Source organism: Neophocaena asiaeorientalis, unplaced genomic scaffold (genome assembly GCF_003031525.2).
Source record: "Neophocaena asiaeorientalis asiaeorientalis breed wild unplaced genomic scaffold, Neophocaena_asiaeorientalis_V1.1 scaffold589, whole genome shotgun sequence".
Lineage (NCBI taxonomy): Eukaryota > Metazoa > Chordata > Mammalia > Artiodactyla > Phocoenidae > Neophocaena > Neophocaena asiaeorientalis.
Window position 1 is genome coordinate 1,116,902 of NW_020172683.1, and position 121,913 is coordinate 1,238,814.

Here is a 121,913-nt window from a genome sequence, read left to right on the forward strand (position 1 = left end):
CGCGGGCCTCTCACTGTTGTGGCCTCTCCCGTTGCGGAGCACAGGCTCCGGACGCACAGGCTCAGCGGCCATGGCTCACGGGCCCAGCCGCTCTGCGGCATGTGGGATCTTCCCGGACCGGGGCACGAACCCGTGTCCCCTGCATCGGCAGGCGGACTCTCAACCACTGTGCCACCAGGGAAGCCCTCCCCACCCATTTTTAAAACATTTATCTATATACCACTCATTTTAGGTTCAATGGCTTTATTGAGGTATAATTGATATACAAAAAATCTGCATATATTTGATGTATATAATCTAATGAGCTAGGACATATTCATACATCTGTGAAACCATCACCCCTCAAGGTAATAGACACATTCATTACCTCCAAAAGTTTCCTCATGCCCCTTTGTTTTTGGTAAGAATACTTGACATGAGATATACCCTCTTAATAAATTTTTAAAATGCACAAGATATTGTTAACTACTGGTACTACGTTGAACAGCAGATCTCTAGAATTTATTCATCTTGAATAACTGAAACTTTATATCCATTGAACAAGGACTCTCCCTTTCCCTCTCCCCCCAGTCTCTGGCAACCACCATTCTACTGTCTGCTTCTATGAGTGTAACAATTTTGAATACCTCATATAAATAGAATAATACAGATTTGTATTTTTGTGACTGTCTTATTTCACTTACAGTAATGTCTCTAGGTTCATCAATGTTGTCACCCATGGCAGGATTTCCTTTTTTTTTAAGGCTGAATGATATTTCATTGTATGTATGTAACACATTTTCTTTATTCATTCATCATGGACATTTAGGTTTTTTCCATATCTTGGTTATTGTCAATAATGCTGTGATGAACCTGGTAGTGCAAATATCTTCTTGAGATCCTGATTCAATTCTTTTGTACAAATACCCAGAAGTAGGATTGCTGGATGATATGGTAGTTCTAGTTTTAATTGAAAAAAAAATTTTATTTGCAGTATAGTTGATTTACAATGTTGTGTTAGTTTCAGGTGTACAGCAAAGTGAATCAGTTATATATATACATATATCCACTCTTTTTTTTAAAAGTTTCTTTTCCCATATAGGCCATTACAGAGTATTGAGTAGAGTTAGTTCCCTGTGCTATATACAGCAGGTTCTTATTATATATATAGTAGTGTGTATATGTCAGTCCCAATCTCCCAATTTATCACTCCCCCCCATCCCCTGGTAGCCATAGGTTTATTTTCTACATCCGTGACTCTACTTCTGTTTTGTAAATAAGTTCATTGGTACCCTTTTTTTAGATTCCACATATAAGCGATATCATATTCGTTTTAATTTTTTGAGGAACCTCCATACTATTTTCTACAGCAGCTGTACTATTTCACATTCCCACCAACAGAGTAGAAGGGTTCTAATTTCTTCATATCCTCTCTAATACTTATCTCTTATTTTGCTTTTGATAATAGCCATCTTAACAGGTGTGAGGTGATAATCTCATTGTGGTCTTGATTCACATTTCCTTCATAATTAGTGAAATTGAGTACTTTTTAGTATACCTGTTGGCCATTTGTATGTCTTCTTTAGCGAAATGGCCATTCAAGTTCTTTGCCCATTTTTAAATTGGGTTTTTTGTTTTTTGCTATTGAGTTGTAGGAGTCCCTTTTGTATTTTGGTTGTTAACCCCTAATCAGATGTATGGTTTGCAAACATTTTCCCTTTCTGTAGGTTGCCTTTTCATTCTGTTGTTTCCTTTGCTGTGCGGAAGCCTTTTAGTTTGATGAAATCCCACTTGTCTATTTTTGTTTATGTTGCCTATGCCTTTGGTGTCATATTCAAGAAATCATTGCTAAGAACAATGTCAAGGAACCTCCATACTGTTCTCCATAGTGGCTGTATCAATTTACATTCCCACCAACAGTGCAAGAGGGTTCCCTTTCCTCCACACCCTCTCCAGCATTTATTGTTTGTAGATTTTTTGTTGATGACCATTCAGACTGGTGTGAGGTGATATCTCATTGTAGTTTTGATTTGCATTTCTCTAATGATAAGTGATGTTGAGCATCCTTTCATGTGTTTGTTGGCAATCTGTATATCTTCTTTGGAGAAATGTCTGTTTAGGTCTTCTGCCCATTTTTGGATTGGGTTGTTCGTTTTTTTGATATTGAGCTGCATGAGCTGCTTAGAAAACTAAAAATAGAACTACCATATGACCCAGGAATCCCGCGACTGGGCATATACTCTGAGAAAACCATAATTCAAAAAGAGTCATGTACCACAATGTTCATTACAGCTCTATTTACAATAGCCAGAACATGGAAGCAACCTAAGTGTCCCTTGACAGATGAATGGATAAAGAAGATGTGGCACATATATACAATGGAATATTACTCAGCCATAGAAAGAAATGAAATTGAGTTATTTGTAGTGAGGTGGATGAACCTAGAGTCTGTCATACAGAGAGAAGTAAGTCAGAAAGAGAAAAACAAATACCTTATGCTAACACAAATATATGGAATCTAAAAAAAAAAAAAAGGTTCTGAAGAACCTAGGGGCAGTACAGGAATAAAGACACAGACAGAGAATGGACTTGAGGACACAGGGAGGGGGGAAGGGTAAGCTGGGACGAAGTCAGAGAGTGGCATGTACTTATATATACTACCAAATGTAAAATAGATAGCTAGTAGGAAGCAGCCGCATAGCACAGGGAGATCAGCTTGGTGCTTTGTGACCACCTAGAAGGGTGGGATAGGGAGGGTGGGAGGGAGGGAGATGCAAGAGGGAGGAGATATGGGGATATATGTATATGTACAGGTGATTCACTTTGTTATAAAGCAGAAACTAACACACCATTGTAAAGCAATTATACTCTAATAAAGATGTTAAAAAAATTAAGCTGATTTTAAGGAACCGATTTCAAGTTGCATTCTCCTAACAGGACATTTTAAACATTATTTTCTTCCCTAATTTAACAAGGTTAGCATTAAAAGCAGGTGAAAAAAAAAAAGAACAATGTCAAAAAGCTTTTCCAATATGTTATTTCTTGGGAGTTTTATAGTTGCAGTTCTTAAATTTAAGACTTTAATATATTTTGAGTTGATTTTTTGGCATGGTATAAGAGAAGGGTCCAGTTTTATTACTTTGCATGTGGATATCTGATTTTCCCAACACCATTTGTTGAAGAGACTCTCTTTACCCTCTTGTGTGATCTTGGCAGTTTTGTCAAATATCAACTGACTGTGTATGTGTGGGTTTATTTCTGGGCTGTCTATTCTGTTATATTGGTCTCTATGTCTGTCTTTATGCCAGTACCATACTGTTCTAAACACCATAGCTCTGTTTATTCGTTCTAATTTTGTTTTGTGTGTGGCATCTTTAAGGTTTTCTATATGTAAGTCATGTCATTTGCAAACAGATAATTTTACTTCTTCCTTTCTGATTTTAATACTTTCATTTCTTTTTGTAGCCTAATTACTCTGGCTAGAACTTTTAGTACTATATTGAATATAAGTAGCAAGAGTGAACATTCTTGTCTTGTTCCTCATCTTAGAGGAAAAACTTTCAGTGTTTCACAATTGAGTATGATGTTAGCTGTGGGCTTGCCATATATAACCTTTATTATGTTGAAGTAAATTCTACCTACATCTAGTTTGTTGAGAGTTTTAATCATGAAACTGTTGAATTTTGTCAAATGATTTTTCTGCATCTATTGAGATGATCATGTGATTTTTATCCTTTATTTTGTTAGTGTGGTGTATCACATTAATTGATTTGCATATATTGAACCACACGCCACTTTTTATGGTTATATTTCTCCTGATTAAAGAGCCAATCGAGGGACTTCCCTGGTGGTGCAGTGGTTAAGACTCTGCGCTTCCAATGCAGGGGGTCTGAGTTCGATCCCTGGTCAGGGAACTAGATCCCACATGAATGCTGCAACTAAAAGTTCACATGCCTCAACTAAGGAGCCAGTGGACCACAACTAAGAAGCCCACGTGTCACAACTAAGGAGCCCTCATGCTGCAACTAAGGAGCTGGTGAACCACAACTAAGAAGCCCGCAAGCCTCAACCTAGGAGCCCGCCTGCTGCAACTAAGACCCAGAGCAACTAACTAACTAACTAAACATTAAAAAATAGGCAATCAAAGTTTATAAATTGCATTTAGCTGTTAGGTCTCTTTAGTTTGTCCTATTCTGTGATAGTTTTCCAGCCTCCAAAGGGTCCTGTTTTAAGAATGATCAACATTATTGAGTTTACTACTGCTGGAACTAGTGTCCTGAAATAGCCTTTTAATTAGGTTTCTTACTTGCCTTTGCTCCCCTATAATCCATTCTCCAGAACTATCTTTCTAAATCTTAAATCAGTTCATGTTACTCTGATGTATAAAAGCGTTTGCTGAAAGAGATGTGTGGTTTGGGAGGGTTTTTAAAAAACAGGAATAATAAGGCATTTTTATGTACTGTGGAGAATGACCCAGTAGAAAGGGAAAACTCAACAATTTGGGAGAGAAGTTGGTGGAAATCTGTCAAAGTTATCTGCTAATTGCTACTATTTTCTCATCTGAGAGAGAGGTGAGAAGGAAATGGTAGAGGTTTGTAGTGAGAAGGGATGATATAGAATAGTCATCTTAGAGATGAGATTGAGGTGTGAAGGAAGTAGAAAAATCTAGCAGGATTTGTGGGGCAGTAGGGTAAGCATGAGTTGAAGAGTGATCAGTTAGCGTGCTGAGCATTTTTCCTCTACTTAAGGTTAAGTGCTCAGGTGGGGTTTGAAGTAGGTGGAGAGTTGGATTTTGGCTACAGTTGGAGTCCTGCCTTCCAAGTGTGAATGAATGGAGTTGAGAGTGTATGCAAATGTGATGTTACAAGATCATGAACTGTAAGCTGGGCAATGAGGGAGATGAGAAATAAAGGAAGGTGGGACAGTGAAAGATGATAGAGTGTTTGGATTGCAAGTCCCAGGAGTTTGAAGAGAATATTGCATTGGAAGAGTTATCTGGAAGAATATGATGATGTTGGTGGAGAGTAGGATGTTTGTAATTCAGATTGTGGAGAATTACACTTGTTGAGAATAACACAGTCAAGATCTGCACTGTCTAATGCAATAGCCACTAGCCATATGTAGCTTTTTAAAATTAGATTTAAATTACTTAGTGTTAAATAAAGTTAAAAATTCATTTCTTCTTTGGCACTAGCCACATTTCAAGTGCTTGACAGCCACACGTGGCTAGTGACTACTGCATTGGAGACTGAAGATCGGATGTTTCCATGATGGCAGAAGGTTCTATGGGGCAGCACTGGTCTAGCATATGAACGTAGTAGTAGGTGGATGAGACAGGTGGAGGATAAGATTGTTAGAGAGAGCGGGCTAAGGAGCTGAGAGGACACGGCATGGAAGGATTGTATAGTTGATTTTGAAATCACTGAGAATTGGGCTTCCCTGGTGACGCAGTGGTTAAGAATCTGCCTGCCAATGCAGCGGACACAGGTTCGAGCCCTGGTCCGGGAAGACCCCACATGCTGTGGAGCAACTAAGCCCGTGCGCCACCACTACTGAGAGCCTGCGAGCCACAACTACTGAAACCTGCATACCTAGAGCTTGTGCTCCACAACAAGAGAAGCCACCACAATGAGAAGCCGGTGCACCGCAACAAAGAGTAGCCCCCACTCGCCTCAACTAGGGAAAGCCTGGGTGCAGCAACGAAGACCCAATGCAGCCAAAAATAAATAAATAAAATTAAAAAATTAATAAAATCTATTTTAAAAAAAAAGAAACCATTGAGAATTATGACAGGAGTAATGGGGAAGAGAGAGAAATTGAGTTAGAGGTCGATTCATGCCTTCTCCATGCAGCTCTGAGCCTCTCAGAGACAGCTGACCCCACCCCCAGCTCCATGTGTGGGTCTTTTGGTCAAAGGAGAATCCCAACCCCCTAGCACATGATTGCCTTAGAAGCAGGCTTTGATTCAATTTATATATGAGGACTTGAGACACGAGGGGAGATTCACTGGAGATTTAAAGATATTTCTATTAGCGTAAAAGGGAAGCTGATGTGACAGAGACACCTAAGTACAGTGGAATAAATAAGACAAAATTTTATTTCTCTGTCATGCAACAATTTGACCACTCTAGGCTGGTAAGGAAGCTTTCTTGCCTGGGTCACTCAGAAAACCTTGTTCCTTCTATCTTGTTACTCTGTTATCTCTGAGGACTTTGTCCTTTGCATGGTTGAAGCTGGGTTGCTGCCATGAACACGATACAACTTGCAGAAAGGAGAAAGTGAGGAAATCCAGAGTAAGCAATTTCCTTTTAAGTAAATGAAGGAGGAATTACACATATTATTTCCATTCACTTTCCATTCGCAAGAAAGTGATCACGTGGCCACACCAGCTGCAGGAAAGACTGGGAAAGGTTGTCCCTAGCTAGGTGGCCATGTGACCAGGAAGATGGAGTAAACAGACTTTTTAAATACAGGTTGCTGTCTGCCATAATCTGCTTCTGGAAGAATTCTGGAAGTGATTCTTTTTCTACAGGTTGTAGCCTAGAATTGCAACAACTATTCTCTTCACAAGCTGAGGATGATGTTGGTCCCAGCAGAAGGGCAAATGCAAGGGAATTGTGGAGAAATGGCACTGAAGCCACTGGATTAGGCAACCCCGAAGCCCATCTTACCACTGGACTCCCAATTATATGAGCCACAATGTTTCCTTGTTATGCCAGTTAGTTGAGTCTCTGTTTCTTTTTTTTTTTTTTTTTTTTGCGGTACGCGGGCCTCTCACTGTTGTGGCCTCTCCCGTTGCGGAGCACAGGCTCCGGACGCACAGGCTCAGCAGCCATGGCTCATGGGCCCAGCCGCTCCACGGCATGTGGGATCTTCCCGGTCCGGGGCATGAACCCGTGTCCCCTGCATCGGCAGGCGGACTCTCAACCACTGCGCCACCAGGGAAGCCCATCTCTGTTTCTTAAAGTTAGGATGTTTCACAAATTATTTAACCATTCCACTACTAACACTATTTCCCTTTGTTGTTGTTGTAAGCAGTGCAATAGACAACTTTGTACACATAACTATTTCTATAGGATAGAGTCTAAGATGTATCCCTGCTGTGCCAGAAGATATGCGCATTTAACATTTTGGTGAACACCACCAAATTGCCCCAATCTGCGTTTAGTAACATTTTCCTTCTACAATCACCACCCTCCTTCTCTAATGTTCTGGAATGTCTCCCTTTGACTCCTTTTATGTCTTGATTTTGTAGAATAGCGTGTTGGTGACATGTGTTCTCCTCTGCTGACGTTGAGGCTTAGTTTCTTTCTCCATCCACATGTTGCCCTTGCTCCTTCTCTGTTTACTAACCTGGCCATAACCAATCACAGTCACACTCTTTATAAAGGCTGCTGGCACTTCCATGAAAACAGATGTCAGAAATAAAAACGTTGCGTAGTTAAATAGTATAACTTTTACTCTGTAGGAAAATGTGCTCAATAGTCTTAGCCTATTGATACAAGCTAATTGTCTCATTATATTTTTCCTTTTGGCTTAGAGTTTTTAGGTCTATTTTAAAATCACTAATCAAGATTTTCTTAAGAGAACAAACTAAGTGTAGACTTAAAAAAAAATCAAAATGTTCTGAAGTTAGAGACTGTTTGAAAATAATAATGTATCTTATCAAGGACAGGACAACCGTAAAGGGTGTTGTTTTTCTCGATTGTCTACAGCTTACACGTGAAACTTTCTAAACTGGGAAGCAGTGATTGGGAGTGAGCCCTAGGACTGGGAGAATATAGAAGCTCTTAAGCTTATCTCCTCTTACAATGACCACTACAGGGAATGGGAAGATCCTTACATTATTCTGTGGGGGAGGATGGAGAGGTGAGGGGAGATGGGGCCAGGGGGACAAGTGGAACAGGAATCAGTGACCTAGACAGGAAATGAAATGGGCCTGAACTAGCCAGTGAGGAAGGGGGGAGGGTAAGAGACAGACAAGTCTGTGAGATTTAATAATAGTTACCTTTAGGTGAGTATTTACTGTACACTAGGTACTGGGCTAAATGCTTTACAGGCAGTTCCCCGTGATCCCTTCTCTGAACTAGAGACACACTTGATCGAATTGTTGACTGTTAGATGTGGGGTGTGAGGGTCAGAGCGTCAAGGTGACTTTTGTGTTTCAGTGGAAAACTGTGGATGAATAGTATTGTTATTCCTTGAGAGAGGTATTAAAAGATAATTTTCAGAGGAGGCAAAATCATGCCTCTTATACAAATATAAAGTGAACACAGTTTAAAGATTTTATTTAACTTGCTGTTAAAGAGGGAATTGGTAAGATGTTACCACTAGTTCAAAAGAAGCTCACATTTACAGATCAGGAATATTAAAATGAACATGCGAATGAAGGCAAAACTAATGTTTTTCACAGTGGGGAATGCCACTTAAACCTCTATTGGATATAATTTACATGTCTATAGACAAGAATTATTTTGCATTGCTATTTATTGTCTATAATTTACAGTTTCAAAATAGCTCTCAGAATCAAAATAAGATAACCCCGAAAGGAGTGCTCTCAACAATGCTTGTTTATTTATTTATTTGACTGTGAAAGAAGGAAACAAATATTTATTAAGTACCATTTATTTTTAAACTGTGCAATTTTACATAATTACTTATTGAAACACATTTTTTTCCCTGCAGAGGATAAGGAGGATGATATCAGGGACTGAGTAAGGGAGCTTTTGGGGAAGATAATGAGGTTAACTTTGTACATACTGCATTTGAGAAGCTCATGGCATATTCTGTTTGAAATGTCCATTGAGGCGCTAGGTCTGTGGCTCAGAAAAAATAAGGCAAGCAATAAAATGTGCATCCTGCTTAGGTAATAATAGTAATAATAGCTGTCAGTTATTAAATACTTACTAGGAATTATGCTAAGTACTTTATGTGGATTACACTATTTAATCCTTAGAACACCCTACGAGGTAGGATGTGTTATAATTTCTATGCAGTAGAAAAGAAAACTGTAGCTTTGGAAAAGTACGTAACTTGCTGAAGTTCACACAGCTAGTAAGTGGCAGAACTTCTGCACTGGTTTCAGTTCTCTATGCAACCCCCCCAGGGGGGCATGTTGAAAGACCTGGAGTGTTGGACTGTAAAAAAAGTTAGGCCCAGTAGGTGGTACTATTTGTATACACTAAAAAGAATTTCTGAAAATGTAAAATTACTCAAGTTGAAATGCCTTAGAAGTCCTTCTGATTTAAAGGATGAGCAAGAGGCCGAAGTGTGTAATAAGTTTTCCCTTTTGCTAGGTTTCTGGGACATAACTAAATTCATTTATCTTTATGAATGGGACAAAACTGTTTCCCAGTATGATTTATGGAATAATTCCAAGGTGAGGAATGAGAGCCCCTTTTTTTCTATTGAATCTGTTCTACACTATGGCCATAGAGTACATCTGGAATAGTCATGGTCAGAGAAGAGGGAGGGATAAACATGGAAAAAGATGCATGTGGAGATTCAGAAACTAGTGGTCTACATGATGGAAAAGAGTTTCAAAATCCCAGACAAAGCAGGAAAGATGTGTGTGGATAGAGAGGCAGGTCCATACACACTCATAGGGTGAGAAAGAGAGACACGGATGCTTTCATGGAGCAATATCCTTGCAATATGACTTTCACGATATCACTGTTAAGACTTCTGAAGCCATTTATTTGAACATTGGAAACCACAGGCTTAAATGGTGAAGTTAAGAGCCCTGGATGTATGTTCTGCAGACCTATGTCCTGACTCGGCCACTTATGAGCTCTTTTACTTTGGACTAATCAATTGATGTTTCCTTGCCTGTTTCTTATTTGTTAAATTTGTAGTACAGCCTTCCCCATGAAGACACAGCATGCTATAGCAAGAAACTCAGCTACCATCACTAGCATTTGGCAGAGATTTAAAGGCAGGCAGAGGAGTTTTTTTTAAGAGTGAAAAAAGGGGAATGATTCACTCTTATTGGAGGTTGTCGGCATGGGGAAGGTGGAGGCGGGCTAACGAGAAGCAAGTCATCACATGTGACTGGTTTGGGGAGTATATTTGATTTTCTTTGTTGGTCCTGGGTTGGAGTGGGGACCACAGTTAGAGAAGCTGGCACTCATTGACCACGTGCTGGTCCTGAGTGTTCTAATCTGATTGCTGCAGAAGTTGCGGGTCAGAGTTCTATTGTTGTGGATGGTTTGGCCATAGTCTGTATGTTTAGTCTCTTGGCACAATGTATTCAGTACTTGAGATTAGGTTCAGGCTCCAGCTTGAGTCCTCGTGGTTTGCCCCTGTGGCTGCCTGGGTAGTTTACCTTGCCATGTTCCACCCTGGGCACTGAACCTCCCCAGCCAGCTTCATGAGGAACGCTAAAGTGTCAACTCTGCTTCACGGGAGAGAAAAGCATTTCAAGAAGTCATTCAGATTATATTCAGTGGAGCAGTTTTTCCTTATGAGTTCCTACGTTAAGTGTTCTCCCAATTCCAGCGTGTGTGTGGGCTTTCCCCCCACACTGTCGAGCAGTTCTTGGAGACCAGCAGGGTGTCCTACAGTTGAACTCAATTCTGATACTAACTACCCAGAGATGGCATCAGATTCCACAAGTTAAGGGCTCGGTCCTACAAGACTGCCTTCCCTCTCAATTCAGTTGTCAATTGTGAGCCCAGTTTGTCACCTGTGCTTCTGAGAACCAGCTATAGATCAGAAGTTCCAATGTTCCCCCTTCTTGGGTTCAATTAATTTGCTAAAATAATCAGTAGCTTTGTGAACTAATTTGGCTCACAGAACTCAGAGAAGCATTTTATTTACTAGATTACTAGTTTATTATAAAAGGATGATATCACTCAGGAAGAGCCAGATGGAAGAGATGCACAGGGCAAGGTAGGTGGGAAGGGAGTGGAGTTTCCATGTCCTTTCCGAGGGCACCATTCTTCCTGAGCCTTTATGTGTTCACCAACTGGGAAGCTCTCTGAACCCCATCCTTTCCTTCTGTTTTTACAGAAGTTTCATTACATAGACATGATTGATTAAATCATTGGCCATTGGTGATTGATTCAACAGACCTGAGTGGATGAGTCGTTACCTGCATCTCTACTTACCTATAGAGCTCACTCTCTCCTGATTCCATAGTTTTTGAATCCCCTCCATTATGCAAATCATGGACCTCTCTGTGAGGTGAAGTTTCCCATCAAAGCCCAGCAGTGAGGTGAAGTGAAGGCAAAACCTTTTCTGGCTGAGTCACATCCTCACATGTGCAACTGTGAGAGAGAATCCAGGGTTGGTGTAGTTTGGTCAAAAACTGCTTCTGACATGATGTTTGCTTTTGCTCTTCATTTTCTGTCTTTTCTTTCTTATTATCTCTCTATTAAAGACTTCTTAGCTGTGTCTTTTCTGTAATGAATTCCAGTTGGATTTCATTGACTCTTAGAAGAGGCAGCTGTTTGCCTCTTTAAGCAAAGTTGTAAAGGTGCATGTGAGCAGGAGGTGTTTTTCCTTTGGGTGCTGGAGGCCGGCTCCAAGAGCAGGTGGAGGTGGGTGTTTTCTGTGGAGTAGATCTGATTGTGGTTGTTATTACACCAGCTGGAGGCCTTGTTTTGTTGCAGAGTGCATTCTAGGGGAATGAGTACTCCCAGGCAAGTACATTCCTTTACAAACACTCCAACAAAGTCATCGAACCCTCCCATCCTTTTATGGCCTTTATTAATAGGCTCCTTATCCCCTTCTCTCTTTCCCCCAATTCTTAAAAAGAGAATAAAAGACCACTTGAAATAATTCTAGGCTGTTTCTTTTTATTTTTAATCAGCTGATATCATAAGAGCACCATTTTAGTACAACCAAATCTTTTGTGAAATAGGGAGTTTTAGTTGAGATCTATGAAAATAGAAAAGAGGTCTAAATGCTCAGAGTGCTGTCTGGGACAACTCTGTCTTCTAAAATGAAACTTGAACCTTCCAGCAGCCTTCAAATGCACAGAAACCTTGGTTATCTTCCTCTAGCATTAGAAGCAGGTGGAGTTGGGAGACACTCAGGAATACCAGCGGTGGCCCTCCAGCCAGCCAGGGAAGGGCAGGGGGTGGCCTTCACTACTCAGATATGGTTTATAGCTGTGAAGGCAATGCTGTTGCAATGGGGGAACCAAAGCACTGTCCATCTACGCTGTGCATTTGACAATCCATTTAGGTAATCTTTTATTTATAGGAAAATCAGGAAAATGGCCAAAAGCAAAGCTAGAAAGCTGAAGAGTTTAAGTAAGCTTATAAAGGGAGAAGGGGATTCTTGTACAACTCTAGTTTTTGTGACCTTGAATGTTTGGTTCCACAGGGTCATGATAGCATTTCTGGCTCCTTCCCATTTCCCTGAGCCAGTCAAATGGAACTGGTATGGTGTGCATGGGCCGAAGAAGATGGTCAAAGCCAGGCGTGGATCTGTCAGGAGCAGAGAGAACAGGTTGGGCTTTGCATCGATATAGGTCAGGAGTTCATCTATGCATGGGATATAATGGGATTGTAAAGCTTTGCAGTAACACAAGCCAAACCTTTATAAAAGGAAGATTGGGATAAAGGGGAAGACAAAAAGATTAAATAATGATAACCTTAGAGCAAGTAAAAGTGCCAGAAGTAAACAATGATGGTACAAAATTTGGACTGGCTTCTATATTCTTCCCGCCATGCCCATAGCTGTCTAATGGTCTTACAGTATTATTTAAATACAAGGTGGATTCCTTGAAAATATACTCTGTACATATGGTGCTCCAAATGCTGATAATGGATCTCATATTACTTTAGTTCTGTTGTCAAATGATTAGCAATTTCTAGAAAAAAAGATTTTATATGATTTTACTATTCCTAAATCTTTCTAGAACTCAATTATTGCTTGATTTGTATAATGTGAAAACCCACAAAAATCTTAGGGTGGAATTCCCTGTAATGCTGGTATTAATCCCTAATATCATTGACTGACCTATGTGACAGAAGCTTTTACATCACATAGTTCTAATTAATGATTTATGTTATACTGGAATTCCATAATGGATATCAGGTCGTATCCCAGGTTGAGGATGAAGAAGAGACCCCTAAAGTGCTTTTGGTATTTAGCACTTTGACAAGGGTAGAACAACACTGAAATTTGGAAATACATATGAATGAGAAAAGTGATGTTTCTTAAATGCAGTGATTTTAAAACTTTTTTATTCTGCCGCAGAGACCCTTTTTTTAAAAGTGAAAATTTATATCAAAGTCTGAAACAGATAAACGGTAAAACAGATAAAACCAGAGATGTTTTAGGATTAGGAGTCGGGAAGGGGCAAGTCTCCCTCTTCGCTGGCCATCTCCCTTCCATTATCCCTGGCCCTTGGTGGTAGCCAAAGAGCAGAGCACAAGTGGAGACCTCTCCTCTAGAGAAGGTGTCAACAAGCTTATTATGCAAAAGGTTCTAGATGGTAAATACTTAAGGCTTTGAGGGCCATATTAGGGTCTCTACCTCAACTATTCAACTCTGCTGTTGTAATGCGAAAGCAGCCTTAGACAATTTGTAAATTAATGAGTGTGGCTGTGTTCTAATAATACTTTACTTATGTCACCGTGATTTGAATTTCATATAATTTCAAAATATCAAAAAATCTTCTTTCCAATGATTTAAAATTGTAAACGAGAAAAATAGATGGTCCTGCACTAGAGTAGTCATCTGAATAAAAACAATAGAGCTGAACACAGATTTTTTGAAATGAATGAATGAGCAGAACTTTCTGGTGTCAGAGCGGATAAACACAACAGCTTGCCTGCTGATTATGGATAAAGGTATAAAATAGTATCTGGTAGATGAGGATTAATTATATTTTGGTTTAGAATCTAAACTCCACGTGGTGCTAGATGACCATGGTCTAAAGTGATAGTCTGGGACATTAAAACCTCAATTTCCCTTTCTCTTCTCTTTCCTTACTCCTTAAACAGGCCTAGTTTTTTTTCTTCTCTAAATCTCAGGTGCTTCTTTTTTCTCCAATGTAACTCTCACCTTTCTTTGCTATTGCATTACCAGTTTTCGTTATGATTCAAAAAGAATGCATAGTACTTAGCTTACCCACTGGGCTTGTTTTTTTTTTCTTGCATTAACTTCCTCTATCATGACGCTCGATGGTGGTAATTTATTAACACCTGTAAAGCAAAACAAGTAAAAAGTGCAATTTAACTTCAGGTTTCAGTGGTTACTTAGCAGGTAAAGATACTTTACCACGGATCATATTTTATTTTTAGTACCCAGCTAGTCATCTGTTCTTCTGGCAGAAATACTAGCAGCCTAAGTGGATGGCTGTGGTGATAAAGCCATCAGCTGAAGAGATAAGTGTCAGAACATCTCACTACTCATTTGACGTGACAGACCCTCACAACTGGCTTGACTGGATTTTGTCATTCAATTGATTGAACTTTTTAATTTTAATTGAACCAGTTGATTCAGGCAAAATAACAGGTAGACACAGCTGATATTTTTTGATCCATGATTTATCTTTTGTGCTGGTCACGACACAAATTCACTGTGATAGTGTAATTTGGTGAACAATAGATGACTTTGCGTTGTTTTAGATAGAACCTGGGGAAGGCCTCGAAATTTCCAGTATCCAAAATAACATGGCAAACTGAACATATACATCCTGCTATTGCTCATGCACTTGCCTTTCAGGACCTGAACAGCCCATCGAGCTTGCATTTCCCCTGTGGTTATCATGGAACCCAAGGGTTTGATGAGGCCAATAACAGCCAAGGTTGGCTTTTGCAGATGTGCAGGGAAGATGTACTTGTACAGTGATGCTTGGCCATCTTCAACTTTCACCACAGTCTCATGGAGGAAGGGGAAAGCAAAGGTGTATCCAGTGGCAAAGACAGTGATATCAATGGGCTCTTCCTTTGGGGTGTTGTTAAATACAACAGAGTTTTCCTTCACCTCCTTTACGCTTGCCTTGATGAGCACTTTCCCAGTGATGATACGGCCTGGGAGCTCATTACTTAGCACAGGCTCTCTTAGTTGTGTCCTAGACATAAACACGGATGGGGAAGAGACCTGCCAGGGACCAGTCAGCCAGCCCTCTCTCCTCCTTCCCTTCTTCTCATTCTGGGACTCTCCCCTCCATTAGGCAGGAGGTGCCAGTCTTGGGAGAAGTTATCTCTGTGGGATCATGAATGACCAAGAAGGATGATGGGATATGCTTACCATTTATTAGAGTTTAGAAGCCTGAGGAGAAAGCGACCAGAGCTTTCTCTAGCTCCTGCTTCTCTTATTGAATTTCAGCATTCAGCTATCACTGTCACTTTAGAGAGAGCTGAATGCTGAAGGACCACAAGGGAGACTGGGGACTTCTATATCTGCTGAGAACTGCCGGAAACTCTCTCCTCCTAGGAAGCAACTATACAAGGGAAACATGCATGTGTTTAAAAGGAATAAGGGCAGAATTATCTTTTTCTGCCTATGCTTTTGGAATCACAAAACAAACACTTAGCAAGATGATTTTAAGTAAGCCGAGCCATTTTTGGCTTATGGTGAAGAATGCACAGAAAGAGACAATATGAGAAAATGGAAGGAGCTTTGGAGCAGGAGGTAGTAAGGGTGGCCTTGTGTCCAAATGTTTATACTTAGAGCTTGGGAAAGTCATTGGGTCCCTGTAGGCTTTCTTTTATGCGTCTGTAAAATAGGGACACTAACATTTGCCATCCTTAGTTCATTGGGTGGGATGAAGAACATATGAAATAGTATATATTTTAGAACTTCGGAAATGATAAAAGATTAGCTAAATCTGAGAGAGAAGAGATTACAATTCCTCAGGCTCCTTTTATATATTCTAGGGTTTATGGGATTAAATAAAATTCTTTATAGCTGCCATTCAGGCTGTCATTCTAAAACTTATGGTAGAAAAAGCTCTGGTGAAAAGAGTTAAACCCCTAAGAGGCCTGGAGTTAAGAAATAGAAGAGGGTAGAAATAAAAAAGGAAGGAAAAAATGCAGGGAGAGAGCAAGGTATACGAGAGAAAGATGAAGAGAACCAGAGGAATGAAGTACATGTAGTAGGAAGGGGGCTGCCTGCATATCACTTGTGGCTTGGGTACCACCTGATCCCTGCTGGTGCAGAGTGGAATCTGGAGGAAGATCAGACAGGATCTCCAGGCTGTGGTGCCACCCTGGTAATGGAATGTCATTGTACAGATTCAATGAATGAGAAAGTAAAACCGTTGGTTCTTGTTAATGGGATAAGTCATAGGTTGTAACTGAAAGGACAAGACTGAAACCAAGGTCATCTTGACAAGGAGAAGGCACTGCCCTTAGAGAGACATGGGGAAGGATTCAATTTTTCCAACACAGGCAAGTGTTTTGCTTTTGTCAGAAGAGTCATAGACAAATTATTCCCTTTTGATTGCTGCAGCTGAGGTTTATGTAACTTGCCAAGGTCACAGAGCCCACTTAGTACTAAATGAGCTCCGGCAAGTGACTGAACTTCCCTAAGCCTTAGCATACCCACCATGAAAGGGAGATTATACTACTTACTTTAAAGGGCTGTTGACAATTGTGTATTACATAATTTCACTTACCAAGCAGTCAAAAACAGTTAGCTGTTATGATTAAGTAATTTGTATGAAATTTTCCTTCACCTTCAGTCATGTTGTCACATTATTGCCTGGTTTGGATATGCCACTGGAAAGATCGAGGCCCCTTCTCCCTAATAGCTCTCAGCAGACACTCCATATTTACCTGTCTTCTGGTATTAAGCCATAATTTTCACGATTGAACCAGCTGTTCATCCTTCTTGCTATCAACCCATTCACAACTGGAGTTGGGAGAGCATTTCTGAACATGTTCTGAAATCACATCACGAGCACCATGTCCCATGGGTAGCCTGAGTCAAAGACCTGGCTGATCACCCACGCCCAGGGGTGTTCAGTAACTCTAGTAAATGGTAAGCATATCCCATCATCCTTCTTGGTCATTCATGATCCCACAGAAGTAACTTCTCCCAAGACTGGCACCTCCTCCCTAATGGAGGGGAGAGTCCCAGAATGAAAAGAAGGGAAGGAGGAGGGAGGGCTGGCTGACTGGTCCCTGGTGCTGAGGAACACCTGGAAGCAATCAAACAGGTCACCCAGTTTGACACAGTGAACAGGGCTGGCTCTGTCAGAGATTCGAGAAGTTTTGTGAATTGACAGGCACCGAAAAGTCGGCCACCCTCAAAATACATCCCTGACAAGACATTTTTTGCTCCTCTAACCCCCACTTTAAAGTTATTCTTTTGAGATAATGGTTTGAATATCTAAGGTATTAAAATGCCTTAGAACATATTATTGAGCACTTTTTATCTGTCAGGCTCAGTGCTAGACACCATGGTGAATTGTGTATTGACGTTGGCAGTAGTGAGTTTAGAATCTCATGTGAGAAGACAGTGAACAGGTGATAACAACTTTGTATGCTAATAATTGTAAACGAGAACAGGGCATGGATGGAATTGAAAGTTGCCTGCAAAGGGTTTTGACACAAACCATTGTTAGAACTGACAGTAAAATTCAGTAATACAACTAGTTTTGGTGGGTTTTTTTGTTTGTTTTTGTTCTTTTGACAGATTATCTGGCTACTTGAGTTTACCTGCTGACCGAGTTCACTAAGCTAATAGTTCTGGTACCTATACAATAAGGAGTTGTCTGTATAACTGTTCAAAAATAAAAAAAAAATTAGTCAAAAATCTGTTGCTTTGCAGATACAAAACAACTGATTTAATATGTGGTTTTTCTCCCAACAAACTGGGGCATCCACAGCTGTGGGGTGACCACAGCTGCAGTGTTAGTGTTTTTTTTGTTGTTGTTGTTGTTTGTTTTTTTGCGGTACACGGGCCTCTCACTGTTGTGGCCTCTCCCCCATTGCGGAGCACAGGCTCCGCACGCACAGGCTCAGCGGCCATGGCTCACGGGCCCAGCCGCTCTGTGGCATGTGGGATCTTCCCGGACTGGGGCACGAACCCGTGTCCCCTGCATCAGCAGGCGGATTCTCAACCACTGCGCCACCAGCAAAGCCCCAGTGTTAGTGTTTTTATTATACATCTGTTTGACCTTATAACATGATGGAGCAGTATGGTGGCAAGAACTATGAGCACATCAATGATTCTGACATTAGACATATCTGCACCTTCCTCTCTTTGTCATGATGCAGAATCGGATATGGCATTTCGGTAGATATGAATTATATCCTGAAGCAAGGGGAGTTTCTTTGTCGATATAGAAATGATGTGTGCCGAAGCATGTTTTCAGATTGAAGAAATTTCCAGTGGTTAGAGAAATAGAAATAGTAATATGTTACCCACATGTGGTGGTCATCATGGATAGGCCTGTGTTAATTTTTGCTTCAGAACTTCCTTTCACTTCCTTGAGGATAACTCCACCAAACTGCTGTCTTTTCAAGTCAATCAATTAGTCAATCAATCAATCAATCGAGTTCCTTTTTGAAAATTCCAGAAGGGAACACACTCCCAATTCTTTTTCTTCAGAGCTATTTCTACTCTTGCAATTATTGATCTAATGATTTATATTTCTTTATTTGATATCTGTTTTCCCCATGAGTATATGCTCTGTGATAGAGGGAATTTTTTTTGATTGTTCTGTTTTCCAGTGTATCCCCCATGCCTGGCATAACATTCGGTATAGTGGAATTCAACAACTAATATTGATTTGTTGGCTGAGTGGCTCTCAATGAGTTTATAGCATAGCTGGAAAGAAAATACATACCATAAAAGGTAATTAGCAATACTAAGAATTAAAAGTGCTGACCAAGGAGTGTAAATTACAATTATTACATAAATTCATACTAGCGAGATACTGGGTTGAGGTATCTGGGAATGTAAATTAAATTGTAATAAAAGAGAAAAGGGCACTGCAGAAGGGAGGGGTATGGTGTGAACAAGGAGGAAATTAGAGACTTGGGAACTGGAAAGGGCACAGAGTAGACCTGTCAGCGTGCAGTTGATGATCATGTGGGAAAATAGTGTGGGATAAAGTTAAAATGGAAGATTTGGACCAGATTATGGAGACCCCTATAATGCAGGGCTGATACATCTGCAAATTGTAATTTTTATTTTTTTAGGTAAGAGGGAGTTTTTTTTAACATGAGTGTCATAATGAGAGCAGTCTTTTCAGAGGATTTGCTTGGTGGTGGTTGGGGGGTCTGGATGGATTGTCATGTGTAGGGGGATGGACTGGGGTAGGAGTGCAGGGACTCGGTAGAATTAGGAGCTGGGGCTTTGAATGGAAGAGACTAGGATTTGAGGACTGGCTCTGCCACCTGCTGGTAGTATGCCTTTAGGTGGGTTATTTAACTTCTCTAAGTCTCAGTTTCTTCATCTGTAGTCAAGGATACTAGTACCTACTTTGTGGCTTGTTTTGATAATTGGTTGAGGTAATGCAGTGAAGTATTTAGTGCCATTTTGGGCACAGAGTAAGCAAGCCCAATAAATATTGACTATTTCCATAATTATTATTAGGAGGACAACGCAATAGACTCAGTGGGAGGTGGTATGGACCTGATGAGGGTGGTGGCAATCAATAAGGAAAGGAAGGAGCAAATGGGAGATCTTAGCAAGAAAAATTGCCAGAATTTTCTGACCTATGGGACTGAGTAAGAAACAGATGTCCCCTGTAGCTCTTTTTGACTGGGAAAATGACAAAAATAGGAAGTCAGAGAAGTTGGATTTGGAAGAAAAATGACACCTGGAATTCACAGTAACATTTATGAACATTCAAGAAAAAAATACCTAAAAAAATATGTTTAGTGTATGTGTGTGTGTTTTAGGAATTTTTTTCCTTTCATCAGTTATCATGGTGTCAAATACTGTTTGCCTGAGGCATGTGTCTTAAGATAAAGCTCCTCATTAGGTAACATCAAGAATGATACCTTCTTTGCCACATGGCTGGCCTCCATAGCAATGTCTGTGCCAGAATTCCCCATTCCAATCACAAGAACTCTCTTGTCTCTAAATATATCTGGATGTTTATACTCTCAGCTAAGAAAATACTGGCCTTTAACAGTATTTATACCTATAGAAAAACAAAGAAGTCAAATAGAAAATTTATAAGACTAGTGAATGAAACATACATGTTATTCAGTTAATAACATCCTTTTGACAGATGATTTAGGTTGTTTTCATAGCATACTCAATTTTAAGAAAATCTGAAACATGAATACATAATTATACAAGGTACAGAAATTAATGGGTGATTATTTATTTAAAGGAAGTACTTCATCTCACTAGATAGGCCTCTAGTTTTACTTACTAGATGATTACTAAGTTAAAATATCATGGCACTATAAAAAAATTTTCCCCCCAAACCATTGTGGAGTTCAAGGTTTTGGAGCATAAGCCGCCCATTATCCTTGCTTTGCCCTGCAATAAACCTTTCTCTAATTAAAAAAAAAAAATCATGGCATAAAGACTTATTAAGCTAAAGTGTAAGAAGTCATTACCTTTCAAAGTTTGACAAATAAATGGGACAGAAATATTCTATTTACTAATATTTGATCTATATAGAACTTTTCACAAGCAAGGAGCAAGAGCAGAGAAGTTAAAGGGAACTATGAGTCAGTGCTTCTACTCTATTCAGCAAGCTTTCTTGGATACCTGTTATGTTCCTGTCACTGTGCTAGATGACCTGGGAAATAAATAAAAATATGGTCCCTATTCGAAAAGATCCTTGTGGGTTCATCTTGGTGACTGACAGTAACTCAAGCTGGGTTTGCTGAGTCAGCCAGAGTTGGCTCAGAGAAAAAGGGATTCTGTTAGTTACACTGGGATTAGAGCTGCTGTTCCAGCTAGATATCTCAAACAGTTGATGCCAAATCTCATTGAAACATCAGATGTTTGGAGAGTTTTGGAAAATACTCAAGGTTGTGTAACACAATCAAAAGTAATATGTCTTGTACAAAGAAACTTTTTTTTTTTTTTTAAGAAAATGTGATAAGACATCTAGATTCTCAGGGGGTGAGTATGGATGCTGTGGCACATAGCCTTACCAAGGCCTAGTAGCTCTTTACTTCATCTTAAATCATTAGAAATCTAACATGAATCTCAGTTAGAACCCAACCACAATCTAGATCATTTAGAATTTATAAATGACGCAACCAAGTTTAAATATTAACTCAGCACAGGGACCCAATCTGGATCCAAGAACTGCCAGGAAGGGAGAGCCGGACAAGTTTAATGAGAATAATAGAATTATCCCTGAATGTTAGATTATCTTAGATTCTCAGTGGATCAGGCTGTTTTGGACCACAAATGGAAAAAATGAGACTCTGTAGCTGAGTCTTCTACCAGGCTAATACTTTCCCCACTTATATTACAGGAGAACAGAGCAAGAACTTTTATTAGGTGAAGTGGCTGTGTTAGTAAACACAGCTGAATGTATATGGTATCTGAATTAATAAAATTAGTTACCTTGGGAAGTTATATATTTATTCCAGCTGTAATACCTATTATTTTTACTAAGACATTTTGGAACACCTTTTATGGAATTGCCTCCAGAACTCATGACATGTACTTTCGAATAACTTAAATGAATTTAATTTTTGTAATGGTTAACAACTACCCTAGGGAGTATGTACAGACCAAGCAAGTCTGCTGTGGGGCAGAGAGGGAGATGGTGAGATTTGGAGGACTCCATTTCAAGTCTAAAGTCATGAAATTTTAGTGCTCAGAGGCTCCTTAACAATAATTTAGCCACGGATTTTAAGTGAGCAATTGGTAGTGGCTGGTAAGATGGATATCGAGAAGGACGGCAAGTACTGTAGAGTTCTTTTTGCTTGATTTGTGATGTATGCTAAAGGCTCCTTAACAATAATTTAACTACGGATTTTAAGTGAGCAATTGGTAGTGGCTGGTAAGATGGATATCGAGAAGGACGGCAAGTACTGTAGAGTTCTTTTTGCTTGATTTGTGATGTATGCTATTGGGTAATGTGGTCCAAACCCCTCAGTTTCTAGGAAAGAAAACCGAGGCTTAGAAAGGTTAAGTGGAAAGCCCAAGATTATATAGCTTGTTAATTGTATAGCCTAGAATGTATACCTCCAGGGTCCCAAGCTCATCCTATTTAAACTGAGTACGTTGACTCCATTGCTTTCAAGGTATGTTTTATCCTAATCTGACCTGACTTGAGTAACATCTGGGGGACAGATCCAGGATCACTGGAGGTACATGAGTTTGTTGTAAAATGAGTATTGCTATCACTCCAGGTCATATGTAGATGTGATTCCTTCACTGGACTCCTATAAAACCCTTTTCTTTCTTTTCATGCAGGCTATGTGTTGTCTTATCCGCCTCTGTATTCTTAGCGTCTTGTGCAATATACTGTAGGTGCCGAATGAATGCAGTATACTCTCTATGTCATGAAAGTTTCCGGATTCTTGGCGTGATCCTGTACCAGGTACTCCTTCCTGGGAGTCTGGAGTACCTTGCCTGCTCAGGGATTTTTCTCTGTAGGCAAGAAAAGGGTCAGGTGGTAAGAGTTCATTGTTGAATGTGTTCAAAAAGAGGCTGTTGAGTCTTTCTCAGGGACGGTGAAGAGTTTTCTGCACCAGGAAGAAGACTGAACTGCATTCCAATTCAATGATTATAGTCTATGGCAGTTTTCAGGACATGCTTTATTTTAACTTGACCTGACTTGAGTAACCTCTGGGGGCAGACAAAGGATCATCAGAGGTACGTGGGTTAACTGTGAACCAAGCCTTGGGGTCACCACAAGTCATATTTAGATGATTCAGAGAAAAATTTCCTAAAGTTTTAACTTTTTGAATCCTTTACTGCAGATGAAATAAACCAAACCATTGAATTTTCTATTCCCTCTGAGTTGTAATCCAATAGAAATTTGACATAGATTACCATGAATCATGTTACAAAAGCCAGATAAAGAAACTGAGACATAAAGATGTCTTAACTTGCCTTCTAAGGCTCATGCCCCTACTGACTATTAATCCAGTGCCATAAACCTCTGATCTAGGTAATTGCTATGACTCATAGAAACAAACAAAAATTAAGTTACTTTTTCCTTTATTCACTGATTGATCTCTGCGGCCTCTATACTCATCTTTGTCAATGCACCACTGCTGAGGCTCACAACTTGTCTAGGCCTCCCAAGTCTTAGAAGACTTTCTGAGTGCTGCCAGTCACTTAGGGAGGGACATTGAACTTTAGTGAAGCATAAAACTGCTTAGTAGTTATTCATTCTGCTCTTTGGTACTCATAAGTTGTTTGAAACAGATGAAAGCCAAAAACTGGCCAGATAGTGCTGGTTAGGGAAAAAACCCTCTTACCTCACAACTTAACTGTTTAATGGAGGAATCAATAGGAATTTATTTCCAGACCAATCCAGTGTAAGGATGGCTCTCATGAGACAAACTAAGGTCAGTTGCAGAAAAGCGTATACCTGGAAAGGAGTCCAGTGGCAAATATGGGTTAGTAAGAAAACTAGTGCAGACCATGACAGCGTCAAAGATGGCTGACTCTTGCTTCCCTTCATGCAGAGTGACTACCTCCCATTGGCCGGTAACAGAAAAATCTGGGCGTTTTGTTACACTGGAGACTTTAGTCTGAAAAAAGAATCATAGACATGGTTAATAGTTTTCAAGGTTCCAGTAAGGGCCGCTGGCTGACGTGCCAATTGACATTTCAAGTGTTCTAGAGAACAGATGAAACATAATTAGTAAGCATAACCCTAGAAATCAAATTGGACTATCAGATTGATCATAATTTCCCGGATGGAAGTATTCTAAGCTTTGAGTTGTAGAAGGGTATTTAAGAGGTGGTGTGGTCCAGAATTTTTAAGTGATTTCCTCAAATTCTCACAGTGAGTGATAGAACCAAGATTATGACTTAGGTCTTTCTATGTTTTAAAAATTATTTTTCTGTTATGTATAGTTCTCATACACAACAGTTCCTTTACAACAGCTCCTTTAATAGAAACATGGATAATATTGAATATATAATTGAAAATATAAATTTGGTCCCAAGTATCTTAGTTTATGAAAGGTCTTATAGACTATGATGTTGAAGTTTTCCCAGATCTAGAGAACTACTGAAAAGTGCTAACTTTATGGCTGAATTTGTTGGGAGTTGTCTAAATTTCAAATACAGTTGATTCTTGAACAATATGGGTTTGAACTGCGGAGGTCCACTTATATGTAGATTTTAAAAAATAGTAAATATTACAATACAACAGGATTTGTAATTGGTTGAATCTGTGGATGCGGAACTGTGGATACAGAGGCACCTGGGAAATGGAGGAAATGGGAATTTTCCACTGTACAGAGTTGGCGCCTCTAAACCCCCGTGTTGCTCCAGGGTCAACTGTGGTCTATTTTTGTTCTCATGGAGTACGTGTATATCCATGGGTACTAGATTCTGATTCAGAAAATATATAAAAGAAATTTACAAGTCAAGTTTAAAAGCATAAATGAGCCACTGACCAAGAGACTTTGCTGCCTTGCTTTCCTCTTCAGTTTTCAAAGAAGACAGACTTCTCAAGTCCCTCCTAATGGTTCACTGTCTCGTTTATAATATTTGAAGTGCTTCTTGGGTTCTACATTTGTATTAGCAATTGTCTTTTTAAAATATAAACTTTCAGTTAATTAAAAAATCTTTCAAAATAAATTTATTTTTATCTTGAAAATAATGTGTTCATCATTGAAAATTTGGAATGTATAGAGAGGAAGGAAAAACAAAACCTCTTACAGACAGCTGCTTGTGTGTACTTTCTTAAGACTGGTGAACATCTAGTTTTTTAAAGTTATTTTAAAACAGGCTTGGGAAACAGGTAGTAAAGGAAATGCTTCAGATTCAGAAATTCTGATGCATTAAATATATTTTTTGTGGACTATATCCATTGATTATGGTAGTGTTTTATTTTTATTCTGTCCCTTGGAAAATAAGGAAGTGGGGTGAAATATTCTTTGGACAACTGGAGTACTTTTATTTTTCTCCAGTTTTATTGAGATATAACTGACATATAACACCATATAAGTTTAAAGTGTACAACCTAATGATTTGACATATGTGTATATTGTAAAATGATTACCACAATAAGTTTAGTTAACATTCATCACTCCACATAGTTATCATTTTATTTTTTGTGATAAGAGCGTTTAAGATCTACTCTCTTAGCAACTTTCAAATATACAATACAGTACTGTTAACTATAGTTACTATAGTGTATATTACATCCCCAGAATTCATTTATCTTATAACTGGAAGTCTATTACTTTTGACTACCTTCACCCATTTCCCTTCGCCATCCTCCATCTACTTCAGGCAGCCATCAATCTGTTCTCTGTTTCTATGAGTTTGTTTGGTTTTTTTTTTTGATTCTACATATAAGTGAGATCATACAGAATTTGCCTTTCTCTGTCTGACTTATTCCACTTAGCATAATGCCCTCAAGGTTCATCCATGTGTTTGCAAGAGACAGGATTTTCTTCTTTATTTACCATGGCTGAATAATATTCCATTGTCCTATCTATCTATCTATCCATCATCTATCACATTTTCTTTATCCATTTATCCATCAGTTGTTTCCATGGCTTGGCCATTGTAAATAATGCTGTAATAAACATGGAGGTGCAGATATCTCTTCGAGATAGTGACTTCATTTTGATCAGGAGTACTTTTAAGGTTGTGAATGTGAATCTTATATGGTACTTGTTTTGGTCAATCTTTCCATTCATGTTACTTTCTCTGTGTAATTCTCCAAGAATTCCTTACTATCCCCATCTCTGATAGGGAGGGTAATAGAAGGGAAACACATGGATTTTCATGTGTTTCTTGCAGAGGAAGGAAAAAAGGAAGAAAGAAAGAGGAGAAAGAGGATATATTTTTTTGCCTTTGTCCTTCTATCTACCTCCTGTCTCTGTCCTCTGAAATGGGAAGGGAGGTGGGTATGGCCAATGAGAAAATATCAAAGATTTTTCTATTCCCTAAGATACCTAGAAAAGATTTCCTTCAAATAGTGACATTCTTTTGTGTATAGGCCAGTGCACCCATCCATTCATATAAAGGGATAGTAAAAAGAGAGTACCCAGGAGCTGACAGGAAGTTCTCAATGTCCCTGTGTATAGGCATTTGGCCCAAACTGAAAATCTGGTTTGACAATTTTAAGGTCCATTTGGATACTTGGTTGTAAGCATTGCAAACTAAAAGTTTATAACTGTGTATAGGCCAGTGCACCCATCCCATATAAAGGGATAGTAAAAAGAGAGTACCCAGGAGCTGACAGGAAGTTCTCAATGTCCCTGTGTATAGGCATTTGGCCCAAACTGAAAATCTGGTTTGACAATTTTAAGGTCCATTTGGATACTTGGTTGTAAGCATTGCAAACTAAAAGTTTATACATACAAATCCTTAGACAAAGCATCTCCAGATTTACTTAGGGTGATTGTAAGTAAAAGGGGAAAAGGAATCCAGCCTGGTGTCAGCAATCTTGCCAGTTCATTATCTGATCTACAGAACCTAGGGTAGAGAGAGATAATAGAAGATAGGTAGGAAACACTTCCTGACTACTAACTGATGTTTTGTGCCTTTCTTAACCTTGAATTGAATGCATTTCAGAAGGTTGAACTGGTTTGCATACATTTTGAGATATTCCAGGAATACAGAATTTGGCACATAGTTTGGATAATTTTCTGGGAATGGAAAGTCTGGGTAACAAGACATCTCCTTGCAGCTGTTGGAAACCACAGACTTGTAGAGGCTGGCTCTGCCTTCTTCAACATGTTCCTGTACAAACAGTGCATGCACATGAGTGTGTATGCATGTGTGCATGTGCATGCACACACATGAAATGGATGTTAATTTTTAGACGTTGAACCATACAATTTACATATGCTACCTGCTTTCTAATGGAATTTGCTATCCTTACTTGAAAGATGATGAATATTGGACCCCACTATGAATATCATAATCAGAATTACAATTTCATTTATTACATGCTAACAAACCTGGGATAAACTCACCTGTCCGGATTCACACAGCATCACTGCAAAATACAGGAGAATATGGAAATACACCAGAGCCAGGAAGTAGTATCTAGATGATGAACGATTGCTTTGGTTTCATGAGGTATTGTTGAAAGGATTATGGAGAAAGGGGGTTCAGATTATGAAGGATTTTGTATCTGAAGTCAAGGAATTTGAATTTCATAGAAATTCATGGAAGTGATTCATATTTAATTTTGAAAAGATAATTCTGGTTCTACAAATGATAACTTAGAGGGATCTGGAAAGGAAGGAAATGAGGCTAGTTAAGAACCTGAAACACAAATCCGTGCGATTGCCAATGAGAGCCTGAGCAAAGGCAGTGGCAGTTGAAACTGAGAGAGATGGGATTTGTTAGGTAGCAGAAAGGTAGAATGCATAGGATTGTGAAATTGTTTGGATTTAAGGTTTGGGAGAGGAAGCAGGTCAAAGGTTTCCAGATTGGACAACTGTGAGCATGGCAAAACACTAAACAATTTCCCACTCCAGTTTTGACTTGGGTAACTAGCAAATAGCAACATCTCAGACAACTACTACAAGGTTGAATAGTGGGCAGTTTTAGTTATTCATTTAGGTATGTACATTGCCTCTGTCTTTTAGATGTATTATAAAGAATTGTTCTAATTTCATTGGGAAAGTCCTTAGTATTTTAATATTGTTTACCATCTTGTATATGTATAGTTCTTTTTTCCTGTGAAACAAAAATTATTTTATTTGTGTGAACAAGTAGAAACGTGAACTTAAACCTCACATATGGAGAGGACTTTGTTCCCTCAAAAGGTTTGAGTCTAGATCTGCATGAAATATGTAGTGATAACAAAATAATATTATAAACATACCTTTGTAGTTTGAATTGATACCGATCTCATCAACTGATGAGTTCACCTTATCTTTCTTATTTGTGACTCCACATCTGACAGTCCCATTTATCCAGAATAAATCTAGAAAACTGGAATCTAAATGGCTTCTGAGAAAGATGACTATTTAAATCCTGATCTTTCATTCTGTAGGAAGATCTAAAGCAGTGTTACTCAAAGATGTAGGGACTTCCCTGGTGGCGCAGTGGTTAAGACTCTGAGCTCCCCATGCAGGGGGCCTCTGTTTGATCCCTGGTCAGGGAACTAGATCCCACATACATGCCACAACTACAACTAAGAGTTCACATGTCTCAACTAAGACCCAGCACAACCAAATTAAAAAAAAAGAAAAAAAGCAAAGATGTAGTCAGCAGAGCCAGACAAATATGAACTTTTTATAGAACCAGTCTATGACAATATAAGTACAGAAGGTGAGAGTAAGCATCTAGAAACTTTTATAGCTATAATTTGACATCGCTCAGTATCCAGGCATGTGGACTCCTTCATGATAAACGGGACATAGATCAGTCTTGGTTTTGTCTAAGTCATGTGATGAGTTGTGTGGGATTTGAACTGAGTACTAGTAATGTGGGTAAGACTACATTACAGCGTACGACTTTTTTAAAAAATTAATTTAAAAAAATTATTTATTTATTTATTTTTGGCTGTGTGGGTCTTCGTTGCTGCATGTGGCCTTTCTCTAGTTGCGGTGAGTGGGCTTCTCATTGTGGTGGTTTCTCTTGTTGCGGAACACGGGCTCTAGGTGCATGGGCTTCAGTAGTTGTGGCACATGGGCTCAGTAGTTGTGGCTCGTGGGCTCTAGAGCACAGGGTGAGCAGTTGTGATACATGGGCTTAGTTGCTCCGTGGCACGTGGGATCTTACGGACCAGGGCTCAAACCCATGTCCCCTGCATTGGCAGGCGGATTCTTAACCACTGCACCACCAGGGAAGTCCCCAATGTGTAACATTTTAAGGTTAGTTTGAAAACTGTTTTCCAAAAGTGCATAAAAGCTATAATTATTTTCTTTCATTGAAAGATAATTGATATTCGCTTATAATTTTACAGAATAAATGATCAGAACTGACTACTGATAAAGGACTGAAGTTAAATTTTTAAAATACAGCATTACTTGCTTCATTTTGGATAGCAGTTAAAAAAATGAATACCCTGAGCTTGCTGAGGTTTCTTTAAAATCTTTTCTTCCACTCCATTCTCATATTCTGTGAGCCTCATTTCTCTACTATGTGTGTTGTTAAGCAAAATTTAGAAACAGTTTAGATATATGTTATCTCTTGGGAGGAGTGCTCTTATCCATCCAGCCCAGATTAGATAAAATGACAAACAAGAAGCAAGCTTAATTATCACATTATAAACCTTAAGTATTAATATGTACAATGTGTAGTGAGTGTGCCTACGGGTGTTTAATATGGAGAACTGATACTTCACGCATATGGTTTTGTTTAGCAAAAAGCTACGAGTGTAATAGTGATTCTCTATAGTTATTGCCTTGTGCACACTTTCAAAGAAGTTTAAATTTATGTTTTGAAATTTTTCTTTGTTTCATTTTCACCTTTCTAATAGTTCATTTTATTATATTTTACAAATATGATTGTCTAATTTCTTGGAAATTAAAACAAACCTGATTCTTCTCCACAGTTTGAGAAGCACAGCTCTCTAGATTTGTCCTTCTAAATCTTGTTAAGAATTGCTCGGAGAATCTTATTAACATGTAGATGCTGACTTAGTAGGTCTGGGTGAGCCTGAGATTCTGTATTTCTCACAAGCTCCCATGCAGATGCTGCTGGGTCACGGACCACGCTTTGAATAACAAGACTTTAGAGCTGTCTTGCCGATAGGAATGTGATGCAGGCCACACATGCACTTAAAAAATTTCCAATAGCCACATTAAAAAAGGTAAAAAGGAACAGATGAAATTAATTTTAATGGTGTATTTTATTTTACTCAATATATCCAAAATTTTATAGTTTCAACGTGTAATCAATATAAAATTATTAATGACGTATTAAAACTTTTTTCTTATATTAAGTCTTCTAAATCTAGTATATATTTTACACATCTGAATCCAAATGCTAAATTTTCACTTGAAAAAGTGGATTTACATACCCAAATTGTTAACAAATACACTTAAAAATTCTCCAATAACTGAATTAAGTATTGGTTTTAAAATTAAAATGAATTAAAACTAAATTAAATAAAAAATTCAGTTCCTTAGTCATATCAACTGCATTCCACAGTTACATGTGGCTGGTGGCTACCTTATTGGACAACACAGATTTAGAACATCCTTAAACTTGAAGCCAGGTATTAGAACTAAATTTAGTGCTGGTTTGGTATAGTTAAAAGTGATCAAGTTTCCTCTGGGTTATAGGAAAAAGAGAATGGGAATAGCTCTAAAGAGCTGTAATATTGAGAAGTTGAGAGCAAACAGAAGGGGAAGAAACTATAGTAAAAGGAGAAAAACATCAGTTATAAACATTCTCCGGTCAGTTTGTGTATGACCAAAGCTCCCTCACTTTTCTCTGGCATCTGAGAGCATCACATTGTAAATAATACTTTGTTAAAAGCACCAATTTCTAGTTAACAACAATAAAAGGCTAAATTTGGAATACATACTGTTAGAAGGGGGGTAGAGATGTGCATAATATCATGTTGTAAAGATTTCCATAAAAGTAGTTCAAAAAAATTTAAAACATTTTATAATGGCATGTTTAAAAATCAAAGAGTAGTAGAGACTCATTGGAATTGGATAAGTCAGGGAACCATGGGGACCTTAAAACAAATGAACCCACAAACAAAAATAGAAAAGAAAAAAAACAACAACTCTGCTGTGCAAAATTTTGGAAAATAATTGTAAAGGCAGGAAGAAGAAAACCTTCCAGGAAACACTGAAGCCTAATGTGAAGTAATGTATCACAGATGCCAGCTGAGGAGAAACTGTAGCTTAGTATGGAAACCTGGCCTTTAGGATGGAATCCAACAGCACTTTGCTCTGTCTCTCTTTCCTCCCACTGATTGTGTCTCCTGGTAAAATACAAGGTCAGGAGTGTTTCAGATATATACAGAGAGTACGAGTCCATGCCACTCCTGAATGGGGTTTGCAGGTCCTAAGCCCTCCCCTCCAGTGTTTGCCTCAGTGAACAAACTGCCCCAGTGATTCTCAGGCCCTGCTGGGACCCCCGGCTGCAGGCACTCTTGTCATTGTCTCTGTGTGTGTGCCAATTACCCTCTCTGTGGCAGTCTGCATGTGGAAGCACATTTTTCCTGAGAATTGATGGGGGCACTTAGGGGAAAGGTTTTTGTCTTGAAGGTAAAACTGAATGAGAGGGGAAGGGAGATGGATTGTACAGAGGGGAAAAATAATAAAGGCAAGAATGGAGGGGTTTCTGCCTTCCTGGTCCACTTGGTCCTGCAATACAATGGGAAAGACGTCATATTCACTAGAATACTTCATGGGATTCCATGGACAGTCCAGGATTTGCCTGCCTTTATTCCTGAGCTGTGGCACAGACTCTAGAAATGCATGGAGTATAGTTCTTGTCAGCACAGACCACGGAGTCAGACAGCCTGGGTTCATATTCAAGCTCTACATTTTTAGCTGGGTGACCTTGGGAATTTTCTTAACCTCTCTGTGTCTCAGTTCCCTCTTCTATAAATAGGAATAACAATACTACATAACCCCTAGGATAAAATGAAATGATAGTTCTAATGCATTTAGAATAGTGCCTGGTAAGCTCTCAAAAAATGTTAACTGTTATTTGTAATATTCTTCTTCTAAAATTACCGTGGAAATTTACTTTCTCAAGCTTTGTGTCCTCCAGAGAGGATTATAGGCAACGGGAAGAAACCTTTGTCAGGTCAGAGGTTTCTCCTTTCTCATTTAAAAAATAGATAAAAAATGATAATAAAAGTCACTCCTATATAGATACATAGAGACATTCTCTCAATGCACTACATTCACAGCTCTTGTTCTTTTTTTTTTGGCTGCGTTGGGTCTTCGTTGCTGTGTGCAGGCTTTCTCTAGTTGTGGCGAGTGGGGACTACTTTTCATCGCGGTGCACGGGCTTCTCATTGTGGTGGCTTCCCTTGTTGTGGAGCCCGGGCTCTAGGCACGTGGGCTTCAGTAGTTGCAGCACGCAGGGCTTAGTAGTTGTGGCGCACGGGCTTTGTTGCTCCGTGGCATGTGGGATCTTCCTGGACCAGGGCTCGAACCCATGTCCCCTGCATTGGCAGGTGGATTCTTAGCCACTGTGCCACCAGGGAAGTTCAGCTCTTGTTCTTAAGAACAATTACTTCCTTCTTTTCTTCTCCTTTGAACAGCCGGAACACATTTTACTTTGTCACTTCCTCTCCCTATGGAGAGTCAGACTGTCTACAATCTGTCCAGAGTCTGTAGATCTGTTTTCAGATCTACAGCACAGGGGAACTGTGGAAACCTCAGAGGAGATTTGAGGAACCCCCAAGAGGTTAGGGGCCTGTCAGGTGTATCCCCTCCAAGATAATATGAATTCAATAAATGTTTGTTTAATATATGAATAAAAGGAAACCTACTAAGATTACTGAACTTTTAGAAATAAGACTTTTAAGAAGAAGTAAAATGGTACCCAATTAACAAATCATTTCAGCCCCTGTAAGAATCAGGCTTAACGTGCCTAAAGAAATAGCTGAAGAATTCCTTAGTGATTTAAGGGGGTGAAGTATTACACTTCATCATTGCCCTCACTGAATCTAAAAATATGTGGTGCATGAGGCGCATAGTAGGTGCTCAATAAATGTGGAATAAGTGAAAGGTTACATGTGCAGAAGAAAAGACCTCGATGCGCGTAAGGAAGCACGTCATTCCAGGGAGGGTTATTGTTACAGAGATGTGATGGGTGAAGCAGAATGTGTTTCTATCAGCGTAGTATAATTACTTCTAGAGGATGTCAGTGTGGTTCTACATTAAGGCTATTTCTCAAGGCTCCTTCCTATACTAAAATTCTCTAAGAGTAATATTAGTTATGAGTGACAGAACAATTCCTGACATTTTATTTCTTCAAGTATTCCTCTACAATCGAGATAATCAGCCAATATCATTACTGTTTGTTCTAAGCCTCCCTTTCCTCTCAAGAGCCTGAGAGAGTTGGTTGTGGAACAGATGTTCCACACTTAACCTCCTGCTGCCACTTGAGTTGGTGGTCACAGGTGGGTTCTTTATCAATGTATCTCTTTTCTTTTTAAACGATGCCAACCCCTCCCCCGCCCCAATGAAGGATGGACTTTCTTTTCCATTGCAACCTTTGTCTGCTTCCTCTCATTTTAAGACTGTGGTCTGGAAGAGGCCAGAGTTATGCCCGTGTGAGTATCGAATTAAGTGCAGTAGTTTATAATCTCTGTAATGTTGGGGGAATCTCTCTATTTGTAAATGGAAACCTTCTCTGTATGTGTTTTATTGGGTTTCTGCAGTTTGCCTGTCTATTTTTGCATGATGGCCCCTTTCACCCAGGACAGGCACTAAGGATCCCCCTTGTACATTTTCTGATAAGCACAGCCCTTGCCCGAGCAGACTCTGTAATTCTGCAGGTTTTGAATGGGCCACTTGCTTTGATTGCAAAGACACCTCTAACAGTCTTTCATGGTGTGTGTGTGCATGCGTGCATGTGTGTGTGTTTCTGTGTGTGTATCTGCTGGGGTAGAAGGGGGAAGGGATGTCTCTAGAAAGACCCAGGAGAGTCATAGCATTTTAGATCTGGAAGTCCCCTTTAAGGTCACTTAGTTTAGAGATTTTCAGTCAGGCTTTAGAGGAATCTCAGGGTAGTACAGAGGTGCCTTAAAGAGGCTGCTGTGTCAAGAGAGGGCTGCTGAATGAAGGTGGCGATGGTTTTCCCTACCTCCCAGGACCTAGTAATTTAGCTCTTATGTATTTTTTAAACTAACTCTGCGTTCTTACTTTACAGATGAGGTAATGGGGACTGAAACAAGTTGTTAACTGGGTACCATTTTACTTAGGCTACCGCTGGGTCACCCTCTTTCTCATCCTTTTGATGTCCTATCACGTGCCTCACAAGGGCCTCTATTTTTCTTTTTCCTTCCCCTTCTGTCTCTGAGAAAAGTGTGTCTCTCCACTTTTCCGAGGCAAATCCTTCCACTTGGGCCTGCAATTCCACTTCTTCCTTTTTTTGCCAGGATCTTGTCTCAATTTGGGCTTACATATTCAACCATTTCCTATCATCCAGATATTTTCTCTTTACCTGTAAACATATATGGGTCTTCCTATCATGCAAACAAAACAAACACAACAACAGAAAGACATCTTAACTCTGCTCATCATCCATTGCTTTCTAAATTGAGTACGAATCCCTTGCCCAAACATTCAGCCACTGTCCTCCCCTTTCATTATTTCTCTTACAAGCACCACACACACCAATAAGCTCTTTTTATTTTCCAAGCATGCCCAGTACTTTTTCTTTACGGTTTCTTCCCTGGCATCTCCCACTCAATCTCATTTGCCTGTTGAAATCCTTCAAAGTCCACCACACACCATCTCCTCCATGAAGCCTTTCTTGGCTTCCCTCAAGTGAATGTAATCCTGACCTCATTTAAATACCCATAGCATCGTTTCTGACTTACAAGATCCTGCCCTTTTCCCATCAGACTGACAGCTCCCTGAGGCAGGATGACTGTTTCTCATTTTTGTGTCCGTCACAGCTCTTTGTGCATAGGTGTTTGACCTGCCCAATCACACAGCCAGTTGGGCACAGCTGTATCTAGAACTTATTTCTCTTGATTCTTACATTAATAGTTTTTGTGTGTGTGTGTGTGTTAATAATTGGCTATCTGTGATTTATATTAGGAGCATTTTTGTCTGGTATGCCAAGGTCTCTGGGCTTACTTTTTGCTTTGATTGAGATTACTTTAACCAAGTAACTCTACTCTGGCAGTTTTATCCTGGAAGCTAACCCTCAACCCCAATGGAGTAGTAGTACTTATCTGGAATACTGTGTTAAGAAGGATTCTGAGGCTCATTAGGGGAAGGGTATAGTGTTTGATTAGCAATGTTTTCAATGGGCATGAGAGGCTAGAGTTATGGCATTTGTGTCAGGTTTCTGCTCCCCTTTCGGAATGTATGTGGTTTGAATCATGGGAACAGATGTTCTCTTTTCCCTAGGCCCCTTGGGGAGGACTCTGTGCATTGACGGTCACATTTGGTGGTTGGACACATTTCAAGATATGCAGTTCTTCTTTATGTGAGCTAAGCTGGTCTATGCTGGGACTGAACTAGGAACCTTGGCCTCTCTGGAGCTTTGCTCACTGACTTAGAAAATAATTACTTTATTCCTGTTCCAAGTTCTACCCTTCTATAATAAGGGAATGCTAAGTGTTGCTTTCTCTCAGTCTCTTAGGACTCTGAGGCCAGGATATCTGACACCTTGCTCCTTTTCATTCTTCCTGACTGCTTTCTCCTTAGCACATTTAAAGCTCACGGGATATGTTCCTGCTCTCCTGAGAAGAAGGGAAAATAGGAGGTTTGGGGAGATCTGATGCAAATGACTCCCTGGCTGAGCCGTGGAGCTCACAGGGTTTCAGTGGCCTCCAGCAGGGCCCCCGTGGTTTCCCTGGACCCCAGGCCAGTCAAGGGTGGTCTTTATAGTTGCCTTTCCTCCTACCTCACCCCTTTTCCCTCTCCAATGCATACTGTAGTCCTGAGAATATTATTATTTTTTTTGCTCAGGCAACAAAAAAGTCTCCAGACTCCTCACATCCTTCACTTCTGATTGTTCTTGACATGGATTGGAATTGCCTGGACAACAAGACCTTGAGTATAGGACTCATCCTATACTGAGTCTTGTGTCGCTTTACTTCAGATAGAGCAGAGCTGGAAAAAGAAGCATGTATAAGCAGCTCAGTCTTTCAGGCAGAGGCAGAAATTCCTGTGCTGTGTTTATACCATTGCCCCCAACACTCAAGTCTCTTGCTTCTGACCCCCAGGTTCTGCTCCTGCCCTGCTTGTCCTGAGTTTTCCTGGCTTGTCCCAGCCACTCCATCCTCTTCTACCCTTCATAGGCATCTTTATTCCTCTTGGCCCCGGATGAAGTTTGCAAGGTGGCTGATGCACCTCCCACCCAAATTCAGGCTATTCCCTGCTTATTTTTTAAAATCATTTTCAATGGCCCTTTCTGTCCTCCTGTTCAGCAGATGTTCTGGCGCCTATGGGTGCCAGCCCTTGTGGAAGAAATTCAATCTCTTTTTGCACCAGTCCAGCCCTTTTCCAACGGACACACAACAAAGCTGTCGAAGCCCCACTTACGGTGAATCTCCACAGCCCCCCAAGGTCGTCGCTCCTCTCGAAGCAGGTGGGCTCTAGTCCTTCTTCCCGACAGCGCTTGATGGAGGCCAGGCCACTGACCCCAGCTCCTACAGTTGCAACTCGCTTGGCCATGCTCTCCCGCATGGGGACAATGAAGCAGAACCTTTTATTCACAAGTGAAAGCCCCACCCCATCCTTGGCTGCTCTAGCAAATCAGGAAAAAGAATTTGAAAGATTAAGGGATTTGCTCCATTCGAATCCTCTGTAGCTGGTTTCTGGTGTTGTGAATGTGAGAAGAGAAGTGTTCAGGTCACTGGTTTAACCCTGTGCTTGGTATGTTCCCACCCCCTCACTCGGAGCTGGTTCTAAATTATAGTACGACTGTTGTCAAGACTGTAGCTTTTGGCAGAGTGGCTGAAATCGGATCCTTTAGTGGATGGAGTTTTGCATTCGGGACTGTGCTGCTACCTCTAGCCTCCCTCCACTCCCCGTAGAGTGGAACAGAGCAGCAGACCAGGAAATGATCACCTTGTCAAACATGGTGTTTCATAAACATATGAAGCTGAAGCTCAGATTGGTGTAGTGTCGTGACACAAGGCCTCACAGCAGCTGGTGGAGCGGAGTTGGGATGAGGAACGAAGACACCACGACCACCACAGGTGCTGCTGCAGCACTGCCCGGGCCAGTCCCAGCCCCTAGCATCCTGCCAGGGCTCCGGCTGTGCTGTCCATCCTTCTACCTGCTGCCAGTGCCTGGTCACCAGTGGAAGAGAGAGGGTGTGTGGTGGAAACGTAGGCATGGAGAATCATCCCTCCTCTCTCCATCGGATCCTGATTCACTTCTAGGAAGCCATTGTGTCATCATTGAGGGAGGATTGTCTGCTCCTGGCCATGAGTTAACATGAATTTGTGAGAATGCTGAGAGGCAATAGAGTGTATTGGTTAAGCGACCAGACTCTGGACCAGATTCCCTAGGTTAAAGCTCAGTTCTGTCAGTTACCTCTCTGTGATCTTGGGCAAGTTATTTAACTCCTCTGTGCATTATAAAAATGGAGAAAATAGTAGGAGTTTCCTTGCAGTGTTTTGTGAGAATCAAGTGAATCAACACATGACAGTTGGCTTAGCAGTGCTCCTGGCACTTAGAAAATGCTCAATAAATAGAAGCTATTGTTAACTATAAAAACATTTCCCCAAATTGGCTTCCTCTTCTGCCTTTCCCATCAATGAGCCTCTGATCTTTTAATTCCTGTAGCACTTAGGTCAATATGTACACCTTTAACACTATACCATGTGATTTTAGGTGGTGTTCTCAAATATTTTTTTTGTGAAAAATTTTCTCTCCCCAAGTTAGTAAGTTTTTAAACCACATGGGTCACAGAGTAGATGCAAAAGCTACCCCAAAGACATTTTTTCCCTGAACATTTGCATTTTCTTGTTTCACAGATGAGCTGTCTCCACAAAACTGAATATACATCTTTTGATTTTCAGGATTGGGAAACAGAGAAGTAGTTCGACTATAGAGACTTCATCTGCTTTGTTCTCTGCTGTGGCCCCAGTGTCTAGGGCTGCACTTGGAACATAATGTAACTGATGCTCAACACCCATAAATATTTCTTGAATGAAATGAAAAGGTTCATTTTTTTCAGGTGTCATGTAAAGGTGTTATAGAGTCAGGTGCTTCCCTGTGGCAACTGGATCTTACTTACTAGGGAAAAGCTAGTAGCCTCCCTTTGTGAGAAGTCATGCTCTGGATCCTGGTAGAATTGCCTTGGGCTCCTTTGTAAAAGAGGTTATCTGTACTGACTCTTACTCCAAAGGCCTGATGCAGTACCGTATATATTTGCCTTTAAACATTTGAAGAATCATCAGGGACAGAAAGATTAGAATTATGGCCAATCATGGAATCGAAGATGTTATATTCAGGCAAATTTTAAGTCAATTTAAGCACTTTCCAGCATTTCAAGCTCTGACATTTACAGGCAGAGTCTGTATGATGATTTTTTTGGAGATTTTGTAAGTAGGAAATTAACAGGTTATATAGAAAGGGGAATCAAATGCCCTATAGGGTCTTATCAAACCATATTCTGTGATTCATCTTCTGGTTAATTAGCCTTCAAACACCTAATGAAGGGCTTCTATGTTGCTAAGCCCTAGGCAAGGTAACAAGGGAACAAAAGATGAATTAGGCATGATGCCTTCTTTATGGTAGCTATCATTTGAGTGGGGAAGTAAGACTTGAAAATAGATAACAATATCCTGTGTCAAGTGCTAACACAGAGATATGTCTCATGTACACTTTGCAGTAAGAGCATGAAGAAAGAGGTGCTAATTCTGACATTGGGATGGTAGGAAGGCAACACAGAGGTATACTATTTGCTCCAGGTTTTTTTTTTTTTTTTTAAATCACTCATTTTATTTATTTATTTTAAATTAATTAATTATTTTATTTTTGGCTGCATTGGGTCTTTGTTGCTGCGTGTGGGCTTTCTCTAGTTGCGGTGAGAGGTGGCTGCTCTTTTTTTTTAAAAAAATCTTTATTGGAGTATAATTGCTTACAATGGTGTGTTAGTTTCTGCTGTATAACAAAGTGAATCAGTTATACATGTACACATATCCCCATATCTCTTCCCTCTTGCGTCTCCCTCCCTATCCCACCCTTCTAGCTGGTCACAAAGCACTGAGTTGATCTCCCTGTGCTATGCGAAGATTGGGTTGTTTGTTTTTTTGATATTGAGCTGCATGAGCTGCTTGTAAATTTTGGAGATTAATCCTTTGTCAGTTGCTTCATTTGCAAATATTTTCTCCCATTCTGAGGTTGTCTTTCATCTTGTTTATGGTTTCCTTTGCTGTGTGAAAGCTTTTAAGTTTCATTAGGTTCCATTTGTTTATTTTTGTTTTTATTTCCATTTCTCTAGGAGGTGGGTCAAAAAGGATCCTGCTGTGATTTATGTCATAGAGTGTTCTGGCCAGGCAGATTCTTAACCACTGCACCACGAGGGAAGTCCTTTGCTCCAGGTTTTGAAGGATGAAAAGAACTCCAGTGGGCAGAGGAGTGGTGGAAGTGCACTGGAAAGGGAGGAAACTGAGAGGGCCCTTATAAGGGCCAGAGATGGTCCATAGAGGCATCATGACAGCTTGACTCCACAGAGGGCTTGCTATTCTTTTGCCTCCTACAGAAAATAGCATGTTCCCCACATGAGGGGACTGCATTACAGTGTTGATTCACTGGATCGTATGACCTACATGTTTCCCCACAATAGGTCATTTTCTTTGACTTGTCTCTCATTTTCTCATAGCTCCTAGCTTCATGCTTGGACTGTACTAGCAATTGCATAAATATCTGGCAGAGGATTGATTTCCTGTTAGGTAAAATGAATTAATTAATCACCTTATGTCTTTTTAATTAAAAAAATAATTGAGCAAATATCTTCTGGGAGCTAATATCCTGGGTCAGAGAGTCCTTCCTCAAAATGACTTTCTATCAAATGTACAACAAATAGAAATTCTCTCCCTAGGTCACCACTGTTACTCAGTGTGGGCCGGATGCAGCCAGCCTTCTCTGAGAAGTAAACATCCCTGAGGCTTTTCATGGGACAGTGGGGTGGCTGCGAGTCAGAGACCTGAGTTTGAAGTTCAGTGTTGGCTAATTGCCCGAAGTATGATGTTACACAAGTAATTTGTTTCTGTGTCTCAGTTTCCTTCTCGCTAAAATGAAGCTAGAAGTAGAACCTGTTGTAAGAATCAACTAATGTATAAAAAGCATTTAACACAGTGCTTGGGACATTCTCATCTCCAAATAGATGTTGCTATGTTATTTTTACATCTTCATGAGATTTTTCTTTAATCTGATATTTTTGTGGCTATCTGCCCTGACAATTTTCTTTTTATTTACTTGGACTCAGAGTCATTGGGGCAACTAGACATGTATAGCTAAAGGTTGTCTTCTAGCAAGTGAAGGAAATGAGTAGGGAAATGTAAGAATGATGGTGAAAGGGAAAGAGAGAAAAAGAAAAAAGGAGAAAAATACGTTTCAAAGTCACGCTTAAGGACTTTTTCTTTATTTCTTTAAGTTTTTGCTTCAGATCTATTTGGTGTGTCACCATAGTCTCATTTGAATTGTTCCCATGTTTGGAAAAGCAAACATTAGAATACATGAGCACATATACACTCAAATACTGCCTTCGATGCTGATAAAAATTAATGCTTCCAATCACTCATTCAAGTATTGATAATTATATGAAACCAAAGTGATTAAAAAATTGATAAGTGCTTGCTAGAAAAAGTATTGTCTGCTTTTATTATTTCCTTTAACTAAAAATCATTTCCAGTCAGTGACTGCTGTACTTCAGACAGAGTGATTGAAAACATAGTAGGAACTTTTATTCGGGTGAAAAGTACACTAATGCCACTGATTATTGGAGTGCTATTTCACATGCTAATGCAAAACTAATATTAAAAATGCTATTGCTCCTTATGTGAATATTCAAAAAAAATGTGGCCATTCCTTTGTTGGAGGTTTTAAAAGCAGTGTAACATCATCATCATCACCATCATCATTATTTCAATGAAGAAAGCCTCCTCAAAGCTGACTAAATATGAAAGAAATAAGTAATAAAAATAAAAAATATGACTAAATTGGTAAAGTGTCACTGGATGAAAGTGAGTTTATAAAAAACATCAAGCAAAATAACTTCAGCAGCACAAAATTACTAAATGAGTTGAGAAATCACTGTCAGTTGCATCAAAGTTACCGATTTTTAACCATGGGGTTACAAACTACTGTTCTTTTCCTGGGCATTTAATATTGCTGCCTCTACTTCAAAGAAGTAAGATGCAAATATATACTGTACTGAAGTCAGATTGAGTGCCCACTTTGGTTTATTAGGATAATACAGGGGGTTAGAACATGAGGCTAGGGCTGTCATTCCCAAAATTGTGTGTAGAGGAACTGAGTTATTTAAAAAATTTGAGGAAAGCACAGTAATACTCCATGTCTGTTGAACACCAAACAAAGCATTCGCTGGACTTAGTTCACAATTTTTATATCAGATAAGGCTGTGTTCTATTTGATGATGCTACATGTTTGCAAAGCTGGGTTTTTGACCATTTCAATGTTAAAAAGCGAGTAGTGCACAAAAATTGGTTGAGGTAGAACAGGAAATGAAGTGACGATGTGCGATCTGATTCTAAGAGTTGAGCAGTGCAGTGCATAGCAGGCATATACACCTCATTATCAAGTAATTGTGGTTATTCAAGAATGAAATAAAAATACTATTTTCCTTTCAACTTGTGTATTATTTTTTCAAACAACTACAAGGTTATTTGAAAAAGAGCAAAAATACAAATACAGAGAACAGAAACACGTAAGTTGTTTGGACCTGACTACTTAATAAAAGGAACTACAGCTTGGAGGCCCCGAGAAAAAATTACTCACACTCTAAAGATTCCCTTGAACCTGGGAAGTTTGGGAACCTCTGGGTTATAGCCTTTCCTTCTGAGTATATTTTTAATTGATCAGGACACCTTATCTATTGGTGTCAGGAAATGCAAATTATCCTATATCTAGTCCAGCAGTGTATCGATTAACCAGTGCTTCCTGACTGTTTCTAGTGTGACTCATCTATGTATTTCAAAGGAAACCATCTTCACTGATGTGCTGTCAGGCTTGTATCCAGTCCTTTATTTGTACATTACCCACCCCTCTCTCTTCCTTTTTCTCTCTCTCTGTCTCTCTGTCCTATGTTCTCTGTGTCTCCCTTTCTCTGTCTCTCCCCCCCCCCCCCCCCCCAGGCACGGACTGCACAATGATACAATATCCTGAAGTGGGCTGTGCATTTCAGGAGTGATCAGAGATAGTAGATTTAGTTGAATGCAGTTAGGGGTGAATGAGGGTGCCCACTTAGCCCTTGGGAACAAACGAGCACAAACTGGTAAGAAACTCAGGTTAGAGCAGGGCCGTGCTCTGGGATTTCAATCCTCCAGCAGCCGTTCCCCACCTCCTCAAGCCTATTCCTAAACACACCACCTGATAAGAAAAATTCTGCCCGGCTCTGAATTCACCATACCAGTTACAAGGCCATAGATATTCCCTAGGCTGGAGGGGAAACTAGGAAATAACAAAGGACAGACTTAGTTTCTTCATCTGTAAATCAGATGGCATTCAACTGGATATCTACAAGAGATTTTTGAAACCCTTAAAGTTTATAATCTTGTGAATTCAGCTGTGAGCAGAATTAGCAAAAAGAACTGACAACAGTACGAGAATCAAGAAATTTTGTCATAATGCGTAGAATGGAGCACTTTTAACAACAGGAAAGAAGACAACATGCCAACACAAAGTAGTCAGATCTGAAAGTGTGGATTGCCTCTCTCTCCCAGTTTGTGTCAAATGCCATCATTTGGTAGACAAACCCCCAAAGCATTGTCAGACACCATGTCAGAAGCTATTAGTGGAAGCACTTAAGAAAAATGACTGATTTCCCTTTGCATTAGGAATCCAAGTTTCCCTTTTGATTAACCACTTAGTAGTCTGACCAGCAATGTACTTACCAGTGTACACAGAAGACTTGATAATATCTGACTTTACTGTCCCGTTACAAGTACTCAAGCATTTACCACTCTGTTTGTACCTTGGGGCAGGGAGTGGCTTTATAGCTCCTCCACAGACTGAGAGAGTAGCACTCTGGTGAGGTGATTCTGTCCTGAAACATAATAACAAAACAGGAAAAATCTGGCCCCCACCTCCCTAATCCAAAGGAATCAGAGATTATATCTTGTTATTTACTTTATGTACTTGAAATTCTTGGTGCCAAGTCCTGGCCACAGTTAGGACTCGAGCTTGCAGAAATCTAAATGGATAATCCTGAACCAGCGTTGGCCTAGGAGTCCCCAGTATACCGGATGAACCCTGTCTAGGAGATAAGGAATGTTATGCAGAATTTGGAACCTAAGGTTAGCCATTGTTTATATTTTAACTTGATTAATTGCAACAGTGACATGCTAAGAGAAACACTGGTGATATGTACTTTAGACTTACTCTTCTCACTGCAAAACAGAAATTATTTTAAGGAGTCACAGCAGCATCTTCATTATTCATAGATTTCATTCTTCAAAGGGGAGGGAATAAATAAAATAAAGCAATCATGACAACTGCTACACCAAAGATTCACTTTTAAGTGTTTTGATCCATTTCTCATTTAGAGACAATCATTATTATTTTAAAATCATACATCACCTACATTATTAAATTCAATTTTTTCTGTTTATTTTTATTCTTATTGTTTTTTAAAATTAATTTTTATTGGAGTATAGTTGATTTACAACGTTGTGTTAGTTTCTGCTGTACAGCAAAGTGAATCAGTTATACATATACATATATCAACTCCTTTTAAGATTCTTTTCCCATATAGGTCATTACAGAGTATTCAGTAGAGTTCCTTGTGCTATACAGTAGATCCCCATTAGTTATCTATTTTGCATATAGTAGCATGTACATATCAATCCCAATTTCCCAATTTTTAAAGCCTTCCTGAGCACAGATGATTGCCCAGGCACTTGGGAAATATGACAAATATATGGGAGGAGCATAGCCTTTGGAGTCACAAGACCTGAGTTTAAGTAATGTTTTCGCCAGTTACTTTTAATCTTGGGAAAATTATGTAACTTTTTAAAGCTTTAAGTTCCTCAATTTAAGATAAGCATAAGAATACTTGCCTCAGGTGATTGTGGTAGGGACTAGATGAGATAATCTATGTAGAGCGTCTTGTACATAGTACACACTCTGCAAGTGGCTGCGATGGCGATGATGGTGATGGTGATGACGATGATGAGGATGATGATGGTGATGCCATTGCCAGAACAGATAAGCTGTCTTGATTATTGAGTCATAATACTGAAATGACTCCCACAGGTGCAGAGAGTAAACTCCAAGACAGATTGGTAAGACCCAAGCAGGGGAAAGGTTCTAGAAGGATAAATCTTTTTTTTTCTTCCTGAATTTGGACATCGTATCACTACACCCTTTGGCCCTACATGCAGAGGGCCTTCTGTATCACTGTGTCTGTTGGTTGCTCGTTAGGCTCACCCTTTGCCTTCTTTCCCGTTTATTAAGGACTTGGCACAGAGACAGCATTGTTTGTTCTGTTGAGCTCAGCTGCCTTCCTGTAGCTATGAAGATGATAGTATTTGGATGATTTCAAAGCTTAATTTTTACCCAGAAATTAAGCCTTCAAGACTACTATTAGTTCAAGAGTGTTTTTAAAAATCAAAATATGTTTGACATTGAGTCATGGATACCTTGATGGCCAGGGCCACAATTAGTGTCCCAAACCGCAGTACTTAGGCACTTACACTGATTTGTACATGCACCCTCGGAGCACACAAAGGAGGTCCCAGGGCCTTGCCAGGCATGCTGTTAACATAAGTGGAAACAAAAACTGTATAGTGTTTGCTGAGCATAAACATGATCATGTATCATAGCATCTCATTTTCTATAATTAGCAAGAAACTTATAGTAATTAAAAATGAGAAGACTGGCCTTCAGTGGCACCTTCACTTTCTGCTATTTTTAGGGTTTATTGTCAATTGTACTTGAGGCCCTGGAATGGGGAAAGCTCTCCAGGCCCCTTTTTGAAGTGAACCTAGACCCTGAGAAATAAAATTGATAGACAATGATGCCCTTTAGGGAGTAATTTGGACTTTCTGTCCTTTGAGCACAGGGTCCCTTCTTGGTCCCTTAGTGGTTTGTTGGGAACACGTGACTAGTTCTGGTCAGTGAACTGTGAGCCAAAGTAACAAGTGTCTTTTCTGGGCTCAGAGGAGTTAATTGCCAGTGTGAGATCCCATAGCACTTTCTTTTCCTTCAATGTGTTAACCAGCAACTTTCAGCATGCCTGTTCCATTAGCCTGGATGCCTGAGTAACTATGATGAGCAGAGCCTACCTGCCGATGGATGCATAGCATGAAAGGGAAATAATTTTTGTTTTATTTCAATGTCTTGAGATTTGAGAATTAGTTGTTAATGCATCATACCTATCTTGTAAAGACTGTTGCACTAGAGGGGTGTTTCTTGTTCCTTCATTGTATTTCTAAGTCATCTTTTTTTTTTTTAATGAAATTGTTTATTTTTATTTATTTTTAAAATTTTACTGGGTTGAGTTCCTTTTTAAAAAAATAAATTTATTTATTATTTATTTTTGGCTGCATTGGGTCTTCGTTGCTGCACACGGGCTTTCTCTAGTTGCGGTGAGCAGGGGCTACTCTGTTGTAGTGCGCAGGCTTCCCATTGCGGTGGCTTCTCTTGTTGCGGAGCACGGGCGCTAGGCATATGGACTTCAGTAGCTTTGGCTTTCAGGGTCTAGAGTGCAGGCTCAGTAGTTGTGGCACATGGGCTTAGTTGCTCCATGGCGTGTGGGATCTTCCCTGACCAGGGCTCGAACCTGTGTCCCATGCATTGGCAGGTGGATTCGTAACCACTGTGCCACCAGGGAAGTCCCTTTAAATCATCTTCTGAAGTCTTACCTCCCTTCCTTTCTTCCCCTGCTCTGATTCATATTTAGAGCCATAGAATCTTAAAGTTGAAAGAGAGCATAGAATTTACTTCGTTTTAGTCACAGTTGTAAACTGGACCTACCCAGTGCAATTTTTTTCTTTCTCCCTCTAAAGAAAGTTAAAACAACCACAACTCCTTACCCTTAAACATGCCCCCCCCACCCAGAGCATCAAGAAGCTCCCTATGCCATTCTCAATAGATTTAAAAAAATATATACATCTTCTAAAGTGGGTTAATTCCCTAAGTCTCTTGCATGTTGAGGTTGTTCTTTTTCTTTTTGTGAGAATACGCCTGCAGCATAGTAGCACTGAAAGGAGAGGTAGAAATAGTACCATACCTACTTAAGGCCAATTACTTTGCTTGAAATGGGTCTTTTCTCTGTCAACAGTGGTGAATCAGTGACTCAAACCTCTACCATCTAAGGACTAGAGCAAATAGCAGCGACTTTAAGTTCCCTTAAATGTCTTTGTAGCTTGATGAGAATTTTGTGGGAAAATCTGCAACAGTGAGTTAGAAACTGACATATTACTTAAGGTGCTTTTTTTTTTTTCGGTACGCGGGCCTCTCACTGTTGTGGCCTTTCCCGTTGCGGAGCACAGGCTCCGGGCGCGCAGGCTCAGTGGCCATGGCTCACGGGCCCAGCCACTCCGCGGCATGTGGGATCCTCCCGGACTGGGGCACAAACCCGCGTCCCCTGCATCGGCAGGCAGACGCTCAACCACTGCACCACCAGGGAAGCCCTAAGGTGCTATTTTGTAACCGCCTAAGGAGTTTGTAATTAATGGGCAATACTTACATGGTGACATATCTAGAATAGCAGTGGTGGGGTGAAGCAGGAAGAGAACACTAGCAAGAAGTCAGGTTTCCTTAGTATTTGTCTCTGCAGAGTAGGATAATCATCCTTGTTTTGCCTAAAACACGAGGTTGTGGTGAGGATTAGGTGAGATAATAATTGTGGAAGTGCTTTGTAAATACTACAGAGCTCAACCTAAATCTTAAAAGTTTGCATCTGTTTTTTCTTGCTCATCTTGGTATTCCTAGGAATAGCCTGGTCTTCTCTGTATCTGCATTGGCCTCTGTGCTGTTGTTTTGTCTCAAAGCAATATAAGTGCAGGGCTTGGCTCCTTCTCTATTCCACAAAATGTCCACCTTCAACTCAGTATTTTTTGTGTTTAGTAACTTTACTGAGGAATCACAAGGAGAGTTTGCATTGCACCCTACCCAGCATTCTGCGATTCTGCTGGCTCTATTCTTTGTTTTTGTTCTTATTTTCTTTCCTTCCATCCTCTTTTAAATAACTTGAACCTTTCTTTTCTCCTGAAGAACCCTATTCTGCCCAAAACTCAAGTCTCTTCTCTTTTCCCCCCCGGCACTTGTGAGAATATTTTTTTTCAAACAAATGTGTTTCCCATTCTTATTTAGATACCTTAATACCTAAATTAATGTATTTAGTAATGTAGTCATTCATACAATTTTTTATTATTGTATTAGACACAAACATATTAAAACCATTTTTGAACCTTCTTTGACAACTTGTATTTCATCACCTTCTTAGTTCTCCTGGTGATTAGCTCCATTTTTGGTGTGTAGAGAGGGAATAAAATTGATTAACATATTTTACTTTGGATATAAGACAGACATTGGAAAGTGAAGAAATAATAAATGATTTTTTAAAAAATTGATTCATCATCCTGCACACCATCATCTAGCACAGGCTGCAGAGTCAGACAGTTCTGGCAGTAAAACCCAGCTGGGCTTACTTATAAGCCACATAACTTGGGAAAGCCATTTTACCACTGTCTCAATTTCCTGATGCATAAAATGGGTTATGAGGATTAAATATGGTGAAATAAAGTCAAATTCTTTATAATATCTAGAACATAATGATCAGTAAATGATGACTTTTTACTATTTTATCCAGTTTCCTTAGGTTGCTAGACTTGAAATAGTTCAACATTAAGAGATATTGATGATCTTAGAGAATCAGTTACTTTCTACTGGCCAGTAGCACAAAGTATAGGAATGTCTAACAATAAAACTCTGTTTAATGGTTATAATTGAAATTCCTCTCCCAGAATATGTAGCAGATGTAGATGGACATCTAGGTGTAAAAATACAAGTTTTAGATACTTCTCATCCACCAGGTAAAGCAGCCAATCCTTACTGCAGGTTGTTTGAACTGATAGTAGAAGCAATACCAGCTGGTATTCAGGAGAGATGACTAGCCATGTGGCCCTGGATGGTAACCCGACTTCTTTGAACCTCTGTTTTCTTATCTGAGAGCATTCTCTTTAGTCTCTCCCACCCCTAAAATGACCCAGTGACTTGCAGTGATCTTTTGATTCCAAAGTAAAATTCCTGTTATTGCTTCACTCTGAAGAGTGCCAAATTATCCTAATCTCTGTATTTTCTGGGAGCTGGATTTTGTGGCTCCTAGGCACAAAACTGTCACCTTTGCCATTAGTGCCAGTGAACATGATACAAAAGACATCCTATTTAACCATTATTAAGAAATTGACAGTTAAGGAATTATGATAAAGTCATAGAATATTATATCTGATGGGCCTTAGTGATTTTCTGACCCCCTCTTTTATGCTCAGATGAGAAAACTAAATCCCAGAAAGCAGAAGTGACTTCTTTAGGGACTACAAAAGTAACCTAATAGAAGGCAAGAGTGTAAACACTATTGCAGGATTAAAACAAAGTGGTTTGGTAATACAGAGGTGAAGGAGATGTATTTGGGCTGGAGGGACTGAGGAAAGCTTGATGGAGAGTAGTATTTGACCTAGCATGGCAGGAAGGATGGGATCTTAACTACGAGAGGCTGGGGAAGCAAGAGCAGATAGCATGAAGTAAGGGCAGCTAGTGAGGCAGTGTGGAGTGTGCTGGAGAGCAGGTGTGAGGGCATCACAGTGGGAGGAAGGCTGGGAAGGTAGGTTACAGCCAGTATGGAGGATCTTGAATGACAAAGGAAGGATGGGAAGCCACTGAAGGTTCTTGAGAAAAGGAGTCAAGTGTCAGCAGGAAAGGATTCCGTAGCTCCTCTCTGTTGGTGCTCTCATAAACGCCTTCAAGTCTGGCTTCTAGGGACTGGAAGTTTTGGAGCAAGGTGAGGGCGCGTGGAAGAGATGGCTATGGAAGCAACTGATGACGAACTAGGTAAACTAATTTAAAAACTATGATTCAATTAATTAAAGAATATAAAAATGATGTTATGAGCCTCTGGTAACCTTGAGAATGTGCTTTATGGATCTCTAACTATAGGGGGTATAATTAACCAAGGGTCTTAGCTGCTGTACTTGAGATGCATTGCTATGCTTGTGCTCGGGCCCCTTTTCCCATGAGCTGCTTTCAGTCAGTGATGACACGGCAGAGAGACTGAAGCAGATCATTCACAGGAGAGTTAGGGCTTCTCTGATGGCTTGAGGACTCCCCAGTGGCTCTGCCGAATCTTCTTTAGACTGCACAACAGTCTATAATGTTTCTATGTTTCTATCCACCCTTCTTCCCTCTCTCCTTCACTCAGGGTCAGACTTGCACTGTAGTTTGATAGCTGTTTCAGCCTTTTCCTGCACTCTCCCTCTTTTCCCTCATACAGTTATTTTCCTTAATAAAACCCTTGCATGTTTAATCTCATTCTGGCATCCCACCTGAATTAAGTAGAATCTAATCTCAGGAGCCTTTGTTTTAGCTTCTTTGATCCATGATCTGGTCATAAGGCAGATTGGACAAGAAAGTGAGGTATGTTCTATGTAAACACATTCTCCCTCCCAGGAAATAGCCAAACGCTCTTTACTGGGGGTTGCAGGTCAGTAGCCCCATCTTCCAGGATGAAAGACTACTTATAAGGAAGAATCTTCCTTTGCCATCCTCATTATAATGTGAATGCTGGATTCTACCTCAGTTAAGCTTTTAAAATCTTTATTACTTGAAATTTTGTTACACATCATGGTCCAAGAGTTTTATTTAAAAAAATCTTTATCTCTCTGCAAAGAACAAATGTGAAACATTTGGCTTTGGGAATAGAAAATCAAGGAGCTATCATCTAGAAAAGGATAGTTAAAATAAAATTTAGTGAAAGGGAACCATCACAGGGAGAAATTTTGCAAGAAGATGGTAGCTAGCTAAGAGCCTTGACAGGAGAAGAACAAACATTGTACAGCAAGAAACACTAAGGCTGAACCTAAGGAGGAATTTGGCCCTGAGGTGTGGAAAAAGTGATGGACTAATCTCTGAAAGCAGCAGGTTTTTTTTTTTTTTTTTTCCCAGAAGCCTCAAACCAATGGTTCCTAAATTTAATGTGCGCAAGAATCCTCCAGGGAAATTATCAAGACTATAGATTCCAGCAGAGGTTCTGATTCAGCAGCTCTGAATCATCATTACATCTTATTCGGGAATCTGCACTTCTCTGAACTCCCTGAGATATTCTGATGCAGAGAATATCTCTGTGGATCACAGTTTGGAACAAGCTATCCTAGATGGTTAGTCTAGGATAATTTCTTGTTTCAGGATGTATGGAGGCAAAGGAATAGACTTGAATGAGTCTTCCTTAGTCAATCTCAGGCTCTGGAAACGAACTATTTATGTTTTAAAAAGATATCAGAATACTTGGAATGATTTCAAGGGATCATGTCCTTTCTAAAACTTTTCAAGGATATAAATTTAGTAACCATTTTGTCCTAATGGTGCTAGTTTTTTCCCCACTGATTCAGCCTCAACCTGACAATTGATTCTCAATCTTCCACTGTAGAAATAGGATAGCAACCATAGTTATTTCACCAGGTAGTGGTAATGATGAATGAGTTATGAAAAAACAACTAGGACAATGCTTTGTACATTAGAAAGCAGGGATTGGCAAACTTTCCGTAAAGGGCCAGATAGTAAAAATTTTAGGCTTTGTTGAGCCATACTGTTTCTTTTGCAACTACTCAGTGCTGCCATTGTAGCTTGAAAGCAGCCACAGACAATGAAAGAATAGGTGTGGATGTGTTCCAGTAAAACTTTATTTACAGATATAGGTAGTGGGCTGGTTTTGACCTATAGGCAGTAGTTTGCCTACTTTTGCTATAAAGTCTTGATAAATTCTATTATTATTATTAATAATATAATGGCTTGCAAGTAATCTTTAATAATTAGAAAAGTAATCAGTTTTTAACCAATAACGAAGTATATATACCCTCTGCCATTTTTTTCAAAGGAATCTGCTTATAGGAGCAATGAAAAAAAAATCTTGTATTTAAATGCTGGTGTCATTTCAATGGCCTTTAAAGAGTTTCCACTGATAGGGATTGCCATCACATTGTTCTAGGCACTTGAGAGAGAAATCCAGGCCAATGTGAAGAGTGATGACCACAAAAGGCTTTGGAGGAATAAGAGGAGAAATTTGTCTAAATCTTGAGTCTCTGAGATTTTCCCTCTCTTTGAAGGTCTTGTTCTGGGCTTATGGCACAGTTTAATCTCCCAAAGCACAATTTGTGCAAAGAATGGCTGTAGCGATTGCTTTATAACCAGGTGTTTATTATGTTGCTCAATGTCTATTGATATTGAATTGCTTGTGACATTTTTAAAGTTCAGTTTTAAGCAAATGTTTGTCTCTCCTAACAAGCCAGCATGCTTTCTTTTATCAGATGACCAAGATTAAATATTGTTTTGCTTTTTGCCTTGGTTATTTGTATGGTTAGAGCTAAATACAAGGTCCAGTCATTACAATACTTTTCATCTACTTGGGAGATATACTTTTCTTCCTCGACACTTGTTTTTTGAAAATGTCAATGATTATCTTAAATGCTATTATATAGGTGTTTTTATTGTAAATTCCTTCAAACGAATTTTAGATCTAGCTGAAATGTAACCCAAATATTATAAATAAAACTAATCAGATCTTATTTGTAAGAAGAGTGCCGTATTCTATGTAAAGGTCCTCCAAAAGTAACGTATATGTGATCATAAATAAACTCTTATTAAGTACTTGATTAATAATGGAGGTTTTTGTAAAAATGTATATTATGGGGCAAGTCTTCATTTCTAAAGTCAAGCAAACCTGAGCTCCAATTCCAGCTCCATTTCAAGATCAGCTCTCTGGTCCAGGGCATGTTACCTAACTCTCTGAGTTTCAGTTTCATCATCTGTAAAATGGGTATAAGAGCTGCACCCATCTCACAGAATTGTCATGAGAATTAAATGAAATAATACATGTAATGTGCAAATTGTCTGGTCTATGATAAGTACTCTATATATTATAAACACATATATCTATCTCTTATGGCATGTTTTTTTTTTATTTTCACAGCAGTGTTTCTGTCAAAATATAAGACAAATATAAGAAATGTGGCTACTTGCTCAGCTTTCGATGTGAGGCCCTAAAAGTCTGTCTGAGCATTGCCATGTTCTAAGTCTATCCTCTCATTTTTTTCTCCAGTATTTTTGAGTGATTCTCCATGAAGCAAATGGCACATGACCTAACATCTGAGAACTTTGTTACCATATAGAGTCTGGCTAAGAAGACTATCAAAAACAACACACAGGAATTTTAATATTTTCCCACACTTAAAATTTTCCAGTGATTTAAACCATGGGTGCTTTTCGTTCTGTGTAATTCTACTATTTTTCCACATGACTCTTCTTTACCAGGGCTTGGCAGCACTGTTTAGCCAGTGTTATTTTATTGTCTTTTTTTGAGAGGCTAGTGAACTTGAGGGAAGGGTAGAAATGGCAAAGAAATTTCATGACACAATTTCAGTTTTACACATAGACCTAAGTCTGCTAACTCTCCACAGTTACCTCTCTCACTGTTTTCCTCAACTCTAAAATTTAGACTTTAGATTTAATATTTTTTCTTAGTCTTTTTTTTTTTTATCTCTTTAAGAGGTACTGACTGACATGAAAGCCAAAAGCATTATGCTGACATATTAGAACCACTGAAGTTGGAAAAAAAAAAGGCCACCACAACCGCAAGAAGCCCCAGGATTTTCAACAGGAAGGAAACTGGGAAATTAGATGAAGTTTTTAGAGCCCGTGTCTTTAAAGGCTTCAATATCCTTTGTTTCTGGGTGAAGATGGCACTCCTGGTTCCATTCCATTGCCCAGGTCCAACCAGGCGATACTTAGGAGTTGCAGGGCCCAAAATAAAGTTTCACAGCCAGGTTAGGCTCTTTTAGCAAGAGAGAGAGGAGGTCTGGCTTTGCACCTATCTCTAAGGCGAGCTCGTCCAAGTAGTCGATGTAACTGGTCTGCAGTATCTGGTTGTTGCTCTCTCCAAACCTTAATGAAGAAAGAATAAAGGACAGATTCACAAAATGTTCTAAGTTATATAAGAACATTAGATATTCATTAGCTATTGAAAGAATGAAGTAATGAATGAATGAATAAATGAGTTTTGAATAACTCTCCAAGTCTCCTGGCAAGTAAAACTAGTCAGGATTGCTGCAAAGATTCACAAGATAACACAGATGAAAGCATAGCTCAGTGTTTTGCCCAGAAGAGACACAATATTTGCTTGTTAAATTATTAAAGTACCTTGCACTCTGACTAGCATATAGTAGATGAATTAGAATTTGAATGTGAGATAACCTCTACACTATAAGGCCTCCAAGTCTACTTTCCAATGTACTTGATCTCTATTGAACTCCATTCCACTTCATCACAAAATGTAAATCCTTGACCTTCACTTCACACCAACTCCTTTTAATTTGCTTTGATGGGAGTTCCTCCAGCTAACTTTCCAGAGATACTTAGGCTACTGTCACCACCACTGCCCCCATCCCACTTCCTCTTTACCACAGAGTGTGAGAGGATACAGAATCTAACATGGGCAATATATAAAACAAATAAATTTAGGTCAAGGATAAATGTTCTTGTTTGGTGAAATTACTATTTTTAAGTAGTTGGATCTTAAAGTAGTATGTATAAGAATTTGCTTTTTTAGAAGCAGCTAGGTGGTTCTTGTGAGTAGTTAGATCACTATACTTGGAGAAACACTGTTCTATGTAAAGAATTTAAAAAAATTCTTACAAGTCAACTCTTTTTTTATTCCTCTTGATAATGTCTGCCATCATAGTTCTCTCCGAGGGCAAAGTACACAAGCCTAGAGAATAAAAGGTTGGTTGAGTAGTGGGTTTGATTCAATTTCATTGCTTTATCTAGATGATTGATTCCTACAATCAACTGTTCCTACAATCAGTTGATTCCTACAATTAAATTTTGGCCATTTACCCATGAGATATCGGTCAGCGCTGCTATGTTGTTGAACTCCAAGGTGCGCCACCCGCATTGAGTTCTATGTAATGTTGCCCAGGGATCACCAGGCTACAGCGTGGACTCTGGGGTGGGAGTGGGGGGTTAGAGAAGAAGGTGGAGAGGGAAGGTGAGCCTGAGAAGTTGGGAAGCCGTGCCAGATGGCTTGAGCTCCATTCTGAAAGTGGTGGGAAGCCATGGGGGACAAGATGAGATTCGCCTTTTGGAAAGATTCTTTGAGGTGCTGAATTTTGGGAAATGGGCTCCCGGCAGGTCAGTTTAAAGGCAGCAAGACAAGAGGCTGTTGAAGAAAACCAGGTGAGGGAAGGCGTGGCACAAACTGAGGTAGGGCAGTGGGGAGAGAGAAAGATTGATGTCAGTTATCACTGTGTGCTTGTGATTCCGTCCCCTGTCACAGGTGTCCCTGGAACTTCAGACATGCTGAAGAATGGTGAGCTTCCCTGGATATGGCTAGTCATCAGACATCTCAGATTCAATGAGTCCAAAACTGAGCTCATCACTGAAGTCCTACTGCTCAGACTTGCATCCTCTACCACACGCTCCCTCTAGCCCCAGCACTGCTCCCCACCCAGTTTCCACCACCTGAGGTCCGCCTTGATCAAGTCACCCTTGATTCTGCTCTTTTCCTAGAATTTTTCTACATGGAGCCAAGCATTACTTCCCGCTGGTTTGATTCTTAACTAGCTCTCTTCTCCACTTTGTCTCTTTGCCTGGCTGAGGTTGTATCACATTTTAGTATAGACGATTACAGTAGCCTTCTCACTGGTCTTTGAGACTCTATTCCTTTCGCCTTTCAAATCTGTCTTTCACACTAATGTTGAAATAATCTATGAAAAGTGAAAATCTGATAATGTCTGGTCCTTGCTTAACCTTTCATTGGGTCTTCTGGCAGAAGAGCTTTCTTAAATGGAGACACTAGGTCCTCAGGCCAGGGTCCCTAAGAGTCCCTCAGATGGTTTTTATGTGTAGCTAAATTTGGGAAGAGCTGATATACATTTTATATTCAAGCTCCTTAGCATGTCTTAAAAGGTTCCTGTGTCTTGGTCCCTTCCTCCCTAAGAATAATCTCTCACCCCTCTCTGCCTCACACCTCATGTTCTAGGAATTTCAAGTATCTTGTAATAATTCCTCATCTGCATCACACCTCTGTGCTCTGATTCCCTTTTCTGCACCTGGGAAACCCAGTTATCTAGGGAGTTTTCCTTGACCACATGCCCTTCCTTTATCCAAACTCTGCTGTCGCTAAGCACCCTTTCTCTTTTTCCAGACACTCCATGTAGTCCTCTGACAAAGCACATGTCTTATTATCTTAAAATGACCCATTTAAATTTCTCTGTATCCTACCAAGTTCCAGCACAGGGCTAAGTATTCAATAAGATTTTGTTGAGCTGAATTGAGCCCTGGATCAGGGAGATAGTAACAGCCTTCTGAGAAGTACAAAGTGCTACACAATGCTCAGAGAGAAATATTTTAATAATTTTATAGCTTTGTAGGGATCTGTGAGGTTGAGCTGCTTAGGTATTAAGAGTTAATTTGGAGTTAAGTATGGAGTAGGCCCTAGGTCTCTTGATTTGCACATATACTGAGGAATTTATAAACATAGGTAAAACTAGGAGTCATAGATGTCTTCCTTCCTTCTGTTCTCTCATTAGTCCAAGAAAAAATAATATTTACTCAACATTATGCCAACTGAAATTCTCTGAATTTTCTAATATTTTAAAGGAATGATTGCAGATATTTATTATTATCGTATCCCAGTATTGGTTATTTTGTGAATTTTCTAACTTTTTAGGATGTCAGTTTTGTGAGAGCAGCCAAGGTTGGCAACCTTCTTGTTGGCAACCTCCTTTTCTAAACTTGTTATTTAGCAAAATCCACCAGGTGTGAAACACTCAGCCATTCACTTGCCCACTCACTTACCTTTGAAAACTCTTATTACCCAACGAGCTTGAAGTTCAACAGTTGGGAAAATTGAACCTAGAGGCTGGATAAGACCAATGCATGCAAGGGTTGACTTCTCCAGGTGAGGAGGGAACATGTATTTGTACAGCAAGACCATATTATTGTCTACTTTAACAAGTGGATCTTCAAGGAAGGGAAAAGAGAAAGTATATCCTATGGCAAAGACAATGATGTCAATGTCCTCCTCCATTGTTCCATCCTCAAAGATGGCAGAAGTTTCTGTGAGCTCTTTCACTCTTGATTTCACCTTGATGGCTCCATAGAGTATATGACTTGGAAGATCATCACTTAGTATTGGCTATTTCATAAGGTATCTGAAACATGCAGAAGAAAACACTCAGAAAGAGTATTTCTTTTCTTTTTTCTTAATTTTTTATTTATTTTATTTTAATTTTAATTTTTGGCTGTGTTGGGTCTCCGTTGCTGTGCGCGGGCCTTCTCTAGTTGCGGTGAGCCGGGGCTTCTCTTCGTTGCGGTGTACGGGCTTCTCATTGTTGTGGCTTCTCTTGTTGCAGAGCACGGGCTCTAGGCGCGCAGGCTTCAGTAGTTGTGGCACGTGGGCTCAGTAGTTGTGGCTTGCGGGCTCTAGAGCTCAGGCTCAGTAGTTGTGGCGCATGGGCTGAGTTGCTCCGCGGCATGTGGGATCTTCCCGGGCCAGGGCTTGAATCCGTGTCCCTTGCATTGGCAGGCGGATTCTTAACCACTGTGCCACCAGGGAAGCCCCAGAAAGAGTATTTAATGAGGGGTTTTGAACTCTCTTGGTATTTTATGGGCTTGGCTCTGGTAATAAAGAGGTTTTTCAAATATCCATAAAACTTTCTAACTTGACTAGTTGGGCTACCCCAAGCCTTACTCTCTGACTTTATTCTCATGTCACATATCTCTTCCGTCAACAAATAAGCAAAAACATGTAGATGGTGTGGGCAAAACACATTTCAAAAAAGGAGGCATTCCTAAGGGCTTAGACAAAATGCCAGTGCCTGTGGTCAATTCCTGAGCATTCCAGTTGTTATTATCCCATTGGTAATTTCTGTTGTTTTATGTTATCTACCTTTAATTATCTTGATGTTCCATTTAATTTCTATCTGATCATAAGTAAGTAAGGAAAACTTAGTTAAATTCCCATTAGTTTTGAAACTTATTAAGGGATTAGTGTGAAAATTAATGCATAGAATCAAGTTTGGGGATATTTCTTGATCCCAAATATACGTGGAGTCTCTGTATGTATGTGATAGCATGAATAGTGGAGCAAAGTCTGGCTGTATTTCTGGAATTTCCTTTTTTGTAGATTTGAGAACCATTTTGTTAAAAAAATAAGGATACATGGTACATGTATCAGATCTCAGAAGATAGCAGCCACGTTGCATTTGTTGAAAGATTGCAAACCTCTTCTGTTTTTTTTTTTTAAGGGAAGGAGCCTGTTATCAAATAAAGAAAAATAAACATCCATATTTTTTGCTTGTGTTTATGATCAGTGATGTATAACAGATTAACAGGCAGTGAGTATGTTCTCGAAAGCTACCCACAGGAAGAACCCTTGTGGTGTACAGAGTTAGCAAAGTATGAATTAACAGATGTAGAATTTGGATCAGTTTTCCCACCCACCCTCTGAAAGGAAGGTCACAATCTCTTAAAACAGCCTTTTCCAATGTTGGACAGCTCTGGGTATTAGGAAGTCCTTCCCATGATCCTAGTTCTACTTTCTGGAGCAGCTCATAATATTTATACTTCATCTTCTTAAATATTTACTTTTTAAAAGGCATACAGAACAAATTTGGAATTCAAAATCCAGGAGCTACATGATACCCATATTGTTAGGTTGTAGTTTGAACTACCATGTTAGCAATTTAGCTCTTTGCAAAAAGAAACCCCTCTGACATCCTTGATTACCAATGAGTATACCATAAAAAAGCAAAGTAACTCTACTTGTTTTGAGGCATAAGTCCATAATTTTCATGGTTGAATCACCGATTCATCTGTTGTTCCATCACCCATTTTACAACTCTTCGTGGCAGGACATTTCGGAGCATGGAGCTAAAACGGGTGTGGAACACCATGTCCCAGGGATAGCCATCTTCAGAGATACGGCACATGACCCAGGAACCGTGTCTGGTGCTGATAAACACCTGGTGAGCAAAAAAGGATGCAGTTCAAACTAGGGCATCATCTCTTTTGGGAGGAACCCACTGTGTAGATAATACATGACATGTATGGACCCAGAATTTGCTGAAATGCTTTGTTTTAAAGATGATTGACCTCAAAGTGAAGTACCTTCCAGTTTTCACTGCTCTGGGGCAGCTTTATCATACATGTGGGAACGAGTAGTACTTATGCTGATAGAGGAAGACTACCATAGTCTTGAGAACTTCATGGAAATATGAGAAAATCTTTGGGCTAAACCAATCATAAAACCCACAAATTTTTGCCATGTTTGAAGTTGTGGTTCAATGCTCCTTCCCTCCTCTTCCCTTTTCCATCCACCACAAGTTGTTTTTATAGGGAAAGTATACAATTATAATCCTAGGAAATGTATGATTACAGCCTAATGTCTAGATAGGCACAAATATATGGATCTGTATATCCCCAGAGAGGGAATAACAAGGGAAATCAGCTTCTTCCCATACTTGAAAGAACATTGTTATATATTTTAAAAGTTAAAAATTCTGAACTTATACTGTGATTTCCGTTCTCTTCAAGTGCACTTCTGAATCCCCTCTCATATGTACTCTTTTTTTTTAAAAAAAATGTAGCATTATTTTATTAACTACTGCATAAATTCTAAAAGCATATATGTTATGATTCCTTCCATCAGTTTCTAGATCTTGATTGAGTTACCAGATTTTTAACTTTGAATTTATTTTAAAAATTCAGAGTTTAAAAATCTAACATTTACTATTCATAGATATTACTTTACATGGAAGTTAATATAGGAGATTCTTTTTCCATATAGGTTATTACAGAGTATTGAGTGGAGTTAGTTCCCTGTGCTATACAGTAGTTCCTTGTTGATTACCTATTTTATATATACTAGTGTGTATATGTCAGATGTATTCTTTACCTTGTATACTTATATTTCCCTAGTTTTCAAGGTGTGCATTTATATCTCTTTTCAAATATATATTTTACTTTGTTTACTGTTACTCCGCCATTGACCAAATGCATATTTGACTTGCGTCTTAAAATTTTATATGACAGTACTTTTACATGCCAGAACTCTGTGAGTTCTGCTGTACAAGGCTGTCCTTGATAAACACATAAGATTCACTTACAAGGAAACTGATTCACTTAGGAGTTTAAGATCATGCATTCTAGATCTAGGACTCTGGATCCAGACTGCCTGGGTTTGACTCTCAGCCCCACTACTTACAAGCTGTGTTGCCTTGGGTGAGTTACTTCAACCTCTCTGTGCCTCCATTTCTCTCTCTCTTTAAAATAGTACCTGCTTCATAGAATTATTGTGCAGATTAAATGAGATAATATATGTCAAGTACTGAAAATATTGCCTGGCAAGTGATAAGTACTGATAGGTATTATTATTTTGTAAAGTTAGCCTGGAGGAGAGGAGTTTCATATAGTGCCACATATCTGGAGTGAGCCAGAATTTGGAGACAAGTTCTGCTGGGGCCTCAACTCCTTAGCTTGTGAAGTAGCACTTACATAAAATGGTATAATGGTGTTGAATTGTTGGTCTGTGAGTGGTAATACCCTTATATCCTGATTTTCTCCTGCTGTTTCCCTTTTGTTGACTTGGCACTACTTTGGTTAGGTATTAGATAATACACTTCAAATATTTCCATGAATGTCTCTTTCCATTACTTATTGTCTGCCCTTCTTCCTTAGGGTCAATCCATGTTTCATACTGAAAGCTCTGCCTATTTTATTTATTCTCTTTCTGCTGTCACCATCTTTACAGCGGGGAGTCTAATCTGGCTAGCTGTACTAGCTGCAACAGTGTGATATGTCTCAGGATTTAGGATCAGGCTTCTTTCCCTGAGATGCATACTTCAGGCCAAGGGTCAGAGATCTGGTTTTTGGTGAGAAAGTGTGTGGATGGCTCAGCACCATCCCATAGTATTTTGAGTGGTGCTTTTGGACTGTGGTAGAGCATGCCATATACTTGTGAACATGAACCTCCTTTAACAGAAGCAGGGCACACTCAGGACTAAGGTGAGTTTAGCCTATAATTTTAAGCTTTGCAGATGCACCTGGTTCTATCCCTTACATACATAGCTCCTATGTATCTCTTCTCACAGAAGGGTTGAGAGTGCATTACTCTGTGTAAGACATTTCATCATAATTATCAATTATGTTATTAATCCAATAAATATTGAAAAGACATCCTATTTAAAGATTAATGAGGTGAAAGGCACACAAATATAGCAAAGGTGGTTTCTTAATATTGAATCTGGCATGACTGACAGGCTTTTACATGGCAAGGCCCATATAAGGAAATAGACTCTTGCAATCTAAGATTTGATATCTTTGGATCATCTGTTCTAAGTCCAAATCACTGACCTGTAACATGTAGTGGTCTAGTACACAGCTTTCCTTGGTTGGCAGCTAAGTCAGCTCCTTTTATCATACTCTCTTCCTCAAGCTTGGCAGGCATTCCCAACAGGAAAGAGACTGGACCTTTTGCCTCCCTACCTGAGTTGGCTCTTCTCCAAGACTTTACAGTTACTGCCTCCTCACTTGTTCTTCACACTGAGGTCTTTTTTTATGTCCATGCCACTCTCTCACTTTGTCCCAGCTTACCCTTCCCACTCCCCGTGTCCTCAAGTCCATTCTCTACGTCTGCATCTTTATTCCTGTCTCCTGCCCATAGGTTCTTCAGAACCACGTTTTTTTTTTTTTAGATTCTATATATATGTGTTAGCATACGGTATTTGTTTTTCTCTTTCTGACTTACTTCACTCTGTATGACAACTCTAGGTCCAGCCACCTCACACTGAGGTCTTAAAAGCTTTGGAAAGTGAAAAGTGGTTTCTTTTCACAAAAAAGGTGAGGACCTCCTGGGTCTAGTAAATCTCTTTCTGGTGTTAGTGACCTGCTCATCCCCAGGGTGGTAATTCTGACAGGTCCCAGTGGAACCCCCTTTCATCAACCTGCTGGGGAGGCACTATGTTCTTTTATCACATTTGCTACTGGGCATCTTGAGCCCTGACAGTGTGAGTCTCAGGACTGGACATTTTTGCTGGTTGTAGACATGGCTACTGCAACTCCTGTGTAGCCAGAAATTGCTGGGCTACATCAGAGTGATAGGGCCCTGTTGAGAGGGGATGCTTTGGGGAGAGGAACCTTAGCTATTTTCCCATCTTTGCCTAGCTCTGTCCTTGTAAAAGGGTTTTATTTTCTGCTATTCCCAACCACCTCTGTCAGCATTATCTGTACCTTGTAATGTTTGACTCTGGAAGCTAAGCTGTGTCATTCCTGAGCAGGTGCAAAGATAACAGTGGTTGGAAGGCCTCAGGGAGCACCTAAATATCTGTGATTATGGTTGGGAGTCTGTCTGTTTAATCTTTCCTTTAATGATTCTTGGAAGCTAAGGATTATTTACATTTCAAATAGAATTCAAATATGCACTAAATTTCTAAAAGGCACTCCTCCAAAGATGAACAGGTCAACTCATAAAGCCCCCTGGGTAGAAACAAGGCCTCCTGTGCTGAAAGTCATCTGATCCAAACTTAAGTGAGGGAACCATAGCCCACAGAAGTAAAATGACTGCCTCTAGGTTACAAGGCTGATTAGTGGCAAAGGTGGGAGATAAACTCTGGCTTCTTGATTTCCAGATTTTCTATGATACCACACTGGGCAACCAAACAACAAATCAGTTAATGAGTAATGGAGCCTTAGTTACATGGCTGGGATTTTCCTCTCCTCCATCGTACAAGGTAATCAGGGAACATCTTACCTGAGCAGCCTTCTTACTCAACTCAACTGCAATATCTGAGGCTGAGTTTCCTATTCCAATCACCAAAATGCGTTTTCTTTCAAATCCCTCTGGGTGCTTGTATTGGTGGCTATGGAAATACTGGCCTTTGAACTTCTGAATACCTTTAGGGGGAAGAAAAGAGAAATCCATGAACTATGTCAAGTTAAGTTCAATAAGACTGCACCATCAGCTTTTCCTTTCTGGGGAAAATCATTCGTTTTGTCTCTTCCCCTCTTAGGTATGTTACAGTATCAAGGCCAATTGGCAAACTCAAAGTATGAACCACGTAAGAAATGTTAGGTTAAGCATATGGTACAGGACCAAAAGAGTTGATTTCAGAGGCTGCAGCTTAGATATTTATTAGAGAACAAACAATTTTTTTTATTTTAGCAGCAAAGACATCTTTATAGTTTGTTTCTTTTTATCTTTATTAGAGTATAATTGCTTTACAATGGTGTCTTAGTTTCTGCTTTATAACAAAGTGAATCAGTTATATATATACATATGTTCCCATATCTCTTCCCTCTTGCGTCTCCCTCCCTCCCACCCTCCCTATCCCACCCCTCCAGGCAGTCACAAAGCACCGAGCTGATCACCCTGTGCTATGCGGCTGCTTCCCACTTGCTATCTAAGAAAGAAAGGAAGAAGGAAGGAAAGAAAGGAGGGAGGGAGGGAGGAAAGAAGGAAGTAAGGAGGGAAGGAAGGAAGAAAAGAAAGAAGATAAAGTAAATAAAATAAAGATTAAATATAATAAAGTTATTAGAATAAAAAATAATTATTACAAAAAAAAAAAAAAAAACTCCCAGCCCCGCCCTCCCAGGTGAGTGAGGAGACTAGCCTCTCGGTCTAGTGAGTGCCGCTCAGCACCGATCCTCTGTCCGGGAATTTCCCCGCTTTTCCCTCCGCACCCCTGTTGCTGTGCTCTCCTTCACGGCTCCGAAGCTTCCCCCCTCCGCCACCCGCAGTCTCCAACCGTGAAGGGCTTTCCAGTGTGTAGAAACCGTTCCTCCTCCCCAGTTCCCTCCCAGACGTGCAGGTCCCGTCCCTATTCTTTTGTCTCTGTTTATTCTTTTCTCTTTTGCCCTACCCAGGTACGTGGGGGGTTTCTTGCCTTTTGGGAGGTCTGAGGTCTTTTGCCAGCGTTCAGTAGGTGTTCTGTAGGAGTTGTTCCATGTGTAGATGTATTTCTGGTGTATCTGTGGAGAGGAAGGTGATCTCCGCGGCTTACTCCTCCACCATCTTCCCTTCATCCCAAAACAATTGGTTTTGATGAATAGAGCAGAGTCAGGTGTTGGTTTCCAGCTACCCATTATCCTATTTTGGACTGTACAATGATATTTTATTATCACATAGCATATATTCTTTTTTCTTTTGCGGTATGCGGGCCTCTCACTGTTGTGGCCTCTCCCGTTGAAGAGCACAGGCTCCAGATGCGCAGGCTCAGCGGCCATGGCTCACGGGCCCAGCTGCTCCGCGGCATGTGGAATCTTCCCGGACCGGGGCACGAACCTGTGTCCCCTGCATCGGCAGGCGGACTCTCAACCACTGCCCCACCAGGGAAGCCCTAGCATATATTCTTTTAAATGTTTCTTAAGCATATTATGAAGTACTATTATCGCAGTTGTGTAATAATTAGCATAACATTCATCATTCTTATTTTGCAAAAGCAAACAAAAACCAAAATAAGCTAAAAACATGGCACATTATAAGGTGAAGGATAGTTTCCACCTTGCAGTAAATCAGCAACTTACTGGACAAGCCCTTTTGAAGATCAGCATCTCTTTGTCTTTTCCCAGGAAACATGACTTTGTTAAACTATTTGTGTTTGATGGTGGGTTGCTTGAAAGAGCCTTTAGATCATTAGTTCTCAAAGTGTGGTCCCTTGGCCAGCAGTTTCAGCATCACCTGGGAACTTGTTAGAGAGGCAAATTCTCAGCCTCATACTAGACCTAAAGAGTTGGAAATGCTAGGGGTGGAAACTAGCAAGTTGTGGTTTTAAAAGCCCTCCAGGTGATTGTTTGAGATTTCCACTGCCTTAGGTCAGTAAGCCTCAATCCCAGCTGAATATTGAAATCACCTGAGTAGCCCTTAATTGACTGAGGCCTACCCTAGACCAATTGAATCTTTGAAGGTCTTTAGAACTTTAAAAGCTCCTCAGATGGTTTGAATAATGTGGGGTTTGGACTGAATCACCGTATCAGATGTTTTCGTGAAGACAGTGGGAAGGAGATACGCTCTCTGAGGGAAGGGCCTGGGAGGTACCATCTTCCCCTGTGCTCCCTGAAACATCACTGTCCTGTAGCAGCACTTATTTCCAGAAACTCTTCCCAGTAACCCTGGCTGTGGGCATGGCTCTGCAGAAGTCTCCAAAGATGTAGCAAAGTCACAGGTGTTTGGCAGGATAGAAAAAGGACAAGGTAAGCACATGGCTGAAAGGACCTCTCCAACAGAGAACCAATTTGGGTGAGAATTCTCTGAAATACTGAGTAATATTTAGTGACTTTAAGGGAGGCTGGCTGATAATGAAGACCCAAAGAGCTCAACAGAATCAGAGATGGTGTTTGGAGTCTCTCATCTTTCTAGTTTTATCCTGATCTTAATATTATGCCGAGTTGCAGTAGCTAGGTAATTTTGCCTGACAATCCAACCCGAATATAAAGTACCTGGACACCTACTCAGAAAAGCTGGGGATCTCCACAGGCCTCACCTGGAAATGACTCCAGTGGGAGGTGAGGGAGTGTGTAATGACCACTGCAGACTGTGACTGCGTCAAAGACAGCACTTTGCTCCTTGCTGTCGCTCTCGGTAACAACCACCCATTGGCTAGTGGTTGAGAAATCCGGGCGTTTTTTCACACTGAGGACGGTTGTCTTGAACGGAACACAGAGAAGGCATCATTGAGAATTACTCTGGCATAACAGGGGCCTTGTCCAGTGCCCTGGGAGTGGAGATGGGTAGAGTGCAATGTCTGATTCCATTTAGGTCCCGTCTGAATCCATTTCAAGCCACTTAAGGCAAAGACTGCTAAGTGCGCCCTGCTGCTTCTTCCTTGGCAGGTGCAACCAAGGATGTGCTTTGTGTGAGAAGCCTGACTCAGCAGTGGTTACCAGTGTTAAGAACTGAATAAGGACTTGAGAGAGACCCAGAAAAAGCAAGACAATGTCTGGGCAAGATACAAAATACATGTTCATCATTCAGGTGATTACACAATCAGTATTTATCAAGAAGCTTTAGAAGTGTTGACCTCTGTGTAGACTGTCTATTAGAGAAGATATTCCATGTGAAGCAGTTTGCATAGCACCTGGCACAGTGACATCACTCCATGAATGGTAAGTTCATATTTATTATTTTTAAAACATCATGCTAGCAATACACTTCATGATCTCATTTGGATGAAATAATTTATCAGTTCATGATTTTTTAGAATGCCGTTTTGCTCTCTGGAGGTTTATGAATTTCTAAAAGTGTACATAAATGTGTGTCTGCTGTATTTAAGAAGCAGTGTCAAAGGAAACAAAGCTTTTCTCACTTCTAGAGGAATGGCATGCTTCTCCTCTTGTTGGCAAGTGTTTGAGTCCCTTATACATGCATTTCAAATTTTCATATATTTTTCAAAATGCTGGGTTGGCAATGTTTGAAGCTGTTCCAATTAAAAAATGTATGTGGAATATTAGTATAAAGCTTATGAAAAGGCTATAAAATGTCTGGGCATTTTCAGTTGAAAGATTCAGATTTGAAGTTCCGGGTAGTATACTCTCTAAAGTACTGTGGATTCTTGCTATTTAAAATGTGGTTTGAGGACCAACCTTCAGTATCACTGATGAAGTTACTAGAAATGTGACTGACCTGAGCCAGTTCACCCCTCCTCAGGCAACCTGGTGGTTTTCCCCTCCTGGGAGGTCACCATATTAATACAGAACTCAGTGAGGACACCTCCTTTTATAGTTTGAGTTAGTTCCATCATCTTATGGCTGTAGTAACTCAGAGGCCAATAAACAGAAGTGAGTTTTCCTAAGCCCTATCCAACCTCCAGAAAACAACCTCAGTAAAATCATAAACAAGAGAAATGGAAACTGGGGAAAAACTACATTAGATAGAATGTGATATTTTAATGGTATTTACATATATTGATGTCTATCAAATCAATGATTACAAATTAATATACTACAAATCTGGAACAAAACTAAAGTTACTGAGAAAATGAGCTGTGTTAAAAAAACTAAGTTCCACTAACAGTTATTTATTCAAGGCTATAATTTAAATTTTATTTCCTAGGCACAGTTACTAGTTTTCAGAGTGTAGGTTACTGATAAAAATTCAGGATGTTTAATGAGAATATTGTTTTTTTATCTCATTGATTATTTGTTTTCAAGGAAACACAGGAAAGGTAGTTACAATTGTATTTCAAAATGGTCTGGTTATTCTTTTGTTGCTAAAGAATGCATCAAAAAAATAGCCAAAATGGTTTCTACAGGCTTCTGAGATGAATGGAGAGCTGTGAGTTTATTTAGTACATTTTTCTAAGAAATTTCATTTTTATGGAGACGGTAAGAAAATGAAATAACACTGTGGTATTTTTTTTCATATATCCTTTCAAAGGAAATGAGGCTAGGAGTCCTCAGTGGTTATAGGTATTAAATGCAGTTTCACCGTCAATATAATCATTCAAGTCATTAATTTTAACATTTTTTTCTTCTGTTAATGTATATAATCTATAATATCAGGGGTAATGACACTACTTTTTGGGTTTTCTACTGTGCTGTTGTTTTTCAGAAAATAATTGAATTAGAATGTTTTGTTTTATTCCCAATTTCTTTCATTATCAGAGTAACTTCTCTATTTAAATGTGAGCTAATATAGAGAAAACCATTCTTTCCCCAAAATACAATACCTGGAACTGAATATATTTTAGTAGATCAAACTTTTTGACAAAAATCCTGAAGTATTCCAGGAGCTTAGAATTGTGCAGGAAGTTTGGAAAATCTTCAGGCATTGGAAGGTCACTGAAACAGGACATTTCTTTGCTGGTGTTGGTGATGACAGATTGATAGATACTCGCTAGGCCATCTTCAGTATTTTCCTATTGAAATAAAAGAGCGATAATCCTGTATTAAAAAAAAAATCCCTTGGTTTCCTACTCTTCTTCCAAATCTAACCCCTGCGTGACATGAACCTCTTTCATTGCTGTAGCGTGATTGAAATGTCTGCCTGATGAGGTGCAGCATATGTGCTTCATCATCCTATGTGATATGACCTGGCTGGGGCCTTCCAGTGTTGCTCACTGGAGGGGCTATTGCCATTGGTGGGATCAGGAGTGGGGGCAGTCCTCCTTCTGACACATTGCAGGATATTTAGCATCCCAGAACTCTACCTGTTTAATGTCAATCATTGTGACAACCAGCCCTCTTCTGAAATTCCCCCTGGGGAGGAATTTGTTCCGCCTCGTTAGGAACCAATACACCCTGGGACACTGGTCAGAGACTACAATGGAGAATTTCAATTAAAATGAGTACTTTTGGGGGCAGGAAGTTTTTGCATCTTAATTTGAATCCTCCCCCGCCTTTATTTTATGCTTTATGTGAATCAACCTTCCTCAAGTGACACAGGTAAGTAGTATTAATGCCAATCAAATCTTAAACTTGATTCTAAATGTTATCGAGTATGCTTTGGTAAATCAGGAGGCAGCACATGCCATGGTTGAGTTTATAATTCCCTCTGCAAAAGTGCTCTGCGTAATGAGTTAATGTTAAATCATACAAGAGCCAAGTACGGTGATTCAGTGTCTGTGAAATCAGCATGTTATCAAAGGAAGTTTTATAAGAAATCTACATAATGTCGCCCAAGAACTCCTCAATAGATGCTTCTGCATTGCAGAGACTAAGCATAATCCAGGCACACAGTAGTTGCTGTTATGACTCAGTACTGGGGTAGGATATAAAGAAATGGAAAGGCTGTAGGAACTCATAAATTAATTGAAATAAATTCCTTAATCTTATATAAATGGCATTATGGCCTCTTTCACAGAATAGTAAGTAAAGGAAAGTAAATATTCAACTCTAATCCCACCACTGCAATAAATCAGTTGTATATGTTGTTTTCTCATCCTTATTCACAGAAAATCATTACTTTCCTGCCAAATCTTTAGATCAAGACTCCTTACATTTTTGCAACACTTGAAAGAGGCAGCCTGGACTAGCAGAAGGAGCCTGGTCTTTGAAGTTAGACACAGGTTTGAGTTCATCTCTTTCAAACTGAGTGAGCCTGGACCCGTCAGTACCCCTGAGCTTCAGTCCTCTCATCTGTAAACTAGGGAGGTGCTAGGTGCTCAAGAGTATTGTTTATTGTTACTGAGGAAGCGGTACGCTTCAGCAGAGCTGTCAGTTATACCTCACGGTTCACTACAGTAGAAGAAAGGCAACCAGGCAGCTGCTCTGACACCAAAGGAAGTGATACAAGTACACTCACTATCAAATCTGAGTTTTCTGATATTTCCTTTGCCAGAGGCTGTACTCAGTTTCAAAGAGTTAAAAAAGATTAAACTGTGGAATCTTGCTTCTGTTATCAGCAAAGCTCTTTATATGTATTGGGCTTCACTGTGTCCAAATTTCAGAGATTATCCGTACTAACATGAGTTACCACAGCTAAGATGATGCTTACTCTCAGATCATGCCATTTAAGAGCAATAAAAAGTCCAAGTTTGTAAAGATCCTTCCTCATACATTTCACACTCTCTCTTTCTTCCTCATTCATTCATCCATTCATTCCCTCGTGTCTACCGTAGGCCAGGAGTCAGATGCCTTTTTTCCATGAGCAAGGTGTTTAACCTTCCTAGTCCAGAATCAAGGCTTAGATGATAACTTTGTTACAGTTTTAAGTGGCTTGGTAAAAATTAGATTAGGGTACGCCAGCTTTCTGGGTGATTAATTTGGTGTGGTGTTATTATTAACTGTATGTACATATTCGAAGGCAAAGGGAGTTTGTATTCGAATCTGCAGTGCTTTCTGTCTCATATACAAGGATACAGTGATCTGAACTCTGGATGAATAAATCATGGTATTTTTATTTTCAAACACTAGCTTCAAATTGCATAATACAGTTGTCCCTTAATATTCACAGGGGATTAGTTCCAGGACCCCTTGTGGATACCCACATCCATGGATGCTCAAGTCCATTATATAAAATGGTGTAGTACTTGTACCTATGCAAGTTATGTAAGGCAGAATCCTCATTTTCTCCTGTAAAATGGGGTTCTTCAGTTGTTCCAACATTAAACAATCATTATGAGGCTTTGATGAGATTAAAGTGCTTAGCACAATGCCTGACTCTAAATAACTGCTCCATCCATGTTTGCCTCTATTGCCATTATTACCGGTCACTAGAGTTAGTCTTACTAAACCCGTCATAGTTTTAAAACAGCTAAACTAAGATCGACTGTTACACTAGAGCCAACATGTTAGTTTTTTCAAGTGCTTTAAATTGGCTTTAAAATGTGGTTGGCTCCTCTATCAGGTCAATCTTAAGGGGATTTCGAGTGAAGAGAACTGGTTTGATGTCTCAGCCCCTACGGTAATTTCAGAGCCAGGGCAAGGCTTTCCTTTGGGGATTTTACTTGTGTAATTTGACACAATTGATGATGACATCACAATTATTCTTCTGAAGATCAAGTAATAATCTTTATCATTGGGTTGATTGGTATACAGCTGTGAAAAAAAAAAGCTTTGTGCTCATGTGTGCTTCTTCCTGTGTTGGCTGAAGTAGATGTCTATATGTTTAGACAAATCTGGGTAAAATTGAGTTTGCCCAGGGTTATAAAGGGAAGATGATTCTTATTAATAAACAAATGTATATCAACTGTACCTCCTGTTCAGGCCCTGAGCTTGGAGTTAGGGATAAGATGTAACCAGGACACACAGCTTCTATCTTTATGGAGCTTACTGTTATATTGAATTAAAATCAATTTGGACTTTGAAGATGGAAAGTGGAGACAGAATAAGATGAGAGGCTTTGCTCAACCAAGTCAAGGACAGGAGACAGTTTTCAAAACAAATTTAACTCACATATTTACTTAAACTACAAGCACTGCCTAAAAATGTTAGTTAAGCACAAATACAGATAAATAGCCTGAATTTCCTAGCAAATAGAATTTGCTACAATTTGCTTGTTTGAGATAAATGGTCATATGATAAGCATTTTCTTAATATAAACTTTTCTGAAGGTCAGAAGACTATATAGCAAAACCAAGTTAGTTCAGACAGTACTGATTTGGAATTTATGATCTTTTGATTATAGGCTGGACTGAAGTTTATCTTTGACTGTATAAAAATAAAAAGCTGTAAAAACTAAATTAAGTTTAAGAAAGACTATAAGGCTAATATTTAATCTACTAGAGGGAGCAACTTACAAAGCAAAAATATATTCACTTATTATAAATGTAAATACAAAATCTTATAAACTAGTCTTTTTCATTATGAAACATAATTATATTGACCTCTACCAATCAGTAGTTTGTTCTCATGGCTAGTTACTCTAACCAGTTTGGAAATAAAATTTATTTCTTTGAAAATATTCTGTCATTCCATATTTTCACTCTTTCAGGTGGACTTTATAGCTCTCTGCTCCATTGTTTGTAATAAGTGTAACTGAAACTCTTTTTACTTCCTTGTCCTACAGTTAGAGGCAAAATTGTCATTCCCACATGCTAGTCCATGGACTAGTTGCATTAGAAGAATTCAGGGGAGATTTGAAAAATATAAAGTGTGAGTAGGTCTGGTTTGGGCCCAGGCATCTGTATTTTACAAGTGCTGCCCAGCTGATTCTTACGCACAATGAACATTGGGAAACACCATCTTTATTAGAGTGTCACTGCATTCTGCCATCTCTCCATTAGGCTGGTACTTCCCTGATCTCTGGCCTTGATCACTGACAGAGCCCCCTAATTAAACTCCCTGACTCAGATATTGCCCACTTTCTTCACTGACTTCAGGGTAAACAGTACACTCGTTGGCATGGGACACAAGGTCCTCACAATGAGACCCTGGCTATTCTCTCCAGCCTCATCAGTTATCACTCAGCCACTTTCATCCTTCTTTCCAGCCACATCACACGACTTTCTATTCTGTAAGTGTATCAGGTTTCACAAGCTTCCATACCTTTGCACATACCATTTGCTCTGCCTAGAACACTTTCTCCATATTCATGTACCTGATCTCTGAACATTGTCAAGACAAGTAAAAGCATCACATCCTTTAGGAAGCTTGCCCTATTCTCTGCTGAGTGAGATTCCGTGCTTTCCATAACATTTAGTGTATCAGCCCTTATACATTTGCACTCTGTAAATTTGCTTTAGTTCCACCCCACCAGCCCCCCACCGACACCCCACTGAAAAATGAGCCCATTGATGGCAGGGATGGTGCATTTGGGTCTTTTTAGTACCTAGTACATGCCTGGTGCGTAGTATGCAATCAGGTAATATGTTTGTTGAATGAGTGAAAGAAGTAATGTTAACTGGAAGCTTTTTTCCCTCATTGCAAACAGGACTTAATGATACTAAAATGGATGTTTAATAGTGTCATGGGAATAAGTAAATGGTTTTGCTGATAGTATGCTATAAACTTTGTTTTGTTTTATGCATGAAAATGTTATGATTTTGCTAATATTATGCTATAAACTTTATTGTGTTCATGCAAACATTACATCTTTAAAAATACTAGGGAAAACTAACCAAAGTATATCTTAAACAGCTGGAGAAGAGGCTTAAGAACCATGGTGTTTTGATTGTCTGGAGAGTTACAAATATCTAACATGTTAAATTTAGTTCTATTAAATGGGTAGCAGTGTACAGAAACTTATATTGAATTATGCTGTGATAGATTCTTTGGATAAATTTATCTAAGGGAACTTCTGAAAGTAAAACAAGGGTAAGGTAGTTATCTTTTCCGGGAAGGAAATGGCTCTTTGTTCTAAGCTAGTTCTATATGATGTTAAACTGAACATGCCAGTTGAAACAGAAGAAAGGCTGTGATGCATAGAAAAAAATAGATGAACTATATGTTAAGTCAGTGTGGAAATGGCACCATATGGGAAATTCTATTTGGTGATATCCCACGTGCCTGCTTCACAGTCTTATCTTTCTATTATCAACATTTAAATCAATGACTTTGATGGAGACAAATACAGGTGATCAAATTTGTATATACCCAAAGCATGGAGGCATAGAAACTTGACACAGGATTGAAACTTCAAATAAACGCTTAAAATGAAGTATAGTTGATTTGCAATATTATATTACTTTCTGGTGTACAACATAGTGATTGAATATTTTTATAGATTATACTCCATTTAAAGTTATTACAAAATAATGGCTATGTTTCCCTGTGCTGTACAGTATATCCTGTTGCTTATTTATTTTATACATGGTAGTTTGTGTCTCTTAGTCCCATACCCGTATCCTGTCCTTCCATGCTTCCTCTCCCCACTGGTAACAACTAGTTTGTTCTCTACATCTGTGAGTCTGTTTCTGTTTTGTTATATACATTTGTCTGTTTTATTTTTCAGAATCCACATATAAGTGATAACAGAGTATTTGTCTTTCTCTGATTTATTTCACTAAGCATAATACTACCCACGTCCATCCAGGTTGTTGCAAATGCCAGAATTTCATTCTTTTTAATGGCCAAATAGTATTCCATTATATATATATACCGCATCTTTATCCATTCATCTCTTGATGGGCACTTTGGTTGCTTCCATATTTTGGCTATTGTAAATAATGCTGCTATAGACATTGGGGTGCATGTATCTTTTTGAATTAGTGGTTTTGGTTTTTTTGAATATATACCCAGGAGTGTAATTGCTCAATCATATGGTAGTTTTATTTTTAATTTTTTGAGGAACCTCCATACTGTTTTCCACAGTGGCTGTACTAGTGTACATTCCCACCAGCACTATACAAGGGTTCCCTTTTTTCCGCATCCTTGCCAACATTTGTTATTTGTGTTCTTTTTGATAATAGCCATTCTGACTGGTGTGAGGTAATATCTCACTGTGGTTTTAATTTGCACTTCTCTGTAGATGAGCAATGTTAAGCATCTTTTCATGTGCCTGTTGACCATCTGTGTGTCTCCTTTGGAAAAATATTTATTCACGTCTTCTGCCCATTTTTTAATTGGGTTTTATTGAGTTGTATGAGCTGTTTATATATTTTGGATATTAACCCCTTATCAGTCATATCATTTGCAAGTATTTTCTCCCATTCAGTAGGTGTCTTTTTGTTTTGTTGATGGTTTCCTTTGCTGTGCAAAAGCTTTTACATTTTATTAGGTCCCATTTGTTTATTTTTGCTTTTGTTTCTTTTGCTTTAGGGGGCAGATCCAAAAAAAATATTGCTGTGATTCATGTCAAAGAGTGTTCTGCCTTATGTTCTTTTTCTAGGACTTTTATGGTTTCAGGTCTTACATCCATTTTGAGTTTATTTTTGTATATGGTGTAGGGAAGTTCTAATAATTCTTTTACATAGCAAACTTGACAGAAGATTGAAACTTCAAATAAACACTCTTTGACTAAAGATAAAACCAACTAAATAATGTTTAACATGCACAAATGTGAATTCCTACAAATAGGATTAAAGAATTAGTTTCACAAAGATAGTGACCCAAGTCATCAATGATTCAAATGAAAAACACCAAGGGGTTTTAAATGATCCCAAGCTTTGTATAAATCATTAGAATTATGTGAGACAAAGCGTGATGGTAAACCAACATAAGTTTAATCTCACTATTTTGGCTGGTTCTAAGACCTACCATCTACCACTTATTAGTCACTATAGGCAAACCACTTACCTTTGGCTTTCTCAGTTTTCAGTTGGAATTAATAATAACTAATGTAGGAGAGTATTGTGAGTATAGAATGAGATAATTCATATGAAAATAATTATATAAATGATAGCTTTAATTTTGTGGATTCTGAAAAAGCTGGTGCAACAGTAAACTGTTTTAGTAGAGGTGTAGCATTCAAACCAAGGGAAGCATAAACTATAGTTTATAGTGGGAATGTGTCAAACGAATTGATTATAAAGTTTTTGAGAGCAGTGATTATGTCTGATTCACTCTGCATTGTCTAAAGCACTGCTAAACACTCTTTGGTTCTGAAAAAAGTATATGTTGTGGAGATAAACTGGCTTGGAACATTGGATCTTGGGGGAGTAACATTTTAAGACAGAAAGTGATATTTTAGATTGAATCTAGAGGAAGGAAACCAAGATGAAGAGACGTTTAGAGACTATTACACGAGGAGTAATTAAAATAATTGAATATATGTAGCTGGGATAAAGACATATTTATATCCAAATGTAAAAAGGAAAGAAAAAACAATGTATATCGGTAAGTTCTGTATGAGCATAGGTACCAGGAACAGTAAAGGAGGCAGAGCAGGTTCGAGGCTGAAGGAAGAACATGCTTTCCTCTCTCAATACCTCAGTAAGGTTATTAATTGTGAGGGCTCAGAAATCCTACAGACCTTCACTTTTATTCTTTTTTCCACTACCTATGTTCCCTTGTGCAAGTTGTTTATCCCAAACGTTAGTTTTGTCTTCATATGTAAGTGAGGATAATCATAACACCTACGTCCTAGGAGTATTGTGAAGGAAACTGAGATGAAGCATGGCAAGTGCTTCCCATTGCTGGAGAAAGTGCTAAAATATATGTTAATTACCCACCCTTCCCATGTTCCAAAGCGGCCACTAGGGGGTGCCAGAGAACTGGTAACCACTAGTTTGTTCTCTAAATCTGTGAGTCTTATTTCTTTTTTGTTATATCCACTAGTTTGTTTTGTTTTTTAGATTCCATGTATAAGTGATATAATACAGTATTTGTTTTTCTCTCTCTGACTAATTTCACTTAGCACAATACTCGCCAAGTCCATCCATATTTTTGCAAATGGCAAAATTTCATTCTATTTTTATGGCTGAATAGTATTCCATTGTATACATATACCACTTCTTTTTTATCCATTCATCTGTTGGTGGATACTTAGGTTGCTTCCATATCTTGGCAATTGTAAATAATGCTGCTATGAACATTGGGGTGCATGTATCTTTAATGAATTAGTGTTTTTGATTTTTTTCAGATAAATACCTGGGAATGGAATTGCTGGATTATATGGTAGTTCTAGTTTTAGTTTCTTGAGAAACATTCCTACTGTTTTTCATAGTGGCTGCACCAATTTACATTCCCACTAACAGTGTACGAGGGTTCCCTTTTCTCCACATCCTCGCTAACATTTGTTATTTGTGCGTGTGTGTCTGTGTCTGTGTGTGTTTAATGATAAACATTCTGACAGATGTCTGTATCCTTCCCCAGGTTAGGGTAGTTTATAGCCATTATTTCTTATTTATATTATTATTTTTTAATATTAGATTTTTAAAACATCTTTATTGGAGTATAATTGCTTTACAATGGCGTGTTAGTTTCTGCTTTATAACAAAGTGAAACAGCTATACATGTACATGTATCCCCTTATCTCTTCCCTCTTGCATCTCTCCCCTACCCTCCTTATCCCACCCCTCTAGGTGGACACAAAGCACCTAACTAATCTCCCTGTGCTATGTGGCTGCTTCCCACTAGCTATCTATTTTATATTTGGTAGTGTATATATGTCCATGCCACTCTCTCACTTCATCCCAGCTTACCGTTCCTCCTCCCCCTGTCCTCAAGTCCATTCTCTGCGTCTGGGTCTTTATTCCTGTCTCCTGCCCCTAGGTTCTTCAGAAGAATTTTTTCTTTTTTTTTCTTAGATTCCATATATATGTGTTAGCATATGGTATTTGTTTTTCTCTTTCTGACTTACTTCACTCTGTATGACAGTCTCTAGGTCCATCCCCCTCACTAAAAATAACTCAATTTCATTTCTTTTTATGGCTGAGTAATATTCCATTGAATATATGTGCCACATCTTCTTTATGCATTCATCTGTCGATGGACACTTAGGTTGCTTCAGTGTCCTGGCTATTGTAAATAGAGCTGCAGTGAACATTGTGCTACATGACGCTTTTTGAATTATGGTTTTCTCAGGGAATATGCCCAGTAGTGGGATTGCTGGGTCATATGGTAGTTCTATTTTTAGTTTTTTAAGGAACCTCCATACTGTTCTCCATAGCGGCTGAATCAATTTACATTTCCACCAACAGTGCAAGAGGGTTCCCTTTTCTACTCACCCTCTCCAGCATGTATTGTTTGTAGATTTTTTGATAATGGCCATTCTGACTGGTGTGAGGTGATAACTCATTGTAGTTTTGATTTGCATTTCTCTAATAATTAGTGATGTTGAGCATCCTTTCCTGTGTTTGTTGCCATCTGTATATCTTCTTTGGAGAAATGTCTGTTTAGGTCTACTTTGCATTTTTGGATTGGGTTGTTTATTTTTTTGATATTGAGCTGCATGAGCTGCTTGTATATTTTGGAGATTAATCCTTTGTCAGTTGCTTCATTTGCAAATAGGTTCTCCCATTCTGAGGGTTGTCTTTTCATCTTGTTTATGGTTTCCTTTGCTGTGCAAAAGCTTTGACGTTTCATTAGGTCCCATTTGTTTATTTTTGTTTTTATTTCCATTTCTCTAGGAGGTGGGTCAAAAAGGATCTTGCTGTGATTTATGTCATGGAGTATTCTGCCTACGTTTTCCTCTAACAGTTTTATAGTGTCTGGATTTTCATTTAGGTCTTTAATCCATTTTGAGCTTATTTTTGTGTATGGTGTTAGGGAGTGTTCTAATTTCATTCTTTTATGTGTAGCTGTCCAGTTTTCCCAGCACCACTTATTGAAGAGGCTGTCTTTTCTCCATTGTATATTCTTGCCTCCTTTATGAAAGGTAAGGTGACCATATGTGTGTGGGCTTATCTCTGGGTTTTATAACTTGTTCCATTGATCTATCTTTCTGTTTTTGTGCCAGTACCATACTGCCTTGACTACTGTAGCTTTGTAGCATAGTCTGAAGTCAGGGAGCCTCATGCCTCCAGCTCCGTTTTTCTTTCTCAAGACTTCTTTGGCTATTCAGGATCTTTGGCGTTTCCATACAAATTTTGAAATTTTTTATTCTAGTTCTGTGAAAAATACCATTAGTAGTTTGATAGGGATTGCATTGAATCTGTAGATTGTTTTGGGTACTATAGTCATTTTCACAATGCTGCTTCTTCCAACCCAAGAACATGGTATATCTCTCCATCTGTTTGTATCATCTTTAATTTCTTTCATCAGTGTCTTACAGTTTTCTGCATACAGGTCTTTTTGTCTCCCTAGGTAGGTATATTCCTAGGTATTTTATTCTTTTTGTTGCAATGGTAAATGGGAGTGTTTCCTTAATTTCTCTTGCAGATTTTTCATCATTAGAGTATAGGAATGTAAGAGATTCCTGTGCATTAATTTTGTATGCTGCTACTTTACCAAATTCATTGATTAGGTCTTGTAGTTTTCTGGTAGCATCTTTAGGTTTCTCTATGTATAGTATCATGTCATCTGAAAACAGTGACACTTTTACTTCTTCTTTTCTAATTTAGATTCTTTTTACTTCTTTTTCTTCTCTGATTGCTGTGCCGAAAACTTCCAAAACTATGCTGAATAAGAGAGGTAAGAGTGGGCAACCTTGTCTTCTTCCTGATCTTAGTGGAAACGGTTTCAGTTTTTCACCATTGAGACCGATGTTGGCTGTGGGCTTGTCATATATGGCCTTTATTATGTTGAGGAAACATCTCTCTATGCATACTTTCTGGAGGGTTTTTATCATAAATGGGTGTTGAATTTTGTTGAAAGCTGTATCTATTGAGATGATCATATGGTTTTTCTCCTTCAGTTTGTTAATATGGTTTATCACATTGATTGATTTTTGTGTGTTGAAGAATCCTTGCATTCCTGGGATAAATGTTTCCCAGTTGATCATCGTTTATGATCCTTTTAATGCGTTGTTGGATTCTGTTTGCTAGTATTTTGTTAAGGATTTTTGTATGTATGTTCATCAGTGATATTGGCCTGTAGTTTTCTTTTTTTGTGACATCTTTGTCTGGTTTTGGTATCAGGGTGATGGTGGCCTTGTAGAATGAGTTTGGAAATGTTCCTCCCTCTGCTATATTTGGAAGAGTTTGAAAAGAATAGGTGTTAGCTCTTCTCTAAATGTTTCATTGAATTTGCCTGTGAAACCTTCTGGTCCTGGGCTTTTGTTTGTTGGAAGATTTTTAATCTCAGTCTGAATTTCAGTGCTTGTGATTGGTCTGTTTATACTTTCTATTTCTTTCTCATTCAGTCTGGGAAGGTTGTGCATTTCTAAGAAATTGTCCATTTCTTCCAGGTTGTCCATTTTATTGGCATATAGTTGCTTGTAGTAATCTCTCATGATCCTTTGTATTTCTGCAGTATCAGTTGTTAGTTCTTTTTCATTTCTAATTGTATTGATTTGAATCTTCTCCCTTTTTTTCCTGATGAGTCTGGGTAATGGTTTATCAATTTTGTTTATCTTCTCAAAGAACTAGCTTTTAGTTTTATTGATCTTTGCCATCGTTTCCTTCATTTCTTTTTTGTTTATTTTTGATCTGATCTTTATGATTTCTTTCCTTCTGCTAACTTCGGGGTTTTTTTGTTCTTCTTTCTCTAATTGCTTTAGGTGTAAGGTTAGGTTGTTTATTGGAGACAGTTCTTGTTTCTTGAGGTTGGATTGTACTGCTATAAACTTCTCTCCTAGAACTGCTTTTGCTGCCTCCCATGGGTTTTGGATAATCATGTTTTCATTGTCATTTGTTTGTAGGTATTTTTTTTAATTTCATCTTTGATTTCTTCAGTGATCCTTTGGTAATTTAACAGTGTATTGTTTAGCCTCCATGTGTTTGTATTTTTTACAGATTTTTCCTGTAATTGATATCTAGTCTCATAGCGTTGTGGTCAGAAAAGATAGTTGATATGATTTCAAATTTCAGATTTACCAAGGCTTGATTTATGACCCAAGATATGATCTGTCTTGGAGAATATTCCATGAACACTTGAGAAGGAAGTGTATTCTGTTGTTTTTGGATGGAATATCCTATAAATATCAATTAAGTCCATTTTGTTTAATGTATCATTTAAAGCTTTTGTTTCCTTATTTATTTTCATTTTGGATGATCTGTCCATTGGTGAATATTGGGTGTTAAAGTCCCCTACTATGATTGTGTTACTGTCGTTTTCCCCTTTTAAGGCTGTTAGCATTTACCTTATGTATTGAGGTGCTCCTGTGTTGGGTGCATAAATATTTACAATTGTTATATCTTCTTCTTGGATTGATCCCTTGATCATTATGTAGTGTCCTTCTTTGTCTCTTGTAATAGTCTTTAAAGTGTATTTTGTCTGATATGAGAATTGCTACTCCAGCTTTCTTTTGATTTCCATTTACATGGAATATCTTTTATCTGTCTCCTCCCTTTCAGTCTGTAAGTGTCTCTAGGTCTGAAGTGGGTCTGTTGTAGACAGCATATATATGGGTCTTGTTTTTGTATTCATTTAACAAGCCTGTGTCTTTTGGTTGGAGCATTTAATCCAGTCACCTTTAAGGGAATTATCCATATGTATTTCCTATTACCATTTTCTTAATTGTCTTGGATTTGTTTTTGTAGGTTGTTTTCTTCTCTTGTGTTTCCCACTTAGAGAAATTCCTTTACTATCTTTGGTAGAGCTGGTTTGGTGGTGCTGAATTCACTTAGCTTTTGCTTGTCTGTAAAACTTTGATTTCTCTGTGAAGTCTGAATGAGATCCTTGCCAGGTAGAATAATCTTTGTTGTAGGTTCGTCTCTTTCATCACTTTTAATATATTGTGCCATTCCCTTCTGGCTTGTAGAATTTCTGCTGAGAAATCAGCTGTTAACCTTATGGGAGTTCCATTGTATGTTATTTGTTGTTTTTCCCTTGTTGCTTTTAGTAATTTTTCTTTGTCTTTAATTTTTGTCAATTTGATTACTATGTGTCTCGGCGTGTTTCTCCTTGGGTTTATCCTGCCTGGGACTCTCTGCACTTCCTGGACTTGGGTGGTTATTTCCTTTCCCATGTTAGGGAAGTTTTTGACTATAATCTCTTCAAATATTTTCTCTGGTCATTCCTTTCTCTCTTCTCTTTCTGGGACCGGTATAATGCGTATGTTGGTGCGTTTAATGTTGTCCCAAAGGTCTCTTAGGCTGTCTTCTTTTCTTTTCATTCTTTTCTCTTTATTCTGTTCTGCAGCGGTGAATTCCACCATTCTGTCTTCCAGGTCACTGATCTGTTCTTCTGCCTCAGTTATTCTGCTATTGATTCCTCCTAGTGTAGTTTTCATTTCAGTTATTGTATTGTTCATCTCTGTTAGTTTGTTCTTTAAGTCTTCTAGGTTCTTTAATTCTTCTAGGTCTTTGTTAAACATCTCTTGCATCTTCTCAATCTTTGCATCCATTCTTTTCCTGAGGTCCTGGATCATCTTCACTATCATTATTCTGAGTTCATTTTCTGGAAGGTTGCCAATCTCCACTTCATTTATTTGTCTTTTGGGAGTTTTATCTTGTTCCATCATCTGGTACACAGTCTTCTGCCTTTTCATTTTGTCTGTCTTTCTGTGAATGTGGTTTTCATTTCACTGGCTGCAGGATGGTAGTTCTTGTTTCTGCTATCTGCCCTCTGTTAAGCTGTCTAAGAGGCTTGTGCAACCTTCCTGATGGGAGGGACTGGTGGTGGATTGACCTGGGTGTTGCTCTGGTGGGCAGAGCTCAGTAAAACTTTAATCCAGTTGTCTGCTGATGGTTGGGGCTGAGTTCCCTACTTGTTGGTTGTTTGCCTGAGGAGACCCAGCATTGGAGCCTACAGGTTCTTTGGTGGGACTAATGGCAGACTCTAGGAAGGCTCTCGCCAAGGAGAACTTCCCAGAACTTCTGCTGCCAGTGTCCTTGTCCCCACTATGAGCCACAGCCACCCTCCACCTCTGCAGGAAACCCTCCAACACTAGCAGGTAGGTCTGGTTCAGTCTCCTGTGGGGTCACTGCTCCTTCCCCCTGGGTCCTGGTGCACACACTAGTTTGTGCGTGTTCCTTCCAAGAGTGGAGTCTCTGTTTCCCGTAGTCCTGTCAAACTCCTGCAATCAAGTCTCACTAGCCTTCAAAGTCTGATTCTCTGGGAATACCTCTTTCCGTTGCTGGACCCCCAGGTTGGGAAGCCTGACGTGGGGCTCAGAACCTTCACTCCAGTGGGTGGACTTCTGTGGTAGAAGTGTTCTCCCGTTTTTGAGTCACCCACCCAGCAGTTATGGGATTTGATTTTATTGTGACTGTGCCCCTCCTACCATCTCATTGTGGCTTCACCTTTGTCTTTGGATGTGAGGTATTTTTTTGGTTAGTTCCAGTGTCTTCCTATTGATGATTGTTCAGCAGTTCAAGGGGGTATTTTTAAAGAGATAAGGGATATGTGTATTTATGTAGTAAATATTTATTGAGTACATAGTATTTGCCAAATATTACACATACTTGAACTACTGCACAAATTGTTGCCCAGTCAAAGTCTTTCAGGAACATACTTTCAAAAATAAATAATCATTTAAAACTAGAACATTAGTCATGAGGACATGATAGCTTCCAATGTATTTAAGATATTTTGTACTCTGTAATAGTTTAAGTTTTCTCTTACAATTTTGTTTATAGTATTAACTGTTCATGAAACTTCCCTTTCATAGATTAAATAAAGGGGTACTTTAGCCACATCATTATTGAAATTATCACATCTTCTGAATTATTGAAATAAATCCTGGATTGTTACAGTGGGCTTCTAACCAGTCTTCTTGTTTCTACCCTTGCCCACTTACAATACATTCTCCACCCTGAAGCCAGATAAATTTCTTATATTGTTAATTTAATTTATGCTACTTCTCTGCTTAAAACCTCATTTGGTTTCCCATTTAAAAAGTTTTTGAGTCTTAGCGTATGTTATAGATATTTTAGACCAGTTACATTTTGTTGTGTGTAACAAATGTACAAAACAAAAAATTGCAAATATATATGAATGAAATGATGAATGTAATCAACACCGAACTCTGTCACAGCCAGTATTTTAAAAAACGCACAAACCTGTTAGTCAGAAAGAGATGTGGAGAAAATCCCCCAATTTTAGAACAAAATCCATAATCATCGTCTTGGCTCTAAACTCCCGACAAAGCAAAGTCACTACCATTTTTCTTCTTTCTATACTATTCCTCTAGTTGTAGGATGCTTCTTTGTGTCTTCTTTAAGCTTTCAAGGCTGGCCTTGATTTTTCTGTGACTGGACAAACAATTATGACACATGGGAAAAAGCAGAAATGTAGTTGATATGGATAATTCTCAGCATTTTCAAAGGAGCATCCTTTGTTGACTGAGGTGATTGGAGAAGCCAGAGAGAATGGAATTGTTGTAATAAGAAAGGAGTGGAAGATTAGTGAGGAGAAGGTAGAGGAGGCAGTTCATTTGGAACTGGAGGATGGAGCAGCAGTAGGGAGAAAGGTTTGAGAAGATTGTGGGGATGACATGATATCAAAGAGAAACTTTGAGAGAAATCAGAGACATCTGATAAGGAGTTTTTCAATTAAGTTTTGCCTTATGGTGTCAGATGTATCCTTTGTCTTCCCACAGAAATGTATGAATTGTTTGCTAACATTTCATAGAATTTGATTTATTTAAGGGAATAGTGAAAACAAGAACAGAGGTTGCCAACAGGATTAATTTATTTACTTTAAGGACAATGTACTCCACAATCCAATTTGTGTGTGTGTAGAGGGAGGAGTGCAGGAAGAATGTGGATGTGTTGGGTTTTACCTTTTCTGTTCCCAGGGATGGCTCTATTTTCAGGACCTGATGGCTTACTAGCTATAAATAGCAAAGGAGAGAGGGACAATAAAGATTATTTGTAAGATTTTGAGCCTTGTAGACCATCATATATTAGGAACAAGAGCCTTCCTGGTGTAGCCTATTTGGAATCAGTTTTAGAAGTGGTGCTAGGATGTCTAAGAGGTAGCAGAATATCTGGGCCTGAGCAATAGCTAGAGTGAGGGTTAAAGATAGACTTGGAGGTATAAGACCAGAGTTGGGAGAAAACTCACAGAAGAACGAGCATGTGAACACTCTAAGGTTGGAGTTAGGAGACAGCCCTCTCAGGACTTGATTCAGGAGTGGTGGGAAGGCTCTGGTCAGCTAAGTGCCTCTCTATCTGCTGATTGATGCTTGAAGTCCCACTCTTGGGTCTTTATCCATTTCATTCAGAGGAAGCCTTTGATACTTCTGTTTGCTTCCCGCAGCATAAGCATAACTTACCAAGTAGTTGCTAAATTGATAAAATTCAGATACCCTGGGGTTAGTGTTTCTAGGTGAAATACAAATAGTGCATAGGCTGCCCTTACAGTAAAACATTATTTGTTGTTTACCTGAAATTTAAAATCAACTGGGTGTTCTGTATTTTTATTTGCTAAATCTGGCAACCTTCTCTGGAAGGGCTCAACAATGTTAGCAGATGGTCAGTCATTGAAAACTGAGTGTAAGTTAATTTGTCAGATTTCTTTTTTTTAACTGAAAGACTTTTTATGAGGAGAGGTAAGTCTAAGAACCAACTGGGGGCAAAGGAAGGGTCAGGACAATGGCCTGTAGGAACAGCCACTATGGAGAAAGAATAAATAACAAAAGAGCAGAAGCTATCCAAGGGGGCAGTGGTGGAGATGAGTGTGGGGTCATGGAGGGTAGCAAGGGGAACAGCATGAACTGAGGCAAAGGCGTGCGAGTTATTATGGCATGAGTTTAGGAAATATGACCAGTCCAATATCACCAGAGTATAACAAGGGAAGCAGGGAGAAGTAAGAACAAGGTAGACTAGGGCCAGATAATGGATCTTGTATGTTATCAACCTTGGATATTATCCAAAATGTGATGGGAAACTTTGGAAGGGTTTTGAGGATGGGCTTGCCATGCCATACTTGTTGCAGTGTGGAGGATGGATTGGAGTACCAGGGCATTATCAACACCTATTGTTTTTCAGCTCTCACCATTTGTCTGGATGATTTATTATGAAGCATCGTTTATATCAGTTACCTGGAGACTTTAACAATGTCATTTTTCTTACCTCTCTCTTATTTACAGGGCAAAGTATATTGCTATTGGCCTGGGATCCTCTGACCCCAGAGTATTTATCCATAGGCTGGGCATTGTGAGTTTGTCCCCAGTCTTGCCTAACCTTTTGTTAACCCATCTATGACTGTTTACTTCAATGAAGTGCATTCCAATAGTGAGTACAAAATTCACTAATTACAGCCCTCTCAGGTAGAATTACAATAAACATTGTTATATAATGGATAAAACTCAGTCATCTGAACACAGGGAATGGTAATATGACACACAAGAGAAAGCAGTGTCACTGAGAAAGCAGGAAGATTAATTTGCAGTTGAGGCTGGAATTCATATATACAAAATCTTTCATTTCCTCTTGTCTTCATGAGGTTAACCAGACATCTTGTAGGTGCTTTCTAGGCTAAATGATACCTCTTAAAAATTTTATAAAAGCCATATACGAACATATTCTCATTGAAAACACATACATTTACATACATTTACATAGATGAGAAAATATTGCATGTATTATTTTGTTACTAGCTTTTTTCATTAAGCAGTATGTTTTGCAGAGAGTTCCATGTCAGTTGATTTCATATGTTTTACAGTACATTATTTTACACTGTGGTGGGTATTTGAGTGGTTTCTAGTTTTTCATGATTATAAACAAAGCTGCATTGAATGTCCTTGTTCATCCATCTTTGGGCATTTATACAAACGTTTGTATAGGACAGATTATGGGAAGTCCTGCCTTTTTCAATATTCAATTAAGTTATTAAAACCATAGTTTGGAATGAATTCAGTGCTTCATTTTTGGTTGTTGAGCAAGTAGAACATGACTCCTGCATTTGAATCTGGCACTTACAGACTTATCACAGGGCTAGTATCCACCACTGTGATTGAATAGTGGTCACACTGGATATATGCCAGAGGCAGTCAGTGATCTGAAGTCTGCTCCAGAGGGTAACAAATGAACTATATGTCTAAATAGGTGTGAAAGAGGAGACTGGGTATTGTGGAGAAAACACAAACATCTATCGAGGGTTGAATTAGGAGATCTATAAAATCCTTTTGAACTTTAAAATGGTGATTATATGAAGACAATATCCATTGTTTCAAGGAAGGCAAGAAAGAGATCTTAAACTGGAAGTCCCTGAAAACTGTGCTCACTCAAGTTTTATCTGACCTGTCCAAGGCTTAAAAATCTTAATAAAAAAGTTGCTAAACATTAAAAATCCAGAAAATAACAGATATAGATATCAATACAAAGCTTTCTAAAAGTTTTAGAAAATCTGGTTGTGCTGGGCCTGCATTTTTTCCTCTTCAGTTTATTGGAATTTGGAATTATTGAGAAGGATCAGTGTTAACTCATTATATTTATTTATTTATTTGCCATGCCATACAGCTTGTGAAATCTCAGTTCCCCAATCAGGGATTGAACCCGGGCCATGGCAGTGAAAGTACCGAGTCCTAACCATCCTAACCACTGGACCACCAGGGAATTCGGTTGTTAACTCTTATTGAAATGTTTGGTAGAATTCAGCTGAAGCCACCTGGTCCTGGACTGTTGTTTGTTGGGAATTTTTAAATTACTGATTCAATTTCAAGACTGGCAACTGGTCTGTTTATATCTTCTATTTCTTCCTGATTTAGTCTTGGGAGATTGAACATTTCTAGGAATTTATTCATTTCTTCTAAGTTGTCCATTTTATTGGCGTAAATTGTTTGTAGTACTCTCTTAAGGATCTTTTGTATTTCTGTGGTGTCAGTTGTGACTCCTCCTCTTTCATTTTTTAATTTGGGCCCTCTCTCTTTTTTTCTTGATGAATCTGGCTAAAGTTTTATCAATTTTGTTTATCTTTTCAAAGAACCAACTCTTAGTTTCACTGATCTTTTAAATTGTTTTTTTAGTCTATTTCATTTATTTCTGATCTGCTCTTTATCATTTCTTTCCTTCTATTATACTAACTTTGCGTTTTGTTTGTTCTTCTTTTCTATTTCCTTTAGGTGTAAGGTTAGAGTGTTTATTTGAGATGTTTCTTGTTTCCTGAGGCAGACTTGTATCACTATAAACTTTCCTCTTAGAACTGTTTTTGCTGCATCACATAGATTTTGGATTGTTGTATTTTCTTTTTCATTTGTCTTCAGGTATTTTTTGATCTCCTCTTTGATTTCCTCAGTGACTCATTGATTGTGTAGTAGCATATTGTTTAACCTCTGTGTGTTTGTGGTTTTTGCAGTTTTTTTCTTGTAGTTGATTACTAATTTCATACTGGCGTAGTTGGAAAACATGCTTGATATTGTTTCAGTCTTCTTAAATTTCTTGAGACTTGTTTTGTGGCTTAACAAGTGATCTATCCCAGAGAATGTTTCATGTGTGCTTCAAAAGAATGTGTATTCTACTGCTTTCGGATCAGTGTTCTACATATATGTATTAACTCTGTATGGTTTAATGCGTCATTTCAGGCCAGTGATTCCTTACTGATTTTCTTTCTGGATGATCTGCCCGTTGATGTAAGTGAGGTGTTAAAGTCCACAACTGTTACTGTGTTGCTGTCAATTTTTCCCTTTATGTTTGTTAATATATGCTTTATGTGTTTATGTGCTCTTATCTTGGGTGCATATATATTTACAATTATTATATTTTCTTGTTGGACTTGTTGTCAAACCCAAGCTTATGTGCCCAATGCAGAGTGGGGCCAAACAAACAGAAGTGGGGTTTGAAGCAGAGGAAGTTTTATTGCAAGGGTCAAGCAAGGAGAACAGGTGGTTCATGCTCAAAAGACTTGTATTTCCAGATGGTTTTTGGGGGAGAGTTTTTAAAGGCAATATTTGGGGTGATGGCTGCATGATGTATGACTTTCTTCTGATTGATTGGTGGTGAGGTAACAGGGTGGTGTTCCTGGAATCTTGTGTTTAGCCTGAAGTTACCATCCTCCACCTCACTTCCCTAATTGGACAGTTTGAATCTGCCTTTTGGAACTCAGAGATGGTTTAGGAGGCTGAAACCTTTTTCCTATAAACAGGAAATGGGGAAAACAAAGGATTTTGTAACCATGAGGGCCCCACAGGGTCCTGCTCTTTCAATCCCCCCTTTTCTTTGATACTCCTCAATCTTGAGGGTTAACAGGTGTGGGACTGTAAGCAGATAGGTTAGGGGGTCCCCAGAGAAAGAAAACCAAGAATGGCTTTCTTGACATAGAGAAGCCATTTTGGCCTAAGACATTATGTGATCTAAGCCTGGCTACAATGCTTACCCTTGAACAGATCTCAGTATTTAATGATCTTAAGGGAAGTAAGAGAATGCAGAACAAAGGAAAAGCAGGCAAGAAACAATAGTTCAGCAATAAAACTGAGTCCTAGTTCCTCCTCAAAGGATATTCATGACAATCTGATCAGTCTTTCAGTACTGTAGGAACTAAGGCTCCCACTCAGGTGGAGGATGGAATCATGATGTTGACCCTCCTGACTTCAGTCAACTAAAGCTTGGACTCTGTCTGCCTTTTCCCCAATTCTATGCTGAATTCTCCCCTACTCAAACCCCTTCATGAATATGCATGTACCCTTAGCTTAAAACTTCCCCGGTATTGCTGTTTGAGGAGACACTGCTTTGGGAAAGATCCCTGGTGTTTTCCTTACTTGCTGTAAGTAATAACAAGTCATTCCTTCTCCTGACCTTTGGCATGGTTGTGTCTTTTGGCTTGGCACCCACCCAGAGGCAAATCCAGTTTTTGGGTAACAGGACAAGGAGGGGATAAAGTTTTGAATAGGGAGGTTAATCATAAACTCAGCAGAGGAGCTAGGTTTTAGGGGGAGTTGGTTTCAGTCCCCACTCCTGTTTCAACCTTCACTCAGTCTTTGAGGGAACGGGGTGCTGACTGTTCTGGCTACATCCTGCTGAAACAGGATGCAGTTCTGCCTCAATTTGTGGAATGGACACCAAGGAGTTGGAAATATTCATGAATTCCATGTCTTGGATCTGAGTCTTGTGATTAAGATCTCAGTCCCTTGGTCTGCCATTTTGTAGCTACAGAGCCAATTAGACATGGGAGGAGAGGTGACAACCTGAGCTTTAATAAACTTTGGAAAATAAATCTTATTCCCTGAGGGATTCAGGAAAATAACCCTGAAAACCATCTGGACTTAGCACTTTGAGGTAGACTTGTTGTAGCCAACAAAAATTTTCTCCTGAGAATTCATGTATTCCTGGTCCATTTTTTGTGATCCATTAATCTGTGTATTCATTTGAAATAATATATACTTATAATATTGTATCTTTATACTATATTTAAACACCTGCCAGAGCAATTTCCCTCCCAGATTTGTCTTCATCAAAATTTTCTAGACTGTTCTTTTTTATGAATTATTTCAGATTGATTTTGGAATTGTCACATTAATGAGCAATTTGTTGGGTTTACAAACATCTCAAAACTCCTTTCTTTGTATTTCAGCATGTTACTTGTTCCTGGTTTCCACTCCTGTCTTTCTAATTATTTCTTTTTAGTTTCCTTCTTTTACTTTGCCAACTAGGGCTGTCTTCTTATTTTCTTTTGATTCTACATCTTTTCCCTGGCTGATTTCACTCATGTCTTTGGCTTCAACAACTATTTTTACCCATGCTAATCTTTTTTTTTTTTTTGATTGGAGTATAGTTGCTTTACAATGTTGCATTAGTTTCTACTGTACAGCAAAGTGAATCAGCTATATGTATACATATCCATGCTAATCTTAAGCCTCTTACTTTTGCCTTGTAGATCCATACTTCCAATCGCCTTTGGGACATTTTCACAAGCATTTCAAATTTAGCTCACCCTAGCTTATCATCACTGTTTTCTAATCCAGATCTGGTCCTTTGGGATTAATTTAGTTCAAGTGGAAGAGTTAATATCCCTTAGGTTCCCAGTGGAAATTGTAATGTCATCTCTGACTGTAGCTTTCCATTTACTCAACACATATAGGTAGACACTAATTCCAACAGTTCCACTTTGAATTTAGCCTCTCATCTCCAATATCACCACCACTGCATCAGTTTAGGTTAGGGGATTACCATCTTTGGTTTGGACAACTGAACAGACTCCTAACTATGAGCCTTCCTACCAATATTTTCTTTGGTGAGGACATCCTCCATACTACTGCCAATGTTCTTTTCCTAAAAAATTCAGGTCATTGAAACCATAAAACTCTTAGAAGAAAACATAGGCAGTACTCTTTGACATTGGTCTTAGCAATATCTTTCTAGATATGTCTCTTCAGGCAAGGGAAACAAAAGCAAAAACAAACAAATGGGATTATATCAAGCTAAAAAGCTTCTGCACAGCAAAGGAAACCATTAATAAAGTGAAAAGACAACATACTGAATGGGAGAATATATTTGTAAATAACATATCTGATAAGGAGTTATATCTTTGTCATATATATAATATATAAAGAACCAATACAATTCAACAACAAACAAAGAATGCAATTAAAAAATGGGCAGAGTAATATTCCATTGTATATATGTGCCACATCTTCTGTATCCATTCATCTGTCAATGGACACTTAGGTCACTTCTATGTTCTGGCTATTGTAAATAGAGCTGCAATGAACACTGTGGTACATGACTCTTTTTGAATTATAGTTTTCTCAGGGTATATGCCCAGTCATGGGATTGCTGGGTGTATGGTAGTTCTATTTTTAGTTTTTTAAGGAACCTCCATATTATTCTCCATAGTGGCTGTATCAATTTACATTCCCACCAACAGTGCAAGAGGGTTCCCTTTTCTCCACACTCTCTCCAGCACTTATTGTTTGTAGATTTTTTGCTGATGGCCATTCTGACCTGTGTGAGATGATATCTCATTGTAGTTTTGATTTGCATTTCTCTAATGATTAATGATGTTGAGCATTCTTTCATGTGTTTGTTGGCTACCTGTATATCTTCTTTGGAGAAATGTCTATTTAGGTCTTCTGCCCACTTTTGGATTGGGTTGTTTGTTTTTTTGATATTGAGCTGTATGAGCTGCTGGTAAATTTTGGAGATTAATCCTTTGTCAGTTGCTTCATTTGCAAATATTTTCTCCCGTTCTGAGGGTTGTCTTTTCGTCTTATTTATGGTTTTCTTTGCTGTGCAAAAGCATTTAAGTTTCAGAGTCTGTCATACAGAGTGAATTAAGTCAGAAAGAGAAAAACAAATACCGTATGCTGACACATATATATGGAATCTAAAAAAAAAAAAGGTCATTAGGAACCTAGAGGGAGGATGGGAATAAAGACACAGACCTACTAGAGAATGGACTTGAGGACATGGGGAGGGGGAAGGGTAAGCTGGGACAAAGTGAGAGAGTGGCATGGACATATATACACTAACAAATGTAGAACCGATAGCTAGTGGGAAGCAGCTGCACAGCACAGGGAGATCAGCTCGGTGCTTTGTGACCACCTAGAGGGGTGGGATAGGAAAGGTGGGAGGGAGGGAGATGCAAGAAGGAAGAGATATGGGGATATATGTATATGTATAGCTGATTCACTTTGTTGTAAAGCAGAAACTGACACACCATTGTAAAGCAATTATACTCCAATAACGATGTTTAAAATTAAATAAATAAATAAATAATTAATTAATTAAATGGTAGACCTAAAAAAAGAAAAAATGGGCAGAGGAGCTGAAGAGGCATTTTTCCATATAAGACATACAGATGGTCAACAGGCATGTGAAAAGATGTTCAAGATTACTAATTATTAGGGAAATGCAAGTCAAAAGCACAATGAGATATTCATGCTTGTTAGATTGGCTATTATCAAAAAGACAAGAAATAACGAGGGTTAAAGAAAAGGGAACAATCATACGCTGTTGGTGGGAATGGAAATTGGTGCAGCCACTCTGAAAGACAGTATGTAGATTCCACAAAATATTAAGAACAGAACTATCATATGATCCAAGTATCCCACTTTTGGGTATTTATCCAAAGACTATAAAAAAGCACTAATTGAAAAGATATATCCACCCCTATATTCATTGCAGCATTATTTGCAATAGCCAAGATATGGAAACAACTTAAGTGGCCATCAGTGGATGGATGGATAAAGAAGATGTGGTATATATATATAATGTAATACTACTCAGCCATAAAAAGATGAAATCTTGCCATTTGTGATAATACAGATTGACCTTGAAGGTGTTATGCTAAGTGAAATAAGTCAGACAGAGAAAGGCAAATACCATAGGATTTCACTCATATGTGAAATATAGCAAAATAAATGAACAAACCAAACAAAAAAGCCCCAACCATGTAGATACAGAGAACAGAGCAGTGGTTGTCAGAGGGGGAGGAATGCGGGGGGAAGACAAAATGGGTAAAAGGGATCAACTGTATGGTGATGCATGGAAACGAAATTTTTGGTGGTGGGCACGCTGTAGAGTATACAGAAGTAGAGATATAATGTACACGTGAAAAAATAAATAAATTGAGGTTAATTTTGACCTCCTAATATCTCAAAAAATTCAGATCGTATCATCTGCCTTTTCCTCTATTGGCTCTCTGCAGTAGACATTATAGGGGAGGAAAATTAATTTTCCCTCTATCCTTCTGAGTTCCTGGCTAAGACCCTTGTAATAAAACACAGATTAACAAGAGAAAAAAACAGAAGTTTGTTAACACGTATACCTCATGTGTACATGGGAAATGCCCAGAGAAAAATGAGTAGCTCCCTAAGGTGGGGTGGAATTCCAGTTTATATAGCATTTTCGACAAAGAATAATAAATTTGTGGAGAAAGGACAGGACAAAATAAAGCAGATTTATGCTTCCAAGGGTGAAGGTAAACACTATTTAGTAAAGTTTGTTATGTAGATTCTTCTGGTGCCTTTTCCAGGCTGATAGGGTCTAAAGTTGTCTCCAGGTATTAACATTTGTTCTTTCTGGTAGAGAGAGGATGAGGGCTTTGTGAATTTATGTCCTGCTTTTAGGCAAGTAGGAGGAAGGTAGAGAGCTTTTCTTGTGTCTGATTCTCAATTGGCTTCTTCTCAAGATAATCCTTATGCCATCGTGGCATATTTTGTGGTGGCATAATGTGCTACTCTTCAGTGTCATAAATTCTAAACTCCTTAGCACAAAATGTAAGACTGTATCTAATTTGGCCCTACCTTCCTGTTCTTCCTTATTTTCTATCACTTGCCTTTTTATACCCTTTACTCCTATCACTTAACTTGAATTTGTTTTATTCATGGCTTCAATGATTCCATTCCTTCTTATTAGAATACTCTTTTCCATCTTCTCCTGCATATTATTCACAGTCCAGATCAAATGACACCTCCTTTGGGAAGCTTTTCTAGAGATGCCCAGGAAATATTTCTGTTTCCTACACTACTTCCTTCACATTGCCTTTTTAATCTTGATCACATTTTTACTATGTAATATATATGTAAACACACGTATAATATATTCTCATAATATTCATATATTCTTCAGAAATCTGATTAAATGCATTATGCCATATTTATACATACACATATACACACATGTATATACATATGTATTTATAGATACATGTACACATGTATTATATAAACAAACACACACACACATATGTATATACATGTATATATATAAAATGTACACAATGCATTTAATCATGTTCCTGAAGAGTACTACCATATATGAAGAATATTACATGGGTGGTGATATAAATATGTCCTTTTTGTTCTCAATGCCCTCATGTACTATTTAGACAAAATGATAGGAACTAGTCAAATAGCTCTTGGAATGAACTCTGAAATAGGGAGCAAGAGGCTTAACTCCTTAGTTCTGCCCTCAATCCCCATGTTACCTCAAAGTTTCTACATCCTCATTGTAAAATAGGGCAAGGTGATGATAATAGTTAGAGGCAATGCCATAAGATTAATGAACTACTCTCAAACATGAAAGAGAATCAACATTAAAAAGTTCCTGTGATTGAAGCACTAAATATATTATCTCAATTTAGTTTATTACTTTATGCTAGAATTTTAGGGGTAAGGAGAACATTAAAAAATAGTTTGTTTTGTATCTGATGACACGAAACCAAGCAGTCTCTTAACTGTTAGCCTTTCTCCCTGTTGTAAAAAATCAGTGATTATCATTGCTAATGAACTGATAAAAATGGTTTTGTTTATTCAATTTGTTAATGAGCTTGCCTGCTATAGTCCTTACACTGGATTCAGTCACAAACATATCCACGTGCCTACATATACACATTTACATACACACAAACACAAATTTCACTGACAATCCAGCTAAGTACCCAATCAGAAGAATAAAATGCCCTTGAGTTACCTTGTTCTCTAGACCTCTGTTGCTTCTCAGTGTTCCTTTGTTCTCACCTTATTTTGCATAACTGGTAAAGCTGTTGGGAAGATACATGCTTATGTCTATTTACTACACAGGACAAAGTACATAGAGGTTGTAAGTAGCATTCCATCAAATTTAGGTTGATGAAAATTAATCTTGTCCTTTTGATTGAATAAGATACCAACGACTCCAATTTCCCAACTAAATTTCCAGTTGGCTTAAATATTCTAAGTCTGAAGAGTCAACACTATAGTTAGCCACACTTCCACCAGAATCTTGGTTGGGGAAAACAACCCTCCAGTACTGGGTCTGGATGGGGAGGAGACTCTCACACCCTGAAACATGTTCCTGAAACATAGACACCTCCACTCAAAATATCACTTTTCTTGTTCTCCTCAAGTGTCTGTATAAGTTTCCACATCACTGTTTTTTCATATCGTGTAAATATCCAATTGTTCCAGTACCATTTGTTGAAAAGACTGTCTTGTAGCTATTGAATTACCTTAGATAAAGTGAACAAATTGCTTGAAATACATATACTGCCAAAGCTCTCTCAAGAAGAAACACATAACCTGAGTAACACTACATCTACTAAAGAACACAAATTTGTAGTTTAAAATTTTTCCTGCAAAGAACTTCAGGTTAAAGATGGCTTCATTGGTGAATTCTATCAAATATTTAAGAAAGCAGTAATTCCAATTATATACAACTCTGCCAGAAAATTAAAGAGGACAGAATACTCCCCAACCCATTCTATGAGGCCATCCTTACACTGTTACAAAAACCAGACAAAAATATTATAAAAATTAAAGACAGATTAATATCCCTCACAAATGTTACCAAATATAATTCTACTGCATAAAAAATGGATAATATATCATGATAAAGTGGGTTTTATTTCAGGAAAGCAAGATTGGTTTAATAGTCAGTGGAATTCACCATATTTATAAAGTAAAAATTAAACATAAGATCATATCAATAGATGCAGAAGAAAGCAGCTGAAAAAAGACAACATCCATTCTGATGAAAATTGTCAGCAAACTAGGAATAGAAGGAATGTTATTCAACTTAATGAAGGGAATTTATGAAAAATCTAGAGCTAATATCATACTTAATGGTAAAAGACTGAATGCCTTAATCCTAAGATCAGGAAGGGATATCTGATCTCCCCATTTCTATCCAAAATACTGGAGTTTCTAGCCAGTGCAATAAGGCAAGAAAAAGAAACATAATACATTCAAATTTAATGGGAGAAGTAAACTGTATTTTCAGACAACATGATTGTCTATATAGAAATTATGGAATCTACATAAAGTTCCTAGAACAAATAAGTGCACTTGTTAGCAAGAAACAATAAGAAATTAAACAAAATTAAACTACTATTTATAATATTCAAAAATATGTAATACTTAGGACAAATCTGACATAACCTGGGTAAGACACTAAAAACTACAAAACACTGCTGAGAGAAAGGAGATCTAATCAAATGGAGAACTATACTGTGTCATGGGTTAGAAGACTCAACATTGTTGTGATGTAAATTCTCCCCATGACAAAACACACGTTAAAAAGTTGATTAAACTTTGTTCAGCCAGCAAATCTGTGCTCACTCCCATTTATCGCCCCATCTTTACCCTTATCTTGAGTATCTCCAAACTTGCCAATTTAGATTCTTACCTAAGAGAGATGCTGTTATCCATTTTATTTAGACTTTAGTCAAATGGGCTAGGATTCATTTTAAGTCTGCAGGAAGGGAAAGAGCAGCTATGACATTTAATATCTGTATATGCATATTTGCAATCGAACTTCTGGGCTGAACTCTGAAACCCAAAGAACTTTCCCATTAATAAAATGCAAGTAAAACAGCCAGAAGAAGCACTGGGAATAAAAGTGTTTTAAGCAAATTGTAAAACGGTTGGGGTCTCTTAGATTCACTGACAGTTCTTGTTCTGGTTGGCTTTACTGTCCTGTCTCATTGGGTCAGGATGGCATTTCTGGCTCCATCCCACTTTTCTGGTCCCATCAGTCGAAGCTGGTATGGGCTACAAGGATGAAAGTGCACCTCCAGGGCCAGCTGGGGATCAGTCAGGAAGAGCCATGGTATGTTAGGCTTGGCCCTTATGAAGGAGCCCAACTCATCCATGTATGTGATGTAATCTGACTGCAAAGTCTGGCTCTGGCCAAACCTGGGGAGAGAAAAGAACACATTGGAATGAGTGCCACAGTTGTAAACAGAAGCACAAATTTCTTAACTTTTTACTCTCAGAAAAGTAACATTTTAGTCAGCACCTCCAGTAATACCCCCACGCCTCCCTTTTTCCACAGCATAGAATTTATCATTTGTTCTTTGACTGTGAGCTGTTTTTTTTCCTCTCCTTCCTAACCTCTATTCAAGTGTGATATCATTTTGGGCTTTTGTCTCTAGCCATGAAACCTGGAATGAACTGACCCTAGGGTCTCAAGGTGACTGATTAACTTAGTTTACTCTTTGATACATGATTATTCTTTATATGACATTGCTTAGGATCTCCCCTAATGTTAGATTTTTATATCAGTGTGTTTAAAATTGGGTTTATATATAGTTTTAGTATTGTTGCAATTTACTAATATAAATTGTTTCATACGTTTAGTTGGAGTGTGATCTCATTTGCTTTTAGAAACCCTTATTTAAGCAATAAGATTGACATTGAGGCTGCTCTTTTTCCTCCTCATTATTCCTATTGGCCTGTAACATAAAGGGTAATAAGTAGAAAATACAAGGGCAGGTGAACTCAATTTAATTCTTCATTTGGTTTTCTTGTTACATCACTGCCACTGCTCAGTTTCCAGCTAGCTAGTTTGCTGACAGAACCATGGCTGGTGGGAAAGGAGCTGTTGGGGAAAGAGTCAGAGTCATTTCTCATCCTCAGCACTATTGGCATTTTGAGATGGATAATTCTTTGTTTAGGTGGACTGTTCTCTGCACTGTAGGATATTTAGCAGCATCCCTGGTTTCGACCCAGTAGATGCTAGTAGCATGCCCTCTTCACTTGCAATGACCAAAAATGTTTCCAGATTTTGCCAAATATCCCCTGGGGGACAGAATCACCCATCTGAGAACCTGTGCTCTAGAGTTACACAGGAGAAGTGTAATGACAATTATTTGCCCATCGAATACTGCTTGATTATAGCAAGTGTGTAAAAAATGTGAACTTTGACTAGTGACAAGATTATAGAATCTATTAATGTTTTCCTACACATATAGGCAAATTTTAGGATTTGTTTATTAGCAAGTACCATCTCTTACCATTTGAGTTTCCTCCCCATTTTCTCATCAATATCATCCATCATTTCATTTGTAGTTGGCAGGGTGCATGAGTCTAAAAAAGAAATGAAGACAAATATTGAGAAAGACAAAAAAAATTAAGAAATATGTAATTATACATAATTAATTTCATTCAGTGTTTATGAACTATGTCCCTAAAAGATTTTGTATCAAGAGGAGCTATCTTTAGTATGTTTAGCAGAATAACAATTCACAGAAACAAAGATCTGAGAAGCCAATGAACCTGCTCTGGGAATGGCAAAGCTGGCCTACAATGAAATAGTGACAGTGGAAAAGTTTTTAGCTTCAAGTCACCCTATCTTACATTTCTGATGACATTATGGAGGGTCAATCCTCAACATGCCTCATGCATATAATACCTTACCAGTTTCATCATTTCTTTCTGCATCCTCTTACTAAGAATTCTCTCAAGAAATAGTCTGGTAAAATAATTCAGTCTAAGATCTATGGCAATTAAAATGGGACAATGGAAGGAAACCTGGGTTTTCCAGCATCAGCCTGCAGCCAAGGAAGATGTTTTAAGGAGCAGCAGAAAATTTTTATTTTTTTAATAAATTTCACTATATTAGTGGAGGCCTCTTTTAATTGCTAACTGTAGCTCATTTGCCTTTGTAATAATGGCAGGAGAAGTTATGGCATTCCCATGAATACTTCCCAGTCATTATTAGCATCTCACCTCAGCCTGCTGGTACCCTGTGGTCAGATACTTGCTGTGCCCCTGCTGGAAAGTAAGGGACCAGAATTTTGGTCATTTTGTTTGATGTTGTATCTTAAGTGCCAAGACGGAGCCTGGCACATAGCAGGTGCTCAGTAAATATTTGCTGGATGAATAAATGATGCCCATTGTTTTATGTAAATTTCTTGGGTTTATGAACTATGTCTGATTTTTCCATAAAACCTCAGATGCTTGGTACTGTTTCGCTTTTCAAGAGAAAAAGACAATAGAATCATTTTATAAGTGAGCACGCTTACAAAAGATTTCATAATGGGTTTTTTATTTATTTTTTTTTTAACATCTTTATTGGGGTATAATTGCTTTACAATGGTGTGTGAGTTTCTGCTCTACAACAAAGCATAATGGGTTTTAAAAATAACAATCTTTCATGGTACATTTGAAAGAGAAGCTTACTTATCCACAACATTTTAAGAAAACATACACATATACTCTATGATTTTAACTTTTTCTTCATTACTTGTAGTCTAAGTTTTTATGGACGGTATGTTAGGTAAGGTACACCTATATTGGCCAAGATTCTCAAACCGTTGAGTAAAAGGACACTTTCAATAATAGTGGTGATCAATATGATTGAAGTAAATTAAATTGATATTTGAGATATTGCCTTTCTCTCATATCCTTGATTTGCCCACACAAACGTACTTGTAGTCCCTGAAGCCCATGGGGTCCAGGGGGAGGAAGGGGGAGAAGATTATCAACAGAGTAGGAGTGGCCCAACACTGTTATTCTGACACAGTTGACACCAGTAATGCCTCCAGCATGTCCTGACACCCACCAGGGTCCTTTCAACCTTTCCAATGTACCTTGACATTGCAGTGATCCACTGCTGTCCTTCTCTTGCCTTTATAGCCTTGCAAAGTCCTACCAATTCCCCTATGAGAAGTCTAAGCTCTTTAACACAGGTTATAAGGCCCTCCATGCTCTGGTTCCTTCCTCTATTTCTTGCTGCTGCCTGCCTCTGCTTTATATTTCCTTACACCAAAATGTTTCTGGTTCCTCACACACTCCATGCTGTACTTTACCTTTATATCTTTCCTCATGCTGTTCCATTTTTGTGGAATAATTCACTACTCAACTCCCCTCACCAGAACACTGTAGAACTTTCCCTATTGCAGCATTCCCCCCACCTTATTTTAAGCTCTGTGAGGTCAAGCATCATGTCTATCTTATTCCCTTTATATCCCTAGCACCTAGCACAGTGCTTGGTGTATAGTATGTGCTCAGTAAATATTTGTTGACTAAATGAATGAAAGGCAGAATGGCCCACTTACTTGCAAACACTTTAACTGTCCAGTAGGTCTGCAGGTCAGCTGTGGGGATGGCAGCCCCAAGGGACCGGACAAGGTCAATCATAGCCAAGGTTGGCTTCTCCATCAGCAAGGGGAAGATGCCTTTAAACAGGGTGACCTCATTGTTTCTGCTTTTGATGATGGAGTCATCAAGGAAGGGGTAGGCATACCCATAACCTGTTGCAAAGATGACAACGTCAATGGCCTCAAACATTGTCCCATCCTCAAACATGGCTGAGGTCTCTGTGAACTCCTTCACACTGGGCTTGATGGACACAGTGCCACATAGCATGTGGGATGGTGGTTCGTCATTGAACACAGGCTCTTTCCTCAGGGTGCTATGGAGAAACAAGAGAAAAAGTCCCTTGCTCTAAAGCACCTCATTTCCAAAAAGTATTTGCAACAGTCCATAGCACTGAACAAATTTCAGGGTAAGCAGTTAATCGTCAGCATGAAGACAACTAAACTTTCTTCTTTTGGGAAAGTCCTTTCCTGTTGCTAGTAACAATCCTTAGGAATATCCGTCTGACATCCAGATGGCGAACAAGCACATGAAAAGATGTTCAGCATTGCTAATTATTAGAGAAATGCAAATCAAAACTACAATGAGGTACCCCCTCATACCAGTCAGAATGGCCATCATCAAAAAGTCTACAAATAATAATTTGGGACTAACAGATACACATTACTATATATAAAACAGATAAACAATAAAGGCCTACTGTGTAGCACAGGGAACTATATTCAGTATTTTGTAATAACCTATAATGTAAAAGAATCTGAAAAAGAATATGTATATATTTAACTGAATCACTTTGCTGTATACCTGAAACATTGTAAGTCAACTATACTTCAATAAAAAATTCTATAAATAATAAATGCTGGAGAGGGTGTGGAGAAAAGGGAATCCTTCTATACTGTTGCTGGGAGTATAAATTGGTACAGCCACTCTGGAAAACAGTATGGAGTTTCCTTAAAAAACTAAAAACAGAGTTACCATATGATCCAGCAATCCCACTCCTGGACGCGTATCTGGAGAAAACCATGATTTGAAAGGATACATGCACCCCAATGTTCATTGTAGTGCTATTTACAATAGCCAAGACATGGACACAGTCTAAATGTCCATCGACAGATGAATGGATAAAGAAGGTTTGGTATGTATATACAATGGAATATTAGCCATAAAAAGAAACGAAATTGAGTTATTTGTAGTGAGGTGGATGGACCTAGAGTCTGTCATAGAGAGCGAAGTAAGTCAGAAAGAGGAGAACAAATACGGTATGCTAATGCACATATATGGAATCTGAAAAAAAAAAAAAAAGGTTCTTAAGAACCTAGGGGCAGGACAGGAATACAGTCGCAGATGTAGAGAATAGACTTGAGGACACAGGGAGGGGGAAGGGTAAGCTGGGATGAAGTGAAAGAGTGGCATGGACAAATGTACAATAGATAGCTAGTGGGAAGCAGCTGCATAGCACAGGGAGATCAGCTTGGTGCTTTGTGACCACCTAGAGGGGTAGGATAGGGAGGGTGGGACAGAGGGGATATGGGGATATATGTATACGTATAGCTGATTCACTTTGTGATACAGCAGAAACTAACACACCACTGTAAAGCAATTATACTCCAATAAAGATGCTAAAAAGAACCCAAAAACCTCTGTGTAACTGAAAAGTGGTTTCTTTTGAGGAGCAGTTGAAGGCTAACTTCAAAATAAACATTTCCTCTCTGTTTCAAGAACAGGATAAAAATTCACACAATGTGCTGCCTTGAAAGTACATCTGAAAGCTGGCAGCCTCTCTTTCCCCATATTCTGAAGGAACTTTCATGAAATGAAGGAAAAGTACGGAATGTTATATTGCTCCTGGATTCAAGACATCTATTTCCCTCCAGCCCAACAACCCCAAATGAAAGGATTGTGTCTCTGATGGGCTGCCTCAGGCCTCACTGTTTCCTCTTACATGACAAAAGCGTCCTCTACTCATGGTTGCTGTATTTCTCATAATGGCGAAGCTCAGAGATTTAAAATTTTTTAAAACCTCACTTGGAAATTTCTGCTAAGGTCAGAAAAAGGGTGAAGGCTCACGCTTGGAAGGTTCTCATGTTTGAATCTGTACCGTTCACGTGTAGCTGGTAACTTTTGTTGATGGTTGTGAGAAGGAGCTTTCTCAGCTGCCCACTGAAAGGAGGGCTGAGCTGCAGGTTGCGGACTGGTTAAAAAACATGTAAGATTCTGCTCCGGGAAACAAAGGTGATAAGACCTCACATTATTTCCATGTTGATGAATCCCTGCTCTTCCGTTCCTGGACTCCAGCCAATTGTAACATGAGGAGAGAAGAGTACCTGCCCTACAGCTCCTTGGAATTTTCCCTAAAAGGATGTTCTCCAAACAAAGGAAAACAGAAGTATTATATAACAACAGACAGTTGCTCCAGAGAGCTCACATTTTCATTATTTCAATATGTGGGCCGTTTGAGCCAGTAAGGAGGAAATTAAGCTCAGACTCTACCTCTGGATGAGAGAGCTTGTCCTAGACCTAGATGCCAAGCAGCTCTGGGGCACATTATCACTGTCTGTCTTGGGTTATAACTGTGTCCATCTCCCATCACCCCCACTAGAACATAAGGCACTTGAGGGCAAGGTCAGAGGCTAATTCAAGACTATTGTGCATGCATTTTAGCAGTCTGCCTCGGTGGTCTTTGATATTCCATCTCTGCTTATCAAGTCCTATTTTTGCTTGTCTAGATATACCCTCAATGTCCAGCTTAAAAGCTGTCTCCCTTCTCATGTCTTTGCTTGTCTTCCCTCCCACCAATTGGAAGTCATTCCACCAAGCTCTAATTGTCTTTACTGCCCTAATCATACTCTGTCCTATTCATTTATATTATGATCATTCTAATACTTCTTTTCTCTCTGCTTTTAGAATACTGTCTGCCTGCTGTACTTCTTATATGCAGCTATGCCTAACATAGTACCCTATGCATAATGAACTCAAATATTTTCTGAATGAATAAATGAATGAATGAGTGAAACAAAAGTTCAGATAGTTCTGGTTCTATTATTTTCCCCTTTGCAATCAAAGTGATACTGACCTATTGTACATGGCTTGTTGAGCAACCTCTTGTTACAGCAACGATAAAATCTTTAGAGGTCATGAGGTCCTATATTGGAGTACATTAAACCTAAGACATGCTCACTCACATTCAGCGTGCTAATATTTAAACTCCATTTGGTTTTCATTTTACAGAAAAAGCACACTGTGAAGAGTTCAGAATTATCAGGTTTCTCTCTTCTGGATTACCTTCTGCCTAACAGGACTTGCAAGATGAAAACTTATGTAACACATTTTTCAAAAATTCCTCTCTGATCATGCAGCGTACCAAGCAACTTTTCTTAGAAAATAAGGAAGGGGTGGGGTGTATGGAGAGGGCTAACGTTTAGAATATTTGTATATGTTTACATCCCCGCAGGGCTTTGGAGTATAATTCTGCTTATGCACAGGGACTTTATGGAAAAGAGACATTCCCCTCTTGTGGATAACCCAGAGTCTGACTTCGCATCTTATTGATCTATCATCTAATGCTTCTTCAAATAAATGTTCTGATCTGGCTGCACTGGTTGACTCACAGATTCCTGGATACACCATGTTCATTGCCTCCTTCTGTGGATTGCTGGTCACCCCTATCTAGAAGGGTGACCAGCAACCCCTTTTTCCCACCTGATACTGGCACACTGTTGTGTTCTGCACTGTTGAGAATGCCACTCTCTGGAGTTGTGTCACATAATGGTTCTCTACTTTTCTTGTCTGAGAACATCTTTCAAGTCTCAGCTAAGTGCTATCCCTGTAGGAAGTTTCCTTTGACTTGCTAATATTCTAGTAGTCCAGCCTCCTCTAAATCTCAAGGCACTTGTTTATTTAGTTCACAGTCACCAAGGGCTGTCTTGTTGTAAAGTTCTATAATCTTTTTTTTTTGGGGGGGTGGGGTCATGAAATTAAATTTTTATTTTTTTAGTTTTTTTTCGTTGTGGTTTCTGTATTTTAGATGAATATATTCTTACTTGAACATTTTTTGAAATACAGCATTCTTAAATATGGTGCATAAGTTTATAGGTTGATAAATTTTTCACAAATGAAACATGTCTATGTAATCAGCACCGAAATCAATGAACAAAGCATTACTAGTTCTCCTGCCCCTATTTCTGTGCCATTCCCTTTCAAGGATAACAACCATTATGGCTACTAAGAGCATAGATTAACTTCAATTTTGTACTTTGTTAGAGGTGAAATCTTAAAATATCTCCTTTTTAATGTTTGACTTCTTTTGTTTGAACTGTTAGGACCAGATATGTTTTAGAATTTGTAGATTTTGGGTTTTTTCTCCATAATAGTCCTAGTGAGATCTGGTGCAATTCAATCATGTTTCTTGACCATATGACTTCAGGACAGGTTTTGCTACTAAATGAGTTTTTGATCATTTTCTGTCAAGGATTGTGGGCCTACATTAAGACTTGCTACACCAAATGAAGTAGAAATCATTTATGTATAGTGATTATGTCACATATTTGTCATCCCAGGACTTAGTACAAAACTCTGTCAAAATAGACGCTCAGGCAGCATTTAATTGTTGCTAATAAGATAATGAACAACCATTTCTTGATTTAGGTCGTATCTCCCTGAGCAATTGTGAATTAAAAAATTGAGTTAATAAAAAATAACTCTTGATTATTCTAATGGAAAATACAAATTAATGAGCTATATCTCATGTAATATTTTCAGAGTTTTATGACCCCCAGAGCAACCTGTTGTTGCAGGTTGGGCAGTGACAGATATGAGGACAGACTGTGGTTACAATATAAATCATGCGGATATAATGTCTTCAAGCCAAATAGGTATCATCTACATCCAATCCTAACTGCTGGGAACTTCAGGACAGAAAAGCTGGAAGTTTCCCCAAACCTGGCTTTTGAAATGTAAAAATTGTGTTTATAATGAATATTTCCTGATTATATTATTTCTCCAGCAATGAGCCTGAATGGCAGAGATAATCATTTTTCTCTCTGGATTTGGCCTGACAGAGTATTTACTAACCACACACACCACACGTACAATCATCATTTATAATAACATAATGTGTACCCAATAGACATGAGTTAATTATAAAATCATATCCTATTGGAATTGGGAGGCAGATTAGAGGTAACTTAATTTCCATCTTCTGCATTTGACTAATGAGCATTTCAAGTCCAGAAAGGAAAAAGTGACTTTCCTGAAATCTATTTTCTTAAAAATTCTGAGTTGAGACTTCTGACTGCAGTCTAGGTTTTTCTTTTTTACATCCCCCCGCCCCCCACCAGCACGCCCAGCTTCTCAGGATTTAAGAGCAATAGGAATAGAATCTTTCAGTTACATGGGGAGGCAGTGGTATGGTTTTTCTGTTAATTACTGACCCCTTCACCCTCTTTACTGCCTAGAGATTTGGGCTGTGCCACATAGGTGACAATGTTTAATGAGTTGGAGAAGTCCTCTCCAGGATAAGCCTTGCTGGTGTGAAATAGTTTTAAGTGATAGGACTTTAGTAGGATGGGAGAGATAAGATTTTATTTTCCAGATCTGAAAATGAGGTAGGTCATTTGTGACCTACCTCCCAAGTCTGAATTGGAACTGATCAAGATTGATTTGCAGTGTAACCCATCTACCTTCTATTTTTTTCTTCTCTTTTAAAAAATTTTTTATTTTATACTGGAGTACAGTTGATTAGCAATGTTGTGTTAGTTTCAGGTGTACAGCAAAGTGATTCAGTTATACATATACAAGTATCTCTTCTTTTTCAAATTCTTTTCCCAGTTAGGTCAATACAGAATATTGAGCAGAGTTCCCTATGCTGTACAGTAGGTCCCATCTACCTTCTATTGTCCTACTCACCAAGAATTGCCACAGGCCTCCAACATCATTGCTCCTTTGAAAGCAGGTGGGCTCCAGCTTCTCTTCCAGACAACACCATATGGAGGCCAAGCCACTGACACCAGCTGCGACGATGGCCACTCTCTTCACCATGGTCATCTGCAGGAGGATCTAGAGGAGCTTTTTCAGAAGAGTTTCCCTGGATGCTTAAAATTTTTGAGTAGAAATAACCAGGCTAGGCGTATATGTCAGGATCCTCACCTTAACACAAGAAGACATAGATGCATGTTAAGAGTTTATGCTCATTATTTTTACCACTTTTACTCTAGTAAGACACTAAATCTGGTTTCTTCTGATTATTCAAAATGCCAAAAATAGCAGAGCCAGTGAACCCCAGAGCAGGAAGGACCTTGGAAATCATCAATCTAATCCTCTTAATTGCAAATGAAACAATTGTCACTCCAAGAAGTTTAAAAATTACTTCTTCAGGGTCTCAGAGCTAACAAGTAAAAGAGTTGGGACAAGAACTGAAGGCTTACATAAAATCCACTGTACCAAATCACCCCTACTTATTTTGAATGTTTGGCTTTAAGGGGACTTACTCTTAAACAACCACCTTCTTTCCCCAGAGAACTTGCAGTTCTCAGAATGTAGAAGAGAATGGCTTTTAACAACGTCTTTTGATGTAAACATTGGGAAAGGGGGAGAAGTTATTTTTCTTAAAGTAAAATGTCTTTTTTTCCTTGTATTTTTCATGATGTAGAGTCCTGGTACAATCTGGAAGAGAAGGGCTAAGTGTGGTAGGGATAGGAGAATAGGGAGGGGGAGTGGGGAACAGAGGAAGAAAGGAACGGGGTAAGGGAAACAATGAGATCACTGGTCCTGGTTCCAAAAATTAAAACAATAACTGATATGGTCAGTAAAGCTGTAAAGTGAAGCCCCTGGGAGATGAGAGAACAATGGTTCTTCTATTTCTTTTTGCTTTGGAAGTATAGACTATATAAACAAAGGCTATGCACCTGGACTATAATGAAAGGTTTTGTTGTGCCAACAGTGAAAAAAAACAGCGTAATTTTCTGGAAATTTAGGAGGGAGTGATTTGAGGAGGTGAGCTAACTCTTGGAGATCATACGTTTGTAAAAGTAGTGAACTCAAAGGACAGAATTGCAAAGTCACTTAATCTTGTCTCTGGCTCTCATTTCTGTACCCACCTTTCCTGCTTCTGTAGACCTTCTTCTTCCTGTTTTTCCCTCTCTCCCTTCCTTCCACTTCTCTGAGTACCTACCATAAGTTATGCCTTATAGCAGTCTGTTGGGGGTTCAAAGATGAAAAAGCACAGTATTTCCATCTAGAAACATGCAGTCTAATGGAGAGAGATGATCAAAATCACAATGTAAGTGTAATTCACTGGAGTGCTGGCACTCAGGCCAGAACATCTAGGTCCACCCAGGAGAAGAATGAGAGAGACTTCAAGAGGAAGTAAGAAGAGAGCTGAGTCTTGAAGGAAGAATAGATGCTTGCTGGGTAGACTATGGGCAAGGAACATACAACAGCCACAGAGAAAAATATATGCAAATAAACAACAAAGTAAGAGAACATGATAGAGTGAGCTGCAATTAGCTCAGTGTTGCTGAACCATAAGGTGTCAGGAATAGCAGATGAATTGAACAGGCAGGGCCCAGATTATGAAGGGTATTGAAGTGCCACACTCAAGCGTTTGGATACCTACCATCCTCTAGGTTATGGTGATCCATTCAAGAATTTTGAACAAGGAAGTGATAAGATCAGAAAAGATCTGATTCACATGGAAAATAGAATGAACAATGACTACAATCAGGTAGTCAGGAGGTTATTTCAATAGTCTAGGCAGAGATATGGAGGACCTAAATTAGACCAATGTCAGGGGAAAGGAGCATAGAGACTGGACATACGAAATATTTAGGAAGTAGATGTTTGGGGATTTGCTGACTGATTATAGAGTTGGTGCCTCAGAGAAGGTCCTTCCATCTTTAAGGTTTTATGTTTATGGCTTATATGCATATCACTCATGATTTAGTACAGGAAGCAGAAAACATTCTATTTCACAATGAAAAGGATATAGCACAGGGAATTAGGTGCTTGCAATAGATGGAATGGCTGGAGGAACAGAAACCAGCAGGCTGCCATGGGCCTTATAAGGTCAGACCACTAGAGCAACCACCCAAAGGGCAGGAAACTCCTGCTGCCACCACAGATGCCTCCACAGGGTGAGGTATGGAGTTTGGCTGATATAAACACATCTGTTGGAACATGTTTGCCCATAAATACATCACATAAATTTAGCCTCTGCTTCCATTTGCCTTCCAAGCACAGATGTCTATCTTTTTTTTTTTTTTTTTTTTTCCGGTACGCGGGCCTCTCACTGTTGTGGCCTCTCCCATTGCGGAGCACAGGCTCTGGACGTGCAGGCTCAGTGGCCACGGCTCACGGGCCCAGCCGCTCCGCGGCATGTGGGATCTTCCTAGACCGGGGCACGAACCTGTGTCCCCTGCATCAGCAGGCGGACTCTCAACCACTGCGCCACCAGGGAAGCCCACAGATGTCTATCTTGATGGAAAAACCTAAATTGTATCCAAGGTCTAACTCCAAGGAAGTCTTAGAAATGTAGTTTTGAGCCTTCCAGTCCTTGGGATGCAGGAGGGAGCCCCTTGGGGGAGGGTCAATATGCCAACTGTCACTAAGCAGTGTCTAGCACAGTGGGTTATGTGGTATGAAATGGAAGCCAGTCCTGTGTTCCTAGAACACCTAAACATATTCATATTCTTCTCTAATATCAATATAGTAAATGCTTAGTGATTAACCCCTTTGGTTGTATATTTTGTGATAATTCTTGCAAGACTTCAGATCTCCTCTCTGTAAAATGAGCAAATTGAACTATTACTAAAGTCCTTCTGACATTCTGTGAATCTCTTAATTTATCTGTGAATAAATCCTACTAAACCTTTTCAAAGATAGAAAATATAAGCTAAAGACAACACAAATATATTTAAACTGCTTAAGAGGATCTTCCTTAACCTATGTGCCCCTGATGTCCAAAAGTTGATTTAATTTGGCTGCTGAGAGCCAAGTTAAATTGGAAGTTTCAGCTGATGCAACTGAAAGTATAAGAGCATCAAGAAAGCGGAGCTTGATGGAGAGGGTGTGGAGAAAAGCGAACCCTCCTACACTGTTGGTGGGGATGTAAATTGGTGTAGGCTCTATGGAGAACAGTATGGAGGTTTCTTTAAAAAAGTAAAAATAGAGTTAACATATGATCCTGCAGTCCCCCTCCTGGGCATATATCTGGAGAAAAACTCTAATTTGAAGAGATACATGCACCCAAGTGTTCATAGCAGCACTATTTACAATAACCAGGACATGGAAGCAGCCTAAATGTCCATCAACTCATGAATGGATAAAGAAGATGTGGTGTATATATATATATATATATATATATCCCATCTTTTCTTTATATACATGAGTGTTATATATATATATATATATATATATACACACACACACACACACACACACAAAATGGGATACTACTGAGCCTTAAATAAGAATGAAATAATGCCACTTGCAGTCAATGGATGGACCTAGAGTTTATCATACTAAATGAAGGAAGTCAAACAGAGAAAGACAAATATCATATGGTATCACTTATATGTGGAATCTGAAAAAGTGATACAAATGAACTTATTTACAAAACAGAAATAGACTTACAGACATACAAAACAAACTTATAGTTACCAAAGGGGATAACGGGGTGGGGGGAGAGATAAATTAGGAGTTTGGGGTTAACATATACACACTACTATATACAAAATAGGCAGAAAGCAGGGACCTCCTATGCAGCAAGGGGGACCTGAAAGGGAATATATGTATGTGTGTATATGGCTGGGTCACTTTGCTGTACACTTGCAACTGACACAGCATTGTAAATTAAGTATACTTGAATAAGAATAAAAACAAAACAAACAAAGAAAGTGGAGCTTAAGATAGAATCTTGAAATGAATCTCTTTGGAAAGAGCTGTTGGTGTGCTGTGTGTCCCTTTCCCATCCCATGAGGAGACTGGATCAGAAGACTTGCTTCTTGCCACAGCATAGGAGGGGCTCCATCCGACCACTTGGAGAGACATTGGAGGCTTGAGGGGACTTTGTCTACCTTCTTCCTACCTGGGAAATCTAGAGGATGAGATTCTGACTGGCTATCTATGAAGGACAGTTGCTGCTGTGCTGGGTTTGGCCTGCACTCCCAGAGCTGTTGAGACAAAGCATGTGTAAGGGTTTCCTGAGGGCCAGATGTGAGCCACCCAAGATGAGCTAACATGGGGTCATATTAGATCCTGTCCAATAGGGCTGCCTAGAGGCACGATGGGACCCCAGTGTGAGGAGTGGCTGCTGAGGAAGTGTCTTCCAGAATAGGGTCCACTCTTCTGGGTCAAAGGAACTATTGGGGAGAGACCTCCATTGTTTTGGGGCCTCTGAAGTATAAGCCGAAACATCTGTATAAGTAAGAACTAGTTTTAAACCTTTATAGACTTCAGTACTCCACTTTTTAAATTCCATAGGTGGTTCGTAGTTTGAATACCGAACAGAGCAGAAGTGGTTTGAATAGGCTGCCTGTTATCTGGCTTCTCTGGGCAGGAGACTAGAATGTTTGGAGGGTGGGGGGAATGAGAAAATTTACTGTCAATCTTGTATAAGATGTGAGAAGTGCTGATGCTTGACAGACAGGCCGATTATTGCAGAACATGTGAGGGTTTGGGGAGACGGTCTAGCTTACTTTACATCTTCAAATTCTCATTATTGTATTTTGCTGAACCTATGGGAGTCTTGAGGGACCCATAAATGTAGCCAGAGGCCTTGCTTTACTGTGATTCTAGATCCCTGGGATTCATTCCATCGCATCTCTGGGTCCGCTCTGATCACAGAGATATTCCCTTACTCCCTTGCCTGGGCTGATGCCTAGCTCTGCTTGGCTTACCCCAGGGATAGAAGAGGAAGACAGGGAAAAAGTTTAAGCTTCTCTTTCCTGGAAGTTTCCTTCAATAACAGGATATTATGGTGCATCACCTTGAAGTTGACCCCTCAGGTTAGCCAAGAGGAGGCCCTGGGTCACTCGGAGGAAAGGTGTTCAGTCAGGAAGGCTGAAGGGTCAGAATGGCAGGATCCCTGTTCCTTTCTTCAGTGATGACCTCATCTTGCCACCACCCTGCCCTGTTGAATGAACTTAGGCCCAACTCCATTCTTTTTGTGGAGCTCTTCTGCTGTTAGCAGTCTTTCTTTCCTCCCTCCCTCCCTCCCTCTCTCTTCTTTCTTTCTTTCCCTTTTTCTTTCTCTTTCTTTCTTTCAATTTCTTTTTTAATTGAAGTATAGTTGATTTACAATGTTGTGCCAATCTCTACAGCAAAGTGATTTCTTTTGCTCTTTCTCAGGGGCCATTCTTCTGAAGTTGGGACCTCAAATGACTTCAGGAAATTAATCATCCTAAACCACCCATTATGTCGTGTTCCTCCTTAGGAGTTGACGGTTACTTCCTGCTGGCACGCACGCTCTGCCTTGCTTTACTCATCCCACCATTTTCCTGCACATACCCTGTCTGCCAGGATGTCTGGCACCCTTAGTGTCCATCACACACACCCCACTCCTTCTCATCTCTTTGCCTGTGATCATGCTCCTTCCTGGCACAGGCCTCTGAAATCGGGAGTGGGGGAACTCTTCCACTTCCATTTGGTCTGTACCAAGTCCTGTGCATCTCGAAACCCTGAACAGACTTCACTCTCCTCAAGAAGGCTTCCTAGCACCTGAACACTTTGCTGCTGAGTTCCTGTAAATCAAATACGATGTCCCACACTACGTAATGTTGTAGACTTCTGGGGTTGTGTGCTCATTGTCTCATGAGTGTTAATTCTTATCTCTGTTAGATTTCATATTTCCTATCATGGACCATCATGTGTACTTTAAATTTTATTTTCCTCAACACCCAGTAGAGGGTTGGGTATTCAGTAGGAGCTCTATAAGTAAATGTTGATTTAACTTGATGACCCCTTTCTAAGTGTTTTCTTATTAGTAACACAGAACAGTGATTAAATTCATCTGCCAGAAGTACTCTTTGGTATCATGGGATTTGGAACAGACTTCATCTCTTTCCACAGGAATGCTTGGAGCCATTCTTCTTTGGTTTTGAATGTAATATTCTATGCTTAACTTTTCAGAAAAGTCTATGCCAGATGCGTTTGTTTGTTTGTTTTTTGTACTGGTTGCAAAATACATTCTATTTATTTTGTTATATGAAATTGGCTTCAGGATTTGGATCCACTTAAGTCCATGAGATTTTGGCATACATCTCCCTTCTGATATGGTCAGGGGGAGAAGTGGGGGAATGCAGTGAATTAGAAGCTGAGAAGTTTCCTAAGTTTGAAATTAGGCCAATCACTCCACAAAGAAGACATTTTCTTTTATTTCCTCAAGTGACATACCGTTTAACCAAGGTGTTCCTATATTCAAAAGCCCCTAGTGTTATCCAAGCCTGATTTGCCTAGACTGATATTCAGTTCAGTTAAATTCATTTACTAACTTACTTAGTCTTTCATTAAAATATGTATACCTACTATGTGCCAGGTCCAGTTGTAGGCACTGGGGATTCAGCAGTGAATAAACACAACTAGTTATTGAGAAGTCACAGGGGATGTGGAGAGAAATGGTTATTGTTCCAGCATTCACAGATCTCTAACATGTGTGTGTTTGTGTATGGAGGAGAAGGACGGTGGAGGGGGGAGAGATTAAGACAAGTGCAGGCATAACTCTAGTGCAGGGAAAAATATAAGTGACACCAAAAGGAAACCAAGTTACTATATGGATTCAAATGAGAGAGAACACACATTTATATAGGGGTAAATTAAGAGAGCCTTTATGGAGGAAGTGGTATTTGAGATGGGTTTAAAGAATGCTGGCTGATTGATTATTATTTTCTCTTGACCTCAAACAGGTTCTTTTAAAAAATTTTTATTTTTAAAAATTTTTGTACAACTTTTAAATGTTACTTTCCATTTACAGTTATTAAAAAGTATTGGCTGTATTCCCCATGTTGTACAATACATCCTTGAGCCTATCTTACATGCAATAGTCTGTACCTCTCACTCCTCCACCACTATATTGCCCCTCCCCCTCACTGGTAACCACTAGTTTGTTCCCTATATCTGTGAGTCTGCTTCTTTTATGTTATATTCACTAGTAGTTATACTTTTTAGATTCCACATATAAGCGATATCGTACAGTAATTATCTTTCTCTGTATGACTTGTTTCACTTAGCATAATGTCCTCTATCCATGTTGCTGCAAATGGTAAAATTTTGTCCTTTTTTTATGACTGAGTAGTATTACATTATATATGTATCACAACTTCTTTATCCATTCATCTGTTGATGGACGTTTAGGTTGCTTCCATGTCTTGGCAATTGTAAATAATTTGGCTATGAATATTGGGGTGCATGTATCTTTTTGAATTAGTGTTTTTGTTTTTTTGGGGTATATATCCAGGAGTGGAATTGCTAGGTCATATGGTAGTTCTATTTTTAGTTTTTTGAGAAGCCTCCATACTGTTTTTCACAGTGGTTGCAACAATGTACATTCCCACCAACAGTGTATGAGGGTTCCCTTTTCTCTGTATCCCCGTCAACATTTGCTATTTGTGTTCTTTTTGATGATAGCCATTCTGACAGATGTGAGGTGATATCTCATTGTGGTTTTGATTTGCATTTCCCTGATGATTAGCAGTGTTGAGAATCTTTTCATGTGTCTGTTGGCCATCTGCATTTCCCCTTTGGAAAAATGTCTATTCAGTTCTTCTGCCCATTTTTTAATCAGGTTGTTTGTTTTTTTGATGTTGAGTTGTATGAACTGTTTATATATGTTGGATATTAATCCCCTACTAGTCATATCATTTGCAAACATTTTTTCCCATTCAGTAGGTTGTCTTTTCCTCAAACCTGTTCTTTCATGCTCTGCTGTATGAAGCTGGGCCTGGGACTCTGCAAACATCATTCTCCTTTGCCAGCTGGCTCCTTGTTTGGGGGGGTCTAGAACCTGAAAAAGAAGGGGCTTGCTCCTTTGTTTGCTTCCTGTTCCTATCAGCACTGCTGCAGCATTATGTCTTCCCCCTGGCAGCAATGCTGGTGCCATAGCTAGGTCCGGGTTACAGTTGTTCTAACACTCCTAGAACCAATTTATTTATGCTGCTTCAAAGAGACCAACACCAGCCAGCTGGCAGCCTCCTCAGAGGTACCATCTCAGCTCTGCAAGTTCCCTCTAAGCTTCTCAAATCCAATAATCCCAGCCTCTCCCCTTTGTCTCTTCAGGCCTGGAGGTGGTAGCTCCTTCGGCATTTGCTACCTCTATGATATTCTGTGTTCTCTTTTTGTCCTTTAGGGTTTCTGATATCTCACCAACAATTTTTTTTTTTTTTGCGGTATGCAGGCCTCTCACTGTTGTGGCCTCTCCCGTTTGCGGAGCACAGGCTTCGGACGTGCAGGCCCAGCGGCCGTGGATCACGGGCCCAGCTGCTCCGCGGCATGTGGGATCTTCCCAGACTGGGACACGAACCCACGTCCCCTGCATTGGCAGGTGGACTCTCAACTACTGCACCACCAGGGAAGGGCAGGTGGACTCTCAACTACTGCACCACCAGGGAAGCCCTCACCAACAATTTTTAATATTATATTCTTTATGTTAAAATAAGTGGTGATGTTTCTGTTTCCTGACTGGATACTGACTGATACAAAAGTTGGTGCCAGGAGTGGTCCAAGGAAATGGACACTCAAAAATGAGGTTTGGGAGTTGGTTTGGTCATCTCCCTGAACTTGAATGCAGTGCTGAGCCCCTTGACAATTGTGAATTGGGATGCAGTGATCCATGGAAAATGGTGGTATCACAATTAACCATATTATCACCTATGTTTGATTGTGGGGAAGTACGTACTAAAGCAAGTGCCTTGGAGGAACAAGTGGCTGTTGCACTTACCTGTGTGGCAACAAAGATGACTGAAAGGTCACGGGGAGGGATGGCTACTCTGAGCACACTGAAGTGCTTAAGAAAGAAAATGACAGGCTCCGGTCTTTAGACTCTCAGCTCAATGCATGGTCAGAGAGGCAGAGCTTCTGTGGTGACCCTAAAAGGATCTCTTATTCTTCGGGGCTAACTTTGTTGAAATTCAGAACAAATTTAACTTTAGCAGGCTTCAGAATTATAACATAAGTGGAACCCCCAGCCTCATCAAGTCTTTCAATAAACCTGAGAATCTTGAACTTTTGAGTCACTCTAAGCCTCTCTTATGGTGGAAGCAGCCTACCTCCCATATATGAGGATGCTTAAAGATGCTGTAATAACTTTGCAACAGGATGACTATTCTCTATTCTCTACCCCAATCTACCCTTTCTTTGTTGCCATTAGACACATAATCAGAGTTAACCTCAGCAGGTACAAAGTCTGACCCAGGAGGAAAGAGTTTAGATTTAAGATGGGTTTGAAAGATGCTTAGACTCCAAGCAGGAAAATAACTATAGCTATAGGCATCAAGATGGATCTATTCCGAGATCAAACTGTAAATAATCTAGTTAATTTGGAACGTGGTTGCAAGTAAGACTAGGAAAGCAGGTTGAGCTATATTGGGAGGCACCCTGCATGTGATTAAAATGGAGGAAGGAAGAAGTGGTGAAGGATTTTGAGTAGGAGTAATGTGTTTAGGGGCTCATCCCAGAAAGGTAACCTGGCAGTGGTGTACAGGGTATATACTGTGACAGGGAAACTAGTCTAGCTGGCCAGTTAGAGGTCCATTTCAATAGTTTAGGAAATAACAGTAGTTGGATCTAGCTTGTTGGCAGTAGGAGTTAAAAAGTGAGGAGAGGAATGCAAAATGGTATACCTACTTTGGAAGACAATTTGGCAGTTTCTTCCAAAGCTAAACATACTTAACATACGATCCGGAAGTCGTGCTTCTTGGTATTTACCCAAAGGAATTGAAAACTTAACGTCCACACATAAACATGCAAATGGATGTTTATAGCAGCTTTATTCATAATTGCCCAAATTTGGAGGCAACCAAGATGTTCTTCAGTAGGTGAATGTATAAATAAACAATGGTACATCCAGATAATGGAATATTATTCAGTGCTCAAAAGAAATGAGCTGTCAAGCTATGAAAAGACGTGGAGGAATCTTAATGAAAGAAGCCAGTCCGAAAAGGTTCCATACTATAAGATTCCAACTGTATGACACTCTGGAAAAGGCAAAACTATGTAGACAGTAAAAAGATCAGTGGTTGCTAAGGGTTATAGGGAGAGTGGGAGGAATAGGCAGAGCACAGAGGAATTTTAGGGCAGTGAAACTATTCTGTATGATACTATAATGGTGGATACATGTCATCATACATTTGCCCAAACCCACAGAATGTCCAATACCAAGAATTAACCATAATGTAAATTATGGATCTTGGGTGATGATATGTCAGTGTAGGTCCATCAATTGTAATAAATGTACCAATCTGGTCAGGGATGTTGATAATGGGAAGGTTATGCATGTGTGGGGATAGGGAATATATCGGAAATTTCTGTGCATTTTTCTCCATTTTTTTGTGAGCCTACAAGTGCTCCACAATAAAGGTACAATTAAAAAGGTGGGGGCAGGTAAAAGACACATAGAAGGTGGACTTTATAAGATCTATTCTTACATTGCAGATGGGGATTCTAGGAAGAAGAGGAAAATGAGGTGAAATTTTGAGTCTATGTAACTGGTGGCGTGAATGTGAGTCCGCGCAAGGTAGGGGGAAGGGACGAATATAAGAGAGGGAGTAAATGAGAAAATGAGTAGGTAAAGGCAAACGTGGGGTGGGAATAAGCAGTGAAGATGCCCAAAAAGGTGCATTCTGTTGAATCAGACTGTGATTCTACTGGGAGAAAATAGACGTATTTGCAGCTGAGTTTCCACACTGGAATGAATCTCTACAGAGATATTACTGGGGAAACTGGGACTTTAGAGTACCAAAAAATTGACTAGAAATCCATCAGGTCTTGGGCGGATATGCTTGAAGAATATAGCTGCAGTAGGTAAGAAAAAGACACACCTGGGATTCAAATGGGGTTGGGGTTGGTAACCACCAACCTTCCATAATTTGGGGGTCACTTTGGTCTGAAGCTAGAGGACTGGACTAGATGACATTTTAGGCCTTTATTCTCTATTTTCTATTATTCTACGACATGAAATTTTTTTTGGATTTCTTCCTAGTCTTATTGGGATATAATTGACATACAGTACTATATAAGTTTAAGATGTACAGCATAATGATTTGACTTACAAATATTGTGAAATGATTATCACAATAAGTTTAGGTAACATCCATCATCTCATATAGATACAAGATATTTTATTTTTATTAATTTGTATATTTGTTTATTGACTGTTTTCCTCCAGTAGAATGTAATCTTCTTAAGAGTAGAGATAATTTCTATCTAATTTACTGTTGAGTCCCCAGGGCTTAGTATAACCCTTGCACATTATAAGTACTCAATAATTATTGGTGGAAAGCATAAATTTTATTTGTTCCTTACTCTTATCATTTTTATTAAAACCTTTGGACTAGAAAATATGATAATTATTTTGGAGTTGAAAACACTGGCATTGGAATACTATTTACAGTAGAGTAACAGTCTGAGAAATAAGCAGATTATGTTGCTTCCACTATTAGTTGGGGCAACTAATAGTGTTGCAACTAATAGTATTTAGTGTTCTTCCAGAAGACTACTGATTAAGAAGAGGTTGGGGATGGGCTTCCCTGGTGGTGCAGTGGTTGAGAATCTGCCTGCCAATGCAGTGGACACGGATTCAAGCCCTGGTCTGGGAAGATCCCACATGCCGCAGAGCAACTAAGCCTGTGTGCCAAGCCCGTGCACCTAGAGCTTGTGTTCCGCCACAAGAGAAGCCACCACAATGAGAGGCTCGTGCACCGCCACGAAAAGTAGACCCCACTCGCCACAACTAGAGAAAGCCTGCACGCAGCAACGAAGACCCAACACAGCCAAAAATAAATAAATAAAATAAATAAATTTAAAAAAAAGAGGAGAGGTTGGCAGAACCACATAAAACACTGGACAGGATTAGTGTTGGAAGGATGTAAGTGACACAGTGAAGTTTAGATAAGAGTTTGCCATTATCTTGCTAGAAAAATTTCAAGTTATAATTTTCTTATTTGAAGTCTCTGGGTCTGGGTCAGCCTTTCCTTAGTTTACATAAGCTTAGGAAAGGAGGATTAATAATTGCCAGTTGCGCCTTCACACAGAGGCACCTGTTTACCTACACTCAGAATTTTCAATCTGTTGGTTTTGCTGCCCCCAATTCCTGGGCCAATTCACTTCCAAGGTGGAAGGTGCACATGGCCACCTGCAGGGTCTAGAATGAGTCTTGGTTTACTAATATTGGTAAAGTCTTTACCTGCTCCCTCACCAAGACCTTCTGTAAATCCTACAGGGCTGACGCCTTCTGGCAGACACAAGAATGGACAGATCTCCAACTATAGGAAACATAACTGATCAAGGACTCAAGCTGATCACTGCCTTGGAACTGAGGCCATATTTATTGGGCTGCTCCCAGCCAATGACTGAGTGTGGCAGGGATACTCAGCAAGTCCATTCCTTGTAGACACAGGGCTCCTCTGATACCCAACTTTGAATCTGTAATTCTCCTATGGCCTGGCCTTGCCAAACTTTTCTTAGGCTAATCTATAGCCTAGGATGCTTCACCCAACCCTCTTCCCCTCTTTCCTTTGCTTGGCCCAGACTTGCTTCCCTGTGTGACAGCTCTCCCTGTCTTCCAGTTTCTTCCCTGTTATCTTTCACAGTTTTCTCTTGATAAAATCCGTGTTCATTTAGTCCTGTCTTGGCATATGCTTCTTGAGAACCCTGGAATAACACCTTTCTGTATGACTGGACTTTTTCCTCTTTGTTTTTAAAATCAAAAGTGAAGCCCTATTCTGATCTCCAGGCCACTTTATTGGGACTCTGATAGCCTGTCTGGTTCTTAGCAATGTTCCCTCCTTTCCATTTAGGAGCTGGATCTTTTCATGTCATCTGCTTCTGGCTCAAGTCTTACTTGAATAGGTGGACACTATAGAATCACAGTGTCCTTTGGAACCACCTGTAAGACTTTGACTATTGCTACCATGTGGAAATTCACTGCCTTGTCTTCATTGTTGCTATGACCAAGAAATCACCAACTTGTCCTCCTTTTGGATACCAACAGCTAGTTAAGGCAAGTTGGACTCTGGAATTTTTACCTCTGGCCACATATCTGTGGTGCTAGCCCTAGGATGAGCAGGTAAATTGCACAAGCCTGTAGCCTACATGATTTTGGGCTTTGTGGCCTTCCACACCAGCCTGCAGTTGAGGTCCTAGCGTCCCATACATCAAGAATTAAAGTACCACTCATCTAAATGAGATGTTGAAATATACACCCCAGTAGAGGTGATATTTTCAGCTGGTTCCAGTAATCCTTAATGAGAGTGAATTACAGATTCTTTATTGAGATTACTGTGAAAGCAGGAGAAATATGAAAGCAGTGGGTATTTGAATAACATGGCAAATATTCCAAGGAGCACAAAAGCAGAAAGGAAAACCTGGTACTTCAAAGCAAACCTCATTGCCTCCACAGTTTTCCCCAATGTCAGGGAGTGCCTTGGACTTTCTCTCTTGAGTTGAAATCTCTATTTGCCAGATATCCACACAGTTACACCACAAGCAGGAGGCTATACATTTCCATGTGGGGTATAGTATTACAACTAATCCTTCTGGCAAGAAGAAATGGACAATTATTCTGACCAACTTGTGTTTCTGAGTTTGTAAGCTGTATATTTTCAGGCCTTCCTCCATAGCTAAGCCTGGTAGCTGAGTCTTGTGAAAAGCAGTTGTGAATACAGTAGGTACAAAAGCCTATAAGAAAAGGTTTGAGCAATGTAGGTACCATCTCAAGATTAGAAAGGGTACTCAGAACTTTCTTTGTTAAATGGTGTTCTCTTAACCCAAGAAAACAGTCAACTGAGAACTGGGTTTCTAGATTATAGTTGCTTTCCTCTTGTGCTTTGTCACAGAATTAACCTGCACCCTGCCAGGGGATTGGAAGACTCCTGGCTCTACCGCTACCTCTTTGCATGTTTATTTCCCCATCTGCAATATAGGCATGGAGAATGTCCTGGTAAGCTTACATGCTGTTCATGAAAAGAGGATGATAAAAGTAAATCTGAATGCACTTGGAGAACACTGTGATGCCCTAAAAATACAAGGTAATGCTGTCTGGATAGGAATGGTAATAATAATGAACAAGGGCAACCATGTACCTCTGGAGTTTATGCAGCAAGTTGATTAGCCTCACGAATTAGTAACATGGGTTTCTTTCCATTAGTTGACTATTAACCCCCAAATAGTCAGCTTCAAAATAAATAATATCCTGGTTTGTTTTTAAGAATCTGATTCCTTTGTCCTTCAAGTATTCCCATTTGCTTCTATAAATGTGAATGTATCAAATACAGAGTACAAATTTGACTTAACCTGATCTATCACCTGGTCTATTTTAAACCTCTTTTCAATAACAATAGATTGGACATTAGAAAGAATTGCTTAAAAAACATAATATTTCTTGATTTAATATTAATTGGTTTAACATTTAATATTGATATGATAGGTTAATTTTGATACTAGTCATCTTGATAAAAGGTAACTATAATACTTATTTAAGACCTATAAAAGTAAATTTTTATTGCACTACCCAAATGCCAATGGATGTATCATTTTATATAATGAATATATCACAATTTGAGAGTAATGAACAATACTATTTATTTTACAGAATAAAAATGACTTTGAAGGGAACACGTTAAAGAATTTTACTGAATAAATATATATTAAGAATGTATTAAAATGCATGTTTTTATGAAGTGTAGTGAATACACATGCAAATTTACTTACTAATTTAGAGTATCCACTAGTACCAGACACAGTGAAGGCAATGAGGATACAGTGGAGAATAAAACAGGTGGGATTTATGTTCATATTGTAGCTGGGAGTGAGAAAGAGGAAGATAGATAAGAAACAAGTAAAAAAAAAAAAAAGAATAAGATGATTTAAGAAAAAAGAAGCGCCAAGGAGGAAATAAAACAGGATGGTTTGAAAGAGGGTTATGCTGATGTAAATTGGGTGGCCAGGAAAGGCGTTTTTTTTTTTTTTTCCCCTGAGATTGTCCTATGTCAATTGAGATCTGAATACCATAAGAAAATGTCAGTATGCAGAGATCTTGAGATAAAGCATTTCAAGCAGAGCAACAGCAAATGTAACTGTTCTCAGTTGGGAATGAATTTAGTCTGAAAGAAAGCCAGTCTGGTGGGAATACAGAAGGGTATAAAAATGTATCAGATGGGGTTGAAGGTAGAGCAGGATCTTGTAGGTCATGATGGGACTTTAATTTTATTCTAATTGCAATGGCTCACCATTGTAGGGATTTAATCTTGGGGGTGACAAGATTCTATTTGTGTTTGAGAAAGATCACCTTTGCTGCTACATAGAAATTGAAATGTTAGGCAGCCCTAGCAAACAAATACCTGAGACAAAGAAAGGAATCAAGGATCATGCCTGGGTTTTTGGCTTGAGAAACTGAATATTTAGACATCTTATTACCAGGATGAGTAAGGCTGAGGAAGAAACAATTTGGGGTATACATGGGTGTGTTGGTGGTGAGGAAAATGAAGAGTGAAATTTAGTAGTTAAAACTACGTGTTTGAGATGACTATCCACATGCAAGAAAATATATCAAGTAGGCAGTGGTATATGTAAACCTAGAAAATTTAGAAGCGGTTATACAAATGGTTCATATAAAGGAATTTAGAACCATTCCTCATCACTTTTGGATGTCAACACAAAGAGCTTGTTATACAGAACTAATATCATTTATCAATGTTGGTAAGTTGGACTATGATTTGTATATTATTTGTACTGAAGGGAACTATGTGATGCATGATTCCTGGGTCTCAAAGATCAACAGATCTTGGACAGACACAATAAGGTCAGATGTCACCTTGAAATCGATTCCAAATTAGGAGCAGTTGTGACATTCTGAAAAAAATGTACTGGATTAGATGTCATGAGATGTGGCTTTGGATTTGAACTGTGCCCTTTCTGGATGAGTGTGTAATCCTGGATTATAATCTCTAAGACTCAGATTTTTCAACCATTTTATAATGATTCTTATTAGGGGTGATTTCACTCCATTTAGGACATTTTTGAAATTTGCAGGGGCAGTTTCTGTTGTTGCATGATTGGGGAGTACTAGACATTAGATACCCTGTTAAGTCCTATATAGTGATTTGTCCAATATTTCAAGCAACTTTTGAAACCCAGTGGTTGTGTATTTGTAGGTAAAAAACACAAAGAGGTCCTAAACATTACAATGGGGCTACAGTGGTTAAGATATATTTTTTATATGTGTATGTAGGTTATATTGTCTATAAATTTCACTTCAGGACTGTAAATAGAGCATTGTAAAATACTTACTATTAAAAGGGGGACATTGCATTGGATTGTGTTGAGGACTGTTGACTTTTAAGATCTTGATCAGCAGGGCCATCAGAGAGACCACTTGGCCGAAGACTCATATTCATAAAGGACCTCACATTTATTCTTTTGATGCTGTCTCCAAATGAGATTCACAATGATAGAACTGAAAGACGTTTTCTATCTTTAAACATTGAATTTGCAGCTGTGTCTTAGGGTACAGCTAGGGTATTATGAATTCCTATTTTTGTAATAAAACCTATAATTATCTTGTGAATATATATGTAATATTGTGTCATATCTTTTGCTTTAAAGTTTTAGTTTGTCCTATATAAACTTTTAAAATAAATTACAGTTTTTATAATATTTTTGACATTTCTTCATTTAAAAAATTGTTCTGATAGAAAAAAGTCTCAGGCTTCTCTTGACTTCTGAGAAGCCCTGGTGATAAGACCTGTGTTAAAGGGTTATTCTGAATATTAATTAAGCTTCAATACTTTAATTAAACTCTAACATAGCAGATGCTAGCAATTTCTGAAAATCTTGGGCAACTGAGAACACAGAGGCTGGATTTCAACAAAAAATTAGAAGTTTTTGCTTGCTCAAGGCAAAGTTAGATTTTTCTTTTTTTTTCAGTTCTCTGTTACATACCAGACTGTACCTGACTGAAGACAGGGACCATATCTAACTCAGCATCTTCATCACAGCATGTAGCATGGTTGTGTCTAGGGGAGCATGCTCACTTCTTGGAAGACAGTTTGGGGTTAGCATGTGGAACA

At 39.0% G+C, this 121,913-nt stretch overlaps 3 protein-coding genes across 3 annotated transcripts; all 3 read right to left on the reverse strand.

Annotated features, from left to right (window-relative positions):
• Positions 1-11,813: 11,813 nt before the first annotated feature.
• On the reverse strand, positions 11,814-36,326 carry FMO1 (flavin containing dimethylaniline monoxygenase 1). Its single transcript, XM_024739840.1, is given in 8 exon segments — positions 11,814-12,524; positions 14,067-14,138; positions 14,655-15,010; positions 16,719-16,913; positions 19,885-20,041; positions 23,420-23,582; positions 26,572-26,760; positions 36,183-36,326. Coding segments are annotated over 8 exon segments (1,620 nt in total). The 3' UTR covers positions 11,814-12,180.
• Positions 36,327-52,639: 16,313 nt separating this feature from the next.
• On the reverse strand, positions 52,640-104,685 carry LOC112396204 (flavin containing dimethylaniline monoxygenase 2). Its single transcript, XM_024739833.1, is given in 10 exon segments — positions 52,640-52,666; positions 52,669-52,837; positions 52,839-52,991; positions 53,742-53,814; positions 55,905-56,260; positions 57,873-58,072; positions 61,858-62,000; positions 64,586-64,748; positions 66,770-66,958; positions 104,548-104,685. Coding segments are annotated over 10 exon segments (1,611 nt in total).
• Positions 95,115-100,627, reverse strand: LOC112396201 (flavin containing dimethylaniline monoxygenase 3). Its single transcript, XM_024739827.1, is given in 4 exon segments — positions 95,115-95,457; positions 96,558-96,630; positions 98,604-98,991; positions 100,586-100,627. Coding segments are annotated over 4 exon segments (846 nt in total).
• Positions 104,686-121,913: the final 17,228 nt, after the last annotated feature.